The 103,200-nt window shown below is 44.9% G+C and overlaps 2 protein-coding genes across 3 annotated transcripts; one reads left to right on the forward strand and one right to left on the reverse strand.

Moving 5' to 3' along the window:
- Positions 1-1,304: 1,304 nt before the first annotated feature.
- On the forward strand, positions 1,305-49,697 carry COL17A1 (collagen type XVII alpha 1 chain). The gene is made up of 53 exons (XM_037063998.1): positions 1,305-1,496; positions 6,625-6,687; positions 8,680-8,724; positions 9,709-9,816; positions 10,767-10,898; positions 13,289-13,336; positions 14,227-14,262; positions 15,360-15,407; positions 16,840-16,983; positions 18,263-18,421; positions 18,992-19,063; positions 20,325-20,396; positions 21,161-21,229; positions 22,218-22,379; positions 22,767-22,847; positions 24,164-24,208; positions 25,372-25,584; positions 26,138-26,356; positions 26,629-26,658; positions 26,996-27,022; positions 28,485-28,511; positions 28,614-28,676; positions 29,439-29,543; positions 30,286-30,348; positions 30,955-30,990; positions 31,584-31,637; positions 31,883-31,918; positions 32,401-32,436; positions 33,087-33,149; positions 34,350-34,385; positions 34,640-34,711; positions 35,565-35,591; positions 36,518-36,553; positions 38,011-38,046; positions 38,306-38,386; positions 39,764-39,799; positions 40,311-40,385; positions 41,265-41,318; positions 41,633-41,686; positions 42,365-42,424; positions 42,685-42,726; positions 43,275-43,400; positions 43,940-44,077; positions 44,547-44,606; positions 44,950-45,090; positions 45,848-45,937; positions 46,039-46,149; positions 46,633-46,779; positions 47,066-47,416; positions 47,976-48,113; positions 48,369-48,431; positions 48,572-48,652; positions 48,970-49,697. Exons 2-53 carry the CDS (start codon positions 6,636-6,638, stop codon positions 49,020-49,022), a joined length of 4,353 nt encoding a protein of 1,450 aa, XP_036919893.1. The 5' UTR covers positions 1,305-1,496; positions 6,625-6,635; the 3' UTR covers positions 49,023-49,697.
- A 1,669-nt stretch (positions 49,698-51,366) lies between these two features.
- Positions 51,367-102,822, reverse strand: SLK (STE20 like kinase). Of its 2 annotated transcripts, XM_037063999.1 has the most exons (19): positions 102,613-102,822; positions 88,523-88,687; positions 86,472-86,520; positions 86,000-86,149; positions 80,738-80,810; positions 80,398-80,592; positions 79,777-79,858; positions 77,948-78,076; positions 76,237-77,601; positions 73,337-73,467; positions 72,986-73,109; positions 70,931-71,110; positions 67,986-68,078; positions 61,158-61,287; positions 60,410-60,534; positions 59,722-59,910; positions 59,045-59,170; positions 57,974-58,087; positions 51,367-54,983 (listed from the first exon to the last, which is right to left on the reverse strand). In XM_037063999.1, exons 1-19 carry the CDS (start codon positions 102,760-102,762, stop codon positions 54,837-54,839), a joined length of 3,717 nt encoding a protein of 1,238 aa, XP_036919894.1. In that variant the 5' UTR covers positions 102,763-102,822; the 3' UTR covers positions 51,367-54,836. The 2 variants fall into 2 exon arrangements, with proteins under 2 accessions (XP_036919894.1, XP_036919895.1); XM_037064000.1 differs by lacking the exon at positions 67,986-68,078.
- Positions 102,823-103,200: the final 378 nt, after the last annotated feature.

Raw genomic sequence — 103,200 nt, forward strand, 5'->3', positions numbered from 1 at the left:
ATGTGGCTTCTTCAATTCTACAGCTATCAGACTTCCATTCAACTCAATTTCTGACCTTCCTGAGTGATGATTGTTCCATATTTTAGTTGCAATTTTGATGTGATTGTATGAAGAGGTGGGCCATGTCTGCCTACATTGCCATCTTGACTGGAAGCCCACAGCTAGTCTTTAGGGGTCCTGGAAAGCCCGTTGTTTCCCAAGTCTTCATAAAAATTATCTAGACTGGTGCAAATTGACCTTCTAGGGAAGTCCAATGGTCCCATGGACACACCTGGAGTAATAGGGGAGTCCATGGGACCACTGGACCATTGGACTCCCCTGGGAGTTCACGCATGTATGCAGAGATCATGTGGTTGCTGATCTGAAGGGCAAGAAGGTTCTTAACCCTCCCCAACAATGTCTCGCTCCATTTTTTAGGTGACTACATGCCTCAAATCCTGCCACTAACAGGTCACTTTTGGGAGTCAGCATTAATATATCTGGTTACCTTATTTAAAAAATGAATCCCTACCCCAACGATTACTCCACATTTTCAGTCATTAAGACCTTACTCTGAAGTTAGTTCGCCCACTGTTCCTCCCAGGTGGATTTGATGACCTGGCTTGGGTCAGAATGGGAGAGAGAGGGCAGAATCCCAGCTTTTCTAGACTTCAGACCATTTGACCACACGCCCCCACACGCCCAGCTGCACCACAAAACATACACATTGGAATTTTGACTATTCCATGGCAGCAAGGAAGAGGAATACCAAGTTGTGGCAGTTTTCTGGCTATAGAGGGTAATAGAAGATAAGAAGTAATAAAAGGGAACTTCTGCCCTGGCTGGTGTAGCTCACCACGACTATAACCACGAAGCCACCCCTGAGAACTATAGGTGGCCCAGTGGATTAAGTGCTGACCTATGAACTGAAAGGTCAAGTGGTTCGAGTCCTAGTCAGGGCACATGCCTGGATCACAGGCCAGATCCCTGGTTGAGGGGGTGTGAGAGGCAACCAGCTGCTGTTTTTCTCACACATTAATGTTGTCTCTCCCTCTCTTTCTCACTCCCCTCCCCTGAAAACAAGTAAATAAAACCTTTAACCCCTCCCCCCAAAAGGACTTATTTTACAATGACCTTTGTTCCATTCCCCATGGGCCCAGAAATGGTTAATCCTCCTAAACAGGTAGGAGAAAATTTCTGCCTCCTATAAAGTTTGATTCCTGGAGGCAGATTTTTTTTTTTTTGTAATCCAGCAAGTGTCAGATAATTGGAAGGGTGGAGTAACGCAGTAAACCATGACACACCTTTGTCAGGACTTGTCTGGAAGCAAAGAACCCAAAGAAACAAGGGGGAGAGAAGACGTGCACATTTCTGAAAGATCACTCAGATTTAACACATCTTGGCTGGGGCTGGATAAAGAAAGTGGGAACTGCAAACCTCTAGAAGAAAACACCAGGGAAAGAGAGAGGGGAGATTTATTCAGAGTTATTTCCTACTCCTTCAAAATCTCTAACGAGGTAAGTAACAGGAAAAACTTGACCTTTCTCCCTTGTTTTGAGACTTTGATTTGGGGCTGGCCGTGTAGAACTGAAATGTTTGTTGGAGAAAATAAGATAAAGGTGTTGAATTTCCAGGGTTCCAGTGAAGTGGTTAATTGATCATAAATGATTACTCTGGTTTGTGCATTCTGCTTAGGATAGATAGGCCTTTTAAAGGAATAAGAGGAAAGATGCATCAATGGGAAAGAGAAGAAAAAGGTTAAGTAAGATAAACTGAGCTCTAGTGACCAGAGTTTATGTATTATTTTCAGTATTATAAAATGGTAATTTCAGTATGGTAAAATTGTGTTATGGTATTTCATTTAGAATATAATAAGAGTTTATAATGTCTCATCTCTCTCCCTCCAAGCCACCCCCCTCTCTCTCTCTCCCCCTCTCAGTGCTCCCACTTTCTCTGTGTCCCTCTCTCCTCTTGACAGCACAGTGAGGTGTAGGTAAGGGGGGGCCTTCTAAAAGCAGCCCCTGAGCACTAAGTGTTGATGTGCTACCTAGACCTCAGTGCTTGCAGTTTCTGATTATGCTCAAGAGGCTGGGTGAACACTGTTGTTTAGCACGCTCTAAAATTACTGCTTTCTGATCTAAAGTAAAGTGAAATATCTGGAATGATATAATTAATCCAGGAGTTTTCTGGAGGCAAATGTAGAACAATGAAAGAAAAAAAATAAAACAAGAAAAGAAATTCTGCATGTGTCCACACTTTACCTGGCCAATTTGGCCCCACAGAATCATTTTGGGGTGAGAATTACCAGCTTAGGCGTCCCACTGTACCACATTAACTACTGACAAATTACCACTTCACTTTTTAAGTTACACGCAAAGCCACTGGCACATGGCTTCTCTTGAGAAGCAGTTAATCAGTAGCCAAACACTTGGATTCATTGTGCCCACAAAATGTAGTGAGAGTTTATGAAGAGTTTCCTTTGGAAAGCAGAGTTGCTCCTTCCACCTCTGCATGCTCTCGCTCAGAGCTCAGCCTCAGAGCGCTGAGTCAGAACCAGACGAAAGCAGGCGTCAGCCCCTTCAGAGCACGGAGGAGCCTGCCGTGGCCTCAGGCCCTTCAAAGCACTCCTGAGATTCTGAGCATGGAAAAAGCTAAAGTGGACAGTTCTGACTTCAGCTTACACAGAAAATCCTTATTTTAGTCAAACTGATCAGGTCCTGAGAACTGACCTCATTCTCAGATGATACCTGACCAAAAGAAATTTGTGTCTGCGTGATTTGGCTCACTTGTTGTTATTAACAGCAGTAGGATTTCATCAAACACAGCTGCCAGCAAGTGGCATAAATCACAAAACTGATGCTCAAGCTTCCCCCATCCCAAGCTACAAAAACCGAGGATGCCAAATACTGCAGGTGGGCAAGCCCATTGCCAGGGTGGAGACAAAATCTTCTGAGATGATCAACCCCAGGGCACTGGTTTTCTTTGCTGTCAAACTGCTTGGTCCTCCCGTGCTCACGAATCAATAGCTGGTAGAGGGGAGGGGGTTTTTGCACTTTGGCCGTTTTGTTGTTATTTTGTTTTAAATGTAAAGTGTGCAGAGATTGGAGTAATAGAAGCTGTAAAAATACTTACGACGCCTTAGCAGGGTATAGGGACATTTATTTTTAAAATAGAAAATACAAAGACACTTATCTTCTCTAGTCCCTTCTTTGTATCAGAGACTGAGTGTTTAACGAGGCGTTAGACCGAGATTAGGTCTCTGCCATGGTTTACTGCCGCCATCCTCGCTGGTGCGTGTGGTACACCCTGTCACCATTGGGCCACTTTTAGGTGGATGTCACATCATTTCAATGAAGTGTAAAGGAAAAACTCATAAAAAGTAGAAAAATGATTTTGAATTGCATTTTCTTGCATCAGAAAAATGACACATGGGATCATTTTTAACATCTTCAATGGAGCATTAACTAGGAAATAACCACGAAGCCGCCACTGAGAACCATGGATGGAAATTAGCATACTTTTGAAATTGAGAACTTGACTTATCTGCTCATCCTTAGTGCTAGCGAAGTGGCCCAAACACCCAAGAAGTTAAAAATTATTCTACTTGACTGTGCTTCCATTAAGTAGTATTTTCAGAGGACAGCGCACTGCTGAACACTGCTGGGAAAGCCAGGATCCGGCTTGTGCCTGGGCATGTAATTTCCTTTCCCTAATGTTAGTTATACGTTTTAAAACTATCAGCACTTAAAATGTTTTTAAAAAGAAGTCTTATGGGAATGCTGTAGGTCCCACAGGGTAATTCCAGCCTAGGTTTATGCCTCCGCCCCTCATTTTCCATTTGATAACCCACTTACAGAAAGTTTCCTTTCATATTGGTTTAAAGAAATTGACCTCCCAACACATTCCTGCCTCTTCACACTATCAGTCTGGGAGAGAACTTCAGCAAAGTCAACAGAGCTTCATCCTGTACTTTTCAGGCCCAAGAAAGCACCCAGCTTGGTCATGAGACACATTTGAGGGTCTTCAGGTTGAGGGAGAGGCAAGGGGCTATCTACTTACACCCATTAGGGCATGTTCTATCCCAGGGTACCCTCCAGTAAGGGGCCCCCAGTCCCTGGACAAGGGCATCTGATTTCTTAGCAAGCTGTCTCTCTGTGCCCTCTGGAAAGCAGGAAATGCTTGGCTTTTTGTTACAGATCTCAAGGCTCCATAATTAGGGTTTAAGAAAAAGATGGAGGGGTTCAGGAATGTCTGTTATTTTTCTGGGTATAGAAGAACAAGAAAACACTTGCCAGTTTTGCTGCTGGGGCACTTCGACTCTCCCCAAAGGGAGCCGTCATCAGCCTGCCTTGATGGCTACAAGTAGAATAAACTCATCCGATCCCAAATGTATAGCTGCCAGCAGCAACTTTCATTAAAGGATCAAAATAAGCAATAAGTTGTGGGGAGTAAAAGTTTCCATGGATTGTTATAAACAGTTCCTGTCAGGATACTATTTTATGTCCATTCAGGTGCCATCCTAGGCGCACCTACAGGCAACCAGGTGCATTTGAATGTTTACTCTCTAAGATGCCTCCTAGTTCACAGTTAATGACCAATTAAAAAAGAATGGGGAGGGACTTCAGAGGTACCAAGGCAATTAATGCTTCAACAAAAAATTTCAAAGAGGGTGTCCGGTTGAGTGTAGGCTGGCACGGCATCAACCATGCAGGTTGTTGCTGGAACACAGACCGTCCCAGGCCACATTTAGCCTTCCAGTGAGGCTGGACTCCCTTATTNCAGTTCCTGTCAGGATACTATTTTATGTCCATTCAGGTGCCATCCTAGGCGCACCTACAGGCAACCAGGTGCATTTGAATGTTTACTCTCTAAGATGCCTCCTAGTTCACAGTTAATGACCAATTAAAAAAGAATGGGGAGGGACTTCAGAGGTACCAAGGCAATTAATGCTTCAACAAAAAATTTCAAAGAGGGTGTCCGGTTGTGTGTAGGCTGGCACGGCATCAACCATGCAGGTTGTTGCTGGAACACAGACCGACCCAGGCCACATTTAGCCTTCCAGTGAGGCTGGACTCCCTTATTAAACTGTTTACGGAGCTCTCCTCTTGGCTTTGAAACACATGCCTGCAAAAAGGCCTTCTGTGGTTTCTGAGATCCACCTAAGAGTTTTTCCACGACGCCTCATTCCTTGCCTAGAGCTGGGTTAAAAAAACTTCAACAACCAGGAAGTTGGCACGTTCAACCAGGCTCTGAAGCTAACCGTGCCAGCTTTGGTTAATTCTACTGGGTATTTGACCAGCTGGTCTTATGTAGTCTTGCTTTTCAAGCAGGGAAGTTACTCGGGACTGACTATATTATGACTTTCATGGGCCCTCAACACTGTTGCCTTTGGGATCCCCTTTCTCCATTAAAAAAAAAGAAACTTTAAAAAATTGTATTTATTTTATAACTGCATTCAAAGAAGGTAATCCAGGTTGGATTGTGTCCATTTTTCCTCCTGATTTTACTTTTTTGGACACCTGAAAGTATGATGACTATGGTTTTCCCCATACTCACCCATACTTTTTCCAGGCAAGAAAAAAAGCTTGAAAGAAGAGATTTTCAACTATGGGTTGTCCTGAGCAGAAGTAGCTTGCCCCAGAGTTCTAGAACCCAATTTGAACTTCATCCCAAAAATAACCTCAGAGGAAGGGAAGGTTGGGGGGCGGGGCAGTGGGAGGAAGAGGACTAAAAAGAAAATCAGATTTCAAGTCCTTCCAGAACCTGAGACAGGCGCCTATAGTCAAAAGAGCCCAGTTGGGCTGTATAATCCTGTGTGTTTGGGCCTGGCGCCCATCTGTAGCCACCCTGTGGTGTCAGCCCTGCCTCACCCCGTCCACACTCCAGGACACAGTGGACAAGATCTCAATGACTTTCCTTCCCAGAAGCACAGTTAAGCATGAGGGGAGGACACAGCTAGCATCTATGAATATGTGTTTCCTACATATTTCAATAGATTTTACACATATTTTCTTCATCTATTTTTTCCATTTATGTCTGCAAAGGAGCACTCTAGGGCTGGTTTGCTATGAAAAGAAAGGTTTGTATTGTTAAAAAGGTAAAGTTCCATACAAGCATGACCACTGTAATGATTTTTATCCTGATTTCAACCCACTAAACACCACTCTCATGCCTGAACTCTAAATAATACAGCATAAGTGGCGTATATTCAAAGAGCTCCATCCAGAAGACTGAACGTCCTGGGGTACATCAAAATTTGTTAGCTGAAAGCACCAAGTGCTTTGACATCCTTCAGCCATTTGTTACTTTGGCAAAGAATGGAGGTTTTATGGTCAAGGTTAGGGCAGCACCTCTTCTATGTGAGCCCTTCAATGCCCAGCAGAGGGCAGGGAGCCTGCTCACATAGATCCTGAAAAATAAGATCTCAGTACAAGGAATAGAATCTAAATTGGAACTATGACATTATTCTCTATTTTAACTAATACAAGTGGTAGGGTGACTCATAAAGAATATGCACATGAAAGAATTGTGCTTTGAATTCCAGGAATCAAGTTTCAGGTTCTCAGCTTGAATAGTAGGAATCTAGGCTTTTGAAAAGTGAAGGCAAGAAGCATAGTTGTTTATGGTTTCCGGCTGTTTCCACAGGTGGCTATGGTATGGATGTGACCAAGAAAAACAAACGAGAAGGCACTGAAGTCACCGAAAGAAGTAAGAACATGATATATATGTCATTATCAAAGTAATAAAGATATGGAAAGAGTAAATAATTTGTCCCTAATTCCACCATAACTACTGTATCATTTTTTCTGTTTCTTAATTTTTTTGTTTTTGGGGTTTTTTTGGGGGGGTCTTGCTTTTTAAAGGACTGTATCATTTTAAAGGTATTCCTAAAAAGACTTTATTCCTTCCCATAGGGTGACTTCTGTTGACTTTTATTTTAATATACTCATAATCAAAATGTATTGTGCTTTTTCTTCAAAGGTGAAAACTGCCACAATAGCATAAACAATAAAATACTTAAAAAGATGAAAACTGCCACTTAGATATATAGTTTTTATAACCAGCATTTTTAATGGTTGGTATAACATTCTCTTGAACAAATTTTCTATCATGTACTTAACCATTTCCTTCTTTAGGTATATAGTGCAACAGCAAACCAAAAAATTAATACCCCTGTTATTGAAGGGACAAAGTTGGAATAACGATAGTGTCGCAGTTGCGATCTACACTGAACATTGAAAATAGACACATTTCTTTCATGGAACTGCCTAAATAACTTCGAAGACATTTGAACTGTCCTCTTAACAGCTCTAACTCTCACTCATCCTGGGACTTTCATACACCTTCAACAAAAAAATTCTGGCTCCACAGACTTAGAACTTTAGGTTAAGTAATAATTTCTCCTATGTGTCGAAGAATCCCAAAGGTCCGCACACTGAGAGTTTAGTGAAAGCTCAAAGCTGTTATTCGAATCAAACTACCACTGCAGTCTGAAAAACCACCTCCCTTTGTGCGTGCTGTGCTGATTCTGCTGTATTCCTCACCTGTGCTCCTGCAGCACATCCAAGCTCGTTGGGGAAATGTGGCGTGAAGACAGGAAGGGCAAGGGACTGCCAGTGGGACTGGCACGGGCTCAGCAGTTGCGAGCAGCACAGCTTTGAGTGGCACGGAAAGATCCCTCCCCATCTTCCATCTTTTCCCCTTCACCCCCTCCCATAGCCACATGCACACCACACACACAGGCATGGGCTTGCACACACTGTGCATGGCACACACTGTGCATGACACACACATGGAAAGCTAGATGGGTGTTCCTTTAGGTCCATCACAGAGGTAGGTAGTGGTGAGGTCATGGTCAGGGTCAGAGTACAAAATTGGCCCCACTATGGTTTGGGGACTCTATGCCCTTTCCCATGTAGCCACAGGGGAGAGGGTGACTCAGGAAGGCATGATTTTTCTTCTGTTGTTTAAAAATAACAACAGCAGCAGCTCCATTGGCTTCTGTGACCACCATAGACTCACCATCCCTTGGAGTCTTGAGAAACTCGGGTTCAGGAGGCAAAGGGACTGTTCCTTCAAGTCTGTCTTTGATGTTCATCTATCCCCGATTTCACCAAACACCAAGTGTGACTTCCCACCCTGTTCCTTCCTATAACTCCTCACGCTCAGAAATGGCCCTGCAGATTTTAGAATGAATTATGATCCCCTTGAAACACTCCCAGATTCATTTTAAAAAGTCAAGGTAATTATCCACTTCACAGTGAAACCAGCCAGGATGATGCCCTGGCCCCAGCTGAACTGGGTGACTGTTTGGAAGGGGCGGTGCAGAGGGAGAGTGTGACATGAGGCACTTGAGAATGACTGCGGGTCCTGGTCCTTCTTCAGAGGCAAATCCTGGCCTGGATTGGATCTAGTTGTTAAGGGAGTGACGTTGACGCCAAGACAACTTATTTTTCAATCTGGTAGCTGCCTCCTTTGGGTTCCAAAGGGATATAAACTTATTTTCTAGGCCCATTGAACCCCACTGTTATCGCACATATTCCCATGTGCTGTGAGGCAGATCACACACCTGACTGCACAGTATACAAAAATCTCCGTCGAAGCTAATTTACTGCGCCTATGACAGATATGAGACTTTGCCAAGATACAGGACTTTCAGTGCATTACATGAGATCTCATCTTTTCCTTGTCTTTTTTTAGTTGTCACCGAAACAGTAACTACAAGACTTACATCCTTACCGCCAAGTAAGTGACAATCTCGAGAGCTTTCTTCTCAGGGAGTCATGTGTGAAGGACACTGCATGCAACCTTTCCCGGGGCCCCTACGCTCCAGTAGAACAAACCTAAAATATCTGAAATCTCTTTCTTCTTGACAGTGAAGATGACATCAATTTATATACCATAAAACCTACCGGTTTGATGTGTGTAATTCAATGGTTGTTAGTTTATTTGCAGAGTTGTGAAGCCTTCACAACAAATCGAATTTGAAAACAAGTAGTCACTCCCCAGTCTCCCCTCTGCCCCAGCCCCTGAGAGCCTCAAATCTACTTTCAGTCTCTATAGATTTGCCTGATCTGGACACTAAAATGTTGATCTTCTCATGCAACCTGAGCATGGGATGGGAGCAGGGGACCACCAGGGAAGGAGGCTTCTGTTTGAGTCCACTTTTCCCTCAAGAGGTCCTTGTGTTTAGTGGATTCGATAACGGAGATCTGAGCCCTGAAGTAGGTCCTGCCCCTCCCATGAAGCCCAGCACACAGAGGGGGGTGTGGAAATCCCACCCATCAGCACCTAAGGCTGGAGCATGATAGGCTGCCAGACAGAACACCAGCGGCACAGAGCTGTCACTCATTTCTCCAAAACTTGTAGGAGCTGCCAGAGCTGGGGCACCGACCAGGCCTTTGAAAACAGCCAGCCCAACCCAGGCCCCGGGCTCAGGGAGCTTTTCATTACTCATCACCTTTTTTAATACTTAAAATTTCCCAATAAACAACCTGCTATACTTCCCCCAGAAGATGTTCCTTTTAAATTGGTGGGAGAGTTGCTGTAGACATTCGTAACAGAAGCAAACAAAATGGGAGCCTGGCAGCTTGCTCCGTGGAAGGGAAAGGGAGCCCCACCAAGGGGATCGTGGTTGAGAAGCCAGGGAAGGCTTCCTGGGGCAAGGGGTGAGGGGGCCCTCTGGACTGACTCCCCCCATAAGTTGTCACCTCCTCTTTGTTTCCGCAGAAGGGGGGACCAGCAATGGCTATGCTAAAACGGGCTCTCTCGGTGGAGGGAGCAGCAGGCTGGAGAAGCAGAGCCTGACCCATGGCAGTAGCGGCTACTTGAACTCCAGTAAGTGCCTGCAGGTGGGAAGGTCTGGGGACCAGCAGACAGGGGGACAGAGAGTCCAGCAAGGAGAGGGACAAAGCTGTCATCCGTCCACATGACCCAAAGGGCCATGTAAATGACACAGAACCCAGGAAAGGTGAGACCTTCCAATCACCTGCATTCGATACCGACTTAAAGTGGGATCAGTTTTCCCTGGTTCCCTAATATAAGTACCATAATTAATTAAGGAGGGCTTCGTGAGGAGGTGCCTCCTTTCCCACTGAAACACTCCTGTTAAGCTATCTCTTTTAGAGAAGGGTGTGCACATCGCAGGGTTTACGATTTCAGTGAACAATAACTGAAGAAACTGAAGGGTTGGCTCACTGTGTGCAGGGAATCTGATCCCACACTGCGCGAGTTTCCACTGGGCAAGCATCCAACACAGGGCCATTGTTCCCCATGAAACGCTCTTTGATGTTAGCTTGCACACTGAAATAAAACAAAGCAAGGCAAGGGGGAAACACAAGCACACACATAACCCATGAAGTCATGTAAAAAAGAAAAGAAGAAGAACCAAGCCTGGCCAATAGTCAGGTTGACCAAGAGAAGCGCCTGTCCTCATCTGTTGAGGAACCTTCACACTGGATTCTGCTCTAGTCTCTCCAGCAGCGCGCTCCCATTAAAAGCCAGGTCCTTGAGAACAATCCTACTGGAGTCCCTCCGTTCACGGCAGATCAGGGCATCAAGGACCCCTGCCTTCCAGTGGTCAGCCTGGGGAGGAAGGGCGGGAACAGTAATGCCACAGCCATGCCTGAGCAGCCAAGGAAATGCTCAGGTGAACCCTTTCCGTGCTGACCCCCTCGGGACCCTCCATAGGCCCCCTTTCATTACAAGCGGCCTGGTGTACTCAGTTAACATAAGAGATAGCAATGTGCTCCAGGGCTGTGAGGACTGACGTTTCTCTCCACTTGCAGCTGGAAGCACCCGGGGCAATGCCACCACCTCCAGTTACAGGAGGGCTCATTCCCCTGCCTCCACTCTGCCCAACTCACCAGGCTCAACCTTCGAAAGGAAAACTCGCATCACCCGCCATGGAACATACGAAGGTATCAGTCCCACAGACTTTGCCCCCTCACACTTCTCTCTGCTCTTCCTTTGTGTCTTGTAAGGACTCCCATTACTTGGCGATTGAGATGAGCTGCCCAGCCCTTCCTTCATTCACTCACGTAGCCACTTTCTCGTGTGGGTATTGGATGTGTTTGACACCACACAGAATGCCTTCACGGACGCCTGAATGAATCAGACAGGGAGCGTGCCTTCAGGGAGCCTGCAGTCGAAATAGAGAAGCTAAAACAACAGATAAAACTGTCCTGCAAAATCTAAGGGGGTTATCATCTCTGGCTGAGTCTCCAGGGAAGAGTCCAGGGGGAGGTGTCCTCTGAGCTGGGCCTTCACGGTGTGTAAGATTTTGATACCCAGGGGTGGAGAGGTGGGGCGCTCCAGGCTGTGGGGGTAGCAGCACAGCAAAAACAGGCAGGAGAGGCGGGGCCTAAGTACCAGGCAGCAGTGGTGCTTAGGTAAGAGGGCTTGAGGGACTCGACATCAGTGCTAGGCTGAGATGTTTGGACTTGATCCGGCATATAGTGAGAAGCCACAGCGATTTTTGACCAAAAGAGTCGATCATATTTGAGGTCCAGGACTAGCACTCTGGGCAGCCATGTGCAGGAAGAGGTTGGAGGTGATGACCAGTTAGACTGTGCTCCGTTGTCCAGGAAGGGAGAACTTGGCTGGGGCGAGGATGGTGGCAGTGGGAGAGGGCTGGAGGAGTTGGAGGGAAGAGGGATTGCAGAGGGGGAATTGGCAGGTTTGATGATGGATTAAATGTTTGATGATTGATTAAATGTTCAGAACTAAAACCAATGAATCACTAAAACAGTAACTAGTCCAAGTTTATTGTGTGTGCACCACAAAGACAGTTTGCAGACTAGGAGAACGCAAAAAAAAACCAAAACACAGAATGAGGTTCCAGAATATATTGTTACATAGCAGCTCAGGTATTCTTCATGGTGACTGGTTATATTATTAGACTTTTCTTCAGTGATAGGGAACTGGCCAGTGGTTACCTCATATTAACCTTGGGCAACAGTTTAAGTTTTGCTTATGATTTTCAGAGGCATAAGCCAGAAGCAACTCAAGTTATCTTACAAAATCAGTTAAATTAAGCTTTGCTTGAATGACTCAACTGGTTATGTCTGCTCAGGGAACTTTTAAGGCTGGTCTCCATTTGTTTTTTATTTTTAGGGGAGAAAAAGGAGTTAGCGATTCTGCTGAGATTTGAAACATGGGTGATTGGGTTCGTGTTGGCACCAACCATCACGGCAGGAAGCCCGTGTGCATGAGCTCAGTTATTTGGTCCTTAAATACAGCTGCTGGTGTGGTTTTGGGTGGGAGAACCAAGTGGGCATTGGGACTCATAGGACCTGAGCTCAGGGAAGAAATTGAGGCCAGATACTCCATCTGGAGTCATTAGTAGAAGGTGGAAAACTGAAGGAGCTGGCCTAGGAAGAGAGTATAAAAAGCAGGAGAGAGCAAAGCAAGATAAATTGGGGGAAGAAGGAGAAAAAGAGCCAGAGGACACGGAGGAAGAAGAGTCTTTGAGGGGAGCGGGAGCCCAGGAATAGGCTGTGTCATTGAAGTCAACGCAAGAACAGGCTCAGGGTCACCAGGAGAAGGCAGGAGGCAGGTTACGGGAGCTGCTGGTGATCTGAACAGGAGGCAGTTTTAGTGTGAAACAGACTAGCCAGGCAGCAAGTGGGGCCAATAGTGACTGGAGAAGTAGGATTAGGGATGGGTACCCCCAGTAAGTGATTTAAGACCCAGAACAGCCAGGCAGCTTTGGGGAGCCCCAAACCCAGGTGAGGAGGGTGGTATCACCAAAACACTTTCTGATGTTAGGTCTGCGTGAGGACTCGTACCTCCATGACAACAGGGTCCACACTCGGGATGGGCCTTCGCAAGATCAGAGACACCCTAGTGCAAACAGCATATTCACTCAACCAGGGCCAGTCCACCTGCACCAGCACTTACACAGGGCAAGCAGTTGAGGAAGTAAAAACAAAAAAGAAACAAACCCTGCCCCTGCCTTCCTTTGTGCAAACCTTGCCCCACTGAAGTAGATCAGGGACCAGACCGAAGTGCCACAGCCACGCCCAATAGGCAAAGAGGATTTCAATGGGGAGCCTGCTGAAGAGCACCTGTCATCCTCAGAAAGGAGGGAGCCAGCACCACCCTCTCGAAAGCTGTTTGGCTTCAAGTGATCATTGGTACAGGCAGACCTCAGAGATGTTGCGGGTTCAGTTCCAGGCCACTGCAATAAAGCCAGAATTGCAATAAAAAGAGTTGTGGTCTTTTCACTGGTGGAGGATCTTGCCTTCAGTTTGTAGAAAATGCAACAAAGCAAGGTGTTCTGACACTGAGTGCTTTATCCTCTTTCCAGGGAGCTCCAGTGGCAACTCTTCTCCGGAGTACCCTCGGAAGGAATTAGGTATGTGCTTTCCTTATTTTCTAAGGAGCCAGTCAAAGGAGGCCCTGGGGAAGTGCCTGGGGTGCGGGAGGAGGGGGCGTTGTGAATTAAATGGATTCTTCTAAAAGAGTTTAACCTCTGCTGACCTGTTTTTCTTTTGCTTTTCATCCTGAAACATTTAAGGGGACTGTCAACCACATTAACTTGCCATTATAGCCTTTGCTCACGAGGCTTCTGAAACAGCAAGCTATTCATTCGAGGCTCAGGCTTAGATAGACAAGCCCTAAGGCCAAGTGACCTTCACCATAGGGCTTCAAAGGGGCATGTGTTATGCCGAGTGAAACCCAAGTATCTTCCCTTGGCCTTAAGTTTTCTGTCCGTGTTCTTAGATGCTCACTGTGCATATGGCATGATCATGGAGTCGCACTCTGCGACTGCAGAGTGCTTGATGACATGATCATGGCCTGTACAGTGGTTATAGTTTTATTTATTTACTTTCAGAGGGAAAACCACAGCAATCTCTGATAACAACAACAACAAAAAAAAAACTACAGGAAAGATCTGGCTGTCTTTTGATACATTTAATGAACGTGTAGTCAGCCAGTCCAAATGGATCATGCTCCCAAAGGGATTGCCTTAGCTAACTTAACACTCTAAGCATGAGCTAACTTAACATTCATTTATCTACCTGGACACCCTAAATGCACTGGGGCCTTGCAAAGCTTTCTCTGCCTTTTGCCTATGTGGTCATCATTTATTAAGTATCCGCTAGCCATAAGGAATCCCACTTGAAAAAAATACACTGTGAAAACAAACTGCTCCCCCCACCCAAATAGATCTACCCCCATCTCAAAAATATTTAGCAGGCCACCTCTTATATGTGCTCAAGATAACTTTTCTTTGTTTCTCAGCATCCTCTTCAACCAGAGGACGAAGCCAAACACGAGGTGAGCTCTATCTGTGGGTTTGATTCAGTTCCTTCAACAAGTATTTTCTGAGCATCTAATGTGTGTCCAACCTTGAGCCAGGAAATGGGAATGAATGCAGATGAATAAATAAGGCAAAGTTCTGCCCTCGAGGAGCCCACAGCCTCCTGGGAATCTTCTGCTGGCTCTACCAAGATGGGAAGGGTAGATTTGAGGGCAGTCTAACAAACACATGAGGCAGAAACGAGGATGCGTGGTAACCGTCCAGGCAGTGGTTGGTTCCGCTGTGGGTTGTCTGACGATGCTGGCGCTCCATCTTGACTCACTTCTAATCTCCTGGTTGACTCTGACAAGATGAGCTATGGTTGCCTTTGTGCATCCAAACTGAGCAAAAGCTCTGCTCTTTCCAGTTATTCCAGGGGACAAAGGGCTCTGTGACAGTTTTGCACTCTCCATGTCTGCTGATGGGTAAGCCTGTAGGAGACAAACGTGGTCCCAGGGAAAGCTGCCCTTGATGGATCTGATGAGGAGCAGGTGTCGGGCCCGTGCAAAAGGCAAAATACTTCCCAGGCCCAAGGAGTTCTCCGTGACCAGCCTAGACTTCCTATGGGCCTTACTGCCCCAGTGACTTGAAAGTTAGGAACATACAAGCCACCCGCAGCTTTAGGCTGATGGTTGAAAGATGACAGTCTTCCATCTGAAACTAATAACATTAAACTACCTACACTCTGCCCTCCTGATTTCTGAAGAGGCCAAAATGGCTAAGGAAACACTACAGGTTTTAGAATTCTCTCACTACTACCTGAGAAACCCTGGAGGCAGGAAGCAGCCCGGTCCTGGCAATTAGGAAATGAGTGATTGGAAAGGGGCCTGCCATCGGCGATTGTGATGGAGCCCCCTGTCTGGCCTGGGGTTTGCATCAGGACATCTCCAGGCGGCTGGGGGTGTGCAGTGGGCAGGTTAGGGTGCAGGGAGAGGACATCTGCTTTTGAGCAGGACTCATCCTGCGTACACCTAGGTTTCCCGCTCCCAGGAAACAGAGATCTTAGAGCTCAGTGTCAGGCACTGTGACCCGAGTTCCTTCGCTCACAGCCTTCTCCGTGTCTCCCCTTGTGCAGAGAGTGAAATCCGAGTGCGACTGCAGAGTGCATCCCCATCTACCCGATGTAAGTGGTCACTGTCTTGCTGAAAAGAAAGGATCCGGGAACCCGGGGCTCTGTGTGTGTGCATGCAGTCAGCCAATCAGTAAATGTCTCTAAGGGCCTTTGGTGAGAGGCACCCTGGGCTGGGTGAGGGGATGAGGAGCTGAGGAAGTCACCATCCCTTCTATTTCCTCATTCACAGACTTAAGGGGGACAGAGTCAACAACCAACCATAACAGCTCAGGGAGCGGAGGGAGCCAGGGTCCTGGGAAGCCTTCCTGGGTTGGTGTCTGAAGGGCGGGTCAGTCAGGCTCCATGGGATGAGCCAGCAGAGACGTATGAGGAACCCATGCTGAGACCCTGGAGAAACGCTACATGTGGCTAAAGGAAAAGCAGTAGGTGGAGACCTAATGGGATCGTTAAGATTAGGAAAGGTCAGAAGTAGAGTGAGAGAGTTTTAACTCGACCTCAAATGTCAGGGATTCCCCGGCCTCGGTCTGCTGACTGTGTTAGACTTCTGTTGTTCTTGTTGAAGGTTACATGACATTTTGAAATGAGCCCAACTGCTAGGAAGGAAGCCAAGGACAAAGAGTAGGAGGAGAAAGAGCTGGGTGGGTGGCTCAGGAATCAGAGACGGCACTGGCCCAAAGAGCTCGCTCAGTGCCTGGGATCGTGGGGTCTCACCCCAGGCCAAGGATGCTGTCTCCCTTGAGCACTTCCAGGCTTAGGGTTGCTCAGTCCAAAGAATGGGGATCTCAGGGAAAGGGGTCCCGGGCAGTCCTCAGCACTAATCGGCTGTGAATCTCTTGGTCTCCTCTTATGCGTTGCCCTTGCACCATGCTTCCCTCCCTCCCTCCCTCCCTCCTGTCCTGTTTGCCAGGTGGGAGGCACAGGGAGTCTGCTCCTCTATGTCACCTCGTTACAAATAGTATCGGCCAGACAGACTTGAAATTAACTCACACAAAGCAGCATACTGTTTAGGAGTGGGCCACAGATTCCTCTGACGCGACAGAGCATACGAGGTCAGGGACCCAACACCCGAGGTGTCCCGTGCAGGGGTTGAGATCATGATTGAACCATTTGTTTCAAGGGGCCTGGTCCTCTCACTGCCCTGGGTGTAGATTTCCCTTGATCCAGGATGACAGTGTCTTCCAGTCACAGAGTCATCCCTGGGGTGTCTGATGAGGTATAATTATAAAATGTCTACCGATGACTTTGACCTCCTTGTAGAGACACTAGATTTATGAGGCCATTAGTGTTACAAAGTGCCAGGTTACTAAGTGCTATACATTGACAAGATGTGGAAGTCATAAGGCTAACCAAAACTGTCCCAGTGTGTGAAGCAGATGCCACCCCCCGCCCCTCACATTCAGAAGGCCGGAAGTGAAACTCCCACCGCACTTGGACTCTGGAAAAAGTCCTGGGCCCGATGAAAAATGTGAGGATTCTTTTACAGGGACAGAACTGGATGAAGTTAAACGTTTGCTCAAGGGGAGCCGATCGGCAAGCGTGAGCCCCACCCGGAATGCCTCCAGCACACTCCCCATCCCTAAGAAAGGCACTGTGGAGACCAAAACCGTGACAGCGAGCTCCCATTCAGGTAAGCCCAGGGCTGCCATCGAGGGAAGGGAGTAAGGTGGCAGCTCTGTCCTGGCCCAGGAACTCAGCTGCACCCTGGCAGGCCCTCCCGGCTGTGGCGGAACGCTGCCCGTTATGCAGCACGAAAATGTGGGCTGTGCCCTGCTTACGCCCGCCGGTCGGCCATCCCATGTGCAGGCTGGCATCGGGCTCTACACCCTAGAGTCTCTCCCGGAGGTTCTTGACCTCTCCGGGGAATGTGCTGGCCAGGTTCCCCAAGTGATGACTGTTGGGAAGACTTGTCGTGTTTTCACTCATTCATTCAGCGAATGTTGTTATGGGCCTCCTCCATGCCAAGCACCAGGCACTGAGGAAAGGCAATGAACAAGGCAGACACGGCCACTGCCCTCGTGGAGGTGAGGGCCTCTGGAGGGAGTCAGACAACCCAGAGATCGCAGTGAGGTCAGAGGAGTGTTCAAAGCTCATCCATCATGTGCCTACCAGCTGTAAGGAGGGCTCGGTGGGAGGCACAAAGAGGAATAAGAAGATTCTTGGGGGGAGGCGAGGAGAGAAGCTTTCCTGTCGTTTGCTACTGCAAACAGACCCTGAGATTATGATCTTCCTTTGGTTTTTGAAGACAAAACCATAACCTCAGGGCACATTATGAACCCGTGTGGCTAGCCCCATCTTGTATAAGGAGTAGGCAGAATTGGCCTCAGATTTGAAGAAGCACCGAAACCTTCCCTTGGGGGCAGAGTGCCCCTCGGGTCTCATTGGCAAGGAGAGCAGGGGCAGAGAAGGCTGCCACCTGTGTGGTGTGGCCCTGGAAGTGATGTCTCCCTATCGGTGCCAGCTGTGTGCCTGGGATTTTACTGCTGGCATTCGCTGTGGGGCCTCATTGGCTGCGCGGTCTCATTCGCTGCCCCCTTGTATCTTTGAAGATGGAGACAAGAACAGATAGAGAGTGAGAGCCCTGGTAGGGACAGCATCCCAGGAGGTGGGCGGCGGGGGGGGGGGGGCTTAGAAGGAGAAATGTGTGACCCCATAGCAAAAGTACCTACTTTAGATTTCATCAAGAGCCAACAAGAATTTCTAAACCAAGAGATCAAGTTTGTACCAGCTCTGAGGTTCCAGATAGACGTGGGGTGGCGAAGGGCCCTGGTTTGGCCCGGATGTTGCCTGGATACGGGACCTTCGGGGCTAAACCAGGAAAGTCCCAGCAAACCTAGCCAACTGGGTCGCCCCAGCACACAGTGCTGCTTTGTCTCTCACTGGGGGGGGGTGTGTCTGTCTGTTTCCAGTGTCTGGCACCTACGACACAACCATCCTGGACGCCAACCTTCCCCCCCACATGTGGTCCTCCACCTTACCGGCGGGGTCCTCCATGGGGACCTATCACAACAATATGACAGCCCACAGCTCGTCCCTCCTCAACACCAACGCCTATTCCACAGGATCGGGTATGTGACACACAGCGCGCACCCTCCCACCTCGGAGCCCACCACTCTCTCCCCCGAGCCGAGTGACCTGCTGGCACACGCCGTCCCCACGGCTTCCCAGGGAGGCTTTCTGTGGCCACACATCGCAAGGTGTTTCCACTGGAACTTCAGTTCAGTTCAATCACTAAGGTGTTCCTTTTGGTGGTCCCCCCCTCCCCCAATACAAGTGCATCAGGAGAAAAAGAATGGGAAAGAACATGAAAATAGATGCAAGGAACCTACTTTTACTTCATGTAAATTAGCTGTGATCTTGAGCAAGTTATTTAACTTCTCTGGGTTTCAAGTTTCTTTTCCATAAAATGGTCACTCATAAGGAAGGCTTTGGCCAGAGCCAGTGTCCACGCGAGACCTGACCAGCCCATGGCCATCCCTTGGCTACAGTCAAAGGCACCACAGAGAGAACCTAAGATTTTCCCAACAACGAATTTAACAAAATACAAAAATGCAATCCTGGTGTTTCTTCCGGAGCACCTGTGGCCCCCCTGACCTGGACCGGACGTCCCTCTCACCAGCCTTCCTCTTCCCCTGCAGTCTTTGGAGTCCCCAACAACATGGCGTCCTGCTCCCCGACTCTGCACCCTGGAATCAGCACTGGCTCCTCAGGTCAGTGCTCGCCCACTTCAGCCGCCTGTTCCCAGTGTCTGCTTTAAAAAATGCCCAAATGGAGGTGTCTAATGGTTTCTAGAGAAGACGTCCTTTCTGCCCAGAGCATGAGGACGTTCCTGCGTGTGCCATATGCCAGGCAGTGGCCCAGGGGCTGCGGTAGAAGGCACAGAGCCCTACCCCTCCATCAGAGACCCAGCTCAGTCCCCAGAGGAGAGGCCTAGGGGGGGGGGGGGGGGACAGAGGTTTCACATGTTTTCTCTGTGAGGGTTGGCTTAGGACATTCCAGGTAAAGAGCATTGTTAAGTCAGAAGGTTCTTACTTCAGGTCTTTTAATAAACACAGTAGTTCACCGAAAGCTCAAATTTATTCACTCTATTTCCACATACATTGCAACTGCCTGGGTATAAGTTAACAGCCGCATCTTTTTTTTTTTTTTTTTTTTTGAGGAATGTGCCTTCTCCTTGCGATATCATGACTAGTAAATGTACTCATGTGAGCCTCCTTATTTACTTGGCTGGCATATTTCCAAGGGCAAATTAAGCGTTCTGATTTTCAGCGCCTCTAATTGACTAGCATCCCACCAAACCCCGAAGACATCTGGTTCATCTTCATTTCTTCTGCCTCTGCTACTCTGCAGAGTCCTGACTGAGGATGTTGGATCATGACCTTGCACCCTAAACACTAGATGGGGTAGACTAAGAGAAGCCTCTGACCGGGGAGCAGTGAGTCTGTGCACGTTGTTAGAAAGAGCCAGTCTCTGGAATCAGAATGGGGCTGAGGAGAGCGTGATGCGTTGAGTCAGAAGGAAGGGTTCGAGGGCAAACGAGGGCTCCGCCGAGTCTGTACCTCTTAGCCCATTCGTGTCTGTGTCCTGTGCCCACAGTTCCCACGCTGCACACCAAGGCACCCTAGGGTGCCAGAGGGAACGGGGAACTCTGTGCTATTTTTAAATTTCAAGGGTATTTTTAAATACACTGAAATCAGTCAGACCCTATGCAAACTACCACGACAAGTTGCGTGGACATAACTATTCAAAAAATGGAACTGTTGGTAACATTTGGCCTGGGGTGGGGAGGCGGGGAATAGAAATAATTGCTGTGTCACCTAGAACGTGAGAAGGAGACAGTTTGGGAATTTGTCATATGTAAAGGCACCTATCATGAAAGTGGTGTTAGGGACTGGTGGGGGCAGGGGGTTCCTTCAGCTGAGGACCCTCCTCTCAGCACCTGTGCTCAGCTGCCTTCAATTCCTCTCGCAGTGTTTGGCATGCAGAACAATCTGGCCCCCAGCTCTGCCACCCTGTCCCATGGCACGGCCACCACCTCCACAGGTCGGTAGCTAAGGTTTGGAGCTTAGGGCTGGGAAGTAACTCCTCTGGGCAGCTATAACTCGCAATATTCCTTTTCAACAACTGAATCCCAGGGACAAAGATGTCCCTAAAAATCAATCGACCTTTCCTACCAAAGAAACAACCCCCGCCCCCACCCTGGAGATGCTAACCTCTATCATTTGCTGGCTCAGACGTGTGAAACCACAGGAGAGCATTGCTGTGTGTGTCACCTGTGTGTCCCCATGACTCCCTGCTGTCTGATGGCTGCTGTCGCTGCAAGTCAGCCATCTTGCTGACTGCATGGGTCACTCCCTGTGCACACGTGGGGGAGGGTGGACAGCAGAGGCATGAGGTCAGCCCTGGCCCTCCACTTCCTTACCATTTAGTTGGCGTGAAAAGTACAATAAACGTGAAATGGGTGGGGGATTCTGCAAGACCACATGAATGACACTGCGCAGAGCAGGTGTGAGGGCTGCAGGGCTCAGAAGGGAAGGTGATGTGGGAGGGTCTAGGAAGAGTTCATGGAGGAGGTGACCTTGAGACCTGCCCTAGAAGGACGAGAATGATACCAAAGAGAGTTCCCTATAGCTCAAGAGAGTGGATTTTATTACTCATTCTTCTTCATTTCATTGTTCTTCATTATTATTGTCTTCCTCCCACATGGGGAGGCTGTCTGTCTGCCAGGACCAGTCAGGCTGCTTCCAAGTCGTATGGAGCTGCCCTCCCACCCTGGTCCCACCTACTCAGTGGTTCCTCTCTTGCAGCGTATGGTGTGAAGAAAAACATACCCCAGGGCCCTGCCACGGTGAGCACTGGCGTGTCCACCTCTGCCGGTGAGTGCTGTCCCCAGCCGCCAAGAATTGCTGTGTGGTGACAAGTCAGGCAGGAGGGGGGATATTACCTACTGTATTCTAAGGTCCGAAAATGGGCCTCTCTGTTATTTCCAGAAGTGAGCAGAGATGAGCATCTCCCTAACTTTGCCTTGACCTTTCTATCCAAGGGTGTCAGGAAGCTCCACACACCTGCCTAGAGTCAGACATTTACACCCCAGCTTCCACCTTCGTCTGGGAGCCCCTGTCCTGTTCCTGTTACATGTCACCACTGCAAGGAGCAGAGAGCCAGTCAACGCTGCCATACCCTTCCTACTTTCTGTAGAATTTTTAGCAACTTGGGCTCACAGCACAGGGTCGGCTATTTCCTCCATTGCTCTGCTGACCCCAGCGTGTTTCCCTCCAAACACTGTTCTAAGGGCATGGATCACAGACATGAGCAGAGCAGGCCAGGTTCCTGCCCTCTCCGGGCTGACAGTTGCCATGGAGGCAGATAAACATGTAGACAAAGGACACAAAAGCAATTTGAAGGAAAGAATATGTGAGGTGGTAGAAAAGGTGATGTGTGTATATTAGATGGGGTAGTCAAAAAAAATAGGATGCTAACATGAGACCTGAAGGATAGACATGAACCCACCAAGTTTGAGAAGGACCTGTCTGAGAAAGAGACATTTGTCCACTCACTAAAGATCCTGTAACATCCAGGTGAAAGGCAGCCATAAGCCAGCTACCCAGTACTTCTCACATGAACCCAACCTCCTCATCACTAGGCCCAGCCAAGCAGGGGAGGTTGTCTTTGGTCCCCAAAATGCTTCTTAGCAGCCACTGTCAGAGAGACCAAGACCCTTGGACTTGGCAGGCATGTTTTGGGGACCAAAACGTGTGTACCCTAATCTCTTTTCCTCCCGCTCCTTCCTCTTCTGGTCATTTCTTCCCCTGGCCTTCTCCTGGCACCTTTTCCTTCCTCCTCATCCACCCCTTCCCTCTCTAGCCTGTACCACAAGTGTCCAGAACGATGACCTTTTGCACAAGGACTGTAAATTCCTGATCCTCGAGAAGGAAAACGTGCCTGCCAAGAAGGAGGTGGAGCTGCTGATCATGAACAAGGACAGCGGGAAGGTCTTCACCGCCTCCCCTGCCAGCATCGCTGCAAGTACGTGGGAGCCCTAGTGACTCAGGTTTCAGAAGCGTGGCAGGCAGTGCAGGAGACCAAATGTCCAAGCAAGGTGGTCTGAGATGTTTTGATGGTGAAAGCACAGTCGTTCATTCAAATTAAAAAAAAAAAGGGTCTGTCTCGATAGGGTATTCCCAGGGTCCGCCTTGAATGCAGACAGGCCAGGAAGGTTCTGGAAAAGAGCTCCCAGAGGGGTCTTTGGGCAACAGCAAGGCTCCCACTCACAAACACAGAAGGGGAACTGACCCCAGGAAAGCTGGATCCTCTGCCTATCAGGCCAACTGCTACCTCAAAGGGGACGGGATGCGGAATGTGGCTGGAGAGTGGGGAGAGAATACCCCAGATTGTCATGGGTTGGGTGCACAGCTTCCTTTTCAGAGGACACCCTGAAAAAGGAAAAGCAAGCTGCCTACACCGTTGACACCAACCTGATCTCGGAAACTAATGGTAAGATCAAATCTGATCACTGTCCACCCTGCCTTCAGCCGATCCACATTTCATTTATTCATCTGTCTCCTGAGACCTCACTCCTCAGAGTGTGATTCCTGGACCAGCAGCCATGGCAACACCTGGGAGCATGTTGGAGATGCAGACTCATAGGCCTTAGCCCTGACCTGCTGAGTGAGAGGCTGCATTTTAACAAGCTTCCAGTCGACTTGTATGTGCTCAATATTGAATCAAAAGTTTTCCCATGATACGAGTAAGGTCGGCAGTGGTATTTTTTTCTCAGTATACTCATCCTCCCCTAATTTTCAGAACTAATAGAAAAATGCTTTGCAAAGCACTTGCTAGCTTTATTTTTTTTTTCTTCCCAAATATTTGGACCCTCTCCTAGTTAAACACAATGCTTCACTGTTCTGTGTCCTGAACGATCTCTCCAAATACCTCATTTCAGAGGGGTCAGTAAAGGAAGGAAAAGTATGCTATAGAACATTTTTAAAAGAATTTTTAAAATTTATTTTTAGAGAGAGGGAGACATGGGAGAAAGAGAAACATCAATGTGTGGTTGCCTCTTGAGCGCCACCCACTGGGAACCTGGCCCGCATCCCAAGCACGTGCCCTGACTGGGAATCGAACCAGTGACCCTTTGGTTCACAGGCCAGAACTCAATCCACTGAGCCACACCAGCCAGGGCCCATAGAACATTTTTAGACAAATGCAAATGAAATCAGCTACCGTCCTTACAATGCCTAACTCTAAGTCTTCCAAGTTTGCATTTCCTTACATTTTAGGGGTGAAAATAGGGCAGTGGAGCCAAAAGACCCTTTTAGAATCTGATGAAAGCTATACAAAATCTTCCAGAAAATTCTACACATGCCCACAACACGCAATGGTCAAATAACATCAGGAACTCGTGAACAGCCCTCCTCCAACCCTACCCTTTCTGTCGGGTTGCTTCCACTGCAGGTTAAGAACTTGTATTCAAAGTCCCTTAACCAAAAGAAAAAAAAATTAAGAGTCAGTTCTCACAAGCACTTCTATTGTTTGAAAGCAAGGTCACCTAACATGATCTTCTGAATATGTCCTGGGCTTTAAAGGTTTTGGGTTACAACAGGGTTATGACACTGCCTTCCCCACCATGGGAGGTCTGCCAAGCTGCCTCTGCATCAGTGTAATTACTGTAATTACTCGAGGTGCCAGGGGTAGGGATGGGGGCGTATCTATCTAAAACCCTGCCCAAACTCTACACAGAGGCTGTCTTGTGGGCTGCTCACATTTAAACGCTCAGGTCAAAACCTCTGTTCTCGGTGTTTGTCTTTCAGGAGACTTGAAGACAGTGTCCACCAAGGGCAAGACGGCCTCTGCAGGTAGGTGATACCGGAGGGCCCTGCAGTGACAGAAGCCCGTGAGGCCGGTTATAGTGAATGAAACAGATGAGGCCCCCTAGCCTGGAACCAGTGCACACCTGAGTGACCCAACTCTGAAGAGTGTCCCGAAGGCTGCAGGGGAGCAAAGTGGAGGGCAGTGGAGAGGGCTGCTTAGAGCTGGCTGCAGAATCTTAGTTCAGGGGCTGTTGCTCACAGCACACCCACTGTCACCTCCAGGCACCAGCTATCTGCCCTCAGGTGCAGGGTCTCCCCACAGGACAAGAGCAACACAGCAGGCCCGCTGCTGTCTTACTCCCCCAACTCCCCAACACACACACACACACAGGCTTCAAGGCAACACTAATTCACATATGTCTACAATCTTTACACTCTCCTCTCTTCCTCCTGTAGCCTCGTAAGAAAGGCAGAGCAAGGCTTAGCACCCCATTTTAGATACTAAAAACCAAAACAGTTTTGTAAAAAGACAAAAGAAGATGTACTGGACACCCTGTAAGTACTGAGTATAATTCTAGGCACTTGGGAATTACAAAGAAAGAGTGGTGAATCCTGAGACGTGGAGACAGGAACGCCTCTGATTTGGGCCTAATAAAATGCAGGAGGTGGCAGCAGATCAAAGTTCATAATCAAGATTTTTTTTAAGATTTTATTTCTTTTTAGAGAGAGAGGAAGGGAAGGAGAAAGCAGAGAGAAACAACAGTGTTGGTTGCCTCTTGTGCACCCCCTACTGGGGACCTAGCCTGCAACCCACGCATGTGCCCTGACTGGGAATCGAACCAGAGACCCTTTGGTTCACAGGCCCATGCTTAATCCACTGAGCTACACCAGCCAAGGCCATAATCAAGATTTTTAAATCTTGATTATTTTCAAATCTGGCTGTCTGTTTTATATCCTCTGCTAATCACCCCCATACCTCTCATTTCATTCCACAACTCAAGGCCAGGATTGTCAGACTTCTGCTCTCCACCACCCATGGCCCAGTGTTCACTCCTGGGCCCAGCCTCATTCTTCACTGAGCTGCATAGGAACCTGAGAGACCCACTTACACTCACTCGGGCCCAAAAGTCACCAAAAGCCAGACAATTTAGAGGGAATAGAGCAAGAGCCACCCACATTCATCCTACCCTTTCCCCTCTCTTCCACAGAAATCTATGGCTATGACCGACAGAACGGTGTCAGTGGCGTTAAAGGTGGCAGCGGCAGAGGAGGCGTGGGCGGAGGCGTTGGCGGAGGCCCGCTGGGGGCGGCACCAGCCTGGTGCCCCTGCGGCTCCTGCTGCAGCTGGTGGAAGTGGCTGCTGGGCCTGCTGCTCACCTGGCTGCTGCTCCTGGGGCTGCTCTTCGGCCTCATTGCTCTGGGTATGTGGCCCGGCTGCCCATTCAATGGGCAAGGATTGGGGCTAAGGGGTCACGCACTGTCGCGCAGATGAGAAAAATGAGGCTCCAGGAGACACCTGGCCAAGGTCCCAGGGCCACCTAGTGGCAGAGCTGGGATTCTAATGCCGCTGTCTATCCTCCCACCCCACCCCAACCCCAGGGCTCTGTTTCTTCAGTGCCTCACTAAGCTCCCCGCTGCCCTGAGTCATCATCAGGCCATGCCTCCTCCTAGCATTCCTGCCCTCCAGGCCCTGTTGGGCTCACCCCAGCTCCCAGGGAGAGTGAGGGCCAGCACTTTCACCATCACAGATGAGAAGACTGACCCCTGGGCCGGGTTTCGATAAGGCTCTGTGACAACTCTGAGTGGCTAAACCCTCTGGTAGCCATAAGCATTCCAGCAAAATGTCCCAGGGCCAGCGGCATGAAGCTGCCACAGACCCCAGAGCACCCAGCTGAGGCTCCCAGTGGGGAGTGAGTGTGCACTGGGCAGGCGCTGGCCCTGCCCCCGGGGCTGACGCTCCCCGATGTGGTCCAGGGGAGGAGGTGAGGAAGCTGAAAGCTCGCGTGGAAGAGCTGGAGCGAATGCGGAGCAGAATGCAGCTGTACGAGAAGATGGAGAGGGGGAACACAGGCCAGCTGCAGGGGGAGGCGCCCAGCACGGGCACAGGCGTGGACACGTCTGGCCTGAACGGCTACGGTCAGGAGGAGCTGTGGCATTTCATGAGGAAAAAGCTGATGATGGAACAGGAAAACGGTGAGCTCAGGGGCTGACACGTTCCCTCCAGTCTCAGTCCTCTCCATAGTCCTGGGAGGGAGGAAGGGAGGGAGAACCAGTACCTTGAACCCTTTTACTGCTGGGAAAACTGACACCTGGAGGGAACTGCCCAACATCACACAGCTGGCACATTTTAGAATCTGATCACTAGTCCTAGCTTCGGTCTCTGCCCCCTGCACCCCACAGATCCTGCACACGTGTGCGTGGCACAGGAGATGTGTGGCTAACTCGGGGTTTTCTGTCTCCCACAGGCAACCTCCTAGGAAGCCCTGGCCCTAAAGGTACTGCGGTGGACTGAGCCCTTTCCCTCTCATTTCTTGAACTTGGAGTTGTGTTTTCTGGGTGGATTGGAGAACTTTTTCTCCAAACTCTGAAGGATGAACAGTAGAAAAATCTTACGGTATCTGTTGGGAAGGTTGAGAATTGGCTTTGCGGTCAGACTATCTCAGAACGGGAAGGGACGGAAGGCCTCCTCCAAGAGGGGCCCAGTGGTGTGCCAAGGAACCCACACCCCAAGCCAGCTCCCCTTGAAGTGCCGCTCCCCTGCTGTCAGCTGGCCTTAAACACTATCCTTGGGTTCTCACCGCATTCACAGTCTTCTCGTCTTTCTTATTTTAGGTGACATGGGAAGCCAAGGCCCTAAAGGTAACTTTTACTGTGAATATTAGTGAGGTCGATGGTGTGAAGCAATCAGCGAGTGTCAGCGAGCCCACCTCTCACTCTCCTGGCCACCTGCCCCATCCTGACCCCATGGTGGTAGGACCGAGAATTGCAGAGCAGCCTGCAGACCCTGGTGCTCTCTGGGGCAGGGGCTTCATGCCAGAGCAGGGTCTACATCCCTGTCCTTCACCCCCTCTCAGGGGACTCCCGGAACACAGGCCTCAGGTGGCCTGTGTCAAGAGCCTGCCTCTCCCCCAGCTCTACAAGGCAGCCTGAGGGCCTACCAATACACACACCCCAGGACCCCTTAGAGATTTCTAGAAATCCAGATTCCTGGGCCCTGCCAAAAATCAGAAGTTCCTGAGGCAGAGCTCTGGGGCTAAACTCCCCCATCCCCCCAGGTTTTAATCCTGATGAGTCAGGTCAGGAATGACCATTCCAGGTGAGCCACCTGCTCCCTGGGTCTTAAGCCGAGGGAAGCTGGGAATAAGACCCAGCAGCCAGGGACTGAGCTCCATGGGGGGACCCAGTAGGAACACCTGCCTTCAGGGGGTGTGCAGGGCATAGCCACAGGAGCAGGTGCCCCATAGTTGGGGGATGATCACATGCTAATGTGTGTGGTGCACACTTATGTGCTGTAAGATATTGATGTATTTCTTTAGAAAAGTGGTTTGACAACCAATGGGACAGGCCCTTGGGTGGGCGGAAGAGGTCCCAGGGACCCTTGATGGAGCCATGTGGGTGTCACAAACTTTAATGTGTGTGAGAATTGACAGAAGAGTCTGGGCCCCCCTTCCAGAGCCGCTGATTTGGCAGGTTAGGTGGGTGGGGCCAGGGGCCTGCAGTCTTGATCACCCCAGGTGGCTCTGAGGCCAGGGGTGCAGTTTATTCTGAGAATCACTGTTTAAGGTGACAGGGCTGCCTCTGACCTCTACCTCTATTCCCAAGAGGCCCCTGTGCAGTAATCAGGGTTCCTCCACGCAGTGGTCCTTTTCACTTCAGGATCGCCTGCCCCCATCCGTGCACCCTGGGTCACCACCCCAGCCCCCTTCCCCACACCCTCCTGACCATGCTGGGGTGGGACTGATGGCCCTGGGGACCCTGAGGCAGCAGGTGTGGTAAAATGCAGGCTGCCCAGTGAAATTCAAATTACAGGCCAACTACAGATAATATTTCACTGTATGTCCCAAGTATCACATGTAACATACTTATACTAAAAATATATTTGATGTTTTTCTGCAATTCAGACCTACCTGAGCACCCTGCATTTTTATTTGCTCCATTTGGCAACCCTACCTGAATCCCTACCTGAATCCCTACCTGAATCCCACCTGAATCCCACCTGAATCCCACCTGAATCCCACCTGAATCCCACCTGGTGGCTCCTTTAGGTAGTAGCGGCCCAGGCCTTGTGGCTGACCTCTCTCTCTCATCTCTGTCCCCACAGGAGACCGAGGGCTCCCTGGGACCCCAGGTATGTAACCTCTGATGGCGTGGCTGGTATTGTGGGCTGCTCAGTCCCAGCTCCCAGGTTCTGGGAGGAAAACGGGGCTGAGGGACTTTCATGCATCCACAGGTATCCCTGGGCTCCTGGGACACCCAGGTCCAGAAGGACCAAAGGGACAAAAAGGCAGCATGGGTAAGAGCCACTGTTTTCCTTTCTTTCTTCCTTCCAAAAACATTTATTAAGTGCCTGCTATGTGCCAGGCCATTTTCAGCACTGGGGAGACATCAGTAAACAAAACAGATAAACACCTGCTCATGTTCCGGTGGGGGAGAAAGACAACAGGATGTTTAATAAGTAAAGTAATAGCAGAGTAGGAGGTGGTTCGGAAATAGGAAAGAGAGAGGCTGGCAGGACGCTGGGAGTCCCGAGGGACCGTCAGGAAAGGCCTCTCACCATGAAGGTGCTGTTTGAGCGAAGACTTGAAGCGGGTGAGGGAGCCTGGCTGGAGGAGATCTTGGGGAAGACATTCCAGGCAAAGGGAGCAACCACAGGCCCAGGGGAGAGGGTGTGCCCGCTGGTCAAGGAGCAATGAGGACAAGGAGGAGGGAGTGGAGGCCTCAGCCGGAACCCAGGAGGGAGGCAGAGGGTCAGAGGGAGGGCAAGGTGCAAGGCTGACCAGGCCCTGGGGGCCTTTGTAAAGACTTCTCCTCCCAGTGAGGTGAGAAGCCACTTGCTGCTTTGGGGCAGGGGTGGGACTCAATGATCCTCTCCACCCTCTCCCATTTTCAAAGGGGTTTCTGGGCTCTGGTTTCTGGGTTGAGCCTGGACATCAGGAGGCCGGGGGACGTGCAGCACAGAGACTCCAGGCAGGTCTCCTGCCAGGGAGACGCTGCCTGTGGAGCCCGCAGCTGTGGCTCAGGGTCCCAACTCTGATACGGCCATTCCTGTTTCTAGGAGAGCCTGGCTTGGAGGGACCTGTGGGCCAGAGAGGGCGTGAAGGCCCCATGGGACCTCGTGGTGAACCAGGGCCACCTGGGTTTGGAGAGAAAGGGGAGAGAGGTAAGAGGGGACCCCTTCCCCAGGAGGATCAGCTATGTCCACGTTTCCTTCTTCCATCTCCCTCCCTCACCCTCCTCCTCTTACAAGCATTTGCTGGGTACCTTGAGCCAGGGTCTGCGCCAGCCTGGTGGGGACGGGCTGGCTGGTCCAGGCTTCAGACTAAGAAGTTTACAGAGCTCAGAATGCATGGAGAACATGGTCACTGGGAGAAAGGGGTCTCCCCACATGGGGCAGGGAGGAGTCAGGGCTGAGACGAAGTTTGTGGCAGGCCCTGATGGAAGGTGAACTGGGACTCAGGCTCTCGGGCCTGTCTTGGCTGGAACTAGTCAGGAAAGGGAGCATGGAAAACCCCAGGCACAGGCCCAGCCCTGGAAGGGTCTGGGGAGATTTTGCAATTAAATTTTTTACATGAATCTGTTTTTATCAAGAAAAATAGAGTACAAACACCAGAAATCTTCTCGACGCCAACAGATTATGAGCAAGACGCTTTATTTTTAGCTTCCCTTTCCTTTAAAAATATTACTGAAGAAGGCAACAAGTGTTTATCGAGTACCTCAGGTGCCAGACACGAAGCACAGAGGTTTTGAGGGTGGAATCTGAAGGTGTTCTGCTGATCTGTGGTCTCAGGGAGGCACCAAGTGGATCAGAGGTCACTGGCAGGCTAGGAGCCATCCCCTAAATGACATTGCCAGCCTGGGCGGGCAACCACACTGGGGGACTCAGAGCACTCATTTTTCCCCAGGGCTTGCTGGTGAGGCGGGTATTCCAGGCCCACCTGGTGTCCCAGGTTTCGTGGGTCCCAAAGGTAAGTCAAGGTCCCAGGATGGTCCCCAAGTTTACTATGCCCAGAATGGACCACAGAGGTCCAGGTGCTGAGATCCCAGGTGGCCGCCACCCCCTATCCCAGGCCTGTGAAGGGACAATGGGCCCTGAGAGGGTCACCATAAAGGAGTGCCTGGGGGTCAGGATGGGGGCTAGTTTGGGCTGCAGGGTGGATTTGGGGCTGAGTTTTCATCTGTTTTCAATGGTGCCATTATGTGGCCCCTAAGTGAATAGATGGATCAGGAACTCAGAAGTCAGACAATTTCCTCACCTGTCCGCACGCATCAGGGCCCAGGTGCACACATTCTAAAGCAACCTGTCTGAATGACCCAGGAGAATGGGCCTTCTCCATCTGATGCCTCTCCTTCCCCTGCTCCAGCCCAGATGTTTTCCTCTGACTAGGAAGGAGCAGGGGTCTCATGATCCCACCAGCCTCAGCTTCCTCCCTGAGGAAGACCCGGCACTGGACTTGGGTTGTCTTGGACCCACCGGCTCTGGGATCCTGACAAGAACCCATACCTTGCGGGGGCAGATGTCCCTGGCCTGCACCCAACCCTTCTGATTACTGTCGTTTTGTCATCCTTCCCAGGTGCCAATGGTTCTCCTGGCCCACAGGGCCCACCAGGTCAGTGCACTGCTTCTTCCTATTAATACAAGCTATTTCTGGGGAAAGAAAGGGACGCTAAAAAGAAAAACAAACTCTTCTTAAGCAAAAAAAGTAATTATAAAGGGAGCCTGGGGGCACAAAAGGCACACCCACACTGTGCCCCCGCTGCTGAGGTTGGGTGCTGGTGGGCCCGGTGGAGCCACTCTGGCCAGGTGGGGCCTCTGGCTCCCCAGCCGCCCAGCAGTGCGCTGCTCCACCCTGCCCTGCAATGCCTGCCTCCGCCTCATCCCTGGGGCCAGGGATCGTCCTGCTATCTTGGGAATCTGGAGCTGCAGCCCACGTTGTAATGCAGGCCAGGGTCCCAGAGTTGTCCTTATGACCAGGGCCTGCTAATCACAGGAGCAAAGGACCTGCACCAGGACAACATATAGGGGACATGGGGAGGAGTCTGCAGAGAGCAGCCCTTGATTTTTACTCCTGGGTGTGTGTGTGTGTGTGCACACACGTGGGCATGTACCTGGGTATGTGCCTGCGTGTGTCTCTGTGTGCATGTGTTCATCCCTTCCAAAGCCACAGCACTCACCTGCCTACATGGTCTCCTCTACCTGCAGGCCCTATAGGTCTCCAAGGGCTCCGAGGTGAAACGGGGAGCCCCGGGGTCAAAGGTAAGCTTGTGGGGAACAGCCGGGAGAGGTGTCACCCTGTAGGTGCTGGTCACTCAAGAGGAAGGTCTTGGGGGGGCAGAGGGTCAGATGGACATGGACAACAGCCTGTGCAGGCTGACGGAAACATGAGGAGAAGAGGAAGTCAGTGTGGTGGGGTGGGGGTGCCTGTCTTCACACACAGACACTACCCTTCTTGGTCCTCCTCACCCAGGCTCTTCATACCAACTTGTCCATTACTTTTTCAGGTGACAGAGGACCTGCAGGACCAGCAGGGCCCAAAGGTATGTTGCTCCTACTCCTGCTCAGACATCACCAGAGCCTGCCTGACTCCCAGGAACCCAAATGTGACTCAGGCCCCAGTACCCAGGAGCACACTTGGCTCCAGCTCCTGGACCCTGGGGCTGGGAGGGATGTGCCTGCCAGACAGGGACACTGAGGCACAATGGGGGGCTACAAAGCACCACCATCATGGCACTGTGATTGGGTGGCCCTCAGGGTGGTGGGGGCACAGCATGGAGGACCTCCTGCGCCCACAGTGCTCACTGTATGACAGCAGAGGCTGGACTCAGTTTGCGAGGGGCATCAAAGCACCCCTTGGGCTTCGCCAGGGACGTGTTCCTTGCAAAGATTCTGCTGCCAGTAGCTCCCAGGCACAATGAGAACCATTCCGCAGCCAGGCTCCCTCCACCTAGGTGGGAATGTTTTCCTCGTTACTTACTGATGCTTCCTGTGCCCACCCCACCCCCCTCATGTTTTGTTTTAGGTGACCAGGGTGAGAAAGGACCCCGAGGCCTCACAGGTCAGTCCTACATGGGAATCCATGTTGATTATTTAAAGACTTTCTATAATCTGTTAGGCACTGGGGGGGCGGCGGGGGAACACACGGAAGTATGAGACAGAATCTCCATCTACTTCAGAAAACTTGCAGTCTAGCAAAACGCAGACGAGATAAAGCCCAGACCGCAGTGTAAGCCAGCACCAAGACGTAGAGTCCAGAGAGTGTATGTTTGGAGCAGAAAAGGGAGTTATGATTGTCACTGATTCTTTTGGGGAAGCGGTTGAGAAAATTAAGCTCTTTCCAGAGTAGCAGAAAGTTGGCGCTACTTGTCCCCCTTCATCCACTCACCTCCTGCCAACTTGCATGATTTAAAAGGAAATTAGTAGTAATGGTACTTTGGCTACAAGGGGTAACTCTGTTGCCAAGGAAATAAGACTCATACACGTGCAACTTCAGCCCAGGTGTGGCTCCAGACAGTCTATGCCTGCTGCCCAGGTGGCCCTTACCATAGAATCTAAGCAGACACTGTGTCCCAAATCTGTTCAGCACCCCAAGCTCGTCTGGTTGGGAAGTAGCAGGCTTGGGGATGGGCAGGGAGGGTGCCACATTCTACCACCGTTAAGGATGCAAAGCTGGAAAGCTTCCGACCAGCTAGTCCACTTCCTTTGCAGGTGAACCGGGCTTGAAAGGTCTGCCTGGTGCTATGGGCGAGCCTGGAGCTAAAGGAGCAATGGGTGAGTGCCCCAGGGGAGTGAATGCAGCAAGTCTGCCCCACTCTGGTGTCATCGTGGCTGTAGAGCTGAGATCCTTCTAGAACCACCTCTCCCGGTCTCTGACCTGCCCATCCCTTCCAGAAGCTCTAGTCACAGGCTGTCAGGGCCCTGCACATCCCTCCTGGGGGTCAGAGAGCAGCAGTCGCCTATCTGGGTTTCTCACTGCTCTGGGGGAGACTTGGCAAGCCTTGGCCTCCACCCTGGTTCCTGCCCCCAAGCCACTTGGGCCCCTGGGGTGGCAGGTAGTGTGGGAGTCCTCTGGGATCTGAAGTATTCCAGACATACCCGTGACATCCCAGGGCCGGTCTCACAGTCAGATCCAGGGTTCATCCTAGTGCTGACCCTCACCAAGGGGCCTGTCAGCCGGGACATGGGGCCAGCCCACAGAGCCTCAGAGGGCCAGGCATGTAGCACCGAGTCCCAGAAGCACTTACGCCCTTCCAATGGGGGATGGGACTTACTCGCTTTCTCATTCATTTAACAACTTGTTAGGAAGTACTCTCTCTGTGCTGGGCAAATAAGATGCTTCACCTCCCTCAAGGGGACATAAAGCCCATACAAAGTGACAAGGGCCATGAAAGGTACCGAGTGCAAGGAGGATAGAGTGGAGAGAGAGCTTTCTTCCAGCCAGGAAGGTGAAGGAGGTGGCATCTCAGATTGTCCTAAAAAGTAGGGAAGTTGTTGATCGTGATCGATTTGGAAAATCCCATGAGAAACAACAACATAAGAAAGAAAAGGCAGAGAGGTAGGGAAAAGCAATCCATAGTCCCAGAAGGACCTCGGAAAAGGTTGGATCATTGGAGCAGAGGAAACAAGAACTTGTGAGACCCTGACTTCTAGGCCTTGAGTACCGGCATTTGTTGGGCATCCGGTGTGTGCGGAGTCCTGCCAAAGGCACTGGAGGTCAACAGGGAGCCAGGGAGCCAGGGAGTGGTTCTTAACAGGAGAGTGGATGGCTCCTGGTTCCAGAGGAGAGGGCAGGGAGAAAGCTGCATGCAGGGGGTATAACAGAGACTGGGCTCTTTCCGCTTTTGCTGGCCATGGGAAGGGCCCATGGGCTCCCCACCTGGGAGACAACATGATGTGAACCTGACAGGCAGCAGAGGGGGGCGTCCAGGAATAGCTCTGAGAGTTGCTGATGAGCTGTGGTTGTTTTCCTAGGACCCGCGGGCCCCGATGGACACCAAGGCCCAAGAGGTTGGTCATTGGTCGGCTCTCCTCACCCTCACTGCCTCCCCCGCCTGCTAAGTGCTGACCTGCCCATGTCCCTGAGTCACAGTGCGGGAGGGGGGGCATGTGTCGTGTAGAAACATGTAAAGTGGGGTCTTATTAGCCTTCTCCTCCTCACCTGCCTGCGAGTTACTCAGTAAAACCCCAAGAAAGCCTCAGCAGAAGGCTGGTTCAGCTTTCCCAGAAGGAAGACATTCGCACATTGGTCATATTCTCTCCAGGTGAACAAGGTCTCACAGGGATGCCCGGAACCCGAGGCCCCCCAGGACCTTCTGGAGACCCAGGAAAGCCAGGTAACAGCCAAAAGAGGGAGCCAGGGCCCTGCTCTGTGTGTGTGTGTGCAGGTGTGTGCGGGTGTGTGCGGGTGTGTAGGCGTGTGTGTAGGCCTTTATCCCATTCTCCTCCAGCAGCTCAGCGGGGAACTACAACGGGTGGCTTGTGCTATGTGCACGGGCAGAGTGTGCTGATTCCTGAGTCCCCACGTCCGGCAACTGGGAAGAAAGAGCTTAATGGTTGAAAGCAAGGAGCTGTAGAAAGGGGCAGGGACTCTTCTTTAAAACCGCAGAGTTTAACACCACTTCAATGCCCTGCTCCTCTGAGCCTCCCCTCTGGTCAACCTCCCCTCGGGCTGAGCCTGGACCCTCACTAATTCCCGCCAGTCTGATGAGAGAGGCCATTGGTAGCATCTCCATCGAAGGCCCAACAGGAGCAAGATCCTCAGGGCTGCAGCAGAAACAAATCAGGACACGCCAAGGAAGCTGGGAGGGGCGAGGCCTTCTTCGGTGGGCAGGGATGAGCAGGGTCCTCCTGGCTCCTTCGTTGGGTGCGCAGTTGGGGAGCACCACGGAGGAAGTTTGGGGGCAGCCTGAGGGCTCAGTGAGGGTGTGAGTTTTCTGGGTTCATGGCTCTCAGGTGCCAGAGGGTCTGTGACCCCAAGAGGCCGAGGAACCATCGCCCGACGGAGCAGTGGGTCACTTCACTGCTAAGTCCAGGAACGGCTCTTGGTCCAGTGCTGGGAAGACCCTGGAGTCTGGCTGTCCCAGACTCCGAGTTGGTCCTCCTGCCACACCAATCCCACCTGCTCCTGCAGCTGAGGGTGTGGCTTCTCAACCCCTCAACTCTCCTCTCCTGTTTTGTTTCCTGTAGGCCTCACAGGACCCCCAGGACCTCCAGGTGAGTCACTGGGTCACCCCCACTTCCAAACACCACCCGCAAAGCCCCCCATCCCAGCCTCCCAGCCTCCCAGCACTCCGCAAATGCCTGTCCTCCAATCACCTTGAGTTTCCTCATCCCCTCCTCTCAATCTCCCAGCAGACATGGGTTTGGATCCTTTTACTGTGAGTCTTGAGAAGTTTAAGGAAGGAAAAACATGCACAGAACAACCTAGAAAGCCATTCTGGTAGAAATGAAGTTAGCTCCTGTGCCAGTTCTGCCCGCCTGAGCCCTGCTCCCCTCGGCCCAGGGTGCAGGAGCTGCCCTGGCCCCACAGTGGCCCCCGGCCCCATCGGCGTGGGAGGGAGTGGGGGCTTGCCTCACGCCGAGGGGCCCAGGTTCTCTGGGACAGCCCAGGGGTCAGAGTCTGTCATGTGGTTGGGCCTGTGTGCACTGTCGCCTCACCCGGCCCCAACTACTAAAGCAAACTAAGCAAAGAGGTACAATGAAGTCGAGCAGCATATTCCCCCCCCCACCCGAGACGAGGGCACAGGGACCCCTGCAGGGGCTCCCTGGTGGAGTTGAGCAGACAAAAGCGTCAGCTGCAGGAAGCCCACCACTACCCCCCAACTCTGCAGGGTCAGATGGGGGTAGCAGCAGCTTTGCAGGCTGGAGGGCAGGGATCCCCTAAAGCTGAGTCCCTGGGCCTCTGTCTCCCTCAAGCCCCACTGTTGCCCTGTTTCCCAGAGAAGCAAAAGGGCTCAGAGCAAGAGGCTCCCCTAGAGGTACCTCCACTAGAGCAGAAGGCAAAGCCAGGCAGGTCTCCAGGTTGCCACCAGTGATAGTGGCTCTGCTGGGTGACAGGGAAGAGCGTTAGTCACTATCAGAGGGTGTCTGGACTTGCTGGGCTGGAATTGTCCTGACTGCCCTGTTTTCAATCATGTCAGGACTTCCTGGAAACCCCGGCCAACCAGGGACTAAAGGTAAGTGATTTTCCAAATTTCATTTTCTTTCATTTCACAAGTCATTTTTTTTTTTTTGAGGGAAGGGAAGGATTGGCTGGAGGGAAGCCCCCCTCTGGGCAGAGCCTGGATCAACAGTGGCATCTAGTGGCTTCAGTGGAAGGCTGGAGGCTGGGGAGTCGGATCAGTGCTAAGCCCTGAACCCTGCCCCTCACACCTCCCTGGAGCCTCACCGTGGTGCCTGCAGGCCTCCAGGCCGTTGTTATTGGAGGAGGAGCTGGAGGCTGCTGCTCCTGCCCCCAGAAGCTCTTCCATCCCCTGACCTCCCACTAGTGCTCAACCCCCTCGCTTAAGCTTGGTGCCCTGTGACGTGGCTCTCCCGGGCCAGGAACCACCTTCCTTATCAGTCACATGGGGGCTTTAATGCAGGCAGTGAGAAGAGTCCAAGAGGCTGCTGGGAGGCACCAACCCTCATCAGGTTGACAGGAGCCAGCCAAGTGAACCCCATGTGTAGATGGAACTCTCCAGTTCCGCACCATCAGGCCCCAACCCTGACCAGTCCAGGGGTAACCGTGCTCAGGGACAGTCTTCCTCCTCCCGCCCCTGCGACCGCACATCCTTGAACTCTGACGGGCGGTGCAGCCATGCTCTATCGTGACCAGCCACTGTCACCTTGTGAGGACCCGAGGAACAAAATTAATACTTTTTAAAGACTATTTCCAATGACTGGTCAGGCCAAGGTGTTCTTTTAGGACAAGTGAATGTAATTCAGAATAACAACTGAGTTCACACATCGCAGACAGAACTCTGGGCCCACAGGTGGTAGATCGCTGGCACCTCTAGCGAGATGTGCAGGTTTAGAGATTCCCAAGAACACCTGGCACCCTGCCCTCCCAGGGCCCGTGACTCCCTGTCCACAGGGACTTGGGGCCCTCCCGGGACAAAGTGCACAAAAGGTGGACATTTTACCTAATACCAGGCTGCACTCAAGTACTTTCTCCTTTGACCTTGACCACCAGGGGCTGGTGGATGAGAAGCGGAGACCAGCCCTCCACTTGCCCTGACAGGGGCTCATGCCGCTGCCCTCTGACCTCTTAGTACTTCTCCCACCTGAGCCTGTCCCCAGGAAGATCCCAAGCCACCGGCTGTGGGAGTGTTGGAGTGGGAACGAGTCTCTAGTCAGCCTCACCCTGGCCCCACCGGAAGGCAAACGCTTTGACATTCACCTTCGGGGAGTCCCAGCTTCTTCCCAAAGCTAATGTGAGCCAAGAAGATTGATGCTCCAGCCTCCAGGGTCTCCAGTGCAGAGACTGGTGCTTAATGCATCCCGAACGCACCCCTGAGTTCATTAAAATGCCGTTAGCCTGCAGGTTAGAGGCCCAGGAGTGGGTCTCAAATGTAATCAGAAGCCTCGGAAACAACTTACTGGGCCACTAATTGATCCTGGGAACAACCACTCTCCTTTTCCTCCCCTCCAGGTGAACCAGGAGCTGCAGGCAAGATCATCACTGCAGGTAGGCAGGCCCTGTGCTGTGTGCTCTCAGTCCCGGGCATCTGCCCTGGCTCTGCCTTCACACCCTCGGGAAGCACCGACCCATGGACACGGTGCTGTGGGCAGGACGCAGTGCGGGGCTCTTCGCGTTGGCAGCAAGGTTGGGGGGGGCAGTTTTGAAGCAACGAGAGCAAGAGGCGCTGACTCGGCCTGGGCTGAGGTCCCAGTGCCTCTGAGCCAGAAGAGTGGGGTTCAGTGCTCCGTGTGTCTTCATTTTTCAGAGGGGTCATCGACTCTCACTGTCCCGGGTCCTCCAGGACCTCCTGGACCCATGGGACCCCCGGGACCTCCAGGTATCCCAGGTCAGTCTGTTTTCTTGCTTTGCTCCCAAATCAGCGGCAGGCCTAGGTTGCATTTGACTAGGCCAGTGTTGGCTCAAATCCTGAAACCCAGGGCAGGACCTGAGGGGTGGGGGCAGGGAGAGTAAGCCCACTCCCAGGCAGCCCTGCACAGGCCTCGCTCCTCCGCTTCTCGGGCCCCACAGCACTGTGAGGGGCTCCAGCTTGTAAATGACTCGCCCCAGGAGGCTCAGCAAAGACGCAGCAGAGCCAGGATTCGGCCCAAGCCCTTCTGCCTCCAGAGCCAGTGTTTGACTGGTTAGAGCCCTTGGCTTCTCAGTCTTTTCCTCTTGGAAAACAACTGGATAACAGGCGTCCAGGGCAACAAAAATGCTGGGGATCTATTTGAAGAAAATATCCCCAAATTGTCCAACAAAAATGAAATTGTTACAAAGATATGAGGACTTAAAAGAAAGTTGTTAGTAGATAATAATGTTATTTAAAAGAGCAGAATGCTCATTAAGTGTGCTCTGTGGTTACAACAATATTTTTACAAGATGCAAGAAGTGCTGATAAGAAATAAAATGTTACAAGTTAAAGAATTATGGGTGATACTTTTCCCCTGTTTTTCCAAAAGGCCTTATTTTGCTGCCCAGATGGGTTTGAACAGCGCAGGTTCAAATGTTACGTCTACGCAACATTTCCCAATGAATGTATTGGACCTTTTTGGGGAGATTTGTGGCCACCTGAAAAAACTCACAAACAAACCTTGAGCTTTTCTTAATAACATTTTCTTTCCTCTAGCTTGCTTTATTGTATGAATATAGTGTAGAATACATATGACATATAAAGTATGTGTTAATTGACTGTTACTGGTAAGGCTTCCAGTCAACAGCAGGCTCTTAGTATAGGTTTTTGGAAAGTCAAAAGTTATACGCAAATTTTCAACTACACAGAGGGTCAGAGCCCCTAACCCCCATGTTGTTCAAGAGTCAACTGTGTCTATTCTTTAATTATTAAAAAATGTTCACATGTGAATGAAACACATGGTTTAGCATGACCACTGCGAGTGCGGACCAGCCCTTCCTGATAAGCGCTAGTGAGTCGGGGACAATGGGAGTGTTCAGAAGTCCCTCGTCATTGAAGGGCCACGTCCGAGAGGCCAGTCGGGCCCCTCCCAGGGGCCCCGCACCTGGCAGGGGAACCGTCGCCTGAATGGGCCTGCAGGCTGGCCTCCAACTGCGCACTGCTCTCCAGTGAGCAAGCTGACCTCTGGGCTACTGTTCCGTGGCTCACGAGGAAGCTACGTGTGCGTCCTGGACTTGCATTTCCCTCGGCACTTTCTAGAACTGTGACCCTAGAGATGTGACAAAGCCCTTTCTTCCCCAACCCCATTTCCAGGCCCCATCGGCCCAGCTGGTCTCCCAGGACAGCAAGGTATGTCATGCCTGAAAGGACGCACAACTGTGGCCTCAGTCAGGAGGGCTTCCTTCTGGGGCGGGACTTGGGCCCCAGTCTGTAAATGAAGGGAGAGATGTACCTTTGGGGTGTTGGGAGTGGGGAGGGGGTGACAGTTCTGCATCAAGGGCTTTGTGAAGCCTCAGCTGCAAGAGGAGACACCTGTTCTCACCCCCTTCCTTGTCTCTGAGAAAGCAGGGGTCCACCAGATGGGGGATTGAAGCTCTGTGGCCACTGGGTCAAGATCAAGCTCAGCTATGTTCACAGGTCTCAGGCCTCTTGTGACCAGACCCTAATAATTGTGCCACCACTTGGAGATCTAGCCAAATACAAAAAAACAAAAAACAACCAGTCAGGTTTAGGGAAAGCCCAAGCGATCCTCCTGGGGTGAGTCTCCCCAGCAGGAAAGTTTGCAGTCACTCTCTGGCCTGCCATGCCCCAGGCACCTGGGCTGCTGGGGCATCCACTCTAACTCCGTGTCTCCCCACAGGCCCGCGAGGGGAGCGAGGGCTCGCTGGGGAATCGTTGGTCAGCAGCACCTCCATCTCCGAGATCCTCTCTGCTCGTGAGTGCCCCATGTTCTCCAGGGCAGGTGATGGACGGGTGGGAGTGGGAGAGGTCAACGCCCCGGGGCCTGTGGTAACTACACCGGTGAGTCATCCGGAGCCCCAGATGTGGGTGAGGATGGCCAGTTCCTCTGCAATACAGTGCCAGCTGAGACCAAACAGCAAGGGCTTTTTCAGCTGCAGGGGGTGGTTCACTGGGGACGGGGCAGCTGTCAGAGAGGTTCTCGGACTCCAGGGGGACCGGGGGACCCAGACACTGTTACTGTCACTGGCAAGAGGACTGCCTGCCCCACCTGCTGGGAGCAGTGACAAGGGTCTGTGGGTTCTCAGCCTCAGGCTCGACCAGGGAGGACGGATTCCCGGATCCTTGTCCTTTAAAGAGCCTGGGCAGAGAGGATGCTGGGTCTTTACCTGAGCACCTGGCCAGCCCTGGTCCAGCGGTCACATGCGCCAGACATGATGCCATGGCATCTCACTGAGTCTTCACAAGGCCCCTGTGACACAGGTCTTATGCCTCTGGTTTACAGAGGAGGAAGCTGTTGCTGACAAAGGTTGAGAACTGGCCAAAGTCATCAGCCAGAGGTGGTGGAGCAGGGATTTGAACTCAGGCTCTCTGACACTGAAGCCATGTTCTTACCCATCACTCAACACACCCGTATTAGCTCTCGGGGAGTTTGACTTTAGCCCTGCCCTGCCTCTGAGCAAGGGCACTCCTAGCAGACGGGGTGCTTGAGGGTCATGACATGACCCAGGGCCTGATGTGTGGGGTGTAAGTACAGCCTGTGGTGCTTGGCACTGAGGATCTCAGCAAAGGGAGAAGGTGGCGGAAAGCAGCCCCATGTCAGCTTTTGCTCATTTCTGTTTTCTTCTCTCTACAGAGGGTGTTGATTTACGAGGTCCTCCAGGTCCACCTGGACCACCTGGGCCACCAGGTGAGCATCTCAGGGATCTTTGGAAGGAGGGGAACTGTGGGGCACAGGAGACTCAAGGACTTAGTAAGGAAACCAGGTCCTGCTCCAAGGTTTGGCGTTACTCCTCCCTCACTCTCTTCTGCAGGACCTTCCACTTCAGGTCCACCACGGCCCCAAGGCCCAGCCGGGGTTGGGGGGACACGAGACAGTGGGTCCAGAGCTCAGGCTTCTTCTGGGCGGGCTCTTAGGGAAGGGCTTTCCCACCACTTCTCCTGGGCAGAGGGCTCTTGGCCCAGCCCTTGGCATTAATTAATCTTGTGGGTTCTCTTCTCTAGGGAAAGGCTTGCCGGGCCCACCAGGCCCACCAGGATCTCTCCAGGCCAGCTCAGGTAATGTTGTGGAATCAAGCCACACCTGTCCTCCACCTCCGCCCTCTCCCCAGTACCTTCTGTGGTCACAGGCATTTGGTCTTCCTGACCTACTACCTTGCTTCCCCCTCACTTTCCCCCAGAGCGTGGTCACATAAGCTCCATGCCACCTGCTGCGTGTACAGAGGGTAAATGATGCTAACCCAGCCACCCGATGCCCTAGCCTGAGGGAGGGAGCCAGCTCTGCCCTCGGGGAGGGCTGGGCTGACTGGGGCGCCGGGCTCCTGTCCGTGGGGAGGCCGGCTCTCATGGAGCAGGCAGGGCACACGGGCATGAAATGAGTGCTGACAGGGCAACACAGAAACATGGCAATAGCTTTAGAGCAAGTAGCCCAGAACTACCCCCTTGTGGAAAGCTCATCCATCCATCCATCTGTTCATTTATCCAACCATTCGTTCGTCGAACCCTCCATGTACCCACCCACCCATCCATCCATTTAGCCATTCATCTAACCAGTTATCCTCCCTCCATCCCTCCCTCCAAGCATCCACCTATCTACGTCTATCTATTCACTCATTATATAACCAACCACTTGATGAATATTGATCAAGAATCTGCAGTGTGACGAATGCTGTGTTAGGTGCTACTCCCTCACAGAATCATTGTGTCCACACTCAAAACTATTTCTTTCCTCTGCAGAGAACTTCTTCACCGGCCCTCCAGGCCCACCTGGTCCCCAAGGCCCTAAAGGTGACAGAGGTCAGTGAGAGAGTGGCCATGAAGGCAGTGAGGAGGAGGAGTAATGCTGGCTCCCAAAGCCTAAGAGCAACATGCACTTATTGGTGCTAAGGCCTGTGGGGGAGAGGGAAGAGAGGAGCAGCTGGAGGGAGGAAGGGGCGGGGATGCAGGGACAACCCTGCCCAAAGGGAGCTCGTGATGTCACTGCAGAGACAGAGACAGGAAGCCACTGTTGAGCCGCGTGCAGATAAGCGAACAGCGCTTCTCGTTTTGGATTCCAGGTGATCCCGGACTCCCTGGCCTTCCTAGTGGTTCCTCTCAAGGTAAGTACCATAGGTGACCAAAGTTCCTCTCCCCTTCTTCAAGCAAGTCTGATCATGCTAATGAGAACAAGGATTCATTCACTTATTCATCCATTTCTCCATGATTCAGTGTTGATTAGGTACTTTCCACATGCTAGGATCTCTGAGGGGCCTTAAGGAGTTTCCATGTTAGTGGGGGCAGGAGGGAAGAACCCCCACATGTAAAGATGACTAAAACTGCCCGTGACAGAAGGTGGAGACGGAGCAGGCCCTGGGAGCCGGGGCTGGGGGGTGGCGCGGGGGGAGGTGCAGAGATGAGGGAGACCCAGGGCAGTGAGCCAGCTGCCGAAGGAGGGGAGGGGGGTCTGGCCTGGAGAGCTCCCATCTCTGTGCCCCTTGCAGACAGCAGCTGCTATAGGCACTCCTGTCCTCTTTTGGAAGGGCCCCTTCTCTTTGCCACTTTGTTCCACTGAGGAAGACCCCCATCCCCAGGCCGTGGGAGCAGTGCCTGGGCCCCTCGTTTGGACCCTAGGGAGGAGAAACTGCTCAGAGGCCTTCCTTTCTTCCAGGGGGATCATCGTCCAGCACCATGTTCGTGCCGGGCCCGCCGGGCCCACCAGGGCCCCCTGGGCGTCCGGGCTCCATCAGCAGCTCGGGCCTGGAGATTCAGCAGTACATCTCCGAGTACATGCAGAGTGAGTGTGGGGTCCGGCGGGCTGTGTGTGTGCACGTCTGTGCGTGTACACATCTGTGCTGGGGGTCAGTGTCTGTAGGGCCAGGCCCAGGTCTTCCTCCCCTGGAGCCGAGACAGCAGGTCTGTGAGCTCCTGCCTTCCAGCTGCCCGCACGGATGACTTCAGCCTCGGCCCAGTGGAGACTCACACACCCACACACTTGTCCACATGCATACGCAGCTACACACTCTCATGTGTACACTCTCCCGACCCCATTCCTGTGCTCCTCACGGACATGTGTGATTCCCACAAATGTGGGCACCAGAACTTTGTCCAATGGTGGCTGACTAGAGTCTTCTTGTTGGTCCACAGCCCTCCAGTACTTCCTGACCCAGCGTTGCTTTCCCCATCCGTAACAAGACATCTAGGCCCCCCTGCTGGCCCTGCCTTGGGCCTGTGTGGGGTCGGGGCAGGCGCTTCATCAAGTACTTCAGGTCCCCTCCATGAGGAGGACATGCCCACTTGGGGACAGGCTTGACCTTGCTTTATTTCTGTTGGCAGGTGACAGTGTTAGGTCTTATCTCTCTGGAGTTCAGGGTCCCCCAGGCCCTCCTGGTCCTCCCGGGCCTGTCACCACCATCGGGGGTGAGACTTTCAACTACGCAGAGCTGGCAAGCCTCGTCGTGAGCTACCTACAGAGTAAGCCTCTCCTGCAGCCGAAATGGCCCTTCTGCCCAGGCTGCACTTTTGTTCCTGGAACCTCGTCTCTTTGTTTGCTATTGGCTTTTCCTTCTTCTCAGTGTGATGTTCAAGTCTGAACTCCTGGTAATCGGGCCTCAAAAAGGGCTTGCTCAGATGAAGGGACACACTGCAGAGGCATGTTTAGTGTGGGACAAATGCGTCCTAGATAAGGGTAGTGGGATCCTTTGGGCTGGCAAGGTCTCTGAGGACGTAGACTAAAGAGTGCTTCCAAAAACACACTCATTTCTTATCAAACAAAAGCAAAAATAACCCTTGACATTTTCATGCTTTAAAAATAGCTTCCTAACGCTCCTTTCATTCATCTCCCTGAATGGAAGCAGCCAGTCCCCCAGGTCTTTGTGACTCTGGGGCAACGGGGGGTTGCTTCAGTGCAATAGGCAGGTAACCCGGGTTTCCCTCCTGACAGCTTCAGGGCACAGCATCAGCTCCTCCGTCACTTCCGAAGACATCTTGGCTGCACTACAGCGTGAGTCTCCCACAGCGGGCTGGCAGCGGCCCGTTTGCCTTCCCCCAACTGCCCTTGTCAGGCTCACCTTGTCCCTCGGAGCTTCCTGAGGGCTGCACAGGGGAGGGAGTCCTTCAGGGCAAGGAGCCACTCCCTGGCTGCTCCCAGCCACTGACTGGAACCCGCCCAGTGTCAGCCAACCAGGCAGGCGCCCCTCCAGAGACCGATGAGATGGCTGGATCCCCTGTGGGCCTGAGAACTAGAGCCACACATGTCACTCACCAGCCAGTCTGTGTGGGGAGACCAGGCTGTGGCTGTCCCGGAGTCTGGGCGGATCCATGCTAATGCACCCTTGTCTTTTCAGGGGATGACGTGCGTCAGTATCTACGTCAGTACCTCATGGGCCCCCGAGGTCCCCCAGGGCCACCAGGAGCCGGTGGAGATTGGTCCCTCCAGTCTTTGGACTACGCAGAGCTGAGCACTCGCATCCTCAGCTACATGTCGAGTGAGTGTCTGTCACTCACCGAGTGCAGGCGAGGGTGGTCAGGAGGGCCCGGGATGAGGACATGGGGGCTGAACCTCCCCAAACGGCCCACAGACCCTCTCCTGCCAGGCTCCACCAGACCCAGAAGGGGTGAGCTGCCTGCAGAGCTATTCAAACCCATGGCCCCAGAGCAGGTCAAGAAGCCGGGCCAGGGAAGCCAGAATGTCTTACGCACCATCCTGCACAGAACTAGCACACACCTCAAACACACTTCCCTATACACACACTCACACATACACACTTCCTCACACACACATTTGTACAGACAAAACACATGCACACTTCTCTATGCACTCTATACACACATGCACACCTCTATACACACGTCTCTACATACACAACTCACACACTTCTCTATACACACATGCATGCTTCTCTACACACAACACACACACTGCTCTGTACACACACTTCACACACACACACAATACACACGTACACAGACTCCACTCTGTACATACAAGCACACCCAGCAGGATGAAGGGTGTGGGCCCTTTTTGGACCTCTGCTTTTCCCAGGACCCGCGGCCCCCACTCCTTGGCGCGGTTACCCAGGATTGTCTGTTCCCTTCTGCCGGTCCTTTCCTGCTGCCTCTTTTCCCCTTCTTGCCCCCACTTCCATTCGCATTGCTTCTGTCTGGCTTCCTCTTCCGGGCAGTTTCCCGCTGCCTTTCCCTATCTGGTCTAAATCTATCACAATTCGAGATTTTGTTCCTCAGGTTCTGGAATCAGCATTGGTCTTCCTGGCCCCCCAGGGCCCCCTGGCTTGCCAGGAACATCCTATGAGGACCTCCTCTCCTTGCTCCAAGGTAAGGCTGAGCAGGGAACACCCGTGCAAGTGATTTGAGATTGAAGGCAGATCCCCTCGTCCCGGACACAACCAACTCCCTGCTTTTCCTTGCTATGTCAGGATCTGAATTCAGAGGCATCGTTGGGCCCCCAGGCCCCCCGGGGCCCCCAGGGGTCCCTGGCAACGCGTGGTCCAGCATCAGTATGGAGGACCTCTCATCTTACTTGCATAGTAAGGCACGGGGCGTGGGGGTGAGGGCAGAGGACTGCAGCCCGGGCTTGAGAGCGCCAGGGTTTTAGTAAGGGCGGCTGTGGCGTCAAATCGGTTTACCTGTTCCCCGGCCTCCTGCTGCTTGAACAGGGCTGGGCCCTGGGACCCTGGGGAGGGATGTGCGAGCTCTGAGGTGCTTTGAGCCCAACAACAGTGGGGGGAGAGACAGTGCGCCCAGATGCGGCCCTCAGAGAACTCACGAGCCAGTGAGTGTGGCACCAGTGTGATCAGGAGCCAAGGCGGGGTTCCCACTCTCAGAGGCAGAGGGGACATGACCTGGGTTGAACAGGGCTCACAAAGTCATTCCCGGGGGAGCTCTGGGTGTCAGCTGCTCCCTCCTCATCCCCTCCCCTGCAAGAAGGCACCACCTGGGGCCCTGGGTGGGAAATTCAGTGTTCTCAACAGGGCCATCTCTGATCTTTCTTTCTCTTGCCTCCCACTCAGCTGCTGGCTTGTCCTCCATCCCAGGCCCCCCGGGCCCTCCAGGCCCCCCAGGCCCTCGAGGGCCTCCGGGTGTCTCAGGAGCACTGGCAACCCACGCGGCTGAGAACACTGACAGCTTCCGGAGTGAACTGATTAGCTACCTGACAAGTAGGTGCCCCTAACATGGCTGTTGCTCATAGGCCCTTTTCCCCGGCCTTGCTCCTCTCTGGGAGGGGAGCAGAAGGCAAAGGACCCTGCAAGACCAGTATGTGAGTGCCACCAGCCAGGGAAAGCCCAGGGGCTTCCCAGCCAGTGCAATCCTGCTCATGGACAAGTGCCCTGAAGTTCATTACATATCTGGCTTAGGAGTGTGGAGACCCTGAGACCCCTTAACTCCCACTTCTTCCTCTCCACCCAGACCTGAGCTCCCACTCATGCAGCTTCCCCTCCATAGGTCCTGATGTGCGTAGCTTCATCGTGGGCCCCCCAGGCCCTCCTGGGCCCCAGGGACCGCCCGGAGACAGCCGTCTGGGGTCCATGGACGGCTCCTACAGCCGGAGCAGCAGCTCCTCCCAGAGCTCGTCTGTCAGCCGGGACACGTCCTACAGCTCTTCCATGGGCACAGGGGGGTCCAGCGGAGGCTCCCTGGGTGAAGGGGGAGGCTTTGGCGCAGACCTTCGCCTGGGCCAGGGCTACGGGACAGGAGGTGGCATGTATGGCGGCGAAGGCGGACTGTTCGGGAATGGCCTTGCCGGAGGTCTGGATTACAATGAGCTGGCTGTCCGGGTGTCCGAGAGCTTGCAGCGTAAGTCGGGAGACATGGGCCACAGGGATGGGGGGTGGGGGGTGGGAGCACGTGAGCACCTCCACATCGGGCCTGGAAACTTCCCCTCTCGTTTTCGGGGTGCCCAGGCTGCGAGCCCAGGCTGCGAGCCCTGCAGCACTGCAGTCAGGACCTTCAGGGACTGAGGACAGGCCGCCCCAACCTGATTTTCTCCCTGCTTGGCTCAAGAGGCCCCCAGGCAGCCTGGAACCTCTGCTGCTGGGGGCAGAGAATGCCGGGGTCCCTGTACTTCGCTTTCCACTAACTGGTGTGGGTCTCGGAAGTCTCTGTGACTGCGACAGTTTCTGCTGGGACTGAGGGGAGGTTGCTGGCTAAGAAGCCCTCCCTGCAGCTTATCAGCCGGTTATGCAGGCAGTGCCTCTGATGAAAACCTCTGTGGCAAAGCCGGGGGGGGGTGGGCACCACCCCCCCAGGGCAAGACCAGGACGCTGCGGGGCTTCCTGACCCCCACCCTAGTCTCAGTGCACTGGGCGCTGGCTCCCCACGGCGAAGTGTGTGCCCACACTTCCATGTTTCACAGGTCAGGGCCTGCTGAGGGACATGGCCTACACCGTCCAGGGCCCACCGGGCCACCCTGGGCCTCAGGGCCCCCCCGGCATCAGCAAGGTCTTCTCTGCCTACAGCAACGTGACTGAGGACCTCATGGACTTCTTCCGAAGTAAGGGCCTCCCCAGATCTCTTTCCCAGCACGTAACTTGCCACACGGTCTCCCACGGAGCCTGCTCCACAGACCTGTCTCCTAAAAAACCTCATTGTTAACACTTGAGATGCTTCAAATCCAACAGTCTGAACTCTGGTTTCCTCTTCCAAGCCCAAACTCTACCACTGCCTTACCTGTGTTACTTTGAACACATCACTGTATCTCCCAGCTTCGGGGGCACTGCCAGTCTAAGGCCAGTTTTTCCCCTTGCAGCTTACGGAGCCATTCCGGGACCCCCTGGGCAGAAGGGAGACATGGGCTTCCCAGGACTCAAAGGTAGGTGGTGGCAGGCGACCGGGATCCTGCATAACAAGCTCGTGCCGAAAAGCAGCCCCGTGCCACTGCTGTGCCGGGCACTGTGCCCCTCCTCCAGGCCCCACACTCCGGGCATATGCTGCATCTCTCTCTCCTCCTAGGTCAGAGGGGCCCCGCTGGGCCACCTGGCCAACCTGGGCCACCCGGCCCTCGAGGGCACAAGGGAGAAAAAGGAGACAAAGGTAAGCCTCCACTGCCACAGTTTCTGGAGTGCTGAGAGGCAGCAGATTTGTTCCATAGAAAGCCTGAAAAATTAAGGCAAATGCCAATTACTAAAGGCAGAGCCTGCCAACGATGTGATTAGCACAACAATCAGACAGCTGGGGAGAAAGGCAGGCTAGTGCACATGCAGGGAGGAAAAGGGGGTCTGGTAATCAAATAGGGTAAACAATTTAAATAAACTGACAGTCTTACAAGGGTTTGTCTTTCAAGCCGGTTCAAGGACCCACAGGCCACAAGATATTTTTTGACTTCCTAACTTTCATTTTCTAACTTTCAGGCGACCAAGTCTACGTCGGGCGGAGAAAGAGAAGTATCGCCACCAAGCCATGAGCCTCCCTTGGCGGACCAGCCTTCAGACCAGTTCTTCCCATGGCTTATGGTGCCCTTCGGTCACGACCTCTCTGAAGGGTGAAAGCTGGAGTCCCAACATCCTACTGACAACAGCATGGCCGAACAGTCAACTAGAACACTTACTGTAGTCTGAAACAACACACGCACACATAAATAATCCAAAGGCACACGATCGAACAGCCTCGCTGGGCAGCCCTGAGCAGTTGCAGCGCTGTGGCGTGAGACTGACTCCTCTGCTTTCTGGCCCAGTCCTCTGGGCTGCTTCAGCGCTTAGTTCAAGTCTTAACCTAGCGAAGCCAGGTACATAGAAGTTGGCTTGGGAGTCCTTGAGCTTTGCCTAAAAATGAGCTCAGAAAAATGGCAGATGGGGTGGGGGATGGGAGCGGGGCACCTTCCTGGGGGTAACACTTGGTGGGGGTGTGTGCCAGCTAATGCTTTAAAGCTGTGCTCCCGGCTCCTTCCTCCCCTGTTCACCCCACATTCTCTAGTCACAGAAGAGTTGGCCAACAAGCAACTCTTGCAACTGAAAAGTTAGGAAATTCACTTCCTCTGAAGGTGGCGACAAGGTTTCTTTCTAATAGTTATTTCTCTCTACATATCATATTCCCACTTGCTTAGAAAATTTGTCTGACTGTCACTATGACCTGTATCCACAGGACAGCAGCAAATAGAAAAGGGAGGGCAAGGGGCAAGGGAGAGGACAGGGAAATGGCAACCCTGCTGCTGGGACAGATGTCACCTCTGTTCTGCACTTAGGAAACGGCACTGGGTACTGGGCACAGTTGGTTTTTAAAGCACTTTTCAATGTCTAAAAACATTAATGTGGTCTATCCGATGAAAAGTCATTTCAAATGTAAAATTTCCAATTAAAGGATTTTTCCCTTTTTTAATATCATGTGTAATCTGATTCATTTAACCAAAGTTAAGAAAAAAGAAAGAAAATACGTTAGGCTTGACTCTGACACTACTACAAACACAATGTTCTGGGCCAGTTTCTGGCATCTTGTTAAATCATTGAGATTGGTAAAGGCAGACCTTTATCTGTAACTAATAATTCAATTTGGGCAATTACGATCCATATACATAAGTCACTTGAAATAAGCATATATACAACAGATGAGCAACAGAATTGTTCTCAATGTAGTGATTTACCCTGGGACAAAGTAATTATAATTACAGAGCAAGTAATATGGAAGACCAAAGTGCCTATGAGGGAACAACGCACAAATATCAAATACCCCACAGAAATGCAGAGTAAAATCAGACGTGCAAATTCAAAAGAGGCTAACTTTTGAATTTGTTACAAACTGTGACAATTGCTGGATAATTTAAAGTGGAGTTAAATGAAATCTTCTGTACCTGTTCTTCTACAAGACTGGATCGCTTATTTCTCAGGTGGCCTCTCCCAGCTATCTCACACACTATCCTGGGGAAAAAACACAGCGCTTAATTCCACACCACCGAGTGACAGCTGGCAGCAACAACCACACGTTCCCCACGGTCTGTTTGCCTCCTCTGTCGTATCCCGTTAGTACCTGCTCTGAATCAATGTAGGAATTCTAAAAAATGAGTCCAAAAGGCTTTCAGAATTTCGAACAACTTCTTACTTCCTAATAAAAACTCACTGCATATAATAAATGACTACACTGGGCCTTGTTAATGTTTTAGTTTTACCTAAAGTCTGAGTCTCTTCAGTGTTGTAACAGTTTCAAGGGCTCAAATATTCTATTCCCTCTGATGGTACTCAATTGACTAATCAGACAGGAGTTTCGCCTCCTTACCTTTCTAAGCTACCCAAAAGTCTCCAGAGTTCTAAGGCCACGGGAAAGGACAGAACCCAGGGGGGGAAATGGGCAGATACGTCCTCAGCTGGATGGCAATGACTTGGAGCCTCTTTTATTTCTATTGAAACAAAAAAGATGTTGGGGTTAAGAATGAGCTCGACAGTGTACAGTGGTCCTGGATTAGAAAGTGACACACTCTGCCTCTCTCCAGCCAAGAGCACGTGCAAAGGGTCTGCCTAGTGTCTACTAAAGTGTGTATGAACATTATGAATGAGGCTACTTTTAGCAAAAGTGAGGTCATGTGTTTCGTGAAATGTTTGGTGAGAATAATATATCCCAAGGGGGGAAAAGAAATAAAAAACATATACATACATATGTTGGTGGAAATATGTAAAGCACCGCTAGTTAAGTCTGAAACGGTCAGCAGACCTGGGGGACTGCAATTGTCAAAATGGAACCAGGACCAAAAAAGCTGCAAGATGTTCTCATGCATGACAATTCAGTTCCAATGGTTCTCAATGAAAGACGGCTTCTCAACACAGATTAAGAAATAACTTTATTGTTCATTTGTCAATCCCATGATTGAAAAGACACGTTGCTCCCAAGTAGACAAGAGGCATAATCCGAAACAAAGTTCTTTCTGAAAATGTAGCTTGTGAAGTTATTACACTGCAAGTCAGAGGGTCACAGAAAGCTGCAGCCAACATTAACACTGGTGTAACGTTCCATCTGAAGCTTAGAAGCAGAAATTTTAAAGCTGTATCAAAACCATGTCCGCCACAGAAAAGCAACAATAGAGGCATTAACTGTTGTGCCCTCAACTTAAGAAAAGCATTTAAAATATCCCATTTCCTATAAAAGATCATTTCCCAGAAAAGAACTGATTTATTTCATCAGAAGACTATTTGAACTAGAACTAACTCTCCTCTTTCACCTCAGTTCTAGGTTTTCCCTTAATCAACACTATCTCTAACTAATCATTTGACAGAATTTGGCTTCTCAGAAGAGACGTTGTCATTTAAGCACAGTGTGGAATGGGAAAGAGTGTGTAGTGACAAAGGAACTGAAAAGAGTACAAAAGACAGTCACTTCTGAAACTCGCTGATGCTCGAGAAATCAGAGACCCTCCATCAGAGTGGATCTCATCCGCCTGAGAGCTTTGTGCTTGAGGAAACACTACTTCGAGGTAGCTCTGGTTCTGGTTTATATTTAATTACAATTTGCTGTATCCTGTCAGAGGAAAGTTCTAATATCTCCACCCAAGTATAAGCACTCAATTTCTTCCTTACCCACCCTATAGCTTCCCCATAGAAAAAGGTAAGAAAAAGCTTAACTGTGACTCTATACAGAATAGCAGCGAATTCAGCAATTCACTCCCAACTACGGATTGACAGGACGAGGAAAGGCACCCTGGTGCAACGAGCTCCGTGAGCTCGACCTGCGGAAGTGTGGCGGTCTGGCACAGTCGCGGCACGCAGGGAGAAGGGGGGTGAGTAATCAGGGTACACGCGTGACGATTTCTTTCACGCATTTCGTAGCACATTCTGCCACAGCAACAAGGTCCAAATCAGGAATGGGTTTGACTATTCTTTGATTTGAAAGACGTCTGCGCCCCTCCCCCACTCCCCACCTACGCTTCGTGCAAGCAAGATCACTGTCACCGACTGGAATAGAGGGCCTAAGAAGAAGTGTGTAGGGACGGGTACAAACAGCACATCCTGTAACAAAACACTTTCTCAAAGTATTTATGTAACTTTAAGTATTGAAATACTTGTTTCACCTCTGTACATTATCATTTTGTAGTCCTGCGCCCACCAGAACACGTCATATTTGAAAGAGGACTCAAGCATAAACACTGAATCCGAAGGGCAGTTTTTAGGGAGACGAAGCAATTGAAGAACTAATCAGAGTGTCAACCGTTCTACTCTGAGCCTCTTTCCTTTACTCAATACTCTGGATGTCAAGTTGAAAGAAGTAAAAAGACTCGAATATTCAGATCAAATAAGATTATGTGCCACAAACTAGCACTCAAAATATCATTAAAATGATACTGAAAAAAGTCACTGCCTAAAGTATTAAGTTTTTAAAAGCCAATAACCTGAAAATTTCAAAGAAAGTGGTTTGAGAACCTTCCTCTCCCCTCCCTCTTAAAATAAATCATTAAATACACTAGGTAACTTTATACTGTCATTTTATCATAATATAATTTCCATCATCGTCCTGAATATTACTTTATAAAGATATACTTTTAAAAGGCTTTCAAAACATTTTTCAACCCAGCATTTGAGAATAAAGCATTAAAGGAGTTTTGTATACAGTAACACATTCATGTGATAAGTGTATGAATTTACAACCATACATAATATATGTATATATATATATTTATATTTATATTTATATAAAAAACAAACTTGGCCAGAAGTTAAGGCTACCTACAAAGTGTCCAAGTAAATTATGCTTGTGAAAACAATCACAAAATGAAAATCACACATGCATTTAAATCATCTAAACCATGATGAAATAAGGTTCAGTACTCAAAGTTTGCAAATTAACTGCAAGAAAGTGCTACAGATATTTACATTTTCTTAATATGACAAGTGTTCCCACAGTTACATTTAAATTTTTCACCAGCATCAAATGTAACATAACAAAAACTGAAACTTGTATGATTCGGTACCTAGTACTCTTAAAAGAGAATAGGTTGATGGCAGACAGCAAGCGTCCCTCACAAATGTGCCGTCTCACAGGCCACAGTGCAGTTCGTCACACTGTCCGACCAACACATACCTGCAATTCTAAGCCTCAAAAAGGACTAAGAGTGAGCATTTCATTAATAATTACACGTATCAGCAACCACATGATAAAGGATTCAGGCTTTTCCCACTCAAATCAAAGTAAATAATTTAAACATAGAACAAAATAAAACCAAAATATAAATGACTTTATTTCAAAACAACTAAGTCATTTCCAACATTTGCCTATTTTAATTTTTTTTAAGTATTCTGAACAAAAGCCTCTTTTAAGATCTACTTCAGAAAATACATTTATAAATACAACTCAGAGCCAGCAGGCCTCTGACAGTTTTCAACGGACAGAATTTGCAAAGATGGGAGAAGTCATTTAACCTGCTCATGTATTATTTTAAAAAATAAGTTGGGCTAGTTAACTCTCTATTTCTTTGAATTTGTTGAGTTTTACGTTTCCAATTAGAACATCTAAAAGCTACTTTTTTCCCATTATTCCCAATTTTGTACAACATATGTTTTAGAATGAAAATTTCTATCAAATGGTAATAGAAGCAAGATTTAAAAAACGATAATACTTAATGCTAAGGATGTTTTGCTGAGTCAAACACGGAAACCCTTTTTTAAACTCAATGAAAATTTAGTGTTTTAGGCACTGTCTTAATAAAACTAGCACCCTTGAGTATCAGCTCATGCCTAAACAGGTAATTATTTTAGACAGATTACTGAAATAATTTTTCTCTTTTAAAAGAATTTGTTGCTATTTGAAGATAAAATAGATGTATTTAATAAATCAGCATCATATTTTGAGCAACTCCTAGCTTTCTCATGAGAGCTGATTTACAGAGAAAGTTACTCCAACTCTCCACAGCAGAGTTTCAACTACAGAATTCAGGCATCATTGAGAAAAACCAGTATTTACTAATATTCAGTGACATAACAGGTTTTTTAAAAAATAACTTTAATCATTATATCTTTAAGAATTTTTTAGGTAAGTGTCTAAAGAACACAATTTTTAAGATTAATATACAAAATCACCTTAGGGAATTACTGCAAGATGCTATACGCCAGCACGGCCCAGCATCTGTCTCAGTTCCGTCCCCTTCACCTTTGCTAAACAAACACGACAAACACACAAGAACCACCTAGAAGGTGAGGCAGATGACTGTCTCCGTGCACCTTCTAATGCAGACTGTGGCAGAAGATGGAGAGAACAAAATGACCTATTTTAAAAGCCAAACCAGACCACAGGACGCTTCCCACTGTTACGATCCAGTGGAATGCAAGCTAGGAATGGGATAGAATTTGGAAATTCGACTCTGTGTTGACGGGTTAAGGCATTCAGACTCCCCGGTCATTTTAAAGAACACTTCCTGTTCCTGCAGTTTCCTGGCAAATTCTTCTTCCAGTGTCTTAAATAAAAGAAAGAAAAGAGAAAATCATGTACTGGTATTACAAACAGAATTTATTCTGACAGCAAGATAAAGCTCTTTTCCCCAAACACTTACCCTGTATATTATCCTACAGGGTAATGGAAGACCAGACCGCTCAATAGCTAAGATCAAAGGCTGTGCAGAGCCCTGGGTTCAAGTCCTGGTTCAGCCATAACAATGTGTCTAACTTTGGACAACCACTTCACTGTTCTGTATTACAGAAATTATTTCACTCTGCTGCTATAAATAGGGATAACACCACCTACTGCCCTGGGTTGCTATGTGAGGGTTAATGTGAGGATGACGTACTTAACACATATTAAGTACTCAACAGTTGCACCTACTACTCACTATTATCTGTTGCTCCCACTGGAAATTACCATTTTCTGTGTTTTATTCTGACTATTGATGTGCATGTCTTTTGTCCCATGCTGGACTATATGCCGTCTGAAGGTAAAACCTAAACCAGATTCAACTTTATATCCCCACAATACAGAGCAAATATAAAGGCTTGACAAACATCTGAAGTACCGATGGCTCTGGGGACAAGTGGTTCCGGGAAAAGAGAGGCTAGAGAGGTACAAGCAAAGTCTAGAAGAAGGTGGAAGGATACAAGGTTTCCCAGGAGAAATGAAGCATGAGGTTGGTCTTGAAGGAGAGAGAAAAAGATGAGACAGGACAGGGAAGGCACGCCAGACAAAGGAAGCCGAAACAGTGCAGAGGCGGGAACCTGCAGAGCTGGTGCGAGCAACGATGATCAGACCCAATACTGGAACATGACCGGGGGTACAGAGGTTAGTGGGGGGTGAACTGGAGAGGTGGGCTGTGGCTGATGTGTGGCACTATGAAGGTTTGAAAGTCAGATAGAGCCCTGCCTTGTGTAGCTCAGTGGATTGAGCACGGACTGCGAACCAAAGGGTCGCTGGTTCAATTTCCAGCCAGGGCACATGCCTGGGATGCAGGCCAGGTCCCCAGTGGGGGCCACTGAGAAGCAACCACACACTGTTGTTTATCTCCCTCTCTTTCTCCCTCCCTTCCCCATCTCTAAAAACAAATAAATAAAATCTTTAAAAAAAGCACATAACATTTTTTTAAAAACTCACATAGAGGCATTCATACTTTTTTCCCTGATAAAACTAAGGATTTATCTATGAGGGGACCCCCCAAAATGAAAAAATCTTTATAAAAATTTGTGTATCCTTACATATTTAAACATCAGTCACCTTTACTCTCCATTGATGCAATATACCTATTGAGACATTTTTTCCACTGCTCAAAAAGTTTTTTTTTTAAGATTTTATTTATTTATTTATCTTTAGAGGGGAAGGAGAGAGGGAGAGAAACGTCAATGTATGGTTGCCTTTCGTGCGTCCCCGGCTGGGAGTTGGCCTGCAGGGAACCTGCCTGCTACCCAGGCATGTGCCCTGACTAGGAATCGAACCGTGATCCTCTGGTTCACAAGCCTGTACTCAATCCACTGAGCTATACCAGCCAGGGCTTTCAAAAAGTTTTTTAAGCCATCAATTTTCATGCCTTTTAGTGCTTCTGCCATTTTTTGCTTCACCTCTTCCACATCAGCAAAACGCTTTCCTCTTAGGACTTTTCTCACCCAAGGAAACAAAAAAAAGTTGCTCGGGCGAGATCAGGTAAATAGGGAGGGTGGGGCTCAGGGGTCATGCCATTCTGGATAAAAAACTGGTGAACACGCAGCACAGTGTGGGCAGATGCACTCGTAACCACCAGTCAGGAAATGAGCAAATGCGCTGGGAGTCGTCCTAAACAAAACTACCTTTCGTGACAGCACAGATGGAACTGGAGACTATTATGTTAAGTGAAATAAGCCAGTGAAAGGCAAATGCCCTATGATCTCACTTATAAGAGGACTCTCATGAACAAAATAAACTAATGAGTAAAAGAGATCCAGAGGCCTAGAATCATGGAACAGACTGTAACAGGGAAGGAGGGAGGTGGGGACTGACTGAAGGAAGGTGAAGGGATTAGTCAAAGAACATGTATGAAGGACTCATGGACCTGGACAATGGTGTGGGAACTGACTATGGAAGTGGGGGGCAGGCTGGGTGGAGGGGGGCACAGGGGAAGAAAGTGGGACAACTGATTTATCATAAACAATAAAAATTTTTTTTACTAAAAAATTTCAGCGAAGCCAAATGCAGCCTCTCACAACAATGCCAGCTGGTACTCTGGTACAGGTGGGCTCCTAGAACACTCACCTAGCAGGGGAAGCCTGTACTACAAGGCGCCCGCCCCCGAGAAGATAATTCCAGTGTTCTTCTGGGGGACCCCCCATATACCACTGTGACAACACCAGAAATGTTCTTAAAGACAAGTGGTCTGGTGGTGGCAGGCAAGTGGGGACAAGGAGAGGGAACTGAAGACCAGAGGCCCATTAGGACATCACTGAACAGTTTTAAGCAAGTAGCAGGATGACAATATGGAAAAGTGAAACACGTGACTGTGGGTTATCATGGAAATGAAAAGTCAGTCGGGTTTCTAGCCTAGATGTCAAGAGAACAGCAATGTGAGAACATCTGCTGGTGGAGGGAACTGGAGAGGAAAGAGGTGAGATGGAGACGAGAAAAGGACTTACGCACTCCTCCTCCTTTGCCTGCACATCACACTCCGCTCCTCTGTATCTTATTTTTAGATTTTTAAATTTACTCTTTTCCATTACCATTTAACCTCCTATCCCCAGTATCTTGAACTTAACTCCTTCAGAGCAATAATCCTGCTGATCTATAATTACCACTAAATTCTGAACTTTTTGGGCACAGGGACTTTGTCTCCCTACCTATGAATTTCCTGTACCTGACACATAGTAGGTAAAGAGCCAATAGCTGGGAGGTTGGGTGGATGAATGGATGGACAGATGGATGGAGAGACAGATGGATGGAGAGACAGATGGATGGACGAACAGACACAAACATTTGAATTAAAGTTTTTAAAATTACCTTTTTCCTAGGTCTCAATTTCTCTCTCCATTCCTTTAATTCCTGGCTGTGTTCTTCATCTAACTCCTTTAGTTTCTGAGTCTCGTGTTCAACCAGTAAGTGACATTTTTCATTCTGAAAATAAAGTTTGGGTTAAAACACTTCAGATCAACAAAGCAATTTTCACAAATACAATTAATTATCTTCCAAAATAATAAATTACTCATCAAACACTAGGCTATTACTGAGGTTCAAATTCTCTAAAAACAAGGGCCAGAAATTATGAAATGGGTCACAGCTTCAATTTTTTTTACAAAAAAGATTTAGAGAGACAGGAAGGAGAGGTAGAGGGGAGGGAGAGAGAAATATCAATGTGAGAAACATCACTTGGTTGCCTTCCATACACGCCCTGACTGGGGATCGAACCCACAACATAGGTATGTGCCCTGACCAGAAACCAAACTCACAACACCTTTCAGTGTACACCACAGGGGCGCACAGCCTGCGGGCTGCATGCAGCTCAGGATGGCTATGAATGCGGCCCAACACAAAACTGTAAATTTACGTAAAACAGAATATGCAGCTCAGGAAGGCTATGAATGCGGCCCAACACAAAACTGTAAATTTACTTAAAACAGAATGAGATTTTTCTGTGATTATGTGTCACAACGTATTTAATGTGTGGCCCAAGACAACTCCTCTTCTTCCAGCGTGTCCCAGCGACGCAAAAGGCCGGACACCCCTGGTTATGGGATGATGCTCCAACCAACTGAACCACACCGGCCAGGGCTGCCTACATCATTTTGAAAACGTTGTTCATCTTCTTTGAAAAATATACTTAAAATAGTCAATACTGCTTTTAAAAGACTCAACTTCTTAAACTATAATCTGGCTTATATTATATTACCCACAGTTATAAAAAATCCAAACGAGTGCCTATGATATGTCAGTTGGTTTACACAGGAAACAAAAACCGGCATTTCTGCAAGTAAAGGGCAGTTCACGGGTCTTCAGAGACTCTGGTTAACTACGCATTCCCCCAACTCCGTGCTGCGTCTACTGCCAGCTCGGTCTCCGTGCTTCGGGCCTAACCTGCAGCTGGTGCAGCTCCCGGACGTTGGCTTCGCACTGCAGCTGAAGATCCCGCATCTGGTTTTCGTGTTTCTGATGCTGAGCCATTCTCTCATTTTTCTGCCTCTTTTCTTCCTGAGCAGCAAACTATAAATAGGAAAGACAAAGGTAAATACGGTTAACGAGCAATGTAATTTCTGCATCTTCCAACAGTACAATTAAGGAATTTAACAAAACTTAAAGTACAATAAATTAAAGCTGCAAGGAATAATATACTGTGACTCAAAGCTGGAGTTTGTATCACGGGGAAGGGAGGGCCTCTGATTAAAACCCTGTCCTTCCTATCTGCTAAGTAACCTCAGTTCATGTGTGTGTGGGACCTGTGATTCTGGAAATCCAGTGAGACCATGTGTGTTCACTTAAAGGTCTGCCCAAGTCACCTTATTCCCAGAGTTGGTATTAAGACCAGTCTAGCCCAAGATCTGGGGTGGGCACTGGGAGGGAGGGTGCTGCCCCCTGCAGCTGCCCCCCCTCGGAAGACTAAGTTGGTACAGGCCGTATATCTAGCCCCAGCCCACTGAGCTGAAGTGACCATCCCAGGTGCAAAGCGGCTTTAAATAATTACATCACAATTATGTGGCACTCCGAAAGATCGTTCAAATTTGTTTAACCTTAAAGAGAATAATTTGCTTATTTACCTGTTTAATTTTTTCACGGTCCTGATCTGGAGTGGCTGTTGAGTTAATTCTCAAACTTTTCTTAAACATGGCCATTCGAGTCTTGGCTTCACCACGCTGAATCTTAGGTAGCCTTGCTCTCTCTTGAGTCTGTCTGTTTTTCAGCTCCTCAATAAGTCGTTGATTGTAACGATGCATTTGTTCCATTTCCTGAGAAAGTTTCACACAGAGTTTCATGCAGATATAACAGTACCCACACAGGTGTTCAAACACGCCATTTGGTTGTTGCTGTTTCCCCAAACTACTCTCTCCCTTACTGCATACAAACCAGCAAAATATTAGGCAAAAAATAATTTGTAAGAAAAATAGAAAGCTATTAGTAATAAGTATTACGTTGAAATTCCCAATAAGTACAAGGAGTCCCCAGGCAGATACCTGAACCATAAATGGACCCACAACAGCTACCTTTCAGAGACCAAGACGGACCTTATCACAGGCCACTGAGCACTGTGATGAGTACTTTCCTCGGAATGTGAAAAAGAAGTCTGCAATCATGACCAACATAGAATTAATTACTCCAAATTTTATCAGAGGCACTTTAGGGTCAAATAAGGAAATCTGAATGCATTCTCTAAGAAATATGAGTTTCAAAAATGAAATTCTCACTCTGCAAACTTTAAAATGAACCAAAAAAATTTCTTTCATTAACCTTCTCATGGCGCTTGAGTAACTGGTGTCTCTGCATGAAATACTGATCTTTAAGTTGCTGTTTGAGCAGCTGGTGTTTTTCTTGTAAGTGTCGCTCCTCAAGCTCCCAAATTGCAGCTTCTCGAGCTGGAAGAAGAAAGCAATTTTCAAAATGCCACTTTGATCTTCTTACTGATGCATCTTGGTCTTCATTTTAATATTTACATAAATGTGTTCTATATACACTAACTTTTACACACTGACACTCTGAACTATAAATGAAACATTGCCAATGTAAAGGTAACATCTATGATAATAGATAACACTTTCACTTCTGTTCTAGTGTTCCATAACAGAATACCCCACCCCCAATACCAGAAGTCCACTTTGTCATCTTCATGGAAATTTTTTTAAAAATCTGAGCTATTTCTTAGGGCAAATAAGTGCTCAAACTCCCATTCTATCATGTAGCCATTAACTATACTGACAATTATGAGAAATAATCAGTATACAAAATTATTCAGATATATTTCTAGCATCATCTAGACGAGATATTTTAAGAAGTATGTATCTACGTTCACTTCTACTGTCAAAAAAAATTCTGTATCTCACAGTATTTCTTAATTTTATAATTTTTTTCTTCTTATTTACCTCAACTTTATCTTCCCTTCTATCACTCTAGCAAAGGAAAGCATTCCAATAATTTTCCAAGTACATCTCAGCAATGTTTCTGAGATACCATTTTACATAGTCTGCATAATTCCGTATACCTCGCATGAGCTGCTGTTTGTTATTCAGGCACTCTCTTTCGATATTGGCTAACTCTGCCTTCTGCTGTTGGATGATCTTTTTCAGGGAGCCATCTAATTCTTGTTGTTGCTTCTGAACAAACTCTTGCTCCTATCAGACATAGTTGACCATAGTTAGTAAGTATTCACTGAGCAAAACATCCATTTATCTATATGACTGCATATATTAGTGGTTAGCAAGACTTCTGAACCAAATTTCTAAAATTAGCAAAACTAAAAAATACCAAAATTATGTAGTGTACATATACATAAAAATGTATTAGGCACCCAATTCAAGCCCAGAAAAAAATATTAGGATACTTATTATTCTAAACTCTTTATTAAGAATAATATCTAATTGGTTATTATTCACTCAGAATTAAAATACCCTGTTACACTGTCAGGGGAAGTAATACATTTATATCCTCTAAAACTGACTACCTGTTCTACGGTGTGGATACCACAAGAACAAACAAGAAATGCCTTTCAGAAAGGCAATAGAGAGCAAATAAATAAAACGGTATCAGAATTTTATATTCTCTATTTTCCCAAGAAATAAAGAGTTAGGAAGAAATACCATGCCTATACTAGCAGAGAAAGATTGTTTCTGTATCAACAGCTGGTGCCTAAAAAGAACAACAGTTGAGGACTAGTAAGAAAGTGAGCTACATTTTATAAGTCTATAAACCAAATTCCTTGTAATCAGAAGACAACTACCATGTTTGGGATTTGCTCATTAATTCAATAAATACTTATTAAGCACATACTATTTGCCTAAGTGCTAAATTTATCCTTGCTTTAAAAATATCCTTCGTTACAGTGTAAGGAAGAAAATGTTAAAATGACTTATGAGCTTTATGCTAGCGCATACATTTACAGAAAAAATACTGTAGAAACAAACTGAAGAAACGTTTCCCAGGAACCGTCTGGCTTGCCATCTTCCCCTCCTCAGCTATTACAGTTTGTGATTACAAGGGGTGTTCCGATCAATTTGAGTGCGGATTTGCAAACTGACTGTTGAAGCACCACTTCACCTATAATCCCTCTTTTTGTGCACCCGAGAGAAGATACAACCCCAGATACTCAGTGGAACTATTTCATAGGCCTTGGGCAGAGTCCTGCCGGATGCAGACGCTGCCGGCCTTGTGCCTCAGGATGCTTGCCCTACCACTGCGCCTGCAGGTGAGGGGCAAGTCTTACAGTTCATGATGTCCCTTAAAGTAATTCGGAGTCACAAATGCTACTGTCTCTTCTGTATCATAATTTGTATTTTAGCATAAATACAAATATGCAGTAGCAAAAAGACCAATGAATTTGCCTCTATAAAATACAACTGCCAACTTGACTTATAGACACCTACTAACTTTATCACAGCAGAACATAAATAAAACTAAATGAATATTTAAATTCAACTCTATAGAATAAGACCTTTTGAGCTGGGCGGGGGGGGGGGGTTGAGTTTATTTAGAGACAGAAAATCTCCATGTCTACCTTTTAAGCAGTTAAAACAAAGAAAGTTGTTCAAGTTTTTCTTTGTCCTACCGTATATATCACTTATAATAAAATTGTTTTTCTAATTTCATTATAAAATCTCTATATGCAAACTTGTTATTAAATAAACTTACTATAATCTCCAGATATATCAACGGGTTTTCTTTTGCTCAACATTTTTATCATTGGTTTGCATAAAAAATGTTTTAAAAATATCTGTGTGGACAGAAACAATGGGTCGAAATTAACTAGCATAAATATAAATATTACATTTAGGCTGAAAGAAATCAAGTGCAAAAGTACAAGATGGGGTAAATAAATATTTGTGTGAAAATTAAAAAGGTGTAAGCCAGTACCACTAAAAAAGTGAATGCAATTTCTTATCAATGCAATTTTTGGTCACATTACTACATTTATGTCAAGATAAACAATGTAAGAATTCAATTCCATGAAAACCTTTATGAAGCACTTAGTACAATGCTGGGCACTGTACTAGTTACACGGTTCCTAAATCTAATAAAAGACGGTGTTGCCTTCCACGAGCTTCTACTCCATTGGTCCCAAACTGGTTTTCAGTTCACATAAAGAGCAGTGGGCCCCTTTCCTTTGTACTGGACTTCCAAAAGTTCTAAAGTCGACCACAGAAAACTCCAACCTGGGGTAAAGGGTCCAGACACCACGTTACACAGGAACGACTGAAAGAGCTGCAGCGGGCCCTGAAGTGGCTGATTAACGAACGAGGGAAAGAGGAGCTAAGACTGTTTCTAGAAGCAGGCAGAACTAGCACTGCTCTGCTCCAGGAGATGAAACGTGAATCAATAGGTAGGAGTCAAGCCAGACGACACATGGAAGTGCTTGCTAACAATCAGAGTTAGCAAAAGCACCAGCTGTCTTATAGACCTTGGACTTGAAAGGTCCCTTACATACTAATTAATATATTTTATTACCTCAAAAGAAATGAAAATTAAATGTTATAGTGCTTTCATTAAATTTCCTAACTTCAAAAGATAAGTACAATATGTTCACAATGGAAGTTTTAATTAAAAATTACTCTTAGAATAACATCTAAATGCATTATGTTGTTCAATTGAAAAAAATTACTCTTAGGATCTAAATTAAAAGTAATATTACATTCCAAGAAAGATTGTATAAGTTACATTCATCCTATAAAAAACTAACAGATTCATCTGATCACTATGAATAACAAATAACTCAAAAATGGACATATAAATTATAAAATGAGTGCCCTTTAAATGTATAAGTTTGAATTTCTATAAGTAATTTTACCATATAATCAGATAATTATGAAAATGAAAACTACAACTTTGGGTTCTAAAAAACTACATGGAAGGTTAAGATATATTGGGCTATTTGTACAGTTTTATCACTTTAACGCAAAAGAAAAGCTAAAAATGGTAATGATCAGAAAAGTGAATGTAATTCATGATTTCTCCCTCTCATTAAAAAGAATTAATGTTTTGCTTACATTTTTAGAAAACTATAGGCCCAACAGCTGCCAATGATAAAAAAGTCAGTCTAATTTCAGGAGAGGGGACAGAGGAGGCTGAAACCAAGCTGTACTCTATCTGCTCCAGTTCTGTTCTCCAACACCACAAACGGGAGTTACAGTGTTTGGTGAGCTTGTCACTTCCCGACAGAAACTGTGAGAAGAATACAGCCTTGAATTCCAGACTCAATTTAAAACTACAACAAGAAGAGCAAACTCACTATTCATCATGGACGATCTGAATAGTGAAAAAAACTAGAGTTAAATAAAACTACAATCACCACTTTTAATACGGCTTTTCTGACCATATCCATAATTAAAACATCTACATAAACATATATGCAATCAAAATGTCACTTCACACAAAGACAGAAATCTAATCACAGCATTCAATTTCTCACATGTGCAAAGCTCATAAAATACTGTTGGGAAGGTATTTCTTGAAAAATATGAACATCTCAAATTACAATTTGTGGTGGGTAGATGAAAAAGAACACTGTGTGAGAAGTGTTCTGGCTCCACCTCACCGTCAGTGCGTTTGTGACTTCAGGCAGACCAGACTCAGACCTCCGTGCCCTGACATCCTCATCTGTGAAATGCACATCCTCCACCCCCATGTAAGGGTGGTGGCAGGGGGAGCAAATGTGCAAACTCTGAAGAATACTGTACTATCATGGTCATGTCATTACTGTCATTGTCATTAATGACATTATCATTTACCAATCTTCTAAGATTTTAACAAATAAAGCTAACAATGAAAAGGCACATGTGAGCCACAGAAAAAGCAGGTAAAACAGGAGCAGGCATCCTCCTATAGGCACGCGGGACTTACGTCCTGCACTGAAGGAGCGTTGAAGACTGCACAAGATGACAACTGAAAAGACTGAATCATGACCTGAGCCACGCCCTGTGGATCAGAATACAATGCACCTCCCAGGTGAGAACATGGCTGAATATTTTTTTTAAACTCACCAAAAAGTCTAGCCATTGTTAATAAAAAAAGAATGGTTTGCATGACAAAGATGTAACCTGGCAGCCAAGGAGAGTGGATTGGAATGTGCATGTGTGAACAATGACGACTTCACTGGACTAGTCAGTGGGGGCAGTAGATGCTGAGTGAGCATGTGTACTGTGTGGCCGCCACATTCAGAATGACTGAAACAGTACAGCAACAAATCTGCATTAAATTTTGCATTAGACTTGAACATTCCTCTGTGGAAACTATTCAGATTCAGAAGCCCACAGCTATGGGCAACTGGGGATGGGCAGCTTCACCACAGCAGTGCGCCCGTTTGTGCATCATGTCTCCTGCAGAGTTTTTTGGTGAAACGTTAACCCAGCTGACTCAGCCCCACAAAGCCCAGATTTGATGCCCTGCAACTTCTGGCTTTTCCCAAAACTAAATCACCTTAGAAAGGGAAGGGATTTTAGACTGAGATTCAAGAAAATACAACGGGGCAGCTGATGGCAATCCCAACAAAGGATTACGCAGAGTGTCTTGAACAGCTGAAGAGTTGCTGGGAGAACTGCATGAGGTCCCAAGGTGCCTGCTGTGAAGGAGACTGAGGCATCTCTGTCCTATGTATAATGTTCCTTGATCTTGTACCTTCCTCAATAAATGCCTCCATTTTTCATAACGCATGGCTGGACGCTTCCTGGACAGACCTTGTATGTAACATGTATGGAGCAGATAAGAAGCGCCACTGCTTCAGTTGTGGAAGCAGGAGCGTGGAGCCCCCTCGTCCTTACTCTGAAGGACTCTCAAGGTGCTTCTTCCAAACTCAAGAGCTCCTGGAAGCACAGTCTGAACCACTGGACCAGATGATCAAACATTCTAGCTCCATGATGGTATGGCTATTATTTATAAACTCTCAAAAAAGTTTAAAACAGACTCTGTGAAGTTATCAAGTTTTATCACCTCCATTAAAAGCAGGAGCTGAAGAGGAACTCTTCATATTTGTTGGACTACTAAATTCTTCATTAAATTTACAAAAATTATTGCTTTCAGCTTTAGTTGGAAAATACAGGCTAGCACCCAAAATTATATGAATAATCACCAACAGAGTTTAAGATCACCTAATTCAATCAACAGTAAATTCTTAATTTCAACTCTATAGTCTGATATAATTACCTTTTGGAATTTAAAAAGTCTATATCCTTTTACAAAGCAAAACCATCATCACCATTAGGTGGTTTGAAATCCAAATTATCCAAAAACAGATGGACACCAGCAAGGACCTCCTTTTCGCCTACAGTAAGACATGGCCAACAAGCACGAGGCTAAGCTGGTAGGAGTTTAGATTTGGCACAGAAAGGGTAGCTTTCTCCATCTGTCTATGGAGGGACACATGGTACGATGGTCCAGTGTACGAAATGTGGAACCAAACCCACTTGGACAAGAATTCTGGTTCTACTATTAACCAGATGTGTGACCCTGGGAAAGTCACTCAACTGTCCTATGCTTTAGAGTTCCCTCACTGTAGGATGGAGGTGATAAGAGTAACTACCTCATTTATCGTAAGGTTCGTATAAACTCATTAGTTTATATACGTAAAGCATTTAAACAGTGCTTGACACTTAGTAAATGCTGTGTTTGCTATTTAGTGATCTTACAATGGCCAAGACAAAATTTTTCACTGACTCACAGCAGAAACTAAATTTGTTTAAACAGGCTAGTTTTATTAAAATTTTAAAACCTGAGATATTTTTCTTTTCCATGGTGTTAAAATAGCCTCCCCTTTGAAATGATGGTGACAAGTAAATGGCAGTTTTTAAAATATCCTTACTTGGCAAAAACAAAAAAACTTTTAATGGCAATTCATTTATCATGGTCCCCAATGTTTTTTGTTATTTTTATGTTTCTTTTCATGGGTCTACAAAACTTAAAAGTCTGGGAACCACTTTTTAAATTAAATAAAACCACATTAAAAAGATAATATAAAGCAACAGTTAATATATAATCCATGTCTATTCTTCCTTTCATGACATATGTAACTACAAATTGAGCTCACCTTTCTTTGCCTCTAGGCTGAGTGCAAACTTAATTTAAAAAAGATGATTCCTAGCATAAAAAAGCCTTGTAGAGTCATGTGAAGAAATTCTATAAGAATATGTTGAAAGTACTCATTTATCTGGTTTTACAAAGAATTCACCCATCGTAATTGGCTCAGCCTTATAATCCAGAATCAAACATATCAAACTGCTTGTTTGATATAATCCAGAATCAAACTGCTTGTTTTTACATGTGTGTGTATGTAAAAACAATCTACTTTTTAAACTGCTAGATTATGAATCAAAAAGAACAGACTTAATATTTAAAATCAGGTTTAAGTTGCTTATGTTATTGAGTTTAACAGTAATAAATGTTTGATATACCATTTAATATTACCATTGACCATTTTTCTTTTAACTGAACTTTTTAGACATGATGGCCTTTTACAGGCATTCTTTTCATACTCACCCTCCATATTTTTCTGTTCTGAAAGACTCTGATCAAACACTTGCATTACTACTTAAAAAATAAGCCTGCATCATAATTAAAATAATAATACAGTGGATTATACATTAACACACTCGTTTACTCATCTGGCACCAACTTTCCAAACATTCCACTTAACTTCATGTTAGCAACTTAAATGTCACCATTAGTGTGCATTTTATTACTATATAAAGAGTGTCCTGGGAACCTTTGTATGAGGAAAAGTCAGTATCACATAAGTACAGTTAGGAATTTACCCTTTCAACCATGGTTTATTGAGCTGTGAGAACAACGCTGCTTTCTGTTTTTAGTAGCATTAAGCTGCTGCTGTTACCTGAGCATGCTGGCTTTGTGCAAGCTCCTCTTTCCTGCGTTTCATAAGCTCTTTTCTCAGCTCTTTGGGTGCTTTCTCCACTTCATTTATAACCTACAGTGTATAAGCATGCAGGAGGTGGGGAAATAATACTTTCTCTACAGCAAGCATTTATGTGAGCAGACAAGCTACAAGTCAAATATTAAAGCTGTTAAAAAGTTTAACATGCATTAGCATAGGTGTTAGTTTGGTGAAAAAGAATGAAAGGACAGAACATGCTTAATCTCAGTGCAGAAAAAGGACCATGTTGAAGTTAATTAGTTGCTTAATTATCCCTATATATCATTCCCTCTTAAAGATCCAAAGACAATCAGTAAAGAATTACTTATAGCACCGATGCTGAACTAATTAATGGTAATAAACTCAACTAACCTTGAAAGTTCATAAAATTACAAATATATCTATTGACAATGAAATATTGGTCCTAAGGAAAGCTAATGCCACTTATAAAAACAAAACATTTTGCCCAGGCTGGTGTGGCTCAGTAGATTGAGTGCCAGACTGCAAACCAAAGGGTCACCAGTTCGATTCCCTGCCACGGCACATGCCTGGGTTGCAGGTCAGGTCCCCAGCTGGGGGCACATGAGTGGCAACCACACAATGTTGTTTCTCTTCCTCTCTTTTTCCCTCCCTCTCTCTAAAAATAAATAAATAAAATCTTTTTAAGAATGAAAAAAAGTAAAACATTTCATAACTTTATTGATTAAACAAAAAAAATTATAATTTCTGCCCTGGCTGGGTGGCTGAGTTGGTTGAAGCATTGTCCCATGCACCAAATGATCAGGGGTTCGATGCCCAATCAGAGCACAACCTACATCACGTGCTCCGTCTTGGACAGGAAGTGTACAGGAGGCAACTGAGCTATGTTTCTCACATCGATGTTTCTCCCTCCCTCTCTAAAATCAATAAAAATATCCTCAGGTGAGGATTAAAAAAACAAAAAATAATTTTAAATAAAATCTACTACATGAGACAAAAAAGAAAAAACAACAGGAAAAGTAAGCCTCAGAATACACAAAGGAGAAATAAATGGATACTACATTTTCTTTTTTCTCAAAACACACCATTTCACATTCGGCGTGATAAAAATGAACATAACTGATGATTCTGTGTCGGATTAGAATCATTCTCCTTTGCTGACAATTTAATCCAAACTTAACTGTCAAGTTTAAAATTAGTAACATAAGCACTCATAAAATAAGTTTATATGCTATGATTACACCAGATGAAGTATATTATAAAACAAAGTATTTTTAGAGCTCCCTCTTTTAAATCATTTCAGAATCCCAGATATATATTCCACCTAAAAAGAGACCAACTTTGAAGAAAGGACCATGTGTGTACAAGTAGAAGCACCAAAAGCAACCAGATTCCAAATCACCACATGCTGCTGATGGTCCGCGGAGAGACTGATTCTGATTTGACACAGCACATTTAAAATTTCCCATCAGTGATTCCTCATGAAACCAAGTCACCATTAAAAGGAAGAGACTCCCCAAATCCAAGAAGTTTAGTGGTGAGGGAAAAAATACATAATAAAATTATTTAAATATGCATATCATGATCTCAAACATATTCACTGGCTAAAACTCTCCTACCCAAAACAGTCATAACTAGAGACTTTTATATACTTAGGATTAAATCATATATTTACCTGTGAAATTTGGGTTTTTTATCTGATATTAAAAATAACCCCTCGATGAAAATTACCCATGGTCTCAAGAGAACTAACGTGTAGCCTCAGCAAGTCATACATCGCATGTAGAGCCATTCTGCATGAAGCATAACATGTGGCAACACTGTAAGTTTTAGAAATGGTAGCCACATCAAATGAGACTATATACCATTCCATCCATCTTTACCTAAAGGAGTCACAGGACACACCGTGTCAATGTACAATTCTACCCTTTTCAGAGCAGATCCCCAAGCTCAGTAATATCATGTTCAACTTTCTGCATAATTTAAATGTTAAAGTCAGTGAGGCTCGGTATTTGAAACATACAGAAGTGAAAATACATTCACTAGTCTGGCTGAGATATTCTGGTTTCAATCTAATAGAAGTAATCATAATTATTACCCCCAGGATCTTTATAATCATGAAAAGGTAAACGCTCCTCCTACACTAAAGGTACATAATAAATCATAAAATTATCTCTGAAAACTAATATAAAATGTTCTCTTAGTTTTATTTAACTTGGGGAGAAAAAGACACACTAATACAATATGTAAATCTTCTTTCTCAATCAATGACAATTCTGCATACCACAAATACAGACAGATTCTACCCCCATATGGAATGGTTTCAGGAAAAATGAAAAATTTCATTCTAGTCAAATGACTTCTCAGAAACTTTCTACCTGTGATTCTTCAAAGTATCTCACAAGCTGATGAATTTATAAATATTGTTTCAGATTTCAGGTTACTCAGATTTGGTTTTGGCACAATGACTAAGAAAGGCAATCCAGCTAATAAAAAAAGATTAAGTATGAATTAAATATTACAAATAAATAATAAGATGAATTATTATTGCCACCTGCAAACACAACGCTGTAAGTTTTCTTGAAAAAATATTTCTGTGACAGGCCTTGAATGCTGCATTAATGAAAGAGAAATGATAGTATGGGAGGAAAATGAAGACCTGCTTCAACATCTAGCTGGATATTTAATGGCAGTTCATGACTTTACACAGGCCATTAAAATCTCTTCTACTCCAGTCTCCTTGGCAGTAAAATGAGGTAACAGCTGACCTTACTACTACCCCACATGACTGCTGGGAAGACCAAAAAAAAGGAACGAATGCTATTTAACTAGTATTATTATCAAGTATTATTTCTAATCCCATTGACATTCTTACATGTGCATTAAAAATAATAGCTTTAGTAATTAAAAACAGTAGTTACACTTACCTCCTTTTTCCGGTTCTTCAACATACTCTGAAATTTGGACAACTCTTTCTCTTGTTCTCCTTTAATGCGTTTGGCTTCATCTCGCAAACGATTTGTGTGTTCTTGTTCCAGACGTTCAATAGTCTGTTTCTGCTGTTTTTCTAGATTCTCAATTTCTTGGTCATATTGTCGCTTTTTGCTCTGAAAAACAATGTAGCTCAAGATCACTTAACTTTTCTATCACTCATATTAAATCATTATAATGAAGATGCTTACTAAGAACACATAACTAGCATTTTAATTTAGTGATGTAATATATAACCTTTGTAGTACTGAACAAGTCAAATGAACTAAAATATGATAAGCACTTCATTTCTTCTAAGGTGGAAAATAAATACAATTGACGCCTGAACAGATTTGAACTGCACAGGTCCACTTATATACAGATTTTTTTCAATCAATATACAGGTTTTGCATATACGGTTCAACCAACCACAAACTGAAAACAGTATTTTTGATCTCCACAGTTGGGAATCCATGGAGGCAAAAGCCCTGTGTATTATATGCACTATTCTACACTGTACTGTACATGGGACTTGAACATCTGCAGATACTGGTACCCATGGGGAATCCTGAAACCCATCCCATGCATATGCCAAGGGACAACTGTAGTTAAGTTCTGGGAGAGTTAAAAAAATGAAATATGGATTTTCAAGTGCACGGAAAGGGGCAATGAGGGGAGGTGAACAGATGCAGGGTCATTGTCCCTAACTCCCTGCATTATTCAAGAGTAAACTGTACGTTTTTCTATTTTGCAAGTAGTAGAATGTTCAAAATTTTTACACAATCCAGAAGAATGGCCAGTTGCTATGAAGTACCAAAGTTAAGAAAAATTTCAATATTTATACAATAAAATGTTTGATAAATCAAAAAAATCTTATCTGAAGTCTGTCTTAATGATGAACCATTGTCATTTTCAGATTTACTCTTCTTCACTAAGATGCTTAAAATAAAAATCTTATTTCATTAAAACAAGTCTTTTGGAATTATAAATCCATGTTTCAACAAAAGACTGATGCTTATATAAAACTTGAATAATACTGCAATTTTGCAATTTTGGATAAAGGTAGAGTTAAATATTTGTAAAGGGTGTTTTCTTTAAACAAATTAAAATGCAAAACATTCTGAAAAATATCTGGGGTGGAGAGAAACACAGCTTTTATAAGGTTCTGGAAAATACAATGTTAGGTACCATAAAAATACTTGGTGAGGAAAAAAAACTCATTTTTTTCTTAGGAATTCTCAGTTGTGATAGAACAAATGTAATCAACAATATACTCCTCACATAAAGGAATTCTTAGCACTTAAAATTACAAGACTAGTAAAAGAACTATATTGAAAGGATAAGCACTACAACATTTCAAATCATCTTTTTTCTAACTACATTAAGCTACATGGTCAACATAAGTCATCAAAAGTTACATCACATTACTAATTCCTTTTTTAACTTTGGACACAAGGTAAAAACCAAAAATCTCAGTTCCAATTATCCTTGACCGGTTAGCACTAACTTCTCTAATAGCTGTGAATAGGGACACAGAAGTTCAACTATAGAAGCCATAGAATTAACTGTGTTTTGAAAAAGCCCCCAGTAAATTCCAATACTCAGTAAGGTTTAAAGACAACTGCTTTACACTGGTTTAAAATCTTGAGACTCCAAATCTGAGGGATCAAATTGTAACACTGAAAAATTACCCAGCAATAGGCACACGAAAGAACTTTGTAAACTGTCTACTAGCTTCATGGTTCCAGGTTTTCATGACAGATGCTAACCAAAGAAAAATGAAGACAATCATCACAGTATAAATCAGTGACAGGAAGACTGGGATGGAAGACCCTTTGGGGCAAAGGTGGGGGGGAAAGGCATCAAGAACACTAAATAGAGACAAAGGCCATCATATCATAAAATAAAATAAAAACAGTCATCAAAGAGAATACATTGTAACTGCTAGTGGGTTTTTCTTAAAGCACCAAATTTTATAACTAACAAATTGGTACAAATATCTAAGACTTTACCATCATTTCTTGCTCAAAGCGCCGGAAAATTTGTTCCCGCTGCTGCTGCAGTTTGCCATTGAGCTGTTGTTGGGCTCTTTGCTCTTCTTTTTGAAGAAATCTTAATTCCCGAAGTTCCTGGCGTCTAATAAAATATAAGAGCAATAATAGAGCAAAGTAACAAAAATTACACCTTTAAAGTATTATTTCAAAGTAATGCTTTTAAAAAAAACTTGAAAAATATTTTTTCCAAATGTATAATAAAAGAATAATCCCTAATTAGCCAAGACTTTGTTTCTCTAGTCTTCAGATTTTACATAAACTGAAAAGAAGTCACAAAACCAGTTTTAATTATGTTGTTTCTCTACTCACCTAAGAAACCTCAATTCTTCAGTTTTGGAATCACTATCTGTGACTATCTTTGATGTTGTTACACTCACTTCTACACCATCAACAACAAATTTGCGTGTTTTCTTCAATGTTTTCTTTTGTCTTCTTGTTTCCTGAGTGAGATTTTATTTTAGTTAGGCTTTACACAGACAATTATTAGAGATAGAATACATTTTCTTCTTTTAAAAAATCTGAACAGCCATGAAGACTACACACATGAAGAATATAAAGCAGTAAGGCTCACCTGTGTAACCAGTTATACCATCTTATACCTCATTTGACTTTCATATGAGTTTACAGATGAAATCAAAATTTTTTCAAGTGAAATTATGCTTTTTGATGAACATGTATAATTTTTATGATATCACACCATAATCAAGCACAATAGTAAGGAGCAATTCATATAAAAGACTAACTAGTAAATCTTTTACACACTTACCACTTTTTTCTTCCTCTTTTCACCTTGTACGTTCTCAGATGATAACTCTGCTTTTCAGTTTTAGAACCACTCACAAAGCAAAAATGAATTCCTGGGAATCATCCCATAAGGAATCTAAATCAATAGGGCTGACAGTAGCTAGGAATTTGTATTTTGAAAAGGATTCCCAGGTAACTTTTAAACACTGCCCGGACTGGGAATCCAAATCTATTTCATCAGCAACGGTATCAACAGCTCTCCTCCATGTCAAGGCCTGAGGTGAATGGGTGATTTTAGTTACTAGAAACACAGCTGTATTTGTACCTCAAAATAACCTTATTTGCCTCCTAGCTACTGCCTACAATTCTTTTTTTTTTTTAAGATTTTATTTATTTATTTATCTTTAGAGGGGAAGGAGAGAGGGAGAGAAACATCAATGTATGGTTGCCTTTCATGCATCCCCTGCTGGGAGTTGGCCTACAGGGAACTGGCCTGCAACCCAGGCATGTGCCCTGACTGGGAATCGAACCGCGATCCTCTGGTTCGCAGGCCCGCGCTCAATCCACTGAGCTACACCAGCCAGGGCCTTGCCTACAATTCTTTAAGAGCAAACTCTTCATTCCTCAACCAGTATTCAAATGCTTTTTATTTTATTTTATTTTTTATTCAAATACTTTTTAAATTTAAATAAAAAATAATAGAAGTATAACACTCTCACAAATACATTTGATAAACATAATAAGCATTGAGGGCAGATAATTACTTGGTTTTGATACGGAGGAGGAGGTTAGGAAGCAAAGGTGGAATGTGAAAACACTAAATTCAGAATTCATTAGAATTTTAAAGCTTGTCTTCAGCACTTTCTAGTCACCTTTTTCAATCTCTTATTGTTCTGTTCTCCAGGCTTCTAGTGTCCTCACACTCCTGTCCCTGAGCCCTGCACTGTGGCCCTCTATCCAGGCTTCCTCTACAATCTAAAGTGGGTATGTCCCCAAATTCTACCTCCCTGAAACCTCCAAACTTTCCATTTCTTCAGTTCCTACTAAAATATCCATAATTAACATGACCTTAATTCTTAAATTCTTAATCCTTCAAATGCAATAAGTTATTGCATTTTAAATAAATATTAGACTGTAAGTGGAGTGGCTCAGTTGGTTGAGCATCTTCCCACTAAGTGAAAGGTTGCCAGTTCAATTCTCAGTTAGGGCACGGGCCTGAGTTGCAGGCTAGGGACCGGTTGGGGGCATGCGAGATGCAACTACACATTAATGTTCCTCTCCCTTTTTTTCCCCCTCTCTTACCCTCTCTAAAAATAAATAAATAAAATCTTTTTTAAAAATTAGTATATTTTGCCCTGGCTGGTATGGCTCAATGATTGAGTGCCAGCCTGCAAACTAAAGGGTTGCCAGTTCAATTCCCAGTCAGGGCTCATGCCTGGGGTTGTGGGCCAGGTCCCCAGCAGGGGGCAGCCAGAGGCAACCACACGCCGGTGTTTCTGTCCCTCTCTTTCTCCCTCCCTTCCCCTCTCTCTAAAACTAAAATAAAATCATAAAAAATATTAGTATACTTTCATAGTGTAACGTGAAAGTTAATATATATAATTACACTACCTATTATTAAGTCAGTGAATGGATGTTACAGTTACAGAATTTCAGTCAGTGAAACAAAATAAACCAAAGATAATCAAGGCAAGACATGCAACAATTTGGGGCACACAGGCAGGCTGGTCAGTCTTGCCCTAGAGGCCTGTCCCTAAGGTCAGTTCCCCCAAGTTGTTTCTGCTTTTTACAGTCTTCTCTTCTGCTACCTGTCAATCCAAAGTCTTTAGCTGGTCCATGGCTCACCTATATCAGAATTCCATGGGATCTTTTGTTATAAACACCGATTCTCGGGATCCACCCCATACTTCTACATAGCTACACCTGCTAACTCCTAAGCACACTAATATTTGAGAATTACTCTCTAGAAACTGCAAGTGTGCTGGGTTTTAGATTTCAGCAGTGCTTGTTTTCCCACCACGGTTTTCAGGGCAGTAGTGCCAACTACAACTGAGGACGCAACGGTGGTCATCTGTATGGTCCAGTGGCAAATCGAGGGCTGTTTAGACCTTACACATGCTTTTAAAAAGATCATTATCTCACATATTACTCATTCTTGCCAAAATAGCATCTACGTATGTGCCATAAGAGAACCCAAATCACAATAAGCAACTATACTATACTGTTTATATCAAGTTGGCAAAAATAAGCAGTACTACCAAAAAATTTAAAGGTCACATTCAGAACCTTTCTTCTTGCTTCTTTTTAACTGATTCCTTCAAGGTCTTAAGAATTTTATAGGGAAAAAAAGAAGAGAACTTTATAGGGGTAATACTATATTGATTTAGTGCTGTTTTAGTTTCAATACATCAGTTTCAAGTAAATTCTGAATTGCCAAAATGACAAAGGAAAACTCAAACACTTACTTGTAAAGATATGGATCCACTGTCTTTAGTTTTGCTTAGGAAGCTAGAGATGGATAAATTCAAGTCAATGCTGCTATTATCAGCAGTGGAACCAGTGCCTGAATCAGTATCATTTTCCTTTTGATTCTCAGATTCTGGTAGCAACACGGTTTCAGTTTTTGATAAAGCACCTCTTTCCCCTTTCTTTTCTGCATCTTCAGAGTTGATATTAATACTAGGTATCGGAACAGGATGAGGTTCACTGGGCTGTGAAGCAGCAGCAACTTCAAGTTCTGTTTTAATTGGCACTTCACACGGAATTTCTTTTAGTTCTGTATCTGTCTGGGTAGTGGCTTCACGAACATCCTGAATTTCACTTCCTGAAGCCTTGCAGTCAGTATGAATCACTGAACTTCCGACCTCTATGTCTTCAGTGCTACTTGACTCAGTAATTTCCTTAGCTTCATTTGTCCTGGTCTCCACTATGTCCTCGGAACTGTTGATTAACTGCTTTTCACCTTTACCTTCCACAGAGTTTTGATCTACTTCGTTAGTATCAACCATTTCTCTAACAGAAACGTCCTCAGCACCACCAGCCTCAGGACCCTCCGCGGGTTTACTTGCTGATTCCTGGCCTGCTTCAACCGTTTCTTTCCCATCGTCACTCTGAGCATCCTCCGTGTCCTTTTCCACAGCCTTCTGAACAACCTCTACCGCCTCATCTGTTCCTCTCACATTGCTTGCAGCACTGATCACATCTTTTTGAGATTTCTCATCTTTTCCCAAATTCTCTTGGACGTCTTCCTCTGCTGTAAGCTCAACTTCATTGTCAACTGCCTGAATATCTGCCTCTTTTTCTCCAGTCTCTTGAGAAACTAAATCCATTGTTTGAATAGTAGTATCTTTAATTTCTTCTTCCGATTTTAGAACCTTATTTTCAAATACCTTTTGCTTTTCCTGATCTCTTTCTTCCTCGGGTTCCATATCCTGTTCCGTATTTATTTCTAAAGTTATCCTATTATGCTCTTTTCCTTCACTAACTGAATTCATGTCTACTGTTTCTTGGTCTTCTGTGTCAGGTGGATTTTCAAGCTTAGGTCTCTTCTCCTCTCTCTCACTGTCCTTTATTACTTTTTTGTTATGGAGCTCAGCCACAGCTTCTAAATGAGCATCATTAATATGTTCATCAATACCCTCCATAATTTTATCAGGCTCGCCAGTAGTGAGTTTTTCATTAATAACTCTGCTGTTGAATTTGTCTTCAGGGGTATTACATTCTGTTTTTTCTGAGACAGGTCCCAAAATGCAAGCATTCTGTGAAAGTTTATCTTCTTCAGAGCTGGCAATACTAAGGTCAGAGGAGGCACGCTTACTTGCAGGTATCGGCTAAAAAAGATTTCATACATTTTTAGTGTTAAAACAAAATGGTGGCAAAAACATTTTCTTTACTATTTATTTACTTATTTATATTTAAAATTATTTAATTCATGCATCATCTTTATTCAGTAAATCTAATGAAGTTATAAAGATAATTTATAGAACTGACAAGTCTTCACATGATAAATATGACAAAAATAGGCAGCAAGAGTAAACTTGTTATTAATCTTCACCTCTAAAATTAAAGGTTTTGTTCTGCTACTCATCAATTAATCCTTAGACATGGGTGCAATCATTCCTCAAAAACCAACTCTAAAAATTACTAAATACGACTTCCTTTCTACTACATACTGACCAGAGAATTTTCTGTTTCTTCATCATCATCATCCTCTTTTCCATCTTCAACTTCTTCTGTTACTTCAGCCTTTGCCTCTGCAATCAGCTCTCGGACCGGTCGGTTAGAATCCACAGTAACAAAGGGATGCTGTTGGATCATTAAAAAGAGCTCACTCAAGGCCTGAAACGCTTGCTTGTAAAGTAGTTTCAAGAATATAAGACATATTATTACTTGGCAAAAATACGAATATACAGGCAGGAAAAATACAGACACGTTCAGTAATGTCACACCTGGGAAAGGAAGGAGGTAAAGGAGATGACTGGAGTAGGGGCAGCCTGCCCCTATTCTACCTTTTTTTAAGAATCTGAAGGAAACATGTCAAAAATAATAACATATCTAGATAGTAGGAACATGTACTTTTATGTATGTTTTAAAATCTCATAATCTAAAATGTAAAGTAAAGCCTTGGCCAGTGTTGCTCAGCTGGTTGGAGCATCATCCAGTGGACCAAAGGGTCAAGGGTTCAATTACTGGTCAGGGCACATACCCGGGTTGCAGGTTCAAACCCCAGTCAGGGTACGCAGGCAACCAACCAACTGATGTTTCCCTCTCATATCAATGTTTCCTTCTCTCTCTCTCCCCCTGCCCCCTTAAAATAATGAAAAAATGTCCTCAGGTTAGGGTTAAAAAAATAAATTTTAAAGTAAGTTTAAAGCAAGTTTTAGTTCTACTTTACCAGTTCTGAAAAAGTAACAATACATATAAATCCGGTATAAAGCCTCGGTGGAAGAATAACAAAAACCTTTAAAGTTCTGTTAAAAGTGTCTACAAACACCTGCTTTTTTGACATGATTCTAATGTTCTTAAGAGTAAGAAGACCTTTTTTTTTTTAAGATTTTATTTATTTATCTTTAGAGGGGAAGGGAAGGGAAGGATAGAGAGAAACATCAACGTATGGTTGCCTCTTGTGCACCCCCTGCCGGGAACCGGCCTGCGACCCAGGCACGTGCCCTGACTGGGAATTGAACCGCGATCGTGTTTCACAGGCCCGCACTCAATCCACTGAGCTACACCAGCCAGGGCAGAAGACCTTTTATTTATCTCTGTATACTCAGCACTAAGCTGTGTCTGTCACAAACTAAAGTCTTCAAATGTGGGGGTAGTAAAAGAATAAAAGTGTGCCCTAGGGATATACTTGTTGCATAGGACAAGGTGATTTTTCCTGCTTTCTCTCATGTAAATACATCAACCTAAAACATTAAAATGCATGAGTTAACAAACTATAGAAACGATCCCTGAAAGTATAGTCATTATAATGCGGGAGTTAAACAGTAATTCAGCCTAACTGCCTCAAGATTTGCCTTTCTTTTTGTTCAACTATAATATTAATTATTTGATGTTTTATTTCAAATATTATAAACAGGTCCTGCTAGAAAACAAAATTATCCAATCACTTTAACACCAATCGTTAAAGTCGGCAACATTTACTAAACATTTACTCTCATGAGACACTAAAAAAAAATTAGCTTGTGCCCTTGCCCCCAAGTTGCTCGCTTTCCAGTAACTGGAGATATAAAATGGAAGCAAGTAACAAAGTGCAAGTAACTAACAAAATTAAAAGAACACAAACTAAAACAAAAAAGAACAGGAGGAATGACTTATAAGTTAAATGCCTTTTAGCAATGGCAACACCTATGTTTGTAAAGCAAATGTTTACTACTACAAAGTACTCTGAGTTGCCACAGGAAAATTCAAGTGGAAGGAGAGCACAATGAAGGAATGAGAAACTGTACTCTTCCTTGAAAGATGTTAAAACAATTATTGCTATCATATTACTCTTATCTTACCAGCAGTAGCTGAGACGTTGTCCACCTAGAATCCACATTTTTTTCCAAGCATTTCTTTAGAAAGTCCTTAAAATTTGAAGACCTTCAAAATAAAATTTTAACGACATTCTATTTTACATTATTATTAAAATCAAACAAAACTCTAATACATTGTGCTTATTTCATTATATACCCAACATTATCAATTCAACATAAGAAAACTAGTATGAGAATACTAAGATTGTGTAAGTTATTCATTTATAATTACAAGTTAGACATACATGCATGCATGTTGGTTCAATGTATTAACCACTGAGAAATAACCACATATTCACAAGCATACAAAAAAATCACAAAAATTCTTCCACAAATAAGATCAAGCAAATATATGCCTCTTTCTCGTGGTACAAAAAAAATACCTTTTTCAGTGGAACTCCAACCCCTGATATTTTCAAATTTATGAAAAAAGTTAGTTATGAGAATTTATATGGTCCTTAAATCTTAAAAATATACCAAAAATCAGTTTTCTACACCATATAGTCTTTGTACTATATATATATATACATTTAAATACCCTTGGAAAGTTGGAAGAATAAAGCATCAAGTTCTACTTCTTAAAAAGCTTTATTTAGAGTATTTTACCATTTTGATGGCTGTGCTAATGTAGGGGGTTCAGATTTGGCTATTTTCAGCAACACTCGCATTGGATTTAATTCATGATGAGGTGGTTCTATCTCGGCCATCTCTATTAAAGTGATACCCAGGGACCACACATCAGCTTTGTAGTCATAGGGTCTGTCCTTCGACGTTTCACACATGACCACCTCAGGAGCCATCCTATGAAAACAGAGAACTGAGAGTTAAGATGTTTGACCTAAGAAAACCACACAAGGGATAGTATCACCAATTATGTGCACAAATTAATGAATCTAGTAACTGCTGACATCACTAACACTATAAATCCATAAAAATGAATACATACCAATATGGCGTGCCAATAAAGGAATCTCTTCTTTGAATTGTCCTTGTGTTTTTAGCTGATACTCCAAAATCCGCTTGAAATAAATAATCATACAAAAGTGTTAATTACAGTTTTAAGCAAAGTTCACTGTGGTCCACAAAGGGGAAAGCATATCAAGCCTTTCACAAAGCCATTCTTACTAACGGGTAAGAAAAAACCTTCTCTCCCATCCTAATTTTGACCACCCTCTTTCTATCACACCCACCCTCAAAAATTGCCACAGAAAAGAGTCCATCATTAATACACTTAATACCACTATCTTTATACCCCTTCAGATCACAAATTGTCCAGAACTGAAGGAAAAATACTAACTTTAAAAGAGACCAGTCTATCCACTTCAAACAAATGCTATCTAGTGCTATGTTATAATTAAATCAATACACACATTTTTTGTAGTGTGAAAAACAGAAATTATACCAAACCAGCTTTATGACAGCATATGGCTTGCTAACTTCTTCATAAAATTATATTACAAAGAAAAAAATTCAAAAACATGTTTTCTAATTTAGATTACAGAAAAGCAATGATACGGTCTGATCAGTTGTTAAACCTCCCCCCCCCTTTAAGCTTACAGCTCAGACAACCATTAACAGCAACATGAAACTGCCTAAATTACCTCATGCCACACACACACATATCTATTAGTTTCATGTTGGACATGCAACAGTTCTCAAAATTAAATAAATACCAAAATGCAGCATTTAGTGCTTACGCCGCAAGGCCTGGCACCGAATATATACTCAATAAAGAGTAGCTACTATTTTAACCATATCTATAATTCTCACCTTTGTGATATTTTGTTTACAGAACTCTTAAAACTCATTAAACCCTGCCTTGTAGTAGTCGAACTACGTGTTTATTACACAGTTCTCTTGTTTGTTTGGTTTCTGACCATACAGCTTTCCTGCTTAAATATAAATAAGCAGCTACCTATTGCCATGGAATGAAGTTCAAGCTTCCTAATAAAATGTACAAAGTCCTTCATTAGATAATTGATGTTTTATAATTACTATAGGAATAAGCAAACAGAACATACTTTTTTGTGTGTGTATACTGTATTCCTGTGTATAACACGTACCTACATTTCTATGCACATTATACATGGTTATTATCACCCATGTGTAATGCACACCTTTAGTTTTCTCTCAAAAATTTGGGCAAAAAAAGTACATACTATACATGGCAAAATACGGTGTTACACTTGGAATATACTATTTACAGAAGATGCAACACAGATAGACTTATTCAGGACTCCTCACCCTACTGGCCGCCCCTACCTCCTCTACTTAAAAGCTTTTTATTCTCTGGAGGAAGGAGTTGAGACCACAGTATGATACTCCTGCCAGAAAAGGTTCTGTACTCAGGTGAAGTCAGCGCGGCACTTATTCTAGTGTTTTCCTAGACTGTATTACCACTATTCTTTTTAGCTTTCTCCCCTCAACACGACTGGGGAAGGAGGGCCAGAGAGAGTCCTAAACAAGAACTGCCCAGTGTCAACATTCACACTTCTCTAAGCACTCTACCAAACAGGCAGGAAACTAAAGAGGGACAACAGGCATCTTTACTTTCTGTGGAAAGGGGACAATTAAGTTTGCCTTGTGCTTTGTATTCCTACTTATACTGATGTGGCATGTACACACTGGAGCTGTCTCATTAAAGACGCGATGTAATGATGTGATCCATTTGTAATAACGTGATCCAGTAAGATAATAAACATGTTGGTATTGTAATATGGCTCTGGAAGATAGTACAGTTGTATACTTCTGTGTACATTTAACAGGGAGTGAAAGAAATTAAAAGTTCTCTATTTACAAATTAAAGATTTTATTTATTTAATTTTAGAGAAAGGGGAAGAGAGGGAGAAAGAGAAAGATCAATGTGCAAGAGAGACGTGGATGGCCCCATGTATCTCGCATGCCCCCAACTGGGGACCTGGTTCGCACCCCAGGCATGTATCCTGACCAGGAATTGAACTGGCAACCTTTTGGGAAAGGTTTGCAGACTGGCGCTCAATCCACTGAGCCACACCAGCCCAGGCTGTATTTACAAATTACAAAAACTCAGAAATGACATGGCAGAACTTGAGAAAATTAGAAATAAAAAATCATTTTAGAAAAAAGACTAAACTAGGAGGAATGCAAGAACAGATAAACACAACAAATTCATACCCACTAATTACACTTCACACCCATTAGGATGGCTAGCATCACAAATACAGAAAAAACGGAAACCCTTCTGCATTGCTGGTATGAATATAAAATGGTGCACCTGCTGTGAAAAATGATATGCTGGTTCCTCAAAAAAGTAAACTCAGAATCACCACATAACCCAGCGATTCCACTTCTGGATATATACCCCAAAGAACTGAAAGCAGGGACTCGAACAGGAATTTGTACACCTGTGTCCATAGCAACCTTCTTCACAAAAGCCGAAAGGTAGAGTCAACCAAAGTGTCTGTAAAACTCTGGGCTCAATACGTTTTTTAATACACTTTACTCTTTTAATGTCCTTCCAAAATACACAAATTTAGAATTCATGACCAGATTTTTTAAAAATTTATTATCTCGGGCATACTTAAAGAGGTATCTTCCATGTGTATATATATATGGAATTAATTTCCCATTTAAATCTACAGCTATTTCTCCTTATGAAGTTTCATTTATTCCTTCAGCATAAGAAAGTAAAAACTATACTTGTACTTACTTTAGGCATCCATCCTTTTCAGACCTAAGATTTAGTTACTTTGTTAGTTTAGCCAGGACACCACAGGTATAGAGTAGTAAACTAAACACTAGACCTGAGTTTTAGAATTAAAGACGAAGTTAGCAGTTTTACATACTACAATATATCATACTCTATATGTATTATATTAATGAGTATTAAGTCTACATACAAAAATTTAAGGAAAAAAAAGAATTAACCAGTTTTTAAAAGCTTGCTTTTCGAAAATAAACATCCATCCTTCCTTTCTTTTTAAAGTGTCTTTATATCAGACAACTACACTACACTTAGGAATTCTTGAAGTTAATGAATTATTATTTATCCAAGGAAGTACTTAAAAAATTAATATGAAGCCCCAACCAGCATGGCTCAGTTAGTTGAATGTCATCCCTTAAAACAAAAGATTGCCAGTTCAATTCCCAGTCAGAGAACATGCCTGGGTTGGGGTTTGGTCCCCAGTTGGGACGTGTGTAAGAGGCAAGTGATGGATGTTTCTCATACACTGATGTTTCTTTCCCTCTCTTTCTTCCTCCCTACCCCTCTCTGTAAAAATAAATAAAATCTTAAACAATAAAAAAATTAACAATTAATGTGGAGAATTACTCCATGTTTCACATATTTGAGTCACACCAAAACAATTAAGTCACATACATATAAAGGGGAACCTCATAGCACAAATGCAAATGTTTTATTTACAAGAATAGGACTTCCTCCAAGATGGAGGCATAGGTGGAAACACTGTGCCTTTTCCCACAACCAAGTTTGAATACAACAAAGGTTTGGAGAAACAAAGACACAGAAAAAGGACAGAAAATTGAATTATACGGAAGTCCGACAACTACGAACCTTCAACGGGGACGGTAAGAGAGGCGGAGCCAGCAGCGGAGCAGGGTCGGGCAGGACAGATCCCCCAACCTAGGCGCGCAGGCAGCCCGGAACCAGTCGGGGTGCGGGGCAGACTGACCACGGTCGCACATTCGCGCACAGTGAGACGGACCACACAGGCCCCAGGGGGCGAACCCAGTGATGGAGGGCTGACGGCGGTGGCACACTCGAGTGCAGTGGGACGAAACGTGTGGGCCCGGTGACAGCAGCAGCTGCGGCACCAGTGAGGGCCGCAGGGGGGGGAGGCAGCAGACAGGACGCCATTGCTCCTCTTTGACCCCGCCCCCACATACAACGTCACAACCCAGCGACTTAGTTGCCCTGTGCTAGTGAACACCTTAGGGCTCCGATCCTGCTACGGAACAGGCATGAACAGCCCAAAAGATGGTGCAAGAAGAACTCAAAGTTCCAGAGCCAATAACTCTCAGGGACCGAGAAACTGCCAGCCTCTCAGAAGCACAACTCAAGACACTATTTATCAGGATGCTCACAGAACTGGTTGATTATAGTCACAAATTAGAGGAGCATATGAAGGCTAAACTAATTGAAATGAAGGGAGATGTCCGGGAAACCAATAGTGATGGAAAGGAAACTGGGACTCAAATCAATGGAATGGACCAGAAGGAAGAACGAAACATCCAACCAGAAAGGAATGAAGAAATGAGAATTCAAAAAAATGAGGAGAGGCTTAGGAACCTCCAAGACATCTTTAAACGTTCCAACATCCGGATTATAGGGGTACCAGAAGGGGGAAAGAAACAGCCACGAGTGGAACACTTATTTGAACAAATAATAAAGGAGAACTTCCCCAGTCTGGCAAAGGAAATAGACTTCCAGGAAATCCAGGAAGCTCAGAGAGTCCCAAAGAAGTTGGACCCAAGAAGGAACACACCAAGGCACATCATAATTACATTAGCCAAGACTAAAATGAAGGAGAGAATCCTAGAAGCAGCAAGAGATAAGGGGACAGTCACCTACAAAGGAGTACCCATCAGACTGTCAGCGGATTTCTCAAAAGAGACCTTACAGGCAAGAAGGGGCTGGAAAGAAGTATTCCAAGTCATGAAATCCAAAGACCTACAGCCAAGATTGCTTTATCCAGCAAAACTTTCATTTAGAATGGAAGGACAGATAAAGTGCTTCTCAGATAAGGGCAAGTTCAAGGAGTTCATCATCACCAAGCCTTATTATATGAAATGCTAAAGGGACTTATATAAGAAAAAGAAGATGAAAAATATGAACAGTGAAAGGACAGCAAACACACAGTTATTAACAGCCACACCTAAAACAAAAGCAAACCAAGAGGACAGCTACATCAGGAGTGGAACCATAGAAATGAAGAACACATGGAGGGTTAGCAACAGGGGAGTGGGAGAAGAAGGGGGGAAAAGGCACAGAAAATAGCATAGACGGTAGGTAGAAAACAGATAGGGGGGAGGGAAAGAATAGTGGGGGAAATATAGAATCTAAAGAACTTGAGACACGTGGTTATAAACTAAGGGGGGGAGAATGGTGGGGGAGGGAGTGTGCGGGTAGAGGGGAATGAAGGAGGGAGAATAGAACAACTGTAATGGTATAATCAATAAAATATATTTAAAAAAAAAAGAATAAACTTACCCAACTTAATATCTCCATCAAGGGTTAAAAGAATGTTGCCAGCCTTTAGATCTCTGTGGATGATTTTATTATCATGTAAGTAGTTTAACGCCTCTAAGGTCTGTTTACAAACTACTTGTATTTGGGACTCAGTTAATGGTCTCTCAAGTTCTGTAAGAAAAAGTAAACAAATCTGCATTTCTGCACAGTGAACACATGTTGGCAGGCTCTTTACTTTCGCCATCACTGTCAAAGACCACATAGAACGAACTTACTTTAGAAGAACTAAAGATCTAAAAGGTTACTTTCTTAACATATTATACTCCACATTTTAGAGTTTTATTACAATTATCCAAGAATATAAAACTATAATTAAGCTGACTTCTCAACTGATTGAATGTCACTTAACTGTAAGACATATGTCTAGACATTTTAAATCCACTGATTTTTACTAAGTGTTATTTAAGACATAAGCATAAAGAAAGGTATTTACCAAGCATCACAGCATCCACTGCTCCACCGGCACAAAATTCAATGAGGATCTGCAGGCAAATAAAAAGAGTGTGTGTCTAACACAACATTGTGTTTCATTATTTTTTTCTTCAATTCAGCAAAAAAGATAAAGAAAAGTTATCAGATAACCTAGGCTATGGAAACAGTATTATGCTAACCATAAAGATTTTCTTTGTCAAAAGTTAGGAGTCTTAACGATAGCATTTGAGAAAGCACAAGGAGAACACATTATGGAAGTACGTGTGCATTTTTGCTAATCACCATTTTTAGTGTCCCTGCTTCTCTAAAATAACCAAGCACAGAATTGTACTTCAGAACAGTATTACATATCCATTTCACCACTACCACATGATTTTATTACTCTCATTTTTAAGGTAACTTCTGTGATTTAAGTGAGCAAATGTAATTTTTAGCTTCATCAATGAGAATAAATCCTAAAAAATTAGAAAGACTTGAGTTTAAAAAAACACAGAAAAAACATACACAACAGCTTCAGATCCTAGCTCAATCATTACTTTCTGACGGATGCCTTCCCAGACCGCCCTGGCACCTACACACCACCACGCCGTACCTTTCCTTCTTGTAGTTTTCTATTTACTATGATTCTTTGGTTAATTAGTATCTACCTCTCCCACTGACTGTCCCTTCACAGCTGTCTAACTTTTTATTCTATAATAGTCTGGAGTAAAGAGCTTGTCTATTTATTACATTGTCTAGTAGTTCATTTTCATTAAAATCTCTGGAAATATTTTGCTAGAGACCAGAATAACTGTATTAAAAGATACCACACTAATAATAACTATAGGTAATTTTTATATATCTTAACCAATTGTATAGCTTCCTGGTTTGTTTTCCCTTTATGTACATGATAACACTTTATTTTTTACAGATGCCAATTACAACTTGTTTTCAAATGCATTATATCATTTGAAAAATAATTTGGGAGGTAGATCATTACGCATCCTTTAAGTGAGTACACAGACTTACAAAGGTTAATTGGCTTATTTGAGCTCCTGCCTAGCAAGAACAGGATTAAAAATTATAGACCTTTAACCTCCCAGTCAGGTATTACTTGCACTACCTACTCTTCTCTTACACACTTTGCTTCTTCCTTCAAGGAGAAAAACAAAAACTCCATTTCGAAAAGTCCTATTGATTAAATTAGTGTTGATGCAGACCAAGTGACTGGTTATTATAATGAATATTAATATTTTATTCCTGTATCTATTTTTGCCTAATATTTTAAAAAAATAAACATAATTTATACATACAGCCCATGCCACCTATGTACTAAAGCTGGTCCTGATTTTCTAAGATAAATATTAAACATTTCTAGTAGGCATTTTATAATTTATTACATGATGTAGAAGAAGTTTTGGTAAGAAAATTATAAACAATTTCTAGGAAAACATTTTAAAGAAACTTAAAATTTTAAGTAAATGCTCAAATAAGAGAAGACCATCTAATTTTATAGTTTAGGAAATTTAAGATTCATAACCAAGTTTCTCCATTTGGGCTCAATGTCACACAATCATGAAATATGGCACAATCTGAAACACACATCTGAATACAAGAATGTGAAAAAATAGGTTTACGGTGGTGAGTACATGAAACACACAAAGCTACTCCAACAGTCATGACCTGCATGTTTTCTTCCACATGCACAACAGTAAGCCTACTTTTGCCCACCCTGTATCTGTTGAAGCTAAGGGTAATTATGTGATTAATGACCCTCCTCTCATCAGCAGATCAGCTCTCAACACAAGTAACACAAAAGAGGTTATCCATCAAATAGGCTTTCACAACTCACAAACCTCTTTAGGACAATTAACTCATTTGACTACTATAGATCAATAGAAAATACTTACCCAACAGAAACTAGTATAAAGGACACATGGAGAACAACTAAGGGGGGTGGAAATGGGAGGGAGGTGGGGAGCACGGGGGCGGCGGGGGGGCTGGGATGGGAGTGGGGGACAGAAAACTGTACTTGAACAAGAATTAAATTTTTTAAAAAAAGAAAATACTTACCCAAAGATTGTTCTCATAATAGAAGGCATCCAGAAGCTTGACTATATTTGGGTGATCACAAGATGCTAAAATATCAATTTCAACCATGTAATCTTCAAGTTCTTCTTCAGATTTGGTGTCAATCACCTTTGCAGCAGCTAAAACATTGGTTTCTTTATTCTGGGCCTAAAAATGTAAGTATAAAAAATGTCCCAATACATACTTGCTTTTTAAATTTTATTTTCAACTTTTTAATAAACTTAGTTTTTTAGAATAGTTTTAGGTTCACAGCAAAGCTAAGCAGAAAGTACAGAGAGTTCCCACAATACTCCGTTTCTACACATGCACAACCTTCCCCACAACCAAGGTTCTGCACCAGACTGGTATGTCTGTTATAATCAAAGCCCTATGCTGACACATTATCATCACCTACAGACTGAACCGTATTTACACTTGAATTCACTCTTGTTGCAATTCTATGGGTTTTGACAAATGTATGACATGTATCCACCACTGCATTATACAGAATAGTTTCACTGACCTAAAAATCCTCTATGCCCTACCTATTCATCCCTCCTCTTCCTATCCCCTGGCGACCACTGATCTTTTACTCCATAGTTTTGTTTTTCCGTCACGTCACAGAGTTGGAATTATATAGTATACATAGCATTTTCAGACTGGCTTCTTTCACTTAGTAACACGTACTTGAGGTTCCTCCGTGTCTGTTCATGGTTGGACCTCTTTTTTTTTTAAGCACTGAATAACAGTTCATTACAAAGATGTGCCAGTTTATGTATCCATCCACCTACTATAGGCATCTTGGTTGTTTCCAAGTTTCAGCAATCATAAAGAAAGCTGCTATAAACATACATTTTCAGGTTTTTGTGTAGACATAAGTTTCCAATTACTTTGGGTAAATACCAAGAAGCACAATTACTGGGTTGTATGGTAAGATTATGTTAGTTTTGTAACAAACCGCCAAACTGTCTCCGGAAGTGGCTGTACCATTTTGCATTCCCACCAGCAATGAACGAGAGTTCCTGCGGCACCACACTCTCACCAGCTTTCGGTGTTGGCAGTGTTTTGGATTTTTGCCATCCTAACATAGGTATGTAGTGGGATATCTCCCTGTTTCAATTTGCAATTCCCTTAATGGCATACGATGTCAAGCATTTTTTTATATACTCACTGACCATCTGTAAATCTTTGGTGAGATGTCTGCCCAGATCTTTTGCCCATTTTTAATCAAATTGTTGGTTTTCTAATTGTTAAGTATTAAGAGTTAGTCAGATATTTTGAATAATAGTCCTTTATCAGATATCCACTGCAAATATAGCATTCAGCAGAAGCAATGCCTACTTCAGTGTGGTTGGTAGGGTAATAATACAGATGTAATAATTTATAGTTTTAATTTGAACATTTTACCTAAAATGTCATAGGTATATTTGAGTGTGATATTGTTAGAAAATTACATGCTTATTATTTTATAATAAAAGATTTTTTAATAAAAAAGAGGCATTACTTGTGCCAGATCCTGTATTTTTTTCCAAGTTAGTAGCTTGTCTTCTTATTATTTTGACATACTTATTCTAAAATATAGCCTAAACATAAATATTAACTAAGGCATGCTATGCACCATGCTAAGTGCTCAATCATATCTTAAAACACTAATTAGGTTTTTTAAAGACATTTCAATATTGTATGTTATCACTTCAGCATAACTGTATCTATAACCTTAAAAAAAAAAAAACAGCACCCTGGCTGCTGTGGCTCAATGGATTGAGCACCAGCCTGCAAAACAAAGGGTTGCTAGTTCGATTCCCAGTCAGGAAACACTCCTGGATTGAGGACCATGTCCCCATCACGGAGCACACGAGAAGCAACCACACATTGATGTTTCTTCCCCTCTTTCTACCTCCTTTCCCCTCTCCCTGAAAATAAATACATAAAATCTTTTTTTTAAAAATGATCAAACTTTTAAAAGCTACTAATAAGGGTTTCAATAAATAAATGTCCTAATCCCACTTTTAAGAATGTATCATAAGAAGGTAATTTTACAAAATAAAAAATACACATATTTAAAATATCCATCAAAGCACTATTTACAGTAAGGGAAACTGAATCAACCTAAATGCCCATTCACAAGAACCTGCTTAAATCATCCAATATAATTCTATAATGAAACATTATGCAGCCTTAAAATTAACTGACTAATTAGTTAACATGTCCTAAGATGAAACAGTCTCCCTAACATATCAATGAATGGGAAAAGAGACAACTTGTTAAATATGAGAGGTATGTAATTTTAAAGAAACTACACATCCATGTTCACGTATGGAGAGCTGCCCAAGAAGTATCTGGAAAGACATCATTAGTAAGGATGGTGGAATTTCAGGTGCTTTTTTACTTTTTTTGTATTTCATATCATACTACTGTTTGATCTTCTAAAAATGGACATGTATTATTATTATCACAGAAACAACAAAGTATTTTTAAAAATCAGTATATGGGGTATTTCTTAGTGCTCTATTACCTAAATTTGGCAATGATGAAGAATAAAGAGGTATCAGCCTGCCTGTGGGAATTTTTTATCAAGAGAAAATTCTGATATGCCCTAAATTAAATTATAGTGGGCAAAAGCGAGAAAGAGACTGGAATAATTAACCAGTTAATAGCTGTGGGCCAACTAACAAAAGACCGCTCACATTTCTGAATGGACGCCGGAGCTTAGAATCAACCCCCAGGGTCTATTAGCCAACCACAAGACAACATAGGCATAAACTTTCAGGACTGCTGCCTATACCCCGTCAAAGCTAGTAAATATTTCTTCCTTATAGATAGTGTAACTATCACAAAACTGCCCCAACTTCACCTTCTCCCACCCCCGCCTGATCTGTAGCCAATATAAATTCTTTCAAAACACCTCAATCTTTCTTCCTGAAAACAGAACATATAAGAGTCCCCAACACCACCAGTACCACACTCGCGCTCATCCTTTCTGTCTAGCCGTGATGCCGGTGGTTTAGACTTTATGCCCCAGAACTGGTCCTTTCTTGGCTAGCACTTGGCTCAATAAAATCTTTCTTTCAAAAAATTTTTGGCTGTTAAGTCTTTTGTTTAACATTTTTAAGTACATTATTGCTTTATGTTTTATTTCCCTAGAAAAAAAATAGGGACAAAAATACTAATTACTAACTAAGCAACCCTAATGTTTAGGGTTCAGAGTTTATGTTTTGCATGAAAGATACCATCATACTGATTATCAGTACCACTCTATAAAAATATTCTAAACTACCAGATTTTAACAAATCTACAATGCCTTTAAGATATGCCATTATCTTATCCTCCACGAAGGGCGAAACACTTCCAATTAAACTATGTCAACACTTTACCATTTAGAATTTTTGGTATACATTTTTTAAGAACTCTTTTGGCCCTGGCTGGTGTAGCTCAGTGGATTGAGCGCAAGCCTGCGAACCACATGATCGCGGTTTGATTCCCAGTCAGGGCACATGCCTGGGCTGCATGCCAGTTCCCGGCAGGGGACTCACCAGAGGCAACCATACATTGATACTTCTCTCCCTCTCTCCTTCCCTTCCCCTCTAAAAAATAAATAAATAAAATGTTTAAAAAAAACTCTTTTGGACATATTTAGACAAAAATTGTTAGTATCTATTATCCTGGTTCATACATAAAAAAATTAAATACTTTTTAAAAGACTTTATTTATTTATCTTTAGGGGGGAAAGAAAGGGAGAGAAGGAGAGAAATATCAATGTATGGTTGCTTCTCATGTGTCCCCTGCTGGGAACTGGCCTGCAACCCAGGCATGTGCCCTGACTGGGAATTGAACCTCGATCGTGTGGTTCACAGGCCCACGTTCAATCCACTGAGCTACACCAGCCAGGGCAAAATTTAAATACTTATATTTAGGTTTTACTCTTCTAAATCACTTTCTCACTCAGTGTTATCTATTGTATGTGTTTTCTCCACAATATTATTCTCTGGTCATTAAAAGCTTGGTGGCCCTGGCTGGATGGCTCAATTGGTTAGAGTATCATTCCACTATGCCAAGGTTGCGGGTTTGATCCCCAGTCAGGGCATGTATAAGGATTAACCAGTGAATGCATAAATAACTGGAATAACAAATCAATATCTCTCTCTCCCTTCCTCTATAAAAATCAATCAAGCTAAAAAAAAAATCTTTGATACACCACTGCTCCTTAACTGCTGTCTCCAAAATTTTCTTTAAAGCCACTGTGTCCCACTTTGTAATTATAATGATGATACTACCTTTTTAAAAAAGATTTTATTTATTTATTTTTACAGAGAGGGGAAGGGAGGGAGAAAGAGAGGGAGAGAAATATTGACCTGCAAACCCAGGCATGTGCCCTGCCTGGGAATTGAGCCCAAGACCCTTTGGTTCAAAGGCAGGAGTTCAATCCACTGAGCCAAGCCAGCCAGGACTGATACTACTTTCTTGATCTTACCACAGGCGCTAAAAGATGTTTAGGTAACAACCAGGACTCCCATTCTTTCTTCAAGAGGTCTTTAAACAGTTTATTAATTGAAACATCAAGGGACTTTAACTGTATAACAGGGATACAACTAGTTCAATAACAGACAGATCATGATCTCTAATTACCTGGCCAAAAATAATATTGTGACATCAATCAATAAAAGACATATCCCAATTTTCAGAGGCATTAACAAGCAAAAAGCCTGTCATAACTGGTGAAAATACAGCATTAATTTGTCTCTCTAAGAAACATAACACAGTTGAGCCAAAGTAATTATAACTCTTCCTTCCCATAGCGAGAGGAAATAAGCCAGTGAAAGATAAGCCTTCCAAATCTCACCATTCTGATGTAACACTTGGGGAAGAAGAGAGACCAGAGGATCTGTCTGTGAAGACAAACACTGTAAAATATAAGCCTTTATAGGAGACCAAGACTACTGTTGAGTGGAGTTAAAAGTCACCCTACGTCTGCTTACTTACACTAATGTCCTCAGAGATTTTTAAAGATGAGTCTTTTATTTGTGAATGGAATAAACATGAATGGGGGATGGGTGGGCAGGATAGGGAATAACACTAGATAACCTCTAAAGTTATTTACAGTAACAAATTTCATTATTCTGTTCCCCTGGATATACTGATTAAACCAATAATGGTACCATTTGGTTTAATGTAAGTAATAAGTAGAAGTTACATTAAAAAGTATAGTGCCTCCTACATTACTGCTTGAAAATAACTTGATTCTTCATAAGGATCTAGTTCTAGAACACTCTGAAAATCAAATCTAATACAACACTGATAAGTACGTGATACTTTACACAAATATAATGAATGAATGTTAGTGTTAAAGAGAAATACTGTCATATAACCACTACCTAAAAGTATGAAAGTTCTTCACCTAAAGACAATGAAATAACTACACAAATGTTAATAAAAACAAGAACAGAATAATACATAGAGATAGTACTTTAAAATGATAAACTCTTCTCTAAGATCAGTCCTGATCTCTCAAAAATCACCGCTGCCCTGGCCAGCGTGGCTCAGGTGATCAGGTGTCATCCTGCAACTGAAAGGTCACCAGCTGATTCCCAGTCAGAGCACACGCCTGGTTGCAGGTTCGGTCCCCAGTAAGGGCATGTGCAAGAGGCAACCGATCAATGTCCCTCTTACATTATTTCTCTTTCTTTCTCCCTCCCTTCCCCTCTCTAGAATCAATAAAAGAAAAACCTGTAATAAAAATAAAAATCACTGTATTTTCATAAATCATGAATACAGCTTCGGCACTTTACATAAACAAATAGGGGGCTACAGAAAAACATGGCTTATTACGTGTCCTGTACTGATTTCATGTTCTTTTTTTTAAATATATTTTATTGATTATACCATTACAGTTGTTCTATTCCCCCCCTTCATTCCCCTCCACCTGCACACTCCCTCCCCCACCATTCTCCCCCCCTTAGTTTATAACCACGTGTCTCAAGTTCTTTAGATTCTATATTTCCCCCACTATTCTTGCCCTCCCCCCTATCTGTTTTCTACCTACCGTCTATGCTATTTTCTGTGCCTTTTCCCCCCTTCTCCTCCCACTCCCCTGTTGCTAACCCTCCATGTGTTCTTCATTTCTATGGTTCCACTCCTGATCTGGCTGTCCTCTTGGTTTGCTTTTGTTTTAGGTGTGGCTGTTAATAACTGTGTGTTTGCTGTCCTTTCACTGTTCATATTTTTCATCTTCTTTTTCTTATATAAGTCCCTTTAGCATTTCATATAATAAGGGCTTGGTGATGATGAACTCCTTGAACTTGCCCTTATCTGAGAAGCACTTTATCTGTCCTTCCATTCTAAATGAAAGTTTTGCTGGATAAAGCAATCTTGGCTGTAGGTCTTTGGATTTCATGACTTGGAATACTTCTTTCCAGCCCCTTCTTGCCTGTAAGGTCTCTTTTGAGAAATCCGCTGACAGTCTGATGGGTACTCCTTTGTAGGTGACTGTCCCCTTATCTCTTGCTGCTTCTAGGATTCTCTCCTTCATTTTGGTCTTGGCTAATGTAATTATGATGTGCCTTGGTGTGTTCCTTCTTGGGTCCAACTTCTTTGGCACTCTCTGAGCTTCCTGGATTTCCTGGAAGTCTATTTCCGTTGCCAGACTGGGAAAATTCTCCTTTATTATTTGTTCAAATATGTTTTCTACTCGTGGCTGTTTCTTTCCCCCTTCTGGTACCCCTATAATCCGGATGTTGGAACGTTTAAAGATGTCTTGGAGGTTCTTAAGCCTCTCCTCATTTTTTTGAATTCTCATTTCTTCATTCCTTTCTGGTTGGATGTTTCGTTCTTCCTTCTGGTCCATTCCATTGATTTGAGTCCCAGTTTCCTTTCCATCACTATTGGTTTCCCGGACATCTCCCTTCATTTCAATTAGTTTAGCCTTCATATGCTCCTCTAATTTGTGACTATAATCAACCAGTTCTGTGAGCATCCTGATAAATAGTGTCTTGAATTGTGCTTCTGAGAGGCTGGCAGTTTCTCGGTCCCTGAGAGTTATTGGCTCTGGGACTTTGAGTTCTTCTTGCACCATCTTTTGGGCTGTTCATGCCTGTTCCGTAGCAGGATCGGAGCCCTAAGGTGTTCACTAGAGCAGGGCAACTAAGTCGCTGGGTTGTGACGTTGTATGTGGGGGCGGGGTTAAAGAGGAGCAATGGCGTCCTGTCTGCCGCCTCCCCCCCCTGCGGCCCTCACTGGTGCCGCAGCTGCTGCTGTCACCGGGCCCACACGTTTTGTCCCACTGCACTCGAGTGTGCCACCGCCGTCAGCCCTCCACCACTGGGTTTGCCCCCTGGGGCCTGTGTGGTCCGTCTCACTGTGCGCCCGTGGTCAGTCTGCCCCGCACCCCGACTGGTTCCGGGCTGCCTGCGCGCCTAGGTCAGGGGATCTGTCCCGCCCGACCCTGCTCCGCTGCTGGCTCCGCCTCTCTTACCGTCCCCGTTGAAGGTTCGTAGTTGTCGGACTTCCATATAATTCCGTTTTCTGGCCTTTGGGTGTGTCCTAGTTCTCCAAACCTTTGTTGTATTCAAACTTGGTTGTGGGAGAAGGCACAGTGTTTCCACCTATGCCTCCATCTTGGCGGAAGTCTCTGATTTCATGTTCCAAATGGAGTAGGTAAAAACTACATCCTCTTATATTACTCTTGTTTCAACAGTGGCTACCTTCCTAGATGGTGAGAACACAAGTAATTTTTGTAATTTCATTTATTTTCTTTCCATATTTCTAAGACTCTCTGATACTTTCAATAATGGGAAACATTTTTTTAATTTAATTATTGGGGTGACATTGATTTGCAAAACCATAAAGGTTCAATAAAACATCATTTGCATCCTGCATCATGTAACAGAAAATATATTTTAACTAAGTTCTCAGCTGGAAACTGAAAGACTAGCCCACAAAATATGAGTGATTTTAATACCACAGAGGTGCTACTCAATCAAAGGGGGAAGGAAAAAAGTTAGATAAGTACAAAACGAATCTAAAAGATAAAGAAAAGAAGAGATTAATTCAATCACTTCAATAACCACTGGGACCAATGCTATTGATGTGGAGGATTTATTTGACCTCAAAGGTATTCTTCCTCCCACTGAGACAAGAGGTCCCTTACCGTCCAGTGTGTGAATCCAACCACAATCTAAAAGTTAAACAAACTGAATCACAGTTCATCAACATCTACTACATGCAAGGCATTAGATGAAGCTGAGGAAACACAAATACAAACCCAACACCCCATGAAAATCTGTTCTCAGAAAGAAATACAATATACAAATCTACTATGCTTGCCCTGCCTGGCACAGCTTAGCTGGTTGAGCATCATCTCACAGAGAAAGGTCTCCAGTTCAATTCCTGGCCAGGGCACATGCCTGGGTTTCGGGCCTTGTCCCTGGGCTTGTGTGAGAGGCAACAGATTGATATTTCTCTCCTTCTCTTTCTCCCTCCCTTCCTGCTCTCTAAAAATAAATAAACTCTCTTTAAAAAAGTATGCTCAAGAATCAGTTCTGCTAAAATCAATTCATTCTTCCAAGAAATACATAGGAGTACCTTCTACGTATGTCAGGCACTGTTCCGGATGTTGATGGTGTAAAAAGATACAAAATGCCTGTCCTCATGATACTTATTATTTGTGGGCAGAGGATAGTCATTAGGCAAATCAAAAAAAAGAGTATGTAAGTGATTAATACTGTGGAAAAAAATAAAGAAAGATGAGGAAATGACAGGGATTACACAGGGAAGAAGTTACAATTTAAATAGGGTACAATTTAAATAGACTTCACTGAGAAGATATTTGAGCATATCAGTATCAATAAAGTTCAATGATTATTTTTATGTTTTTTGAACTATGTCATTAAATTGGAAATTTTAGTATTTTGCAAAGAAATGGGGTACAAAATCTCAAGTTTCAAGTATGCTGTTCTATAAAATAGTATCCATTATGCTATGAAATGACGTTATTCTTCGAGCAATTACCTTGGGCCAAACACTGTTCTCTGCATTCTCCACTTATTAGCTTATTTAATCTTTGTACAGGGCCCAGCCAGAAGGAAGAAACCATATTGATTATTTTAACAGAAAATTTAATAAAAGTAATTACTGACTCTGTTGGTAACTAACTAAAAAGATAAAAAGAGAAGGTGAAGGAAGTTACTACCCTTCTGGGAGGTAACAACCGCAGGAAAAAGCTACTACCCCCCAAGGACCAGAGGAGCCAAAGGAAGGGTCTGGAATTATTAAAACTCAGAAGCTTGGAAGAAAGATTCTGCAGAGCTGAAACTCAGATCCCTGAAGAGATAGTGTTGCTCGGCTGCTACTTGCATCTCTGAACTTGGAAGAGGGGTCTTATGGGACTAGGGTCCCTTTTGAGGAAGTGGAGACCAGCCAACTGGAGCTGGTGTCATGAAGGGTTATGATGAGATTAGCTCTGCATGTGTTGCAAAACCTACAAACTGGATTCAGCTTCTGTTGCTGGGGTGAGGAATTTCCACTAGAATGATGACCATAGCAACAGGAAAGCAGACAGGAAGCCCACAGGAAACAAAGAGAGAGGTGCAAGTCCTTCCTTCCTCCTCCTCCTTACAGCCTCCCTCTAGTGCTCCATAATTGTGAAAACTAAAAGTGAACAGCCAGCAAGGTAGCAAAGTGATTTGCAAAATGGTTAAAATAAAAAATACACAAAAAACAAAAGAAAGACATTCAATAGGAACATGAACAAGAGACTTCAACACAAAAGAAATCCAATTTACCAATACACCTGTGAAAAAGAATTATTAGTAGTCAGAGAAAAATTAATTAAAACCACAATAAAAAATATAGCAACATCAGATTGTCAAAAGTGAAACATTCTGATGATATCAAACATTAGCAAGAATGCAGAGCAAGTAAATTCTCATATGCTGCTGGTAGGAGTGTAAATTGGTAAAGCTTGGCATCATCTAGTAAAATTAAAGATACACCACCCTATAACCCAGCAATTCTACCCGAGTTAAGTCTTGGCGAAACTCATGCATATATGCATCAGTATTGTGTATAAAAGCCAAAAGCTGGAAAACACTGATATACCCATTAACAGTACAATGGTAAATAACTGGTTATATAATCATATAACGGAATTCCATGCAATAGTGAAAATGAAGGTAACTACAGCTCTAGGCAACTCAACAAAGATGAACCTCACAAACAGAATGCTGACTTTGATAGAGGCAAGACACTAAATACGATCCCATTCATATAAAGTTCAAGTGCATTCAAAACTAAACTGTAGTATTTCAGGGTATATACCTACAAGGTAAGCTATAAAGAAAAGCAAAGAGATGAATAACCTAAAGACAGGACAGTGGTTTCCTTTAGAGGAAGAAAGGATCAATTTAGATGGAAGGTGAAAGCGATTTTGGGGTTCTGGCAGAATTCCTTGACTCTGATGATTAACATCAGTTCACTTTATTATTATTTGCTAAATGTACACATAATTTTCATAATTTTTAAAACAAAGATTATATATTTCACTAGTTTCTTAAAGGTATGCACTCATCAGTGCCATAAAAAGAAACATTTGCACCCAGCACAGTCAGGAAGTCAGCTTCAACTCAATACATAATTTTATGTCACTCCTTTTTATTTCCTGTTAAAAACAACAGAAATCCAAATGTAAAAACACAAAAAAAACCTGTGAGGGATATTACATATCTTCATTTACATGCCAAATAATAGTAATTTTTTTTAATTTTTTTATTTATTGATTGGGGGTTGGGAGGAAAGACATCAATTTGTTGTTCTACTCATCGATACATCTGTTGGTTGATTCTTCTATGTGCCCCGACCAGGGATTGAATCTGCAACCTCGGCATAATGGGATGCTGCTCTAACCAACTGAGATACCCAGCCAGGAATAATACAACATTAAAAAAGAGAAAATTTAAAAATAAAAGACAGATAAAACACAGACTTAAAAAAGAGAAACAGATCAAAATACGGAAGATGTTTCAGGCAAGCAAGTAACTGTTACACAGTTGTGTAGTGCTGAGCTGAGTGGAAAGAATACAACTATGTGTTGGAAAAATTCCAAATAAACTAAGTATACAAGATGATTGCCTATTCATAATTTAATCTTTGTAACAGTTACTACTTTCCCTAAGTAAAAGATAGTTAGAATCAATTTTAAGGAAGTTTTCTACTGCATACAATATTAAGGTTTAATAGCTTTTCCCCTCACACTGAAAGAAGTTTATAAATCTGAAATTTCTAGAGTATCTTGGAAAACAAAAACTTTCAGGAAAAACAGCTCAGATAAGCTTAAATTTTCTTTTTTTTTTTTAAGATTTTATTTATTTATCTTTAAAGAGGAAGGAGAGAGGGAGAGAAACATCAATGTATGGTTGCCTTTTGTGCGTCCCCTGCTGGGAGTTGGCCTGCAGGGAACCAGCCTGCAACCCAGGCATATGCCCTGACTGGGAATTGAACTGCGATCCTCTGGTTCGCAGGCCCGTGCTCAATCCACTGAGCTACACCAGCCAGGGCTTCAAATTTTCTTTTAAAGAAATCTCAGAGCCTTGGAAGCACAGAATAGTGAAATGAAAAGATGCAAAGAATTCATGGTCTTCAAATATCACACTGAAACAGTCAAGGAGCCCACAAAAATTACTCTCGACACACTCTCGACACAATTTTATAGTGTTCGATGACATAGTCTCTTCTTTTTCAGAAAATTTTAATTAGTGTCTTACTGTGGAAAGATATGTACACTTTGCAGTCATTAAGTAATTAAATCACAGAGCACTGCCATGTCCACAATCATCCTGTGCAATGGGAAAATAGGAAAATGGTTCTCTATTGCTCTGGCCAGGTAGCCCACCTGGTTAGAGTGTTGTCCTGATACACCAAGGTTGCAGGGGTCAGGGCACACACAAGAATCAGCCAATGAATGCATAAATAGGTGGAACGACAAACTGATGTTTCTCTTTCTCTCTCTCTCTGTCTCTTTCTCACCCTTCCCCAAAATCAGCAATTGTTTTTAAAGTATTTTTTAAAAGAAAACAGTTCACTATTTTCATAGGTCCCTTTTCCTGCCCTCCTATATTTTGCTTCTGAGTTTAAACACAGAACAGTAATTTCTATCACTTACTGCGCCCTTCTTATGTGCCTCTCATATACTATCTGCTTTACTTTTCACACACTGAGGAAGTCTTACTGATGAGGAAAGTGAGACACTGAACAATTAAGTAATCTGTCCAAGCTGAAAGGCTGCTATTGAGGGTCCAAGATAGGACACCACTCCTGAACCAGTGTCTTAACACTGCAGTGTGCCTCCTCCACAGATCATCCGTGCCATGGGAACTGCCCATCGTTACCCACTGCCGTCTAACCGCAGGATTCCAGATGCCTCAAAAATTTGTTTCTGCCTTTCCTAGATAAATCCATACTAAAAGAACTCTAATGGGTGAAGAAATCTAAACAAACATGTGGGTATATCTATGATTTCCAGATTTTAAAAAAATGGAGGTCCAGAGAAGTGTTCTGTTCAGCCACCACTAAAACACAGTTCCCAAGAGTGATCTCCCCACTGCACAAAAAGCCCTTCCCTCCCACCATATATCTATTCTTGCCACAAGCACTGATATGCTCCACACAAGCACTAAAGTTTACTTTGCCAACTTTCATAGGATACAATTAACTCCAAAAGCACTCACGGGTAGGTAACAGACATTCTTTAACAAATAGAAAAATGCACTAATGTGCTAAGGCAATTGACAAACCCAAATGTGTATCCTAATTTTGGCTCCTGGTTTTATCATAAAAACAAACACTAACCATAACATGTACGAGTGACCACGTGGACAATGTGTTCATCAAGCACACGGAGAGGAGTGGCTATTTCAGCCTGGGTAAGGAATGAGAAAGTCAAGAAGCTGTGAGATACGTCTGAGGCAAGGCAGAAACTGGAGTGTGCTGGTGTTTAGAAGAGAGGGAAAATTCTATCATTTTCTACCAATGGATATTAAAGTAAAAACAACCACCAATATGGGTTCAGAAGACCAGAGTTCAAATCTAGACTGTGACTGGTGTGACTGAACGATTTCTAAGTTTCAGTGTCCTCCTCTGTGAAATGTAGATCTTACTGACCGGTCCACCTCACAGGACCTGCACTGGGCCAACTATGTGAAAGTGCTTTGAGAACTGCAAAGTCCAAAACTGCAACATAAACATTGTTTATGTTTTCACTCCTAGGCAACCCTGTGGATCTTCCCCTCTAACCTGTGTCTCATATAAACCTCACCCATCAGGATGCAAATATTCCAATGACATCATTCATTTACCCATGAGATAGTAAACAGTTAACATTAATGTCTTCAGGTTGAAACATCAAGCCTTTCTACCGAAATATATATATTTGTGTATAAAAACACGCACATATATATATAAAATATGTGTGTTTTTAATTTCTTGGTCATTGACTTCTGGTCAATGGTTACTCTGAAACCAATACCAGATGCAGGTCTTCCTGAAATTTTCTATCAGAAATCCCACTCCATTTCATAGTAGGTCATCAGCAGCCAACTCAAGAACAGCCTCCTAGTGGCAATCACTGTGCCCTCATCCCAAAAGAGTGGTTATATATTAGCTATAGACACAACCAAGTGTATGCCCTGGACCCTAAAAAAGAAACTGTTCTAGTGCAATCACACACAACGAGTGCAGACAGCTAGTACACAAACACAAATCCACTGAAAAGTAACTCATAATAAGTGTAACGATGCTTGAACACTCGAAGGCCACAACCCGACCCCTGTTTTAAATTAAAGAACGCCCCCCTCCTCCCTTTCGAGCTGGACAGTGCAGCCTGTGGAACCGCGCCTCCCTCTAGCAATCACTCTTTAAAACTACAGCCAGGCCCCATTTTGTTCAACCCGAAACCCTGCCGTCTTAGCCACTCCTCGGATGATAGCCTAAAGTTTCAACGCACGTTTACGTCGTCAAAAACCTGGGCAAGACCCGAGGAAGGGACAAGAGGGGCAGAAATCCTCGCGCCACTCCCGGACAGTGGTAACTTCCCGTTTCCCCCTTACCTTGTACACTTTACCAAAAGCTCCGTCGCCCAATTCTCCTATAATTTCCCAAAACTCCTCAGGGTTCAGGTCCCTCTTCACGTGTTCGTACTGCTTCTTCTTCTTCTCGCTCCCCAACTTGAAGATCTTACGGAAATTGAAGAAGGACATTTTTCCTGCTAATAGAGTTCCTGGCACTTAAGGACTAAAGCAATAATAAAAGGCAAAGTTTTTCCTCCCTCCTCTCCCGCGGGAGCCTGGCGGGCGGCTGCGGGCGCGGGCTCTCCCGGCTCCCGCCGCTCGGTCGGGCGTCCCCGGGGAAGGCGGGGCACGACTCGGGCTCCGACCCACTCAGTGTGGGGGGGCTGTGCGGGCGGTCCCTCCGCCGAGCCCGGCCCGCGGGCCGCGCGGTGGGTGACTTGCCCCCAATCGGCCCTAGGGGTCGGCACTCGTCCGGATTTTCGCCCCGATATAGCCCGGCCCGACGGGTCCCAGCGGTCCAGACGCCCGAGGTCGCTGCGGCTTAGGCCCGTTTCAAGACGAGTCTCCAGGGGCGGCGGCCACTCCGGGCAAGGGACGCGGCCGGCGACCTCGGAGCCCGCAGCCGAC

This window comes from Sturnira hondurensis, unplaced genomic scaffold (assembly GCF_014824575.4).
Source record: "Sturnira hondurensis isolate 20B ecotype Veracruz unplaced genomic scaffold, ASM1482457v3 Scaffold0014854, whole genome shotgun sequence".
NCBI lineage: Eukaryota > Metazoa > Chordata > Mammalia > Chiroptera > Phyllostomidae > Sturnira > Sturnira hondurensis.

What these genes read in the sequence shown, in the direction of transcription:
- COL17A1 (XM_037063998.1), top strand. Translation starts at nt 6,636, where the DNA reads ATGGATGTGACCAAGAAAAACAAACGAGAAGGCACTGAAGTCACCGAA. An exon ending in AGGGCTCCCTGGGACCCCAG is followed by an intron (nt 28,512 to 28,613) that starts GTATGTAACCTC and finishes ATGCATCCACAG; the next exon opens with GTATCCCTGGGCTCCTGGGA. An exon ending in ACTGATTAGCTACCTGACAA is followed by an intron (nt 46,780 to 47,065) that starts GTAGGTGCCCCT and finishes TCCCCTCCATAG; the next exon opens with GTCCTGATGTGCGTAGCTTC.
- SLK (XM_037063999.1), bottom strand. Translation starts at nt 102,762, where the DNA reads ATGTCCTTCTTCAATTTCCGTAAGATCTTCAAGTTGGGGAGCGAGAAG. An exon ending in TTTATTGGCACGCCATATTG is followed by an intron (nt 80,593 to 80,737) that starts GTATGTATTCAT and finishes CTGTTTTCATAG; the next exon opens with GATGGCTCCTGAGGTGGTCA. An exon ending in AATTGAGACCTAGGAAAAAG is followed by an intron (nt 54,984 to 57,973) that starts GTAATTTTAAAA and finishes CTTTTATTTAAG; the next exon opens with ACACTGGAAGAAGAATTTGC.